The 144,179-nt window shown below is 45.5% G+C and overlaps 1 protein-coding gene and 1 pseudogene across 3 annotated transcripts; both read right to left on the reverse strand.

The window, feature by feature from the left end:
• Positions 1–11,860: 11,860 nt before the first annotated feature.
• Positions 11,861–105,799, reverse strand: u2af1 (U2 small nuclear RNA auxiliary factor 1). 3 transcript variants are annotated; one of them, XM_080182549.1, is made up of 9 exons: positions 105,701–105,799; positions 101,558–101,645; positions 90,772–90,838; positions 87,172–87,221; positions 48,508–48,606; positions 41,129–41,262; positions 18,347–18,439; positions 16,496–16,579; positions 11,861–12,171 (listed from the first exon to the last, which is right to left on the reverse strand). In XM_080182549.1, the coding sequence occupies exons 1-9, from the start codon at positions 105,742–105,744 to the stop codon at positions 12,042–12,044; spliced, it is 789 nt and encodes a 262-aa protein (XP_080038675.1). In that variant the 5' UTR covers positions 105,745–105,799; the 3' UTR covers positions 11,861–12,041. The 3 variants fall into 3 exon arrangements, with proteins under 3 accessions (XP_080038675.1, XP_080038676.1, XP_080038678.1); XM_080182550.1 differs by lacking the exon at positions 16,496–16,579; XM_080182552.1 differs by lacking the exons at positions 16,496–16,579; positions 90,772–90,838 and adding an exon at positions 91,750–91,816.
• A 12,322-nt stretch (positions 105,800–118,121) lies between these two features.
• LOC145337708 (uncharacterized) lies at positions 118,122–120,591 on the reverse strand (annotated as a pseudogene).
• Positions 120,592–144,179: the final 23,588 nt, after the last annotated feature.

Genomic DNA, 144,179 nt, shown 5'->3' on the forward strand with positions numbered 1-144,179 from the left:
TACGTGCACCATCCTCTGTGTGAAAAGTTGCCTCTCGGCTCCCTTTTAAATCTTTCCCCTCTCACCTTAAACCTATGCCTTCTCATTTTGGACTCCCCTATCCTGGGGAAAAGAGCTTGGCTATTCACCTTTTTTATGCCCCTCCTGATTTTATAAACCTCTATAAGGTCACCCCTCATCCTCCTAAACTCCAGGGAGGAAAGTCCCAGCCTATCCAGCCTCTCCTTATAGTTCAAACCTTCCAGTCCCGGTAACATCCTTGTAAATCTTTCCTGGCCCCCTTTCCAGTTTAATAACATCCTTCCTGTAGCAGGGCAGCTGGAATTGTACACAGTGCTCTAAATGTAGCCACACCAATGTCTTGAACAGTTGTAACAGAACGTCCCAATTTCTGTACTCAGTGCTCTGACCGATAAAGGCAAGTGTGTCAAATGCCTTCACCCACCCTGTCTGTGATGACACATTCAAGGGACGATGTACCTGCACCCATAGTTCTCGCCGTTTGACAACACTCCCCAGGGCCCTAGCACAATTAAGTGTGCAAGTTCTGCCCTGGTTCTGCTCACTGATTTATATTTGCTCCTGATTAAGTAATTTTTCCATTTTAAAATTCCCACCATCATTTGCAAATGGAATGTTGTTCATTGCAAAAGGAGTTGAATATAAAAATGGTGATGTTTTCATGCAGTTGTATAAGATGTTGGCACCATGTCTAGATTTCTATGTATAGTTATGGATACAGATGTGTTATAGAGTTTCAATGAAGGTTCCAACTAATACCTGGAACTTGTGGGGTTATCTTACAAGGTAGTACATCTGGAATACGTAGGCAGTTTTGGTCTCCTTATCCGAGGAAGAGAGTTCTTGCTCTAAAGGAAGTGCAGAGCAGGTTTACCAGATTGATTGGTGGAACGGCAAATTGTGCGGAGGGTGTGGAGAGTCTACAGAAGGATCTAGATAGGCTGGGCGAATGGGCCAGGAACTGGCAAATGGAATTTAATGTTGGCAAGTGCGAGGTGGTCCACTTTGGTAGGAAGGACTATTACTTACGTGGCGAAAAACTGCAGCAGGCGACGGTGCAGAGGGACCTCGGGGTCCTTGTGCATGAATCACAAAAACCCAGCCTGCAGGTGCAGCAGGTGGTCAGGAAGGCGAATGGGATGCTGGCCTTCATAGCGAGGGGGATTGAATATAAAAGTAGGGAGGTCTTGCTGCGGCTGTATAGGGCATTGGTGAGGCTGCAGCTGGAGTACTGTGTGCAGTTTTGGTCGCCGTACTTACGCAAGGATATTTTAGCCTTGGAGGGAGTGCAGAGGAGGTTTACTAGGCTGATACCGGAGTTGAGGGGGTTGAGCTATGAGGAGAGGCTGAATAAACTAGGCTTGTACTCGTTAGAGTTTAGAAGAATGAGGGGAGATCTCATTGAGACGTATAAGATGATGAATGGGATGGATAGGATAGAGGTGGAGAGACTCTTCTCACTCAGAAAGGACAGTAGGACTAGGGGGCACAGCCTCAAGATAAAGGGGGGGGCAGGTTAGAACGGAGTTGAGGAGGAACTTCTTCACTCAAAGGGTGGTGAATCTCTGGAATTCTCTGCCCGTTGAAGTGGTGGAGGCTGCCTTGCTAAATATTTTTAAGATGCGGGTTGATGGGTTTTTGATAAGAGAGGGGATTAAGGGTTATGGGGAGAGGGCGGGAATGTGGAACTGAGCCACGACAGATCAGCCATGATCTTATTGAATGGCGGGGCAGGCTCGAAGGGCTAGATGGCCTATTCCTGCTCCTATTTCTTATGTTCTTATTCCTGGGAAGACATTACTGCTGTATGAGGAAAGACTGAGTCAGTTTGGATTGTATTTGCTGGAGTTCAGAAGAATGAGGAGTCATCTTACAGAAACCTATAAAATTCTTAAAGGATGATACAGGGTAGATGTAGGATTTGATTAATTATTGCCACACGTTTTAACATACAGCTATACAGTCAAAGCATATCGTTCATAGAGAAGGAAACGAGAGATTACAGAATATAGTGTTAACAGTCATAGCTAGAGTGTAGAGAAAGATCAACTTAATGCAAGGTGGGTCCATTCAAAAGTCTGACAGCAGCAGGGAAGACGCTGTTCTTGAGTCAGTTGGTACGTGACCTGAATTTTATATCTTTTCCTGACAGAAGGTGGAAGAGAGAATGTCTGGGGTCCTTGATTACACTGACTGCTTTTCTGAGGCTGTGGGAAATATAGACAGTCAATGGATGGGAGGCTGGTTTGCGTGATGGATTGGGCTACATTCATGTCCTTTGTACTTTTTTGCAGTCTTGGGCAGAGCAGGAGCCCATACCAAACAGTGAAACAACCAGAAAGAATGTTTCCTATGAGTGTATGGTGTCGAAATTTGCTGATGACACCAAGATTGATGGAACGGCAAATTGTGCGGAGGGTGTGGAGAGTCTGCAGAAGGATCTAGATAGGCTGGGCAAATGGGCCAGGAACTGGCAAATGGAATTTAATGTTGGCAAGTGTGAAGTTGTCCACTTTGGTAGGAATAATGGTAGGAAGGATTATTACTTACATGGTGAAAAACTGCAGCAGGCGATGGTGCAGAGGGACCTCGGGGTCCTTGTGCATGAGTTGCAAAAACCCAGCCTGCAGGTGCAGCAGGTGGTCAGGAAGGCGAATGGGATGCTGGCCTTCATAGCGAGGGGGATTGAATATAAAAGTAGGGAGGTCTTGCTGCAGCTGTATAGGGCATTGGTGAGGCCGCAGCTGGAGTACTGTGTGCAGTTTTGGTCGTCGTACTTACGCAAGGATATTTTGGTCTTGGAGGGAGTGCAGAGGAGGTTTACTAGGCTGATACCAGAGTTGAGGGGGTTGAGCTATGAGGAGAGGCTGAATAAACTAGGCTTGTACTCGTTAGAGTTTAGAAGAATGAGGGGAGATCTCATTGAGACATATAAGATGATGAATGGGATGGATAGGATAGAGGTGGAGAGACTCTTCCCGCTCAGAAAGGACAATAGGACTAGGGGGCACAGCCTCAAGATAAAGGGGGGAGCTGGTTTAGAACGGAGTTGAGGAGGAACTTCTTCACTCAAAGGGTGGTGAATCTCTGGAATTCTCTGCCCGTTGAAGTGGTGGAGGCTGCCTCGCTAAATATTTTTAAGACGCGGGTTGATGGGTTTTTGATAAGCGAGGGGATTAAGGGTTATGGGGAGAGGGCGGGAATGTGGAACTGAGCCACGACAGATCAGCCATGATCTTATTGAATGGCGGGGCAGGTTCGAAGGGCTAGATGGCCTACTCCTGATCCTATTTCTTATGTTCTATGGTGCATCTGTATAAACTGGTGAGAGTCGTAGCGGACATGCTGAATTTCCTTAGCCTCCCCAGTAAGTCGAGGCGTTGGTCTTAATTATAGCATCGGCATGGAGGGATCAGGACAGGTTGTTGGTGATGTGGACACCCAGAAACCTGAAGCTCTTGACTATTTCCACTTCATCCTCATTGGTGTAGACAGGGACATGACCTCCACCACACTTCTTGAATTCAGTGACCATCTCCTCCATTTTGTTGACATTGAAGGAGAGATTATTGACATTGCACCAGCTCATTTCTCATTCCTGTGCTCTGTCTCTTCATAGTTTGAGATCCGATCCACTACAGTGGTATCATCAGCAAACCTGAAAAATCGAGTTGGAGGGGAATTTGGCCACACAGCCATAGGTTTATAAGGAGTATAACAGGGGGCTGAGGACACAGCCTTGTGGGGCACCTCTTTTGTTGCCTATCCTTACCGACTGTGGTCTGCAGTTTAGGAAGCTCAGGATCCAGTAGCAGAGGGAGGAGTCAAACCCAGGCCAAGTTTGGAGATAAGTTTTGAAGGAATAAGTATTGAAGGATGTTCACAACGGTGAGGTTGTCCAGAACCAGGGATCAAAGTCTAAGGATATGGGGTAAACCTTTTTGGACAGAGAGTGATCAGCCTGTGGAATTCACTACCACAGAAAGTAGTTGAGGTCAAAATATTGCAGACAGGATTTTCCAGCTATGCTCACCCCAAAGCTGGGAAATCACAACCGAGGTTGGTGGACCTTTCCAATGGTACACCCCGGTGGATTCCCATAGCAGGCGGAACAGGAAAATTTCAGGAAGCAATCAGATATTACACTTGGAGCTAAAAGGATGAGCTATCATAATGAACGATGGAGCAGTCTCAAAGGGCCAAATGGCCTCCTCCTGCTGCTAGTTACTATGAAAGGTTGGACAGCCTGGGCCAACATTCATTGGAGATGAGTTTTTGAAGAATAATCTTACTGAAACGAAGATCGTGAGGGGGTTGTTCCTGGACAGCATGGATGGTGAAAGGACAGTAAGAAGACAGTAAGATTCAAACAAGGGACAGTTTAAAAATAAGGGTCTCCAATTTATGACAAATGAGCCTTTGAAATGCTCTTCCTCAGAGCCCGGGGTCAATTAATATTTTAAAGGCAGGTGTAGATAGATTCTTGACTAGGTTGTTGGGGGCAGGTGGATTGTTGAGTGGAGGTCACAACTCAGGTCAGCCACATTATTGCTAATTCATATGCACCAATCCCCTCCATCACCCAACACCATTACAGCCAGCTTCATCCTCTCCCCCTCACCCCTTTTTTCCATTTCCATTCTCTGTAATCTTACCCAACTCTCTAAATTTCTCTGCACATTTCCAATTCTGTTTTTGTGAGGCTGAGTTTCTTCAGTGATGATGTGGAGATGCCGGCGTAAGAAGTCTGACAACACCAGGTTAAAGTCCAACCTATTTATTTGATAATAGACTCACAAGGTTTTGGGGTTTGCCCGTTCGTCAGGTGAATGGAGAGTTCTGGCCTCAGACAGAGCATATAAAGCACAGACAGTTTAGAGATTACTGATTAGAATGCGAATCCTTACACCTAACCTGCTGTTCAAGACCTGAAGTGGCCGATAATGTGAGCGGAAGGAGCACTGATCACAATTTAAAGAGATGTGTATTGTCTCCAGACAGTACAGTAAGTGAGGTTTTGCAAACCCAGGCAAGTCATGGGGGTTACAGATAGTGTGACATGAACTCAAGATCCCTGTTGAGACCGTCCTCATGTGTGCGGAACTTGGCTATCAGTCTCTGTTCAGCGACTCTGCGCTGTCGTGTGTTGTGAAGGCCGCCTTGGAGAACGCTTACCTGAAGGTCAGAGGCTGAATGCCCGTGACCACTGAAGTGTTCGCCAACAGGAAGGGAACAGTCTTGCCTGGTGATTTGTCGAGCGATGTTCATTCATCCATTGTTGTAGCGTCTGTATGGTCTCCCCAATGTACCATGCTTCGGGACGTCCTTTCCTGCAGCGTATCAGGTAGACAACGTTGGCCGAGTTGCAAGAGTACGTACCGTGTACCTGGTGGATGGTGTTCTCACCTGAGATGATGGCATCCGTATCGATGATCTGGCACGTCGTGCAGAGGTTGCTCTGGCAGGGTTGTGTGGTGTTGTGGTCACTGTTCTCCTGAAGGTTGGGTAGTTCGCTGTGGACAATGGTCTGTTCGAGGTCGTGCAGTTGTTTGAAGGCAAGAAGTGGGGGTGTGGGGATGGCCTTGGCGAGATGTTTGTCTTCATCAATGACATGTTGAAGGCTCCGGAGAAGATGTCGTAGCCTCTCTGCTCCAGGGAATTACAGGACGACGAAGGGTACTCTGTCCACCGTGTCCCGTGTTTGTCTTCTGAGGAGATCAGTGCGGTTTTTCGTCGTGGCGCGTCGGAACTGCCAATCGATGAGTCGAGCGCCATATCCTGTTCTTATGAGGGTTAGGTGTAAAGATTTGCATTCTAATCAGTAATCTGTAAACTGTCTGTGCTGTTATATGCTCTATCTGAGGTCAGTACTCTCCATTCACCTGACGAAGAGGTTAACCTTGAAAGCTTGTGAGTTTACTATCAAATAAATTGGTAAAACTGGTGTTAACACAGTAAAAAGTCTGACAACACCAGGTTTTAGTCCAACCTATTTATTTGATAATATACTCACTAGCTTTCGGGGTTACCCCCTTCGTCAGGTGTTACCTGACGTACTTCGTCAGTGGTCACCTGACGAAGGGGGTAACCCCGAAAGCTAGTGAGTATATTATCAAATAAATAGGTTGGACTAAAACCTGGTGTTGTCAGACTTTTTACTGTGTTTACGCCAGTCCAACGCCGGCATACCCACATCATGAAAACTGGTGTTGTCAGACTTCTTACTTTCTTCAGTGAATCAGTACTGGCTGTACGCTACTACCTAGACTTCCTCCCAAGCTCCAACATTCTCTCCTGACACCCATTTCACTTTCTTCCTTGAAGACATTCATAGAGAATAAAGAAAATTACAGCACAGAAACAGGCCCTTCAAGCCTGCACCCACCATGCTGCCCAACTTCCCCTACCCTTCCGGGGACCATATCCCTCTATTCCCATCCTCTTCATGTACTTGTCAAGACGCCCCTTACAAGTCACTATCATATCCGCTTCCACTATCTCCCCCTGCAATAAGTTCCAGGCACCCACTATTCTGTAAAAAATCTGCCTCGTACATCTCCTTTAAACCTGTGCCCCCTAGTAATTGACTCTTCCACCCTGGGAAAAAGCTTCTGACTATCCACTCTGTCCATGCCCCTCATAATCTTGTAGTCTCATAATCTATCAGGTCTCCCCTCAACCTCTGTCACTCCAGTGAGAACAAACCAAGTTTCTCCAACCTCTCCTCATAGCTAATGCCCTCTATACCAGGCAACATCCTGGTAAATCTTTTCTGTACCCTCTCCAAAGCTTTCACATCCTTCTGGTAGTGTGGCGACCAGAATTGAACACTATATTCTAAGTGCAGCCTAACTAAGGTTGTATAAAGCTGCAACATGACTTGCCAATTTTTAAACTCAATACCCCGGCCGATGAAGGCAAGTATGCTGTATGCCTTCTTGACTACCTTCTCCACCTGCATTGTCACTTTCAGTGACCTGTGTACCTGTACACCCAGATCCCTTTGCCAATCGATATTCCTAAGGGTTCTGCCAGAGTTACATCAAGGAAACTGGCCCATAAGCCCAACTTGTCCATGCCACCTTTTTAAAAACCACTAAGCTAGTCCCAATTCCCTGTGTTTGGCCCAAATCCTTCTATACCCATCGTACCCATGTGACTGTCTAAATGCTTTTTAAAAGACAATATTGTACCTGCTTCTACTACTGCCTCTGGCAAGTTCCAGACACCCACCATCCTCTGAAAAAATTGCCCCTCTGGACAATTTTGTATCTCTCCCCTCTCAGCTTACACCTGTGCCCTCTAGTTTTAGACTTCCCTACCTTCGGGACAAGATATGACTAAATACCTTATCTGTGCCCCTCATTATTTTATTTTTCTCTATAAGATCACCCCTCAGCCTCCTATGCTCCAGGGAATATAGTCCCAGTCTATCCAGCCTCTCCTTATAACTCAATCCATCAAGTCCCAGTAGCATACTAGTAAATCTTTTCTACACTCTTTCTAGTTTAATAACATCCTTTCTATAATAGGGTGACCAGGATTGCACACAGTATTCCAAGTGTGGCCTTACCAATGTCTTGTACAACTTCAACAAGACATCCCGACTCCTGTATTCAATGTTCTGACCAATGAAACCAAGCATGCCGAATGCCTTCTACAGTACAATCTTATAGAACATAGAACACTACAGACAAGCAGGCCCTTCGGCCCACAAGTTGCACTGGTCATATCCCTACCTACGAGGCCGATCTATAACCCTCAAATCCCATTAAATCCTATGTACTCATCCAGAAGTCTCTTAAAAGACCCGAACGATTTCACCTCCACCCCCACCGACGGCAGCCGATTCCACTCACCCACCACCCTCTGAAAAACTTACCCAACATCTCCTCTGTACCTACTCCCCAGCACCTTAAACCTGTGTCCTCTCGTAGCGACCATTTCAGCCCTGGGAAATAGCCTCTGAGAATCCACCCTATCTATACCTCTCAACATTTTATAAACCTCTATCAGGTCGCCTAAAGTGATCAAAGTGATCTCTCCCTTATTTTTCAGTTCTATCCATATAGACACAATGGGTGAACCCTTGGACATCTCCCCTCTCAGTACTGCCATGGTGTTTTCCCTAGTCAAAAACACAACTCTCCCTCCTGTTCTATCTTTCCTATAGCATCTGTACCCTGGAACATTGAGCTGCCAGTCCTGTTGCTCCCTTAGCCATGTTTCAGTAATTGCTATAATATCCCAGTCCCTCGAACCCAGCCATGCCCTGAGTTCATCTGTCTTGCCCGTCAGGCCCCTTGCATTGAAATAGATGCAGCTTAATTTGGACTTCCCTTGCTGTCTGCTCTGCTTTTGCCTGATCTGACTGGTACTAGGATTACTGACACTGCCTTTACTATTTAACTTCTGTCCTGTCCTCAATCTTCTCTTGTCTCCCTCCTGCTTTGGGTCCCTCCCCCCACCCAAATCATTGGCTAAGTTTTAGATCACCTAACCATAAAGCTACAGTCCCGTGTCAAAGGATTTTTATAATGCTCTGGTGAAGCAACTTGAGATGTTTTACTAAAGGTGCTATCTAAATGCAGGAGGTAACACAGGAAATCAACAAATAAACAGAGGCCCTAGGAGGGAAGCTGAGTGGAAGCTGTAGTTCCTGGAGTTGTTAGCCAGGGGAACATGTCCTGATTATAATGGTGTTTTATAACTGAATGAATTTTAAATGAGTCATTGAGCAATACAGCACAAAAACAGGCCCTTTGGCCCAACAGGTCCATGCCCTCCCAGCTAGTCCCAATTGCCCACATTCCTCTAATCCTTTCCCATCCATGTATTTAGCCAGATGTTTTTTTAAATGTTGCTACAGTTAATCCTGGGAGCAGCCTCACTCAATTCAATTGGAGCCACTTGTTCTCCTGCTGCCCACCCACATCATTGCTAGGTTTACTGAATTCACTTTTGTACTGTGGCTGGGTGTACATTGCAAAACAGTTTCCAGTCAACAGACAAGGCCACATGAGAAATATTCTAAAATGAAGAACGTTTGGAGAGAGAGATTTGGTGAAGGGTTGTATCAGACACTGGGTTTGGGAGAAGTACTGAGTAACTAACTATAGACAAAGGTGATTCCGAGACTGCACTCAGCCTAGGCACTGTGAATCTCAGGATTTCAGAGTTAAGAGTGCAAGAAAAATGAGCCAGAACTCTCCAATCTGTATTGCCTCTGACTCAACGTTACAGGTGGAGTGGGACAGATTCAGCTAAATTGTGGCAACCACGAGAATCCAGCCTCCTATCTTTGGTCACTTAGGTAATAGTGGGCAAATATCAAACAAGTTCCCAGCAACAAGTCAATTTTAAAACTACTGAATATATTTAGAGAGCAGCACTTTGTTCTGACTTCCAAGAAACAAATTAATTTTAAAGCTACTTAATCAGAATGTACGCTTTGCAAGGTCAGTTTATCAGTATTGTTTTGTTGCCAGGAAAGTAATATGTCACCAATTTACCAACAAAACACGAGTTACTCAGCATTGTGACAAAGATAAACTCACCAAAATACACACAGCTGCTTTGTTGAGCTTCAAGTCGCAGTCTGACTAGGACCCACACCCAGCCGGGGGGGTGGGGGCAGCCCACACCCAGCCAGGGAGAAGGGCTGCCACGCCTGCTGGAGATAAGACACTCAATGTGAATTGGGATCTGACTCCAATTCTAACAAAGAACCTGACTGGGACCAACCCCAACTCAACAAACACAGGGAGAACCACTCAGTGTCACAGCTTGGCATTCTTCCACTCACATCAGAATGCTGAGATAATGTAAAGTCAGTAGGTCAATAAACTGAATTAATCTGTACTAGTGAAAGATAAATGGAGCCTTCCGACTGGTCCACATCACCACTATCCACCATTCACCCATCTCTCCCCCCGCCCCCCCACCCCACTGTCCCTCACCATTCCTCACCCCCCCACCCCGCTGTCCCTCACCATTCCTCACCCCCCCCCCGCTGTCCCTCACCATTCCTCACCCCCCCCACTGTCCCTCACCATTCCTCACCCCCCCCGCTGTCCCTCACCATTCCTTCCCCCCCCTCCGCTGTCCCTCACCATTCCTTCCCCCCCCTCCGCTGTCCCTCACCATTCCTTCCTCCCCCGCTGTCCCTCACCATTCCTCACCCCCCCCGCTGTCCCTCACCATTCCTCACCCCCCCCGCTGTCCCTCACCATTCCTCACCCCCCCCCGCTGTCCCTCACCATTCCTCACCCCCCCCCCGCTGTCCCTCACCATTCCTCACCCCCCCCGCTGTCCCTCACCATTCCTCACCCCCCCCCGCTGTCCCTCACCATTCCTTCCCCCCCCCTGCTGTCCCTCACCATTCCTTCCCTCCCCCTGCTGTCCCTCACCATTCCTTCCCCCCCCTCCGCTGTCCCTCACCATTCCTTCCCCCCCCGCTGTCCCTCACCATTCCTTCCCCCCCCCCCGCTGTCCCTCACCATTCCTTCCCCCCCCCCGCTGTCCCTCACCATTCCTTCCCCCCCCGCTGTCCCTCACCATTCCTTCCCCCCCCGCTGTCCCTCACCATTCCTTCCCCCCCCCCGCTGTCCCTCACCATTCCTTCCCCCCCCGCTGTCCCTCACCATTCCTTCCCCCCCCCGCTGTCCCTCACCATTCCTTCTCCCCCCCGCCCGCTGTCCCTCACCATTCCTTCCCCCCCCGCTGTCCCTCACCATTCCTTCCCCCTCCCTCCAGCTGTCCCTCACCATTCCTTCCCCCCCCCGCTGTCCCTCACCATTCCTTCCCCCTCCCTCCAGCTGTCCCTCACTATTCCTCCTCCCCCTCGCCACCAGTTGCTCACTACTCCTCAATGCTAAGACAATACTATCCATTGCTGTAACAAGCTGTCACACTGCAGCCTCAGGCCAACATACCAAATACACTTTCATCGATTCCACTGTGTCTGACAACACCTACAAGCAATGATATTGTTATATTTTGCTAACCAGACACACATTTACAATTTAGATGCTATTAAATTGTTCCAGAAATGAGTGTTCAACACAAACCAAGTTCACCATCTCTTTAATCTCAAAATCTGTTAACAAGTGATCTTTTGAAAGAGAGAATCAGTTGACAGCAGCAAGGTACATTCGGCAGAGGTCAAAGCCCACATATCAAACAGCTTTCACTCACCGCAGTTTCATCATCCAGTCACAGGTTACAACATAATTAAAAGTTTAGCCACATTACATCCCTGCCTCTCCAGGCACCACAGCCAATCAGGCTCCCACATCCCAAACCCAATCTTCAGGTGAGCTTTCTAATCAATAACAGCCATTGTCAATCAGGTGGACTGGTGTATAAATCAGCCATCTCATGGTCCCCATCTCTTTTAACTCGCACTAAATCCAAGAGGCTGTAGCAGAATCTACTTCAGCTGAAATGTTCCTCAGATTTAAATTCAGAGCAGTAAGCTCATTTTAGTATCAGTGAGTGACACAAGTTACTTGAATATTGCTGGAAAAAAAATCGCCAGAGTTTTTCATCTTGTACTGAATTGCAAGAATTGTGGTAAATTGATGTTCTTGAGAACTGACCTGATGAGTACAAAACAAAAAACTTTGACAAAAATGTCTCTTTATAGACATACACATGCTACTATGATTCCAGCAGGAATGTGCAGCTGAAGCAGTCTATAATAACACATCAAAATACACTGTGAAAAAAAGGACCTCTTTCTAAATCTTCTCCACCCTAAACATACTGCAGAGTAAACTGGCTCCATCTCTCTCTCATGTGCGCACACACTACATACACAGAGGAAGAGGCAAGTAAAAACTTGGAACTTGGAACTGATACTGCAGCTCAGGTAGTTTCAGCTCCATTTTTATTTTAAAAAGGTTTATTGAACATCAAAAGGAAACAGAACAGCGGCTTTATTTTAAACTCAAACATAAAAAGGATTAAACTCCAATTAAATGTTGCATGTTAAATGAGCTGTCATTCAGACTGATGCCTTAGAATCTTCCAGATCGCTCCCGATCCTTGGATCGCCTCCGATCACGGTCTCGATCACGCCCTCCACGCCCTCCGCGTTCTCGCGATCTAGATCGCTTGCGCTCACGAGACCTTGATCTCGACCTATGTCTGTAAAAGCATAAAACCAAAAAGGTTTCACAACTTGGTCTGCATCACCACACAGTCATTCCTCCCACACAATGTGTCTCAGCCTGGGAGCAAGGAGGACACTGCTCAGTAGTACACTGATAAACCCAGCACATCACTCCCACCAGAAACCATGAGTCAGTCACTCCTTTACCCCCATTCACGTCACCACAGTCCTGAATCATTCCAAAACTATCACTGTCTCTTTTAGGAAGGGTGCTAAGGGCTTGGAGAGGGTTCAGAAAAGATTTACCACAATGGCACCAAGGATGAGGGAATTCAGGGGTACGGAGAAATGAATGAAGCTGAAATTGTTCTCCTTAGAGCAGAGAAGGTAACGGGCTGCTGTTAGAGCAAATAATGAGACGTTGCTTCCAGTGGCAAAATGACAGCACTCATAGGGCAAAGACATAGAACATAAACATAGAACATTACAGCGCAGAACAGGCCCTTCGGCCCACGATGTTGCGCCGACCAGTTAAAAAAAAACAACAATGACCCACTAACCTAAACCAATCCCTTTTCGTCCATAAACCTATCTACAGACCTCTTAAACGCCCCCAGACTAGGCGCATTTACAACTGCAGCAGGCAGGGCATTCCAATCCCTCACCACCCTCTGGGTAAAGAACCTACCCCAGAAGGTGATTGACTAAAGAACCCAAGGCAAAAATTGAGATGCTATGACCTGGAAACTCCTGGAATCATCTTCAACAGCCTCTGCAGAAAGTGCATTCAGTAATTCTTTACTGCAGAGGGCTTCTAAAGACTGGGTTGTTAAACATGTTCAAGGCAGAGATGGACAGAGTTTGAACATTGTTCTAAATAAGGATCAAGAGCCTTAGGACGTTCCTGGGAATCAAGTGATTCCTATGGGCCGTCCAACATATTTTGTGGCTCACTTGTCTTACGTTTGAGCTTCTGGGGATTCCGTGAATGTCTGTATAAGTTGTGCATGTTGATTTTTGTCTTTTTTTTAATCCACAGGTGATTCGGTCCGCCTTGTTGTCCAACAAGGGGCATACAGGCGGTGGGTCGTGCGAGGGCTGCTCTTGGATGTTGCTTCGAGAGTTGCCTAGTGCTTCACGTCGTTAGTGTACGCTTAAACTGGACTAACTGATGGGCAACACGACAGCTCAGTGACTCTCACTGTTTGCTGTGCAGATACATGGATTTGGGCCAGTGTCTGTGGGGGTTTGCACATTCGCCCCGTACTTGCGTGGGTTTTCTCCGGGTGCTCCGGTTTCCTCCCACATCCCAAAAACGTGCTCTTAGGCTGAATGGTGTTAACAAATTGTCCCTAAATTAGGCGTCCCTCAATCTGGTTATAATTCTCTAAATTTTCACACCTTTATTGTGGAGTCCAATAGGCGTAGACAAAGATCATGGGTAGAAGAGGACACTCACTGAATGTTAAAATGGCGGTGCAGGCTTGTGGGGCTGAAGGGCCTGTTTCCCGTGCTGTGTTGTTCTTTGAACAAGAAAGGGAATGAGGAGCTACGGGGATAAGTCGGGAAAGTGGGAGTTGAGGGTTATATTGGATCAAATACTAAATGGCACAGCAGACTGGATGAGCCGAATGGCCACTCATGCCCCTATGTATTATGATCTTAGGGGATTGGAATCCACAGTCATTGCAGAAAGCAGGATGACTAAATATCTGTATGGTAAACTTGAGAAGGGGTGAGCAAAAGCAGAGCAATTAGACTGACAGGGCAGCTCTACTGAAAAGCAACTTCCAATACAATGAATCAATGGCTTCATCGGTACAGTAAACAATGAATGGCCTGATAGCCCTGTATCAATCCCAAACTAATCCCACTGCCCCCCACTCTCTCCCCATCGCCCTGTATCAATCCCAAACTAATCCCACTGTCCCCCCGCTCTCTCCCCATCACCCTGTATCAATCCCAAACTAATCCCACTGTCCCCCCACTCTCTCCCCATCGCCCTGTATCAATCCCAAACTAATCCCACTGCCCCCCACTCTCTCCCCATAGCCCTGTATCAATCCCAAACTAATCCCACTGCCCCCCACTCTCTCCCCATAGCCCTGTATCAATCCCAAACCAATCCCACTGCCCCCCACTCTCTCCCCATCGCCCTGTATCAATCCCAAACTAATCCCACTGCCCTGCTCTCTCCCCATTGCCCTGTATCAATCCCCAACTAATCCCACTGCTCCCCGCTCTCTCCCCGTATCAATCCCCAAACTAATCCCACTGTCCCCCCACTCTCTCCCCATCGCCCTGTATCAATCTCCAAACTAATCCCACTGTCCCCCCAACTCTCTCCCCATCGCCCTGTATCAATCCCCAACTAAACTCACTGCCCCCCAACTCTCTCCCCATAGCCCTGTATCAATCCCCAACTAATCCCACTGCCCCCCACTCTCTCCCCATCACCCTGTATCAATTCCAAACTAATCCCACTGCCCCCCCACTCTCTCCCCAAACTAATCCCATTGCCCCATGTCGCTCCACCGTCCTGTATTCATCCCAAAATAATCCCATAGTTTGGGACTGATGCAGGGCCATGGGAAGAGAGCGGACCAGTGGGATTATTTTGGGATTGACACAGGACAATGGGGAGACATGGGGCAATGGGATTAGTTTGGGGATTGATACACAGCAATGAGGAAGTGGGGCAGTGTAATTAGTTTGGGGATTGATAAAGGGCAATGAAGGAGTGAGGCAGTGGAATTAGTTTGGGGATTGATGCAGGGCTAATTCCACTGCCCCACTCCCTCAATGCTCTGTATCAATCCCCAAACTAATCCCACTGTCCCATGTCTCCCCATTGTCCTGTATCAACCCCAAAATAATCCCACTGACCTGCTCTCTCCCCATAGCCCTGTATCAATCCCCAAACTAATCACACTGCCCCACTCTCTCCCCATAGTCCTGCATCAATCCCAAACTAATCACACTGCCCCACTCTCTCCCCATAGTCCTGCATCAATCCCAAACTAATCACACTGCCCCACTCTCTCCCCATAGTCCTGCATCAATCCCAAACTAATCACACTGCCCCACTCTCTCCCCATTGTCCTGCATCAATCCCAAACTAATCCCACTGGCCCACTCTCCCCATCGCCCTGTATCAATCCCAAACTAATCCCATTGCCCCCCGCTCTCTCCTCATTGCCCTGTTTCAATCCCAAACTAATCCCACTGCCCCTGCCACTCTCCCCATCGCCCTGTATTAATCCCAAACTAATCCCACTGCCGTTCTCTTCCCATGCGTTGTCCTTTTCCGCAATATGCACTGATTTGGCATAGCACAACATTCAATGTTCCAATAAGCCTTTCTGCAAGGACGGTTCTTTATGCTCTCACTTGGTGAAACAATATCTCCCACTGATTTATTTGTCTAGAGAAATCAGTGATTCCCTATTCATTCCTTTTAACCTTCTTGCTCCAGTGGAAACAGTCCCAGTATTTGATATATCTCCTTGGCATCATCCTGGTAAATCAATGCTGTACTCTCTCTATGGTTTAATGTTAATAATGGGACCCAACACTCAAGTCTAGTGCTGTGGCCTCTTACTACCTGGCAAGTTCCCAACATCCCAGCAGACAAACCTGGTTTCAGGGTGGTCCCTTTTCCAAGGATACCCGATTGCTTACTCCTGTTCACACTGACGTCATGATCTGCAGGGGGATAGCAACATGTTTGGTTCCTTCCCAGAGCTAACCTCGCCAAGGCCTGCAGCGTACAACATGACACACACATAGTGCCAGAGTGAAAGTGGGCAAGACAGGATCTTGTTAATACTCAGTATATTACTTAGGGCTGAGTGTATGTGTGGGCCCGAGAGGGGGGGCAGCAGAGGAAAGGGGGGGGGGCACCCGCAGTGCAGGGGGCCGACTACAGGGCCACCCCGCCCACGGTGCAGGGGGCCGAGTACAGGGCTGCCCTGCCCGCGGTGCAGGGGCTGTGTACAGGGCCACCCCGCCCACGGTGCAGGGGGCCACCCTGTCCGTGTGGACACTGGACTGATTACTGGACGGTCCCACTGGCAGTCAGGAGAATGGAAGGACACACAAATCCAAAATAAAGAACACAAACAGGAGTAAGAAAGGCAATCGGGTTCCATTCAGTAATTACTGATTGACGAATAAAGTATTCTCTTTCCCCAGCACCAACCCAGCCACATTCCCCTGACCGCCCACTGGCTGCTCTAAGGACACTGATCACCCAGCCACCTTAATGCATCTCTCCAATCACGTGCTTGTCATTAACTAGAATGGAATTAGTCTGATATGTCACTGACATTCAGACTGGAGAAGTAGGATTGTACTCACCTGATGGCAGCCATTAAGTGTTTTGGGGTGATGGTTAGCAGCCGTTTGTCACCAGACGAGGTCACACGGCTACCCTGCTGCTGGCTGAAATACATGGGAAACGGTGAGGCATTTTTGGTAAAAAACAGCAGTAATTAATACTGGGAATGGAAGTAGGCTCGGTGAGTGGGAGAGGAAAAGGACTTGGAGCTACAGGCTCACAGGGCTTTAAAGGCACCGTGCCAAGTTGATAAGGCTGTGGAAAAAGCTAATAAAATTCTAGGCAATAAAACAAGAGGGATAGAGTAAGAAATAATGCTGAGCCTGTAAAATACCTTAATACAAAACTATAACATGCAATACTGGGCTTTACCCTGTCAGATAGATTACTGAGACTTGAGAGAGGGTACAGCATAGATTTTCTGGGATGCTACCTGGAATGAGCAAAAAATAGAGTCAAAACCTGGGGGTCCTTTCATTCAAATCCTGGTTTTCAGGCAATTTGTTAGGTGTGACTACAATTTATGAAAGCATAGTACAGTGTAGGTAGGAGCAGATTGTTTCCACTGACTGAGGGATCTGGAATGAGCTTCCAAGTTTAAATGCAGAGGGCAAGAGAAAAATCTTCCAATTTGTGGCAGCTTTTTCCAATATTAGTCATTTGGCCTATGGGAATAAGATGGGTCAATGTGATTCAGACTAATTATTCAAGTGGGATGTTAACAGACACAAACTCTTTGTGCAGTTTGAGCCATTCCCATTTATTTCTACACCGAACATGGTAGGTCTCTTAAAATTAGAAATCCCATACCTTTAAAGACTTGTTTCTCTCTAACACCATTAAGTACTAAACAGCCAATTAGGTCCTTTAGCTTTCCTCAAGATTATGTCAGTAATATTGGCAGCAGCATGAGGGGCACAAAGGAATATTAGACAATTGACATTTATGCACAGGGTATAGCGAAGAAACAGATCACGCTCTGATATCCTCAATCTTTGCATAGCTGCACTAAGAGCTGATGTGGGTGGAGATAAGGTGTAGAAATGGGGTGGAAACAGTTTAAAAGATTTCAAAGCAGTGCACAAGATCTAGAATCACAATCCCTCCAGCGTAGGAGGCCATTCAGCCCATCAAGTCTGCACAGACTCTCCAAAAGAGCACCGTTTCCAGACCCTACCACCTCCTAACCTATCCCCATAACCTCACACATTTACAATGGCTAATCCATCTAACCTACACATTTTGGGATACTAATGGGCAATTTTGCATGACCAATCCACCTAAATTACACATCTTTGGACTGTGGGAGGAAACCGGAACACCCAGAGGAAACCCATGCAGACACGGGGAGAACGTGCAAACTCCACACTCACTCAAGGCCAGAATTGAACCTGGGCCCCTGGTGCTGAGAGGCCGTGCCGTGTCACCCAGGCTCTCAGGCAATTTGTTAAGTGTGACTACAATTTATGAAAGCATAGTAGTGTAGGTAGGAGCAGATTGTTTCCACTGACTGAGGGATCTGGAATGAGCTTCCAAGTTTAAATGCAGAGGGCAAGAGAAAAATCTTTCAATTTGTAGTAGCTTTTTCCAATATTAGTCATTTGGCCTATGGGAATAAGATGGGTCAATGTGATTCAGACTATCCTGAGGTAATTGGATGAAAAAAGACTGCAAATCCAAACTGTATAAAGTGATTGATTGTGCAAGCCTTCTGCCTTTGACCGTCAACCAAATTAGCTGAAATCTATACAACCTGATCAAATAAAACACTGGCAACACTGCATAGGAGCTTTCACAATTCCAAGGCTCCCAAAGCTGAAGATAATTAAAAACAGATTTTACATACAGCCAGTGAAACAGTAAGAACTGACCTCTTACGACGCCGTCCATACAGCTCACGACGTAATTCCCGGGAAATTGGCTTCAGATGCATGAAGTTACAAAAGCCTCCACGTGTACACTCACTGCAGAACAAAGCAAAGAATAAACAGCTCGGTAAAATGGAAAAAGCAGCATCTGCTGGTGGCTTCACCCCAAGTCCTGTTCCTCCATCATTCTTGCTCTCATTTCTCTAGGTTTGAAAGTTCTCACTGCTGTTTTTGTCTTTGCTCCTGACAATTTCTAATGCCCAATCAAATCATTTCATTTTCTTAATGCAATATGGCCTGGTGAAACTTTCTTCTTTACCACCCCGGAATTTGCCATTTTCTTACCGCCTCTGGAGCTTTGTGGGACATTTCATTTCCTGGATACAGTTATAAGAGGGAAAATGTACTTGACAAATAGGCTTGAAAACAGAGTATTGATAAGGGAATTAACATCAATTTCACAGCGCCAGAGATCTGGGTTCAATTCCAGCCTTGGATGATTGTGTGGAGTTTGCACATTCTCCTCATGTCTGCATGAGGCAAATTGTGCGGAGGGTCTGGAGAGTCTACAGAAGGATCCAGATAGGCTGGGCGAATGGGCCAGGAAATGGCAAATGGAATTTAATGTTGGCAAGTGCGAGGTGGTCCACTTTGGTAGGAAGGATTATTACTTACGTGGCGAAAAACTGCAGCAGGCGACGGTGCAGAGGGACCTCGGGGTCCTTGTGCATGATTCGCAAAAACCCAGCTTGCAGGTGCAGCAGGTGGTCAGGAAGGCGAATGGGATGCTGGCCTTCATAGCGAGGGGGATTGAATATAAAAGTAGGGAGGTCTTGCTGCGGCTGTATAGGGCATTGGTGAGGCTGCAGCTGGAGTACTGTGTGCAGTTTTGGTCGCCGTACTTACGCAAGGATATTTTGGCCTTGGAGGGAGTGCAGAGGAGGTTTACTAGGCTGATGCCGGAGTTGAGGGGGTTGAGCTGTGAGGAGAGGCTGAATAAACTAGGCTTGTACTCGTTAGAGTTTAGAAGAATGAGGGGAGATCTCATTGAGACGTATAAGATGATGAATGGGATGGATAGGATAGAGGTGGAGAGACTCTTCCCACTGAGAAGGGATAGTAGGACTAGGGGGCACAGCCTCAAGATAAAGGGGGGGGCGGTTTAGAACGGAGTTGAGGAGGAACTTCTTCACTCAAAGGGTGGTGAATCTCTGGAATTCTCTGCCCGTTGAAGTGGTGGAGGCTACCTCACTAAATATTTTTAAGACGCGGGTTGATGGGTTTTTGATAAGAGAGGGGATTAAGGGTTATGGGGAGAGGGCGGGAATGTGGAACTGAGCCACGACAGATCAGCCATGATCTTATTGAATGGCGGGGCAGGCTCGAGGGGCTAGATGGCCTACTCCTGCTCCTATTTCTTATGTTCTTATGGGGTTCCTGCCACAATCTACAGATGTGGAGGTTAGGGGGATTGGCCATGATAAATTGCTCTATAGTGTCCCAAGGTATTTAGGTTAGATGGTTAGCCATGTTACATACATGGAGTAAGCACAGTAAGAAGTCTCACAACACTAGGTTAAAGACCAACAGGTTTATGTGGCAGCACAAGCTTTCAGAGTCTCAGGCTCCTTCTTCAGGTGAGTCATAATACATAGAGTTGCAAGGATACATTGGGGAAGAGGCCTGGGTAAGATACTGTCAGAGAGTCAGGTCAGACCTGGTGGGCCAAATGGCCTCTTTTGCTCTGTAGAGATAGAAACATAGAAGATAGGAGCAGAAGGTCATTCAGCCCTTTGAGCCTGCTCCGCCATTCATTACGATCACAGCTGATCATCCAACTCAGTAGCCTAATACTGCTTTTCTCCCATAACCTTTGATCCCATTCACCACAAGTGCTATATCCAGCCGCCTCTTGAATACATTCAATGTTTTGGCATCAATGACTTCCTGTGGTAATGAATTCCACAGGCTCACCACTCTGGGTGAAGAAATGTCTCCTCTCATAAATGGCCTACCCTGAATCCTCAAGACTGCAACTCCTGGTTCTTTCCTCCCCCCACCATTGGAAACATCCTCCCTGTATCTACCCTGTCTAGTCCGGTTAGAATTTTATAAATCTCTATGAAAAACGCCCTCATTCACCTGAACTCCAGTGAAAACAATCCTAGCCTAGTCAATCTCTCCTCATACATCAGTAAAGTTTATTTATTAATTACAAGTAAGGCTTACATTCACACTGCAATGAAGTTACTGTGAAACTCCCCTAGTCACCACATTCCAGTGCCTGTTTGAGTCAATGCACATCCCCATCATCCCTGGAATCAGCCTGGTAAACCTTCGCTGCACTCCCTCAAGAGCAAGAACATCCTTTCTCAGAAATAGGAGACGAGAACGGCACACAATACTCTAGGTGCGGCCCCACCAAGGCCCTGTATAATTGCAACAACACATCCCTGCTCCCATACTCAAAACCTCTCATAATGAAGACCAACATCCCATTTGCCCTTCTTTACCTCCTGCTGCACCTGCATGCTTACCTTCAGTGACTGGTGCACAAGGACACCCAGGTCCCTCTGCACAGTCCTCTCTCCCAATTTACAGCCATTTAGGTATTAATCTGCTGTCTTGTTTCTGCTTCCGAAGTGAATAACCTCACATTTATCCACATTATACTGCATCTGCCATTGATTTGCCCACTCACCCAACCTGTCCAGATCATTCTAAAGGATCTCTGCATCCTCGTCACAGTTCACCCTCCCTCCCAACTTGGCATCACCTGCAAACTTTGAGATGTTACATTTTGTTCCCCCATCCAAATCATATATATTGTGAATAGCTGGAGTCCCAGCACCGATCCCTGTGGCACCCCCACTAGTTACTGCATGTCAATTTGAAAAGCACCCATTAATTCCTGCTCTTTGTTTCCTCTCTGCCAACCAGTTTTCTATCCATCGCAATACAATCCTCCCAATCCCATGCGCTTTAATTTTGTACGATAATCTCTTGTGCGGGACTTCGTCAAACACTTTCTGAAAGTCCATATGTATCACATCTACCAGCTCCCCCTTTCAACTCTACCCGTTACACCTTCAAAAAATTCCAGCAGATTTGTCAAGCATGATTTCCCCTTCATAAATCCATGCTGACTCTGTCTGATCCTGTCACTGCTTTCTAAATGCTCTGCTATAAAGTCCTTGATAATGGATTCAAGGATTCTCCTTACTACCGATGTTAAGTTTACTGGTCTATAATTCTATAATTCCCTGTTTTCTCTCTACCTCCCTTTTTGAATACTGGAGTGACATTCGCTACCCTCCAATCTGCAGGGACTGTTCCAGAGTCTATAGAATCCTGGAAGATGACCACCAATGCATCCACTATTTCTAGAGCCACATCCTTCAGTACTGTGGGATCTAGATTATCAGGCTCTGGGGATTTATCTGCCCCCAGTCCCTCCAACTTTCCCAGCACCATTTCTCTACTAATATTGATCTCCCTCAGTTCTTCCCTCTCACTAAATCTTGCATTTTCCAACATTTCTGGCATCTGATTTGTGTCCTCTTTTGTGAAGAGGGAACCAAAGTATGTTTTCAGTTGCTCGACCATTTCTTTGCCCTCCATTATACGTTCCCCTATTTCTGTCTGTAGGGGGATCTACATTTGTCTTCACCAATCTCTTTCTCTTCATGCATCTATAGAAACTCAGTGTTAGTCTTTGTGTTCCTTACAAGCTTACTTTCAAACTGTATTTTCCCCTTCTTAATCAATCCCTTGGTCCTTCTTTGCTGAATTCTAAACTGCTCCCAATCCTCAGACCTATTATTTCTCTTGATGAATCTGTATACTTCTTCCTTAGATTGGATACACTCTCTAATTTCCTTTAAGCCATGGACTGGCCCTCTTAACCATTTTACTTTTATGCCAGAACCTATGATTAAGTTGGGCAAACCCTCGATTTTCACTAAGGATGACAAATGTAACCAATTTGAGAGAGAGGGAATCAGAGAGTGATACAGAAGAAGTTGTGACATTGACTCTAATTCTGGGCACTATGCTTTAGGAAGGATGTGAAGGTTTTTGAGAGTGCAAAAGAGATTGACTGGACTGGTTTTAGGATGAGGGATGAGTTATGCAGATAGTGAAGAAGTTAGGTTTGTTCTGCTTAGAGCCAAGAGTAGATTAACAGAAGTGTTGAAAAAGAGTTTAAAACAATGAAAATATTTCTGACAGTTGATAACCAATGCATACTGATTTAAGATGATAGGCAAAGAATTGGAAGAATCATGTATGTGAAGCAAAGGATGATTATTTAGAATTTTAAAAATTTGTTCTTGGATAAGATGTCTCTGTTAAGCCCATCTCTAATTGCTTTTGAGAAAGTGGTGGTGAGCTGCCTTCTTGAACCACTGTAATTCATAACACGCAGGGTTACAGGGATAGGGCGGGTGGGAGACATGGGCCTGGGTAAGATGTTGAATTGATGCAGACTTGATGGGCTGAATGGCCTCCTATCCTGTAAGGATTCTATGAGATATTTGGGAGGGAGTTCCAGGATTTGGATCGAGCAACAGGAAAGTGACGGCAATGTATTTTCAAGTGAGGAATGTTGCAATAAATGTGGTGGTGCAAACAGATTCATCAGCAGTCTTCAAAGGGAACTGGATGAATACCCAAGGAAGAAAATTGCAGGAATGTGACAGTGGGGGATAGGGATCAACTAAACTGTTCTTTGAAACAGCTAGTACAGATGTAATGCACACTATATAGCCTCCCTTATGCACTTCACTATTCTCTGCAGGACATCACTGGAGGGTGGTGAGGGCGGTGAGGGCAACTCAACTTGATGATCCACATAAATGTGGTGAGACAACAGCAGGTCGGAGGCTAGAAGTTCAGTGGCAACTCACCTCCAATCCCCAAAGCCTCTCCACTTGCCTGAACGAGTGCAGCTCGAACAACACAAGCTCCACATCATCCTGGACAAAGCAGCCCGCTTGATTAGCGTCTAATCTGCCACCTTCAACATTAAATCCCTCTGCCAAAGTGCAACACAGTGGTTAGCACTGCTGCCTCACAGCGCACGGGACCTGGGTTCAATTGCTGGCTTGGGCCACTGTTGGTGTGGAGTTCTCCCCATGTCTGTGTGGGTTTCCTCCAGGTGCGCTAGTTTCCTCCCACAGTCCAAAAGACGTATTGGTTAGGGTGCACTGGCCATGCTAAATTCTGCCTCAGTATTCTCGATCCAGCGCAGGAGCATGGCAACTCAGGGATTTTCAGTGACTTCATTGCAGTATTAATGCAAGCCAACTTGTGACACTAATAAACTTTACTTTAAAATGCAGTGCGAATCATCTACAAGATATATGAATTCACCAAGGTTCCGACAGCGCTTTCCAACAATATAGTACAATTTACAAAATAAAATGCCAAATAAGCATGCTATTGAATCACACAGGGAGAAATTGGATCAGTAGACAAAAGCTTGATCAAAGTGGTGGGGTTTTCTCAGAAGTTTATAAAGGAGTCATAGAGGTTTACAGCATGGAAACAAGACCATCGACCCAACCTGTCCATGCTGCTTTTTTTTTAAAAAACCCCTAAGCTAATCCCAACTGCTCACATTTGGCCCATATCTCTCTATACCCATCTTAGCCATGTAACTGCCTAAATGCTTTTTAAAAAACAATTGTACCCGCCTTGACTATACCTCTGGCAGCTTGTTCCAGACACTCACCACCCTATGTGAAAAATTGCTCCTCTGGACACTTTTGTATCTCTCCCCTCTCTCCTTAAACCTATGCCCTCTAGTTTTGGACTCCCCTACCTTTGGGGAAAGATATTGACTATCTAGCTGATCTATGGCCCTCAATATTTTACTGACCTCTATAAGATCACCCCTCAGCCTCCTACGCTCCAGAGAAAAAAGCCCCAGTCTATTCAGCCTCACCTTATATCTCAATCCATCAAGTCCTGGTAGCATCCTAGTAAATCTTTTCTGCACTCTTTCTAGTTTAATAATATCCTTTCTATAATAGGGTGACCAGAATTGCACACAGTATTCCAAGTGTGGCCTTATCAATGTCTTTTACAACTCCAACAAGACATTCCAACTCCTGTATTCAATGTTCTGACGATATGAAACCAAGCACGCTGAATGCCTTCTTCACCACTCTGTCCACCTGTACCTTCACTTTCAAGGAGCTATGAACATGTACCCCTCGATTTTTGTTATGTAACTCTCCCCAACGCCCTACCATTAACTGAATAAGTCCTACCTTGGTTCAATCTATCAAAATGTATCACCTCACATTTATCTAAATTAAACTCCATCTGCCATTCGTCAGCCCATTGGCCCAACTCATCAAGATCCTGTTGCAATTAGAGATAATTTTCTTCACTGTCCACCATGCCACAATTTCCTCTTAAAAGGAGGAAAACAAGGCTGTAGTGTTTCGAGTCCCAAATAACTGAAAACATGCTCATCAATGAAGAAAAGATTAAATCTGGCACAATCCACAGGACAGAATTAGAGGAACATTGGTATTTCAACATGTGTGGAGTTTGGTAAGTTTAGAAACACAAAGAACATAGAACATTACAGCACAGAACAGGCCCTTCGGCCCACGATGTTGCGCCGACCAGTTAAAAAACAATGACCCTCTAACCTAAACCAAACCCTTACCATCCATAAACCTATCCACGGATCTCTTAAACGCCCCCAAACTAGGCGCATTTACAACTGCAGCAGGCAGGGCATTCCAATCCCTCACTACCCTCTGGGTAAAGAACCTACCCCTGACATCCGTCCTACAACTACCACCCCTTAATTTAAAGCTATGCCCCCTCGTGCTAGCTTTCTCCATCCGAGGAAAAAGGCTATCACTATCCACCCTATCTAAACCTCTAATCATCTTATATGTTTCAATAAGGTCCCCTCGTAGCCGCCTTCTTTCTAACAAAAACAACCTCAAATCCCTCAGTCTCTCCTCATAGGACCTCCCCTCCATACCAGGCAACATCCTGGTAAACCTCCTCTGCACCCTCTCCAATGCCTCCACATCCTTCCTATAACGTGGGGACCAGAACTGCACACAATGCTCCAAGTGCGGCCGCACCAGAGTTTTGTACAGTTGCAACATGACGCTGCGGCTCCTAAATTCAATCCCCCTACCAATAAATGCCAAGACACCGTATGCCTTCCTAACAACCTTATCTACTTGATTCCCAACTTTCAGGGATCTATGTACACATACACCTAGATCCCTCTGTTCATCCACACTATTCAGAGTCCTACCGTTAGCCCTATACTCTACACATCTGTTATTCCTGCCAAAGTGAATTACCTCACACTTTTCCGCATTAAACTCCATCCTCCACCTCTCGGCCCAGCTCTGCAACTTGTCCAAGTCTCTCTGTAAACTAAGACACCCTTCCTCACTATCTACCACACCTCCGACTTTGGTGTCATCAGCAAATTTACTAATCCACCCAACTATACCCTCATCCAGATCATTTATAAGAAGCAGCCAGGGCAGAGAAATATACGAGCAAGGATGAGGATTTTAAAATTGCGGCACGCTTAACCAGGAAACAATCTAGGTCAGTGAGCCCAGAGGTTTGGGTGATAGGCAAACGTGCAAGATAGGATTCGAGCTAACAGAAAATAGAAAGCCTTCACACTCTGCTCTTCTTCACCCACACTCCCTCTCCTCCCATTTCACCTCACTACTCTCCACCGCACATGCCCCCTCACCCCCCATTTGTTTCCTCTTTCTCCTTGCCCTTATTCTCATCCCACATTCCTCCTCCTCCTCTCCTCCTCCCATAGCGACAATGCTCCCACCATTAGAGCCAGAGAGTCTACTTATACAATGTAAGCGAGGAAACTGGGAGATAAAGGGCATACAAATGACCACGGATAAAGATGTACATCGAAGAGTTCCCTTGGGATCCAACTTGATCTCCGCCCTTACACTTAGGAGAGGAGGGAAACACGAGAAGCTAACCAGCTCATCTGCCCTCCTAGTGACACACCATTAAACGTCCACATCCTGTGAATAAATAAAAAACACCTCTTCCACAAATCTGTTTTCATTGCTATTGCAGCTGTGGAAACTAAGGTAAATAAATCTCTAGAGAGGGTAAGACACCTGAGGTTTGGAACTCAGATACACATCTTTCAGAACCGACTGAAGGGGCAACCTGCAGAAAGGCAGATATTAATCAGTCTCACAAGAAAATGACAACACGGAGAGGTTGCTATCCATTGTGCGTATATCTTTTTAAAGACAAGATCACAGAGCATCTGGAGATAGAAATGAAATCCTAACAAATAGGCCACATGGCTTTATGAAGGTGGGGAGGGCGGGGAGGACGAGGAGGAGGAGGAGATGATCTTTCCAATGCAACTGGCTGCTGTGAGAAAGTGCCAGAGGGTTTAATAGAAGTGAGGCAGTGAGTTTGGTGTGCACGGATTTTAGTAAGGTCTTTGTTATCGGATCTCTAGAAAAATCAGAAATTTAATGACAAACCAATGGAAACATGCATCACATCAAAGCAGCAGTCCCAGTGAGATTCAGTGTCCATCAGGCATTTGACTGGCATGCAGCAGAGAACTGCTGCTAAATTTGAGGCTGTTTGCTCTCCATACAGGCAGGAGCTGCTGCCAAGAATGCACCCACAGAAAGGGCTTGAATTACCAAGGGAGCCATAGTGATCTACAGCATGGACTCACAAGCACACACACACAGAATATATTAAATGAATATATTAAATAGCTGGACAAATGAATATATGAAATAGCTGGACAGTTTAGACTAAAACTGGAAAGCTGGGAATGGGATCAAATTTTAAGAAATGTAAATATTGCAAGATTAGTGACAGTCCCAAAGATTGGCAAAATTTTAGAAAGCTGCTAAGACAGACTAAAAGAAGGTAAATTAGTGTACAAAAACAGAGCAAAAGCTTCTACAAGTATGTAAAAAAGAAAAGAATAGTGATGAACTTAGTCTCTTCAGAGGGCAAGGCTGGGAAATTAATAATTGGAAACAAGGAAAATGACAAGAGGATTTTGTATCTGGCTTCACCGTAGATGACAAGAAGTATCCTAAGAATAATAGAAAAGCAGGAGGCAAGAGAGAGAGATAGAGAGAGAGAAACTCAAAACAATGATCAAGAAGAAAGGTATGAGGAAATCTAATGGGACTTAAGGCTGATAAGTACCCTGAATGTGATCTCCTGCATCCAAGGGTCCGAAAGGAAGTGGCTGCAGAAATAGTAGAACTTCCAAAGTTCCCTCAATTCAGTAATGGTCTAGTTGAGTGGAACACCACTAGTCAAGAACAAGAGACAGAAAGCAGGAAAATACAGGCCAATCAGTTTGACATCTGATATTGAGAAAATAGAAGAGATCCATTAAGGAGGTAATAGCAGGACATTTTGAACATCACATTACAATCAGGCAGAGTCAACATGGTTTTGCAGACGAGAAATGGTATTTGCAAATTTGAGTTATTTGAAGGTGTTGGAAGAGAAAATGATTTGGAAGAAAATGTAACTGGTCTGATTTGCAAGTTCACAGATGACACAAAAATTGATGGAGTTGTGAATAGTGAAGAAAATTGTCAGAGGATACAGGAAGGTATAGACTGGTTGGAGACTTGGAAGTTGGAGTTTAACCCAGGCAAGTAAGAGATAATGCAAGGTCTAATGCAGGTGGGAGTTATACAGTAAATGATAGTAACCTTAGGAGTATTGACAGGCAGAGGGATCTGGGCGTACATGTCCATCAATCACAAAAGGGACAAAGCAGATGGAGAAGATTGTCCAGGCGACTTATGGCATGCTTGCCTTCGAAGGTCATGCTGCAGCTGTAGAGAGCCTTAGTTAGGCCTCATTTGGAATACTGTGTACAATTCTGGTCGTTACACTATCAGAATAATGTGGATGCTTTGGAGAGGGTACAGAAGAGATTTACTAGGATGTTGTCTGGTCTAGAAGGTATTAGCTATGAGGAGAGGTTGGATAAACGTGGTTTGTTCTCACTGGAACGACAAAGGTTAAGGGGTGACCTGATGAGAAGTTTACAAGATTTTGAGCGGCATGGACAGAGTGGGTAGTCAGATGACTTTTCTACCCTAGGAGGAAATAAACACTAGGGGACACAGGTTAAAGCATGTGGGGAAAAGTTTAGAGGACATGGCAGGGCAAGTTTGTTTTTGAAACAGAGGGTGCTGAATGTCTGGTACACACTGCCCAGGGAGGTGGTGGGAGCAGGTACGATGGCTGCATTTAAGGGGCAACTAGACGAATACATGAATAGGATGGAAACGTCATTTAATATGGTTTTAGTTTAGGCAGGCATCATGATCAGCACAGGCTTGGAAGGCCAGAGGGCCTTCTGTGCTGTACTGTTCTTTGTTCTGTAACAAGTTGAGTGGATAAATGGAGGGCCAGTAGATGGATTTTCAAAGGTGTTTAAATAAGTGTCATGTCAAAGGTTACTGTGCAAGAGCTCATGGTATTGGGGGTGATATATTGGCTCACAGGAAAGAGTCGGAATTTTCGCCGGGTCATTTTTAGGTTGTCTAACTGCAACTTGTGGAGTGTTACAGGGATTAGTACTGGGTCCTCAACTGTTTACAATCTATATTCATGACTTGAATGGAAGAACAGATTGTGTCATAGCCAAAGATTTGATAATGACACAACAATAGGTAGGAAAGTAAGTTGTGAAGAGGACCAAATAAATCTTTAATCTGGTGTTGTAAGAGTTCTTACCGTACTGCAAGGAGAATCGCCACATTCAGGACAGGGAAAGGAGGGGCCAGAAGAGATCCTGCTGATTAAGTGTGTGGATATGTCTGAACATTCAAGCACTGACGCAAATGAATTTACTGTGAAGTCTGTGTGGAAACCTCAAGATTGTGAAAGATGTACTAGAAAGTGTGTTGTTGGGTGGGGAGTTTTCTGTAAACTGCCTGTCGCCATTTTAAAGTACAACTGTCACATATAATAATTCTGATTCAGTAAATGAATCCCAAAAAGTAGCATGGAATGGAATTGTGTATCTGCTCCACACCTGTGTGCAGACTTTGTTCCTGTCCCCTGCTGGACTAGGTTCTTCTTGTCAGGAAGTTTCACACACTCCACAGGGAAGCAAAAAATTCCTGCTTTTCCTGATTCTGCCACTTGTGTTTGAATGTTGTCTAAGCCTCAAAAAAAGCAAATCAAAGGCTGTTCATTCTGAGTGTTGTAGCTGTGATAAAATCTTAGGATGAATGCCAAAATCAAGGTGGTTACAGATCAATAAGAGCTTTCAATCTGTTGAGCTGACTCTCCCAAGTACAGTAATGGAACAGAATACTTCTGACCACAGACGAAAAGTTGCCCAAGTTGCATGACACACTCAAACATAATAAACAATGCTAACAAAGAGAGGTTTCAGTACAGTATGACTAATTATCCCCACCCAACCTCTCGAGTCCTGCAAAGCCTTTTTTGCTTCCGATAATCGTTCAAAATAGAAGACCATTCAGCCCATCAAGCCTATTCTGCCATTCATTAAGATCATTACTGATCTGATAGTGGTCTTAATTCCCCTTTCTTCCTATCCTCATTGCCCTCCGCTCTTTTATCAAAAATCTAACTAACTTCACTTTGAATATATTCAGTGACACTGCCTCATCTGCTCCCTGGGATACAGAATTTGAGAGACTAATTTCATGGACAAATGACTCAAATTCCTCCTCACCTTGATCTTAAATGGTACATTCCTGAATTTTAAACTGTGCCCTCCAGTTCGAGGTTCCTCAACAAGTGGATACATCTTAGCATCTACTTTATCAAGCCCCCGCGGAATCTTATGTTTCAAAAAGATTACCCCTCATTCATCTAAACACCAGCTAAGAATCACCCAACCTTTCTTCGTAAGGCCAACCCTTCATTCCAAAATCAGTCCACTGAATGCTCTCTGACCAGCTTCCATTGCCAATATATCCATCCTTAGGTAAGGAAACCAGAACTGTACACAGTACTCCAGTACGGTTCACCAATGCCCTGCACAGTTGTAGCCAAGCTTCCCTTACAACCTGCATGTCAACACTTTCGCGATTCATGTAAGGTTACCCAAATCCCTTTGGGCTGCAACATCTCTCTCCATTTAAATAATATTTTGCTTTTCTATTCTTCCCGCTAAAGTGAACAGCCTCACATTTTTTTCACATTATACTCACATGATAACTTTTTTCTGTTCATTTAACCCATCCTTACCCCTTTGTAGCCTTCCGGACGTCATAGAACATAGGAAAAGTACAGCACAAACAGGCTCTTCAGCCCACAAGCAGGCTTACCTATAGCCCTCAATCCTATTAAGTCTCATGTACTCATCTAGAAGTCTCTTAAAAGACCCTATCGAATCTGCCTCCACCACCACCGACGGCAGCCGATTCCACTCACCCACCACCCTTTGAGTGAAAAACTTACCTCTGATATCTCCTCTGTTCCTACTCCCCAGCACCTTAAACCTGTGTCCTCTTGTGGCAGCCATTTCAGCCCTGGGAAACAGCCTCTAAGATTCCACTCAATCAATACCTCTCATCATCTTATACATCTCTATCAGTCCCCTCTCATCCTTCGTCTCTCCAAGGAGAAAAGACCAAGCTCTCTCAACCTATCTTCATAAGGCATGCCACCCAATCCAGGCAACATCCTTGTAAATCTCCTCTGCACCCTCTCAATGGCTTCCACATCCTTCCTGTAATGAGGCAACCAGAACTGAGTACAGTACTCCAAGTGGGGTCTGACCAGGGTCTTATAAAGCTGCAGCATTATCTCCCAAATCCTAAACTCAATCCCTCAATTGATGAAGGCCAGTACACCATACGCCTTCTTAACCACATCCTCCACCTGCAAAGCCAATTTGAGTGTCCTATGAACTCAGACCCCAAGGTCTTTCTGATCTTCCACACTGCTAAGAGCCTTAATGTTATATTCCTTCATCCCATTGGGCCTGCCAAAATGAACCACCACACACTTATCCAGGTTGAAGTCCATCTGCCACTTCTCTGCCCAGTCTTGCATCCTATCAATGTCTTGCTGCAACTTCTGACATCCCTCCACACTATCCACAACACCTCCAACTTTGGCAAACTTACCAACCCATCCCTTCACTTTCTCATCCAGGTCATTTATAAAGATCACAAACAGCAAGGATCCCAGAACAGATCCCTGGGGCACTCCACTGGTGACCGACCCCCATGCAGAAAAAGACCCATCCACAAGCACTCTCTGCCTTCTGCAGGCAAGCCAGTTCTGGATCCACAAAGCAACATCCCCTTGGATCCCATGCCCCCTCACTTTCTCAAGATGTCTTGCATGGGGGACCTTATTGAACGCCTTGCTGAAGTCCATATAAACCACATCTTCTGCTCTTCCTTCGTCAATGTGTTTAGTCACATCTTCAAAAAACTCAACCAGGCTCATAAGGCACGATCTGCCTTTAACAAAGCCGTGCTGACTACTTTTGATCATACTATACTTCTCTAAATATTCATAAATCCTGTCTCTCAGGATCCTCTCCATCAACTTACCAACCACTGAGGTTTGACTCACTGGTCGATAATTTCCTGGGCTATCTCTATTCCCTTTCTTGAATAAAAGGAACCACATCCACAATCCTCCAAAACCTCTCCCGTCTCCATTGATGACGCAAAGATCATCACCAGAGGCTCTGCAATCGCTTCCCTCAACTCCCACAATGACCTGGGGTACATCCCATCCGGTCCTGGCGACTTATCTAACTTGATGCTATTCAAAAGCTCCAACACATCCTCTTTCTTAATGTCAACGTACTCAATCTTTTCAGTCCACTGCAAGCTTGCACTACAACCACCAAGATCCTTTTCCACCGTGAATACCAAAGTAAAGTATTCATTAAACACCTCTGCTATTTCTACTGATTCTATACAAATTTTCACACCGTCACACTTTATAGGTCCTATTCCTTCACATCTCATCCTTTTACTCTTCACATATTTGTAGAATGCCTTAGGGTTTTCCTTAATCTTACCTGTCAAGGCCTTCTCATGACCCCTTCTGGGTCTCCTAATATCCTTCTTAAGTTCCTTCCTACTAGCTGTATACTCCTCTAGATCCCTAACATTACCTAGCTCCCTGAACCTTTTGCATGCTTTTATTTTCTTTTTGTCTAGATTCGTTACAACTTTTGCGCATCACAGTTCCTGTAACCTACCAAAACCTCCCTGTCTCATCGGAACGTTGTCGTGCAGAACTCCAGACAAATATACCCTGAAAATCTGCTCCATTACTTCGGCACATTTCCCCGAGAAAACCTCCTTCCAATTTACGCCTCTAATTTTCTGCCTGATGGCTTCATATTTCCCCTTACTCCAGATAAACACTTTCCTAGCTTGTCTGATCCTAATCTCTCTCCAATGCTAGTGTAAAGGAGATAGAGTTATGATCACTATCCCCAAAATGTTCTCCCACTGAGAGGTCTGACACCTGACCAGGTTTGTTTCCCAATACCAGAGCAAGTACAGCCTCTCCTCTTGTAAGCTTATCCACATAATGTGTCAAAAAACCCTCCTGAACACACCTAACAAACTCCTCCCCATCTAAACCCCCTACCCTAGGGAGATTCTTGAGAAGGTGAGAGGGCATGGGATCCAAGGGGCTTTGGCCTTGTGGATCCAGAACTGACTTGCCTGCAGAAGGCAGAGAGTGGTTGTGGATGGGTCTTTTTCTGCATAGAGGTCCGTCACCAGTGGAGTGCTCCAGGGATCTGTTCTAGGACCCTTGCTGTTTGTCATTTTCATAAATGACCTGGATGAGAAAGTGGAGGGATGGGTTAGTAAGTTCGCCGACGATATAAAGGTTGGTGGTGTTGTGGATAGTCTGGAGGGATATCAGAAGTTGCAGCGTGACATAGATAGGACACAAGACTGGGTGGAGAAGTGGCAGATAGACTTCAACGTGGATAAATGTATAGTGGTTCATTTTGGCAGGACCAACAGGATGCAGGAGAACAATATCAAGGGTGGGAGTCTTAGCTGGGTTGAACAGCAGAAGAATCTTGGGGTCCGGGTCCACAGGACTCTTAAATCGGCCTCGCAGGTGGAGGATGTGGTTAAGAAGGCGTATGGTGTACTGGCCTTCATTAATCGAGGGATTGAGTTTAGGAGTCAGGAGGTAATGCTGCAACTTTATAGGACCCTTGTCAGACCCCACTTGGAGTACTGTGTGCAGTTCTGGTCGCCTCACTACAGGAAGGATGTGGAAGCTATTGAGAGGGTGCAGAGGAGATTTAAAAGGATGTTGCCTGGATTGGGAGGCATGCCTTATGAAGATAGGTTGAGGGAGCTAGGTCTCTTCTCTCTGGAGAGACGAAGGTTGAGAGGCGACCTGAAAGAGGTTTATAAAATGTTGAGAGGAATAGATAGGGTGGATTCTTGGAGGCTATTTCCCAGGGTTGGGATGGTCGCTATGAGAGGACACAAGTTTAAGGTGCTGGGAAGCAAGTACAGAGGTGATTTTAGGGGAAAGTTTTTCATTCAGAGGGTGGTGAGTGAGTGGAATCGGCTGCCATCGGTGGTGGTAGAGGCGAACTCGCTGGGGTCTTTTAAAAGACTTCTGGATGAGTATATGGGATCTAATGGCATTGGAAGTTACAGATAGTTCTATGGCTTGGTAGGTATAGATGTGATCGGCGCAACTTGTGGGCCGAAGGGCCTGTTTGTGCTGTAGTGTTCTATGATATTTGGGAAATTAAAGTCTCCCATCACGACAACTCTATTATTACATCTCTCCAGGATCTGTTTCCCCATCTGCACCTCAACGTCCCTGTTACTGTTGGGCGGCCTATAGAAAACACCCAGTAAAGTCATGGACCCCTTCCTGTTCCGGACTTCCACCCACAGAGACTCTGTAGACAATCCCTCCACGGTGTCCGCCTTTTCTACAGCTGTGACACTATCTTTGATCAACAGTGCCACTCCCCCGCCTCTTTTGTCTCCCTCCGTCCCTGTCCCTCCTGAAACATCCAAAACCCGGCACTTGAAGTATCCAGTCCTGTCCCTGAGTCATCCAAGTCCCTGTAATGGCCACCACATCACATTTCCAAGTAACGATCCATGCTCTAAGATCATTCACTTTGTTTACAACACTCCTTGCATTAAAATACACACATCTCAAAGCTGCGGCCTGAGCGCTCCCCTTCTCCATCACCTGCCTATCCTCCCTCTCACACTGTCAACAATCTCTCTATTTGCAAGCTAACCTCCTCTCTCCCAGTCACTTCATTTCGATTCCCACCCCTCAACCATTCTAGTTTAACTCTCCCCAGTAGCCTTAACAAACCTTCCCGCCAGGATATTGGTCCCCCTGGGATTCAAGTGCAACCCATCCTTTTTGTACAGGTCACACCTGCCCCTAAAGAGGTCCCAATGATCCAGAAACCTGAATCTCTGCCCCCTGCTCCAATCCCTCAGCCACGCATTTATCCTCCACCTCATTCCATTCCTACTCTCACTTTCCCGTGGTGCAGGCAGCAATCCCGAGATTACTACCTTTGTGTTCCTCCTGCTCAACTCGCTACCTAACTCCCTGTATTCTCTTTCCATGACCCCTTCCCTTTTCCTACCTATGTCAGTGGTACCAATATGTACCATGACCTCTGGCTTCTCTCCCTCCCATATCAGGATTTCTGGGACGCGACCAGAAACATCCCGGATCCCGGCACCAGGGAGACAAACTACGATCCAAGTTTCCCGTCTGCCTCCACAAAGTCACCTGTCCGACCCCTCACTGTAGAGTCCCCATCGCTACTGCTTTCCTCCTCCTTTCCTTACCCTTCTGAGCTACAGGGCCGAACTCCACGCCGGGGGCATGGCCACTGCTGCTTCCACCAGGTAGGCTGCCCCCCCAACAATACTCAAAGAATTTGCATGTTTCTTCACTCACATCCACAGGGTCCCAGCACGACCAGATACTTATTTCCAGGGCACATGTTGAAAACTCAGCAACCCTCTACAAGCTGTCTTCCTCACTTCAATATTCAAGTTGAAACACGCAACAGATTTTAAGTTAACTGAATCAGAGACTTGAGTCAAAACTGCACCCTTTGTCTCCTGTGGCTGAATTCCAGAGTTTTCACTTACAGTCAGGGTTCAAAAGCAAGATCATTTTTAAAAAAAACATGGATTATTACAGTCTCATCTCAATACTTCCACTGCTATCAGGACTCAAGGTCCTGTTCGGATCTGGACCAAGAACAGGAATGCATGTTTAGGAGAACAAGTAGCTATCAGGAAAGATGGGGTGAGGGAGATTTGCTGAATGCAAGGATTGGAGAAAGGGCACGTCTGGGAGTGGGAGGGGCTGTAAGTCAGAGGGCCAGTGAGGGAAAGAATTCGCAAGGTCACAAAATGGCAATGCAGATGGAGAAGGTAGTTAAGAAGGCATACTGCATACTTGCCTTTATTGGCCAGGGCACTGAGTTTAAAAATTGGCAAGTCATGTTGCAGCTTTATAGAACCTTAGTTAGGCAGCACTTGGAAGATAGTGTTCAATTCTGGTCTCCACACTACCAGAAGGATGTGGAGGCTTTGGAAAGGGTAATTTCTTTGGAAAGAAAAGATTTATCAGGATGTTGCTTGGTATGGAGGGCATTAGCTATGAGGAGAGGTTGGAGAAACATGGTTTGTTCCCACTGGAACGACAGAGGTTGAAGGCAGACCTGATAGAAGTCTACAAAATTATGAGAGGCATGGACAGAGTGGACAGTCAGAAACTTTTTCCCATAGTGGAAGAGTCAATTACTAGGGGGCACAGGTTTAAGGTGCAAGGTTTAAAAGAGATATACAAGGTAGATTTCTTTTTTACACAGAGTGGATGCCTGGAAATCGTTGCTGGGGGATGCAGTGTAAGTGGATACGGCAGTGATTCTTAAGGGGCATCTTGACAAATACACAAATAGGATGGGAATAGAGGGATATGGTCACCAGAAGGATAGGGGGTTTTAGTTCAGTCAGGCAGCATGGTCGGTGCAGGCTTGTAGAGTTGAAGGGCCTGTTCCTGTGCTGTAATTTTCTTTGTTCTTTGTTATTCTTTGTCAAGAGGGTAGACAGCAAGGTATCTGGTGAGCAGGAGGTTTGGGAAACTGGCTCAGCATCAATCAGCAGGCAAGCTGAATGTTACCATATTTCTTTTCCATTATTAAACTTTTATTTAAAAGATATTTCATTTATCAATATTTTATTTGTGTCACAAAGTTAAGTTTATTAGTCACAAGTAAGCTTACATTAACACTGCAATGAAGTTACTGTGAAAATCCCCTAGTCACCACACTCCGATGCCTGTTTGGGTACATCGAGGGAGAATTTAGCATGGCCAATGCACCCAACCAGCATATCTTTCAGAATGTGGGAGGAAGCCAGAGCATCCAGAGGAAACCCACGGGGAGAATGTCCAAAGTCCACACAAACAGTGACCCAAGCTGGGTATTGAACCTGCATCCCTGGCGCTGTGTGGCAGCCTTGCTAACCACTGTGCCACCCATGAAATTTAGCAGTGTAAAGTGCTGCAACTTAAGGGTACAATGTATTTTTTTCTGATGAGGAACACTATATAGAACTGAACCACAGCATATACATCGGGTTTAATGGAAAATATGATTCACAAAATTGCTTCAGTCACAAATCTCAGGATTGCAATTCAAACTCTATGTGAGGACTTACTATATTTATTATGCATCCCCTAGCTGCCCTCAAGAGAGTGGCAATGAGTTAACTTCTTGAACTGCTGAAGTCCATGAGGTGTAAGTACACCCACACTGCTATTAGGGAGGGAGTTTCAGGACAGTGAAGGAACAGTGATATATTTCCAAATCAGGACGGCGCGTGGCTTGGAGGGGACTTTGCATATGGTGGTGGTGTTTCCTGCAATCTGCTGCCCTTGTCCTTCTAATTGCTGGAGGTAATGAGTTTAGAGTGGTGAAGGAGGAGTATTTCAAAGTTGCTACAGTGCATCTTGTAGATGGTACACTTTGCTGTACCATCCAAACAGGATATCAAAATGCTTGCTTTATGTTGGATTCTCCTGGCTGCCATGCTACATGGTCAATACATCTGCTGAAACCCAAGCAGGCTGTTGCTAAGAGTCATAGAGGTTTACAGCGTGGAAACAGGCCCTTTGGCCCAACTTGTCCGTGGCCCCCCACCTCCCATTTTTTTAAAACCCCGAAGCTAGTCCCAATTGCCCACGTTTGGCCCATATCTCTTGGTACCCATCTTATCCATGTAACTGGCTAAATGTTTTTTAAAAGATAAAATTGTACCCACCTCCACTACTACCTCTGGCAGCTCGATCCAGACAGTCACCATCCTGTGTATGAAAACAGTGCCACTCTGAACTCCTTGTATTTCTCCCCTCTCACTTTAAACCCATGTGCTCTAGTTTTAGACTCCCCTATCTTTGGGAAAAGATATTGACTAGCTGATCTATGCCCCTCATTATTTTATAGACCTCTTAAGATCACCCCTCAGCTTTCTATGCTCCAGAGGAAAAAAAGCCTGTCCATCCAGCCTCTCCTTATAACCCAAACCATCAAGTTCTGGTAGCATCCTAGTAAATCTGCATTTTCCTAGTTTAATAATATCCTATAATAAACTGACCAGAATTGCACACAGTATTCCAGGTATAGCCGTACCAATATCTTGTACAAATTCAACAAGACGTCCCACCTCCTGTATTCAATGTTCTGATCGATGAAACCAAGCATGCCGAATGCCTTCTTCACCACTCTATCCACCTGTGACTCCACTTTCAAGGAGCTATGAACATGTACCCCTAGATCTCTCTGTTCTGTAACTCTCCCCAGTGCCCTACCATTAACTGAGTAAGTCCTGCCCTGGTTCAATCTACCAAAATGCATCACCTTGCATTTGTCTAAATTAAACTCCATCTGCCATTCGTCAGCCCACTGGCCCAATTGATCAAGATCCAGTTGCAATCTGAGATAGTTTTCGTCACTGTCTACTATGCCACCAATCTTGGTGCCATGTGCAAACCTACTAACCATGCGTCCTGCATTCTCATCCAAATTATTAATATAAATGACAAATAACAGTGGACCCAGCACCTATCCCTGAGGCACACTGCTGGTCAAAGGCCTCCAGTTTGAAAAACATCCCCCTATAACCACCTCACCACCACTGGCTTCTGTCATCAAGATGTGGAGATGCTGGTGTTGGACTTGGATAAGCACAGTAAGAAGTCTCACAACACCAGGTTAAAGGCCAACAGGTTTATTTGATAGCACAAATTCCTCACCTGATGAAGGAGCTTGAGGCTCCAAAAGCTAGTGCTGCCAATTTTGTATCCATTTAGTTATCTCATCCTGGATCCTGTGAGATTTAACCTTATGCAACAACCTACCATGTGGTACCTTGTCAAAGGCCTTGCTAAAGTCCATGTAGACAACATCAACTGCACTGCCCTCATCTACCTTCTTGGTTACCTCTTCAAAAAACTCAATCAAATTTGTGAGACATGATTTTCCATTCAAAGCCATGCTGACTGTCCCTAATCAGTCCTTGCATCTATAAATGCCTATAGTCCCTGTCTCTCAAAATACCTTCCAACAACTTACCCACCATGGATGAGAGGCTCATTGGCCTGTAGCTCTTTTTAAACAAAGGCACAACATTTGCCACCCTCCAATCTTCAATCACCTCACCTGTGATTATCGATGATTTAAATATCTCTACTGGGGACCTGTAATTTCCTCCCTAGCCTCCCACAATGTCCTGGGATATATTTCATCAGGTCCCAAGAATTTACCTATCTTGATGCACTTTAAGACTTCCAACACCTTCTTCTCTGTGATGTGCATATTCCTCAAGATATCACTATTTATTTCCCCAGGTTCCCTAACAGTTGGCCTTCCCCCAATTTCAAATTTTAACTTTTGGTCCAGACCTATTATTCTCCATAGTTATCTTAAAACTGTTTTTCTCAAAAGTAAATACTGATGAGAAATATTCATTTAGGATCTCATCCATTTCTTGTGGATTAGCACAGATGACCTTGTTGATCCTTAAGAGGTCCTCCTCTCTCCCTTGTTACTCTCTTGTCCTTTATGTATTTATAGAAGCACTTTGGATTCTCCTTTGCCTTTTCAGCCAAAACAATCTCATATCTGCTTTTTGCCCTCCTGATTTTTCTCAATTCTACTCCTACATCCCCTATACTCTTCAAGAGATTCATTTGATCCCAGCTGCCTATGTACGTCATGTGCCTCTTTGTTCTTCTTCATCAGGGCCTCAATATCCCGAGTCAGTCAGGGTTCCTGACTTCTGCCAGCCTTGTCTTTCGCTCTAAGAGGAATGTGTTTATTCTGAACCCTGGTTAAAACACTTTTGAAAACCTGTCACATACCAGATGTCCCTTTTCCTTCCCACAGATTCCCCCAATTAAAACTTTGGAAAGTTCCTGCCTGATATCATCAAAATTGGCCTTGCCCCAATTTTGAATTTTAACTTTTGGTCCAGACCTATCATTCTCCATAGTTATCTTAAAACTAATAGAATTATGGTCACTGGACCCAAAGTGATCCCTCACTAACACTTCTGTCACCTGCCCTTCCTTATTTCCCAAGAGGAGGTCAGGTTTTGTCCCTTCTCTAGTCAGGCCATCCACACAACGAGAAATTCCTCCTGAACACACTCAACAAATTTCTCTCCATCCAACCCTCTAATACTATGGCTGTCCCAGTCAATGTTGGGAAAGTTAAAATTCCCATTATTACTATCCTATTTTTCTTGGAGCTATCTGTAATCTCCTTACATATTTGCTCCTCAATTTCCCACCAACTGTTTGGGGGCCTACAGTCCAACCCTATCAAAGTGATTTTTCCCTCTTATTTCTCAGTTCTACCCACATAGACTCAGTGGCCAAACCCTCGGATATATCCCTTCTCAGTACGGCCGTGATGCTTCTCCTAATCAAAAGTGCAACTCTTCCTTGTCTCTTACCTCCTTTCTATCTTTAGTATAGCATCTGTACCCTGGAACATTGAGCTGCCAGTCCTGTCGCTCCCTTAGCCATGTTTCAGTAATTGCTATAATATCCCAGTCCCTCGTACCCATCCATGCCCTGAGTTCATCTGCCTTGCCCATCAGGCCTCTTGCATTGAAATAAATGCAGTTTAATCTGGACTTCCCTTGCTCTCTGTCTTGCTTCTGTCTGATCTGTCTGGTACTAGGATTACTGACACTGCCTTTATTACTTAATGTTCTCTCTTTAACTTCTGTGCTGTCCTCAAACTTCTCTTCTGTCTCCCCACTGCTTTCGATCCCACCCCCCCCCACCAAACTAGTTTAAACGCTCTTGAGTGGCTTTAGCAAATCTTCCTTTCAGTTGCTGAAAGTAAGCGTGCAGGTACAGCTGGCAGTGACAAAGGCAAATCTAAGCTGCCACTTAAAGCTGTAATTCCCTTTAGTCAACAGCAGGTGACAGGGAGAGGATTGAGAGATGATACAACATCCTAAAGAGATGGAAAAGTCAGGAATTGGGATTATTCACTTAAATTATCTGAACATCAATCACCAAGTAGAGGGGAAACAAAGTTTTGCCACTGACATTTACTAAACGGAGTCAGCTTCACGGCACTTCACTGCATTGGGGCATGGCTTTCAATGCCATATTTATTTTCAAAGCTCTGTGGGAGTTTAAGATAACAGTTCAGTAACTGATGCGAACACTCACCCCATTTCATATTGCCTGCAGCAGGCTTCTCTGAAGTCAGTCACTGGTGACAGCTCTGCATGGATCGGCTGCCCATTGAACCAGCGATTATTCAGATCATTCACAGCCTTTTCTGCATCTTCTTCATGGCGAAACTGAACAGAAGAAAAGTAGTCAGAGAACTTAAACAAAGAGGACAGAGCTCAGAGATACTTAGCCACCAAAGATCCAAAAGGAAACAGAGCAAAACATCCCACCAACATGACCATGGATAGAAAGCTGGTTAGCAGACAGGAAGCAAAGATTGACATAAGTGTGGCATTTCCTGATTGGCAATCAGTAACTAGCTGGGTTCCACAGGGATCTGTGCCAGGACCCCAGCTGTTCACATTATATATTAATGATTTGGAAAGAGGGAACTGAATGTATTATCTCCAAATCTGCAGGTAATACAAAGTTAGGTGGGAGAATGAGCTGTGAGGAGGATGCGGAGATGTTTCCATGTGATTTGGATAGGCTGACTATGTGAGCATCTGCATGGGAGATAAAGAATAATGTGGATAAATGTGATGTTTCCACTTTGGTAGCAATAACAGGAAGACAGATTATTTGAATGGGTGTAAACTGAGAGAGGGGGATACTCAGCGAGACCTTGGAGTCCTCATGCACCTGTCACTGAAAATAAGCGTACAGGTACAGCAGGCAGTAAAGAAGGCAAATGGTATGTTGGCTTTCATAGCGAGAGGATTTGAGTATAGGGATAGGGATGTTTTACTGCAATTGTATAGGACATTGGTGAGACCACACCTGGGGCAGCTATTTAAGGGTAAATCCACATCCCATATTGTGGTGGTCTTTTAAAAGTCAGTTAACAATTCAGGACCATGTATGTCCCTGCAAAAATGAATAAATATGGTAAGATTCAGGAACCCTGAATGATAAGAAGTTGTGAGCTTAGTGAAAAAGGAGGCATACATTAATTTCAGAAAATTGAAAACTGATAAGGCTGTTGAGGAATACAAACATAGCAGCAAAGAGCTTAAACAGGGATTCAGGAGGGCAAAAAGGGGCCATGAAATGTCCTTGGGAGGCAAGATTAAGGAGAATCTCCAGGCTTTTTACGTGTATATAAGGAGGAAGAGGGTAGCAAAGGAAACCCAGGTTGATAAGGTTGTTAAGGCGGCGAACGGTGTGTTAGCTTTTATTGGTAGAGGGATTGAATTTCGGAGCCACGAGGTCACGTTGCAGCTGTACAAAACTCTGGTGCGGCCGCACTTTGAGTATTGCGTACAGTTCTGGTCACCACATTATAAGAAAGATGTGGAAGCATTGGAAAGGGTGCAGAGGAGATTTACCAGGATGTTGCCTGGTATGCTGGGAAGGTCTTATGAGGAAAGGCTGAGGGACTTGAGGTTGTTTTCGTTAGAAAGAGGGAGGTTAAGAGGTGACCTAATTGAGGAGTACAAGATGATCAGAGGATTAGATAGGGTGGACAGTGAGAGCCTTTTTCCTCGGACGGTGATGGCTAACACAAGGGGACATAGCTTTAAATTGAGGTGTGATAAATATAGGACAGATGTCAGAGGTAGGTTCTTTATCAGAGGGTAGTAAGGGCGTAGAATGCCCTGCCTGCAGTTGTAGACTCGCGAACTTTAAAGGGCGTTCAAATGGTCAGTGGATAGGCATATGGATAACATGGGAATAGTTTAGGTTAGAGGGTCATTAGATTGGTTCCACTGGTCGGTGCAACATTGAGGGCTGAAGGGCCTGTTCTTCGAAAGGGTAGGTCCACTCAAGGGCAGTGGAGGAAATGTGCGTGGAGTCAGATGAGTTGGGAGAGGTCCTTAACGAGTACTTTGCATCAGTATTCGCAAAGGAGAAGGATGTGATGGATGGTGAATATCGAAAGGAGGATGTTAACATTCTCAGACATGTTGGGATAAAAAGGGAGGAGGTATTGGAGGTTTTGAAAAACATTAAGGTGGAAAAATCCCCAGGGCCAGTTAGGGTTTATCCCAGAATACTGAGAGAGACGGGCAGAAATTGCTGAGGCCTTGCCCAAAACTTTTGTATCCTCTTCAGTCGTGGGTGAGGTACCAGAGGATTGGAGAGTAGCTAGTATTGTTCCTCTTGCATTGGTGGTGGGGAAATTATTGGAGAATATTCTTAGGGATAGGATGTACTCACTTCTGGAAGAGAATAGGCTTATTTGTAATAGCATGGTTTTGTGAAGGGAAGATCATGTCTCTCAAACTTGATTTGAGTTCTTTGAGGAAGTGACAAGAAAAATTGACCAGGGCAGGGCAGTGGGTGTTGTACACATGGACTTTAGTAAAGCCTTTGATAAGGTTCCTCATGGCAGGCTGATACAGAAGGTGAAATCATATGGAATTCAAGGTAAGCTGGCAAAATGGGTACAAACTGACATGGGCATAGAAAGCAGAGAGCAGCAGTGGAAGGGTACCTTTACTTCTAATTGGAGGTCTATGACAAGCAATGTTTCACAAGGATCAGTGCTGGAGCCTCAGCCGTTTGTAATGTATATACATGATTTGGGGGAAAATGTAGATAGTCTGATCAGTAAGTTTGCAGATGATACAAAAATTGAGGGAGTAGCAGATAACGAGGATCATCAGAGTATATAAATCAGACGGAAACCTAGGCCGAAAGATGGCAGATGGAATTTAACCCAGAAAAATGTGAGGTAATGCAACTTGGAAGGTCTACTGTAGAAGGCAAGTATACAGTAAATGGTAGAGCCTTTAGAAATATTAGCATACAGAGGGGTCTAGGTGTGCGAATGCAGTTCCCTGAAGGTGGCAACTCAGGCGGACAAAGAGGTCGAGAAAGCGTATGGCATGCTGGCCTTCATTGGCTAGGGCTTTGGAGTAGATAGGCTAAGCGAGTGGGCAAGGACCTGGCAGATGGAATACAATGTTGGCAAGTGTGCGGTTATCCACTTTTGCAGGAATAATAGTAGGAGGGACTACTATTTAAAGGGCGAAAAGCTGCAGCATGCTACGGTGCAGAGGGACCTGGGGGTCCTTGTGCATGAGTTGCAAAAACCCAGCCTACGGGTGCAGCAGGTGATCAGGAAGGCGAATGGGATGCTGGCCTTCATAGCGAGGGGGTTTGAATATAAAAGTAGGGAGGTCTTGCTGCAACTGTACAGGGTACTGGTGGGGCCGCAGCTGGAGTACTGTGCGCAGTTTTGGTCACCACACTTGCGCAAGGATATTTTGGCCTTAGAGGGAGTGCAGAGGAGGTTCACTAGGCTGATACCGGAGTTGAGGGGGTTGAACTACGAAGAGAGGCTTGTACTCGTTGGAGTTTAGAAGGATGAGGGGGGATCTTATTGAGAAGTATAAGATGATGAAGGGGATGGATAGGGTAGAGGTTGAGAGGTTCTTCCCACTCAGAAAGGACAGCAGGACTAGAGGACACAGCCTCAAGATAAGGGAGGGGGCAGTTTAGATTGGAGTTGAGGAGGAACTTCTTCACTCAAAGGGTGGTGAATCTCTGGAATTCTCTGCCCGTTGAAGTGGTGGAGGCTACCTCGCTAAATATATTTAAGACGCAGGTAGATAGGTTTTTGGTAGGCAAGGGGATTAAGGGTTATGGGGAGAAAGCGGGAAAGTGGGTCAGCCGTGATCTTATTGAATGGCGGGGCAAGCTCGAGGGGCTAGATGGCCTGCTCCTGCTCCTATTTCTTATGTTCTTATATGAATTGGAAAATCATGTTGCAGCTGTATAAGACTTTAGTTAGGCTGGATTTAGAATATTGTGAATAATTCTGGTCGCCACACAACCGGAAGGATGTTAATGCATTGGAAAGGGTGCAGGAGAGATTTACCAGGATGTTGCCTGGTTTGGAGGATACGGACTATGAAGAAAGGTTGAACAAATTTTTTGTTTTCATTGGAGCGGCAGAGGATGAGGGGGACCTGATAGAGGTTTACAAGATTATGACAGGCTTGGCTAGAGTGGACAATCAGAATCTTTTTCTCAGGGTCGAAGGGTCAATTACTCGGGGGCATGGGTTGAAAATGAAAGAGAGAAAGAGATGCAAGGAGCAAGTTTTTCACATAGAACATTACAGCGCAGAACAGGCCCTTCGGCCCACGATGTTGCACCGACCAGTTAAAAAACAATGACCCTCTAACCTAAACCAATCCCTTTCCATCCATAAATCTATCCATGGATCTCTTAAACGCCCCCAAACTAGGCGCATCCACAACTGCAGCAGGCAGGGCATTCCAATCCCTCACCACCTTCTGGGTAAAGAACCTACCCCTGACATCCGTCCTATAACTACCCCCCCTTAATTTAAAGCTATGCCCCCTCATGCTAGCTTTCTCCATCCGAGGAAAAATGCTATCACTGTCTACCCTATCTAAACCTCTAATCATCTTATATGTTTCAATAAGGTCCCCTCGCAGCCGCCTTCTTTCTAATGAAAACAACCTCAAATCCCTCAGTCTCTCCTCATAGGACCTCCCCTCCATACCAGGCAACATCCTGGTAAACCTCCTCTGCACCCTCTCCAAAGCCTCCACATCCTTCCTATAATGTGGGGACCAGAACTGCACACAGTACTCCAAGTGCGGACGCACCAGAGTTTTGTACAGTTGCAACATGACGCTGCGGCTCTTAAATTCAATCCCCCTACCAATAAACGCCAAGACACCGTATGCCTTCCTAACAACCCTATCTACTTGATTCCCAACTTTCAGGGATCTATGTACACATATACCTAGATCCCTCTGTTCATCCACACTATTCAGAGTCCTACCGTTAGCATAGAGATTGTGAATGCCTGGAACGCGCTGCAAACAGATTCTATAACAATGTCCAAGAGGCATCTGGATAGATATATGAATAGGCAGGGAATGGAGGGATATGGACTACATAGAGGCAAGAAAACGTTAGATTAGAGAGAGATCTGTGTTAGCACAGACTTAGTGGGCTGAAGGGCCTGTTCCTGTGTTGTACTGTTGTTTGTTCTAGTGTGTGTAGTTTTGGTGCCTTTATCTGTGGAAGGATGCCCTTATTCTAGAGGGAGTATAGCAAAAGATTACCAGGCTAATTCCTGGGAAGGCAGATCTGTCATATGGAGAGAGACTAAGTCAATTAGGGCTACATTCACTGGAGTTTAGAAGACAGAGGGGATCTCATAGAAACTCAAAATTCTAACAGGGTTAGGCAGGGTAGGTTCAGAAAGAATGTTCTCAATGGTGGGAGGTCCAGAACTAAGGGTCATAGTTTGAGGATAAGGGGTAAAGCCCTTAGGACTGAGGTGAGGAGAAATGTCTTCACTAATGGGTGGCAAGCGTGTGGAATTTACTATCACAGAAAGTAGTTGAGACCAAAACACCTGATTTTAAGAAGAAATTAAATATAGCTCTTGGGGCTAAAGGGATCAAGGGATGTGTGGGGGGGGGGTCAGGATATTGAACTCAATGATCAGCCATGATCAAGATGAATGGTGGAACACGCTTGAAGGGCCGAATGGCCTACTCCTGCTTCTAGTTTCTATGACAAACACAACCAAGAAGCCTCATTGGCAAAGCTCCAGCTTTACAACACTTAATACAGCCACCAAGGACTGATGAATGGATGCATGGGATTGAGGGTGATTTAGCAGTTTGGATCAGGAATTGGCTAGCTGATAGAAGACAGAGGGTGATGGTTGATGGGAAATATTCAACCTGGAGTTCAGTTACAAGTGGTGTACCTCAGGGATGTGTTTCAGGGCCACTGCTGTTTGTCATTTTCATAAATGACCTAGATGAGGGTGTAGAAGGATGGGTTAGTAAATTTGCGGATGACACTAAAGTCAGAGGAGTTGTAGACAGTGAGGATGGATGTTACAGTTTGCAGACATAGATAAGCTGCAGAGCTGGGCCGAGAGGTGGCAAATGGAGTTTAATGTGAAAAAGTGTGAGGTGATTCACTTTGGAAGGAGTAACAGGATTACAGAATATTGGGCTAACGGAAAGGTTCTTGGTAGTGTCGACGAGCAGAGAGATCTCGGGGTACATGTGCATAGCTCCCTGAAAGTTGGCACCCGGGTTGATAAGGTTGTTAAGAAGGTGTACGGTGTGTTAGCTTTTATTGGTAGAGGGATTGAATTTCGGAGCCGTGAGATCATGTTACAACTGTACAAAACTCTGGTGCGGCCGCACTTGGAGTATTGTGTACAGTTCTGGTCACCGCATTATAAGAAAGATGTGGAGGCATTGGAAAGGGTGCAGAGGAGGTTTACCAGGATGTTGCCTGGTATGGTGGGAAGGTCTTATGAGGAAAGGCTGAGGGACTTGAGGCTGTTTTCGTTAGAGGGAAGAAGGTTAAGAGGTGACCTAATTGAGGCATACAAGATGATCAGAGGATTAATAGGGTGGACAGTGAGAACCTTTTTCCTCAGATGGTGATGGCTGACACGAGGGGATATAGCTTTAAATTGAGGTGTGATAATTATAGGACAGATGTCAGAGATAGGTTCTTTACCCAGAGGGTAGTAAGGGTGTGGAATGCCCTGTTCTAAAGTAGTGGACTCACCAACTTTAGAACATAGAACACTACAGCACAAACAGGCCCTTCGGCCCACAAGTTGCACCGATCACATCTATACCTACTAAGCCACAGACCTATCTATAACCCCCAGTCCCATTAGATCCCATATACTCATCCAGAAGTCTTTTAAAAGACCCCAGCGAGTTCGCCTCCACCATCACTGACGGCAGCTGATTCCATTCACTCACCACCCTCTGAGTGAAAAACTTACCCCTAACATCTCCTCTGTACTTGCTTCCCTGCACCTTAAATCTGTGTCCTCTCGTAGTTACCATTTCAGCCCTGGGAAATAGCCTCTGAGAATCCACCCTATCTATTCCTCTCAACATTTTATAAACCTCTATCAGGTCGCCTCTCAACCCTCATCTCTCCAGGGAGAAGAGTCCCAGCTCCCTCAACCTATCCTCATAAGGCATGCCTCCCAATCCAAGCAACATCCTTGTAAATCTTCTCTGCACTCTTTCAATAGCTTCCACGTCCTTCCTATAGTGAGGCGACCAGAACTGCGCACAGTTAAAGGGCGTTCAAATGGCCATTGAATAGACATATCCAAGAGTTACCTGGATAGTCACATGAGCAGGCTGGGAATGGAGGGATACAAATAAATGGTCTAGTTGGACCAATGAGTGGCACAGGCTTGGAAGGCCGAAGGGCCTGTTTCCTGTGCTGCACTGTTCTTTGTTCATATGGATAATACTGGAATAGTTTAGGTTAGAAGGTCATTAGATTGGTTCCACTGGTCGGCGCAACATCGAGGGCCGAAGGGCCTGTACTGGGCTGTAATGTTCTATGAAGGGGTTACTATTTCAAAGTGCAGAAATTCTCACCTTTACATAGACATTTCCAACCAAGTGATCACCCAGATTGTCGCAGACATTCATCTCTTCAATTTCACCGTATTTTTCCTCCATTTCTGTGAACACTTCCTATCGACAAAAGACAATACAGCAGTTAGGCATTTCAGGATTAGAGCAGGATGCTATCAAATTAGACTGCCAAATTTCCAACAACACAATCTATACTACGTGAGAAATGGAGTGCTGATTGGTTGGCAAATTGGCTGCAATTGATTGAAAGCACCGGGAAGACACTGTCCCTTTTGCACTGCTGCCTCACAGCACCAGGGACCTGGGTTCAATTCTCAGCTTGGGTCACCGTCTGTGTGGAGTCTGCTCGGGTTTCCTCCCAGTCTGAAAGACATATTGGTTAGGTACACTGATCCAAACAGGCGCTGGAGTGTGGCGACTAGGGGAACTTTATGGTAACTTCGTTGCAGTGTTAATGTAAGCCTTACTTGTAACTAATAAATAAACTTTAACCTTTATTTGTGTATTGAAAAGAAAGATGCAATGTCAGGAGATATTCCTTTTGCCTGCGGAGGACATATTTCTAAATATTAGAATATGTAGCTTCCAGCAAGCTTAAATGCAAACCTGCTAAGGCTATGCCGGGAGGTTTAAACTGATTCGGAGGGGGGGTGGGATCCTGAGTGGAGGGGTTGAAAGTGAGGGGGGCATAGATGGGGACTGCAATGCACGGCATCGCAGGGGTGGGGTGGAGCAGGGTTTGAAATGCGTATACTTTAATGCGAGGAGTATTCGCAATAAAGTGGATGAACTTGCAGCGTGGATCAGTACCTGGGACTTCGATGTTGTGGCCATTTCAGAGACATGGATAGAGCAGGGGCAGGAATGGTTGTTGCAGGTGCCGGGGTTCAAATGTTTTAGTCGGAGTAGAGGAGGAGGTAGAAGTGGGGGAAGGGTAGCATTATTGGTCAGGGACTGTATCACAGTGTCAGAGAGGAAGTTTGATGAGGACTTGTCTGTTGAGGTAGTATGGGCGGAGATTAGAAATAGGAGAGGGGAGGTCACCCTGTTGGGAGTCTTTTATAGACCTCCAAAAAGTTCTAGAGAGGTTGAGGAAAGGATTGCGGAGACGATCCTGGTTAGGAGTGAAAGTAATAGGGTAATTGTTGTGGGGGATTTTAACTTTACTAATATTGATTGGAATTGCTATAGCTCTAGCTCGTTAGAGGGGTCAGTTTTTGTACATAGCGTGCAGGAAGGTTTTTTGACTCAGTATGCTGATAGGCCAACTAGAGGTGAGGCTATATTGGATTTGGTGCTGGGAAATGAGCCAGACCAGGTGCTAGACTTGGAAGTTGGTGTGCATTTTGGTGATAGTGACCACAATTCGGTTATGTTCACCTTAGTGATGGGAAGGGATAGGCATGAACCTCGGGCCAGTGGTTTTAGCTGGGGGAAGGGTAATTATGAGGCTATTAGGAGAGAACTAGGAAGCATAGGTTGGACTAGGAGATTACAGGGACTGGGAACGTCCGAAATGTGGAGTTTTTTCAAGGAGCAGCTACTGCGAGTCCGTGATAGGTATGTCCCTGTCAGGCAAGGAGGAATTGGTAGGGCTAGGGAACCGTGGTGCACCCAAAAAAGTTGATTCGTTGGTTAAAAAGAAAAAGGAGGCTTATGTTCGGATGAGACGTGAGGGCTCGGGTAGTGCACTAGAAAGCTCTAAATTGGCTAGGAGGGAGTTGAAGAGTGAGCTAAGAAGGGCTAAAAGAGGACATGAGAAGACTTTGGCTGATAGGGTTAAGGAGAATCCTAAGGTGTTCTATAGGTATGTCAAGAACAGAAGGTTGGTTAGGGCAAGATTAGGGCCAGTTATAGACAGCAGAGGGAAGTTATGTGTGGAACCGGAGGAGATTGGAGAGGCACTGAACCAATATTTCTCTTTGGTGTTCACGCAGGGGGACATGGATATAGCTGAGGAGGACACTGGGTTGCAGGGGAGTAGAATTGACAGTATTACAGTTGATAAGGAGGATGTGCTGGATATTCTGGAGGGTTTGAAAATAGATAAGTCCCCTGGTCCGGATGGGATTTACCCCAGGATTCTCTGGGAGGCAAGAGAAGTGATTGCAGAGCCTCTGGCTCTGATCTTCAGGTCGTCATTGGCCTCTGGTATAGTACCGGAAGATTGGAGGTTAGCGAATGTTGTCCCATTGTTTAAGAAGGGGAACAGAGACTTCCCCGGGAATTATAGACCGGTGAGTCTCACTTCTGTTGTGGGCAAGGTTTTAGAAAAAATTATTAGGGATAGGATTTATAGTTATTTGGAGAGTAATAAATTGATTGGAGATAGTCAGCATGGTTTTGTGGCGGGTAGGTCGTGCCTTACTAACCTTATTGAGTTTTTTGAGAAAGTGACCAAAGAGGTGGATGGGGGTAAGGCAGTGGACGTGGTGTACATGGATTTTAGTAAGACGTTTGATAAGGTTCACCATGGTAGGCTTCTGCAGAAAATGCAGATGTATGGGATTGGGGGTGATCTAGGAAATTGGATCAGGAATTGGCTAGCAGATAGGAGACAGAGGGTGGTGGTTGATGGTAAATATTCATCATGGAGTTCAGTTACGAGTGGTGTGCCTCAGGGATCTGTTTTGGGGCCACTGCTGTTTGTAATTTTTATTAATGATCTGGATGAGGGTATAGTTGGGTGGATTAGTAAATTTGCTGATGACACCAAAGTCGGAGGTGTGGTAGATTGTGAGGAAGGGTGTCATAGTCTGCAGGGAGACTTAGACGGGTTGCAGAGCTGGGCCGAGAGGTGGCGGATGGAGTTTAATGCGGAGAAGTGTGAGGTGATTCACTTTGGTAGGAATAACAGATGTGTTGAGTATAGGGCTAACGGGAGGACTTTGAATAGTGTGGATGAGCAGAGGGATCTAGGTGTATGTGTACATAGATCCCTGAAAGTTGGGAATCAAGTAGATAAGGTTGTTAAGAAGGCATACGGTGTCTTGGCGTTTATTGGTAGGGGGATTGAATTTAGGAGTCGCAGCGTTATGTTGCAACTGTACAAAACTCTGGTGCAGCCGCACTTGGAGTACTGTGTGCAGTTCTGGTCCCCACATTACGGGAAGGATGTGGAGGCTTTGGAGAGGGTGCAGAGGAGGTTTACCAGGATGTTGCCTGGTATGGAGGGGACGTCCTATGAGGAGAGGCTGAGGGATTTGGAGTTGTTTTCGCTGGAAAGAAGGCGGCTGCGAGGGGATCTTATTGAAACATATAAGATGATTAGAGGTTTAGATAGGGTGGATAGTGATAGCCTTTTTCCTCTGATGGAGAAATCTAGCACGAGGGGGCATGGCTTTAAATTAAGCGGGGGTAGTTACAGGACGGATGTCAGGGGTAGGTTCTTTACCCAGAGGGTGGTGAGGGATTGGAATGCCCTGCCTGCTGCAGTTGTAAATGCGCCTAGTTTGGGGGCGTTTAAGAGATCCGTGGATAGGTTTATGGATGAAAAGGGATTGGTTTAGGTTAGTGGGTCATTGTTTTTTTTTAACTGGTCGGCACAACATCGTGGGCCGAAGGGCCTGTTCTGCGCTGTAATGTTCTATGACAGATAATCTAAAATTGATCGTTAGTGTAAGTTTTAGCAAACTAAAGATTGTTCAGCAAATGCTGTCTAATCACACAAACACGTCCAATTTTAAACATTATGTTCTGAAATAAAAGCAAAATACTGCAGATGTTGGAAATCAGAAATTAAAACAGAAAACTCAGGCTTGGCAGCATCTGTGGAGCAAAAGAATTATTGTTTGGAATCCAAGTATTCTACTGAAGGGTCATTCAGTATTATGTGCTTTTATTATGGAGTTTTGCAAGCATGCGTTGGTTGACTATAGTCAGCACTCTACTGCAAACAGCCAGAGGGAGGTGCTGTTTGATTCAATCCACCAGTCGTTAGAACGTACATCCTATTCATCCAGCTTCACGCTGGCATGAAAGTCACATGCCATTTTACTCATTTGTATGTAGATAAATATCTTTTTGATTTGATGGCAGCATTGCTATTGGATAACCCTGAATGTAGAGCTGGAGAGATTGCAGAATGTAGTGTTACAGTCATAGTTAGGGTGTAGAGAAAGATCAACTTAATGCAAGGTAAGGTCCATCACATTCTCAGACATTACATTCCAGATCCTAACCAGTGATGATGTCATTATTGCTTCTTTTCTCAATTACTTTAACACTTTGTCCTCTTGCTCTCAACATCTTCATGAATGGGAACAGATTTGTCACATTTACTCTGCCCAGGCCCATGATTGTGAATACCTCTGTCAAGTGTCCTTTCAGCTTTTTGCCAAGGAAGACTCTTTCTGGACCTGAATTAGCCTTACTCCTTTTGACGTTTCTTACGCCTGTATAAGACTTAAGATTCTCTTATGTCAGCTGCCAGTCCCAATGTCTCCAATCTGTCTTTGAGTTTGTGTATTTATTTGCCCTGTTTGTGAACAGAACTCCCACTCACCTGATGAAGCAGCAGTGTTCTGAAAGCTAGTGGCTTGTGCTACCAAATAAACCTGTTGGACTTTAATCTGGTCTTGTGAGACTTCTTACTGTCCGATCTATCTTCATAGCTCAGTTTCCTCATCTCTGGAACCAATTTCTGAAAATATTTTCTGTACTCTCTCCAATGCCTTCACGTGTGGCAGACTGAACTGGACAGTACGCCGGTTAAGGCTAAACTACTGTCTTACACAAATTTAATATAAATCCATTGCTCTTGAACTCTATGCCCCTACGAATGAAACCTATGATTGTATGCTTTATTAACCATGTTTTCAACCTGTCCTATCAGACATACACACCAAGGTTCCTCTGCTTCTGCACTCCTTTAAAATTATTCCCAGCAAAATTAATTATTTCACATCTCCGTGTTGAACTTTGTCTGCCATCAGTCTGGCATTTTAGCAATCTGGCTATATCCTTTTGAAGTTTGAGGCTTTTCCCAGGAAGGTAATGTCAATTATAAGAGCGCACAGGCTCAAGGTGAGAGGGAGAAAGTTTAAAGGAGACATGTGGGGGAAGTTTTTCATGCAGAGAGTGGTGGGTGCCTGAACGCACTGCCAGAGATGGTGGTGGAAGCAGGCTTATTAGCAACATTTAAGAGGCATCTGGATGGGTACATGGATAGGGAGGGAATGGGGAGATAGGGACCGAGTAAGGGCAGAAGGTTTTTTTTAAAGTTTAGTCAGGGCATCATGGTTGGCACAGGCTCGGAGGGCCGAAGGGCCTGTTTCTATGATGTTCTTTGTAGCTCCACACTACCCTCAGTTTATAATACATCCAAATTTTGCATCAACCACACGTTTCGAAATTGTGTCCAGCATTCCTAAATGTAGGCCATTAATAAATACAAAAGCAAAGGTTCAGCAACGCTACCATGGAGCACTCCAATACAAACCTTCCTTTGTTACCTGTCACTGATCCAATTTCGTATCCACATTGCTATTGCTATAATTTTGCTCACAGTCTGTTGTGTGCCACTGTATGAAATTTCCACTTGGAAGTCCACGTAAACTACAACAGCAGCAATACCACTGCCAGACCTCCTGTGGCTTCTTCAAATATGATTTTCCCTTAACAAATCTACACTGATCTCCCCAATTAATCTTTTAGCCATGAGTATTAATTTTCTAGATGTTTCCCCAGTACCAGCGTTAAACTGACTGGCTTGTACTTGCTAGATTTATCTTTCCAACGTTTTTGAATAATAGTGTAATGTTTGCATTTCTCCAAACGTCTGGGACAGTTTGAGTGTAAGGAAGCCTGGAAAATTAATGCCAGTGCCTTGCAATTTCCGCTCTCACTTCCCTCTACATCCATGGATGCATCTCAGCTAGAATCAGAGTGCATAATCTCAGTTGCCCATTAGGACACAGATCAGGAGGAATTTCTTCTCTGAGGGGAATGAATCTGTGGAACCCTTTACCGCAGAGAGCTGTGGAGACAGGGTTGTTAAGTATGTTCAAGGCTGAGGTAGACAGATTTTTAATCAGTAAGGGAATCGAGGGTTATTGAGATAAGGTAGAAAGTGGAGTTGAGGATTATCATATTAGATCACTCTAATCTCATTGAATGGAGGAGCAGACTGGCCTACTTCTGCTTCTATGTCTAATCGCTCTCTGGTCCTGGTGCTTTATCAATTTGAGATTGTCTTATATTAGCTGCCAGTCTTTTTTTTCCACTGTCCTTCCTTCTCTTATTTGCTTTTTCATTTACCCTCTTAACATTCTTTGTTCAGTCTAGTTCTCAATTCTGTTACCCACCTTACACCTCGTCTTCATCTCTCTCTCTTTTGTCATCCAGGGAGCTCTGCAATTGTTTGCCCAGCTTTTCCTTTCATGGGAAAATACTGTGACTTTGTTCATATCATCGCTTCTTTGACAATAGCCCACTGTTGAGCTGCCATTTTTCTTTTCAATCCAACTTATTTGGTCTAGATCTATTGCCATTGAAGTTGACTTTCCCCCAGTAATCTTGCTCTAATTGAACTGAATTATTTATTATTGTCACATGTATTGGGGTGCAGCAAAAAGTATTGTTTCCTGTGAGCTTTAGGAGAGGGCGAGACGCCTAATGGTATTATCGCTGAACTATTAGTCCAGAAACTCAGCTAATGTTCTAGGTCTCGGATTCAAATCCCACCATGGCAGATGGCGGAACTGGAATTCAATAAAAAATATCTGGAATATAGAATCCACTGATGACCATGAACCACTGTCAACTATCAGAAAAACCCACCTGGTTCACTAATGTCCTTTGGAACAAAGCAGAGCACAGGAATAGGCTCTTTGGCCCAACAAATCTGTGCTAACACAGATGCCTCTGTAATCTAATATTTTCCTGTCTCTACATGGTCCACAGCCCTCTATTCCCTGCCTATTCATGCATTTATCCAGATGCCTCTTGAATATTGTTACATGCTTGTTCAATCTTTTTTCATAGTACATATCCTCTAAACAAGGATCATCCTGGTAAATCTTTTCTGCATCCTTTTCAATGCACCAAAATCCTTCTGATAGTGTGGCAAGCAGAAGTGTACACAATACTCCTTTAGGGAAGAAAATTTGCCATCCTTACCTGGTCTGGCCTACAGGTGATTCCAGAGCCAAAACAATGTGGCTGACTCTCACTGCCCTCCAAGAGCAATAATGCTGGTGAAGCAGTAACACCCATGTCCCAGGAATGAATAAAAATACATACAAAAAAAACCCAGAGAGTACACAAGGGCAGAAGGAAAAGGTGCCCAATAGTTACCAACAGGGGGAGGAGAAAGGTCAACTTAATAGGAGGTAGGTTCATTCAAAAATCTGATGGCAGCAGGGAAGAAGGTGTCCACGAGTCAATGAATACATGACCTTACATAGGGACATAAGTAGTAGGAGGAGTAGGCCACCTAGCCCTTCGAGCCTGTCCCGCCATTCAATAAGATCATGGCTGATCAGAAGTGGATCAGTTCCACTTTCTCCCCATAACCCTTAATTCCCCTATCAAAAACCAATCATCCCATGACTTAAATATATTCAGCGAGGTAGTCTCCACCACTGGGGGGTACTGAAGTGGAATGTCAGGTGATACAACAGGATATAGATAGGTTGGTGCATTGGGCAGATAGATGTCAGATGGAATTTAATCCTGACAAATGCGAGGTGATGCATTTTGGAAGGAATAATGCAGAGAGGAGCTATGTGATAAAAGGTAGACCGATTAGGAGTATAGACATACAGAGGGACCTGGGAGTGCAGGTTCACAAATCCATGAAGGTTGCGACACAAGTGGAGAAGGTTGTTAGGAAGGCTTATGGAATGCTAGCCTTTATAGGTAGGGGTATAGAGTATAAAAGCTGCAGTCTAATGCTTCAGTTGTATAGAACGTTGGTTAGACCGCATTTGGAGTACTGCGTCCAGTTCTGGTCACCTTACTACCGGAAGGACGTGGAGGCTCTGGAGAGGGTTCGGAGGAGGTTTACCAGGATGTTGCCTGGCATGGAGGGGCTGGGGTACGAGGAAAGGTTGGAGAAACTGGGACTTTTCTCCTTGGAAAGACGGAGGTTGAGGGGGGACATGATAGAGGTATATAAGATACTGAAGGGAATAGATAGAGTCAATAGTGAGAGACTGCTCCCTAGACTGCGTACAAATACGAGAGGTCATGATTTAAGGGTGAGGGGGGAGAGGTATAATTTGGATGTGAGAGGAAGGTTCTTTACACAGAGAGTTGTGGGGGTATGGAACGCGCTACCGAGGAGGGTGGTGGAGGCAGGAACGTTGGACTCGTTTAAGGTTCAGTTAGACAGACACATGAGTGAAACGAGGATGGAGGGTTATAGTAGGGGCTATTAAATAAGGTCAGAACCTCGGGAGACACCGGAAATGCAGACTTGTAAGTTAACGTTTTTGTCTTTTTATTCCACAGGTGGAGGTCCACCTCGTTGTCAAACCAGGGGCATGCACACGGTGGGTCGTACGTGGGCTGCTCTTGGAGGTTCCGGGAGTGGCCTAGTACTTCGTGTCGGTGTGTGTGCTTGATCGTGGACCGGTAGACGGGCGCCGCAACAGCTCGGTGACTAGCACTGCTGGCTGTGCAGATACATGGATTTGGGCCTGTGTCTGTGGGAGTTTGTGCATTCTCCCTGTGGTTGCGTGGGTTTCCTCCGGGCGCTGTGGTTTCCTCCCTCACCCCAAAGATGTGCTCTTAGGCTGATTGGTTTACTAAATTGACACTATTCTCCCCTGAATCTGGCTAAGTTAGGGGTTCCATTCGTAGACACGCAGGGTAGAATAGGTGTAGGGTGATGCAGCGGCGCGGGCTCGTTGGGCCGAAGGGCCTGTTTCCCATGCTGGGTTGTTCTTTGAACTTCAATGGGCAGAGAATTCCAGAGATTCATCACCCTTTGAATGAAGAAGTTCCTCCTCAACTCCGATCTAAACTGCAGCCCCCCCCCCCCCCTCATTTTGAGGCTGTGCCCTCTAGTTCTGCTATCCTTTCTAAGTGGGAAGAATCTCTCTACCTCTACTCTATCTATCCCCTTCATTATCGTATAAGTCTGTACAAGATCCCCCCTCAGCCTTCTGAACTCCAACGAGTAGACCCAGTCTATTCAGTCTCTCTTCATAGGCCAACCCCCTCATCTCCGGTATCAGCCTAGTGAACCTCCTCTGCACTCCCTCCAAGAACAAAATATCCTTCCGCAAGAGCGGCGGCCAAAACTGCACACAGTACTCCAGCTGCGGCCTCACCAGTGCCCTGTACAGATGCAGCAAGACCTCCCTGCTTTTATATTCTATCCCCCTCGCTATACAGGCCAACATTCCATTCACCTTCTTGATCACCTGCTGCACCTGCAGACTGGGTTTTTGCAATTCATGCACAAGGGCCCCCAGGTCCCTCTGCACCGTAGCATGCTGCAGCTTTTCGCCTTTTAAATAACAATCTCTCCTACTATTATTTCTGCCAAAGTGGATAACCTCTCATTTCCTAACATTATACTCCATCTGCCAGGTCCTCGCCTACTCACTCAGCCTATCCCGATTTCTCTGCAGACTTTCTACACCCTCCATGCAATTTGCTTTTCCACTCATCTTCGTGTCATCAGCAAATTTCGTCACCCTACACTCAGCCCCCTCCTCCAGATCATCTATGTAAATGGTGAACAGTTGAGGCCCCAGCACCGATCCCTGTGGCACTCCACTAGTCACCAACTGCCAACCAGAATAGCACCCATTGATACCAACTCTCTGCTTCCTATTAGACAACCAATCCTCTATCCACGCTAACACCTTACCCCCAACTCCATGCACCCTAACCTTCTGCAGCAACCTTTTGTAAGGCACCTCATCAAACGCCTTTTGGAAATCTGAAAACACCACATCCACCGGTTCCCCTCCGTCTACCGCACTTGTCACATCCTCATAGAAATCCAATAAATTCGTCAAACACGACTTCCTCTTAACGAATCTGTGCTGCATCTGCTTGATCAAACCATTCTTTTCTAGGTGCCTCGCTATTTCTTCTTCTTTGATGACGGATTCAAGCATTTTTCCAACTACAGACGTTAAACTAATCGGCCTATAATTCCCTGCCTTATGTCTGCCACCTTTTTTAAACAACAGCCTAACATAAGCCGTTTTCCAATCTTCCGGTACTTCCCCGGAGTCCAGCGAATTTTGACAAATAATTACTAAGGCATCCGTTATCACCTCTGCTGTTTCTTTCAGAACCCTGGGATGCTTTCCATTTGGTCCCGGGGACTTGTCTATCTTCAGTCCTGTTAGCCTGTCAAGCACTACCTGTCTAGTGACAGTAATTGCATTGAGGACCTCATCTCCTACCATCCTTCTATCTTTAATATCCAGCAAACTATTGGTGTCCTCCTCCATGAAGACCGACATTAAAAAAACTTATTTAAGGCCTCAGCCATTTCCTCATTACCCACCACTAAATCCCCCCTCTCATCCTCCAAGGGTCCAACATTCACTCTAGCCAGTCTCCTCCTCTTTATATATTTGTAAAAACTCTTAGTCCTTTTTTATATTCAGAGCTAGTTTAGCTTCGTACTCTATCTTTCCTTTATCACCTTCAGTCATTCTTTGTTGTTTTTTAAACCTTTCCCAACCGTCTAAGCGCCTACTATTTTTAGCTGCTCTGAACGCATCAGCTTTTAATTTAATACTCTCCTTTATTTCCTTCAATAACCATGGCTGGTTATCCCTTCTCCTACAGTCCTTCTTTACCATCGGAATATATTTCTGCTGAGTACTGAAAAAGATCTCCTTAAAAATCCTCCACTGCTCCTCAGCCATCCTACCAACCAATCTGCGCCCCCAATCTACATTAGCCAGTTCCGCCCTCATCTTATCATACTCCCCTCTGTTCAAGGAAAGGACTCTGGTTTGGAACCCTACTTTCTCACCCTCCATCTGCATCAGAAATTCAACCACATTGTGATCACTCGTCCCAAGAGGATCCCTCACAAGAAGATCCCTAATTCTACCTGCCTCGTTACACAGTACCAGATCTAAGATAGCTCGCTCCCTCGTAGGTTCCATTACATACTGTTCAAGGAAACGATCCCAACAGCATTCCAAGAACTCTTCCTCAAGCCCATTGCGTCCAACTTGAGTCAACCAATCAATATGCAGATTAAAATCCCCCATAATTATTGCCGTTCCGTTTCTGCACACATCAATTATTTGCTTGTTTATAGCCTGTCCCACCTCAAAGATATTATTTGGGAGCCTATAAGCCACACCCCACCAGCGTCTTCCTCCCCTTACTATTCCTTATCTCCACCCACAACGATTCCACGTTTTGCTCTTTGGGACCTTAGACTTTCGTATCTTTTCCCCGATGAAAGTTGGAAGACATAATGTTTGGGGTGCGTGTGGTCCTTAATTACGTTGGTTGCTTTTTCCAAGGCAGCCTTGTAGTGTAGGCAAAGTCAATTGACGTGAGGCTGGTTTGAGTGATGGACTGGGTTTCATTCACAACCCTTTGTAGTTTCTTGCAGTCTTGGTCAGAGCAGAAACCATACCAAGCTGTGATGGATCCAGAAAGGACGCTTTCTATAGTGCATCTGTAAAAGTTGATGAAAATCGTAGTGGACATGCTGCATTTCCATAGCCTCCTGAGAAAGTAGAGGCACTGTTGGGCTTTCTTTACTATAGCGTCAGCATGGATGGACCAGGACAGGTTGTTTGGTGATCTGGACACCTAGAAACTTGAAGCTCTCAATCCTTTCCACTTCATCCCCACTGATGTAGACAGGGGCATTGTCCCCCCACTATGTTTCTGAAGTCAATGATTATCTCTTTGTTTTACTGATATTGAGGAAGAGATTGTCATTGCACCGTTCACCAGGTTCTCTATCTCATTTGTGTACCCCATCCCATCATTGTTCGGGATCCAACCCACTATGGTGGTGCTGTCAGCAAACTTGAAAATGGAGTTGGAGGGGAATTTGGCCCCACAGTTATAGGTATATATGGAATTTAGCAGGGGGCTGAGAACACAGCCTTGTGGGGCACTGGTATTGAGGAGGTATCATTACCTGTCCTTACTGATTGTGGTCTGTGGGTTAGGCAGTCTAGGATCCAGTTGCAGAGGAGCCAAGCCGTAGGCCATAGCTTTTGGAAATGAGGTATGTTAGGAAAATGGTGATGAAGGTCGAGTTGTAATCAAAGAACAAAGAAAATTACAGCACAGGAACAGGCCCTTTGGCCCTCCAAGTCTGCACCGACATAGTGCCCAATTTAACTAAAACCCCCTACCCCTTCCGGAGGCCATATCCCTCTATTCCCATCCTATTCATGTACTTGTCAAGAAGCTCTTAAGTCATTACTGTATGCACTTCCGCTACCACCTCCGGCAATGAATTCCAGGCACCCATCGCTCTGTAAAAAAATCTGCCTCATTCATCTCCTTTAAACCTTGCCCCTCGCACCTTAAACCTACGCCCCCCAGTAACTGACTCTTCCACCCGGGGAAATTCCTGATGAATAAACCAGAAAATGGCAATCACTTATTTGGTTTAGCTGAAACAGATGCAACAACAGGGTAGTTGTGGTGGGTGATTTTAACTTCCCCGTATTGACCAGGACTGCCTTACAGCCAGGGGCTCACATGGAGAGCAGTTTGTTCGAGGTGTCAGGAGGGCTTCTTGATATAGTATGTTGACAACCCAACCAGGGAGGGAGCCAAACTAGACTTGGTATTGGGGAATGAGCCAGGCCAGGTAATCAATATTTCAGTGAGGGACCAGTTTGAGCTGAGCGACCATAATTCCATGAGATTTTGGGTAGTCGTGGAAAAGGACAGGAGTGGCCCCCTGATGAGGGTGCTTAATTGGGTGAGAGGCAAATATATCCAATTCAGCAGGAACTGGGGAACATGGATTGGGAATAGCCATTTGAGGACAAATCCATGTCTGATACGTAAGAGGCTTTTAAAGGCTGTTGTTTGAAGTGTAGTAAGAAGTCTGACAACACCGGGTTTAAGCCCAACCAATGTATTTTGTTGGACAGTGTAGGACAGGCATATCCCCACAAAAATGATAGAAATGGCCGGATTTGGGAACCATGGAGGGGGGGGGGGTGTGTGTGTGTGTGTGTGTGTGTGTGTGTGTGTGTGTGTGTGTGTGTGGAATTGTAAGCGTCATCAATAAGAAAAAGGAAGCATTCGCTAGTCTAAGCATCTAAAAACTGACAAAGCCCTTGAGGAGTATAGTGGAGGTAGGAAGGAACTTAAAGATTGAATTAGGAGGGCTAAGAGGCCATGAAAGTCTTTAGCAAACAGAGTCAAGAAGAATCCCAAGGCTTTTTATACATATATTAGGAGCAAAAGAAAGAGTGGGCCCACTCAAGGACAGCGGAGGGAAGTTATGCATGAACTAACAGGGAGGGGTGAGATCCTTAATGAATACTTTATATCGGTATTCACCAAGGAGGAGGACATTACGGATATTGAGGTCAGGGATGGGTGTGTGAACGCTCTAGAGAATGTCAATATATAGAAGAGTGTGTTGAGTATCTTAAATTGCATCAAGAGAGACAAGTTCCCGGAGCGGGATGGGATCTATCCCAGGTTACTGTGGGAGGCAAGGGGAGGAATAGCTGGTGCCTTAACAAATATCTTCACATCCTCTTGGATCACAGGCGAGGTTCCAGAGGACTGGAGAACAGTCAGTGTTGTTTCCTCATGTAAGAAAGGAGGCAGGGATACTCCTGGAAATTACAGGCCAGTGAGCCTGACACCAGTAGTGGGGAAGCTTGGAGTAGGTAGAGGGACAGGAAGTTTGCATATTTGGAAGGAAATGGACTAGTTAGTGACAGGCAGCATGGTTTTGTTCAGGGAAGGTCATGTCTCACCAACTTGATAGAGTTTTTTGAAGGGGTGACAAAGCTAATTGAGGGAAGGGCTGTGGATGTCATTTATCTGGATTTTAGTACGGTGTTTGACAAAGTCCCACATGGCAGACTGGTACAAAAACTAAACTCACTTGGGATTCGGAGTGGGCTGGCTAGATGGATACTGAACTGGCTGAAGACAGAATATCAGTGGAAGGGTGTTTTTTCAGAATGGGGATCTGTAGCTAGTGGTGTTCTGCAGGGATCAGTGCTGGGACCTCTGCTGTTGTAGTATATATAAATGATCTAAAGGGAAATGTGGGTGGTCTGATTAGTAAGTTTGAGGATGAAGATTAGTGGAGGGCAGAAGGCTTTTTTTTAAAGTTTAGTTAGGGCATTATGATCAGTGCAGGCTTGGAGGGCCAAAGGGCCTGTTTCTGTGCTATACTTTTTTTCATTCTTTGTTCACCTGTTGCTGAAATTTGAGCTATCTTGCCCTTTTAGGTAATTTAAAGTAGACTGGGTGCTTTTCAGGCCCATTCATGTGTTTGTGTAATAAACAGCATGAAATGATCAGATCAGGGTAACCATCCTTCTACAGAATATTCTTGGCCCCATTATTTCGCCATCAAGCTTTCATGTTGAGCAAGTGGCCTGGTTTCTATTAATAGGGTTGCCAATAAGGCCAATCTTACAGCACATGGAATTGTGAGAATCCTAATGTGGATTGACCAGTGAAGGAGGTTTGTGGTAGACAGCGATAGCAAACCCCTGTCAGTTACCAGTTAATACCTGAAGGTGCACATTCGACTGCTCCATTTGGAATGTGAATTTGGGCATGATGTAGTTCATGTTATTGTGTGTGTAAAATGTGGGAAGCATATTATCCACTATCGAAAATGTGCAAGAGGGAGGAGGTTGGGTATCACTTAAAGAAATATTTCTGATGGAACTCAGCAAAAGTTTTAAAGAGCTGAGCCTAAAAGCTGGCTCATTGCAACACCATCTATTTGGCCATCCGTGAGCAAAATAGGTGATAACCATTCCTTGGTTTGATCCTCTGAGCGTTTGACCAATGCAAGTCAAGCTGCCAGTTTAAATTTCAAACAGTGCTTGGCAGTTCATTGTCAGAAACTATTAACTGACATATTCTGCATGGCAAAGCCTCAACCACTGAATTCACATGCCAGCCAATCAGCACTCTTCTCATACAGGGTGAAGTTATTGCTTCCCCTGACACTGGTATTCTTAATATTGCATTCATCAGGGCAAGATGAATGTTTGTCATCTATATCAATGATCTGGATGATAATGGGGTAAATTGGATCAGGAAATTTGCTGATGATGCAAAGACTGGAGGTGTAGTGGACAGTGAGGAAGGTTTTCAAAGCTTGCAGAGGGGCTTGGACCAACTAGAAAAATAGGCTGAAAAATGGCAGATGTAGTTTAATGCAGACAAGTGTGAGGTATTGCACTTTGGAAGGGCAAACCAAGGTAGAACATACAAGGTAAATGGTAGGACACTGAAGAGTGCAGTACAACAGAGGGATCTGGGAATATAGATACATAATTCCCTAAAAGTGGCATCATAGGTAGATAGGATTGTAAAGAGTGCTTTCGGTACATTGGCCTTTATAAATGAAAGTATGAGTACTTTGGTGAGGCCAAATTTAGAGGATTGTGTGCCGTTTTGGTCACCTAATTACAAGAAGGATATTAATAAGATGAATGAGTGCAGAGAAGGTTTACAAAGATGTTGCCAGGACTTGAGAAACTGAGTTATAGAGAAAGGTTCAATAGGTTAGGACTTTATTCCCTGGAGCGTAGAAGAATGAGGGAAGATTTGATAGAAGTGTATAAAATTATGATGGATGTAGATAGAGTGAATGCAAGCAGGCTTTTTCCACTGAGGTTAGGGAGAACATGGGTTAAGGGCGAAGGGGGAAAAGTTTAAAGGGAATATTAGGCAGGGGGGGGCTTCTTCACACAGAGAATGGTGGGAGTGTGGAATGAGCTGCCAGATGAAGTGGTGGATGCAAGCTCACTTTTAACATTTAAGAAAAACTTGGTCAGGTAAATGGATGAGAGGGGTGTGGAGGGATATGGACAGGCGCAGGTCAGTGGGACTAGGCAAAAAATGGTTCGGTACAGCCAAGAAGGGCCAACAGGCCTGTTTATGTGCTGTAGTGTTCTATGGTTTTAAGAGCTTCAATAAAATATCTCTTTCAACCGGACTTAAGTTCTGTACTACAAAACAACTATTTGATAGTGGCTACCCCAATTAAATAACTGCTCTCTCTATATCATGCATACTCAGGTATGGGTTCCCAGGCTACAATAAAAGTATACAGTCTACCTCAAATTACCCTGGAAGAATAAAGTATTCAAAATATTCCTATCTAGTTCCTGGGAATGAGGTGGGCCAGGTAAATCACGAGAGAGTGGGAGAACATTCAGGGAAGAGTGATCATTGTCAATCTAATGTTATGGTGCAATGAAAGGGGACAAAAAAACCAATCTAGACAACAAGGAAAGACTCCTCTTTATTGGTTGCATAAAGAAGGTGGAAAGTGTCGTAGATAGAAGCTTTAAAGACATGGTCACACTGAAGGTGCAGGCTGATACATGGGTGACCGCCAGAAGGGACAGGCAGTCAGTGCAGGAATCCCCTATGGTCATCCCCCTATGTTTTGGAAACTGTTGGGGGAGGTGGGCTATCAGGGGATACCAGCAGCAGCCAAAGCAGTGATACCACGGTTGGCTCTGTTGTTAAGCAGGGAGGGACAAAGAGGACGAGAGCAATAGTTACAGGGGACTCTATAGTTAGGGGTACAGATAGGCGTTTCTGTGGACGTGAAGGAGACTCCAGGATGGTACATTGCCTCCTGGTGCCAGTGTCCAGGATATCTCTGAACGGACAGAAAGCATTCTGGAGAGAGGGGGTGAACAGCCAGAGGTCATTGTACAGATTGATACTAACGACACAGGCAACAAGAGTGAGGTCCTGCAGCAGCAGTTTAGGGAGTTTGGTAGAAAGTTAAAAAGCAGGACCTCTAGGGTTGTAATCTCAGGATGACTCCCTGTGCTACATGCTAGTGAGGCCAGGAACAGGCAGAAAGTGCAGCTCAACAAGCTAAACAGTTGGTGAAGGAGGGAGGGTTTCAGATATCTGGACCATTGGGATATCTTCAGGGGCAGATGGATCCTGTTGCATCTAAACTGGAAGGGCACAAATATTCTGGCCAGGAAGTTTGCTAGTGTCACACAGGATTTAAACTAGTTTGGTGGGGGGTGGGAACCAAAGCAAAGGTAAATTAGCTGAAGGGGAACCAGAGAGTAGGGCCAGTAAGACTCAAAAACAGCAGGCAGGGTGGGAATGCAAATCAGAGGGTCTGGTGGACTGAAGTACATTTGTTTCAATGTGAGAAGTGTAACAGGTAAGGCAGATGAACTTAGAGTTTGGATTAGTACTACAAAATATGATGATGTTGCCATTACAGAGACTTGGTTAAGGGAAGGACAGGATTGGCAGCTTAACATTCCAGGATACAGATGTTTCAGGAGTGATAGAGGGGGATGTAAAAGGAGTGAGAGAATTGCACTATTGGTTAAGGAGAATATCACAGCTGTACTCCAGGAGAACACCTCAGAGGGCTCATACAGTTAGGCAATATGGGTAGAGCTCAGGAATAGGAAAGATGTAGACACAATGTTGGGGGTTTACTATAAGCCACCCAAGTGCCAGCGGGAGATAGAGGAACAGATATGTAGGCAGATTTTGGCAAGGTGTAAAAGTAACAGGGTTGTTATGGTGGGAGATTTTAACTTCCCCTATATTGATTGGGACTCACTTAGTGTGCATGGGGCAGAGTTTGTAAGGAGCATTCAGGAGGACTTCCTGAAACAGAATGTAGATAATCCATACAATCATAGAAAATTACAGCTCAGAAACAGACCTTTTGGCCCTTCTTGTCTGTGCCGAACCATTTTTCTGCCTAGTCCCACTGACCTGCACTTGGACCATATCCCTCCACACCCCTCTCATCCATGTACCTGTCCAAGTTTTTCTTAAATGTTAAAAGTGACCCCACATTTACCGCTTTATCCAGCAGCTCATTCCACACTCCCACCACTCTTCCCCCCCCCCAATATTCCCTTTAAACTTTTCTCCTTTCACCCTTAACCCATGCCCTCTTTTTTTTCTCCCCTAGCCTCAGTGGAAAAAGCCTGCTTGCATTCACTCTATCTATACCCATCAAAATCTTATACACCTCTATCAAATCTCCCCTCATTCTTCTATGCTCCAGGGAATAAAGTCCTAACCTATTCAATCTCTCTCTGTAACTCAGCTTTTCAAGTCCCGGCAACATCCTCGTGAACCTTCTCTGCACTCTTTCAACCTTATTCACATCCTTCCTGTAACTAGGTGACCAAAACTGTACACAATACTCTAAATTCAGCCTCACCAATGTCTTATACAACCTTACCATAACACTCCAACTTTTATATAGAACATAGAACACTGCAGCACAAACAGGCCCTTCGCCCACAAGTTGCGCTGATCACATCTATACCTACCAAGCCATAGAACTATCTGTAACTTCCAACGCCACTAGATCCCATATACTCATCCAGAAGTTTTTTAAAAGACCCCAGTCTTTTACCACCACCGATGGCAGCCGATTCCACTCACTCACCACCCTCTGAGTGAAAAACTTTTCCCTAACATCTCCTCTGTACTTGCTTCCCAGCACCTTAAACCTGTTTTATGCTCGATACTCCGATTTATAACGGCCAACGTACCAAAAGCACTCTTTACGACCCTATCCACCTGTGACGTCACTTTTAGGGAATTCTGTATCTGTATTCCCAGATCCCTCTGTTCAACTGCACTCTTCAGAGTCCTACCATTTACCCTGTACGTTCTATTTTGGTTTGTCCTTCCGAAGTGCAATACCTCACATTTGTCTGCATTAAATTCCATTTGCCATTTTTCAGCCCATTTTTTTTAGTTGGTCCAAGCCCCTCTGCAAGCTTTGAAAACCTTCCTCACTGCCCACTACACCTCCAATCTTTGTATCATCAGCAAATTTGCTGATCCAATTTACCACATCATCCAGATCATTGATATAGATGACAAACAACAACAGACCCAACACCGACCCCTACGGCACATCACAAGTCACAGGCCTCCACTCAGAGAAGCAACCCTCCACAACCACTCTTTGGTTTCTTCCATCGAGCCAGTGTCTAATCCAATTTACTACCTCCCCATCTATACCTCGCGACTGAACCTTCCTAACTAACCTCCCATGAGGGACCTTATCAAAGGCCTTGCTAAAATCCAGGTAGACAACATCTACGTAGACAACATCCACCGCCTTTCCATCATCCACTTTCCTGGTAACCTCCTCGAAAAACTCTAATAGACTGGTCAAACATGACCTACCACGCACAAAGCCACACTGACTCTCCCTAATAAGTCCCTGTCTATCGAAACATTTGTAGGTCCTAGCCCTTATCACACCTTCCAATAACTTGCCAACCACCGACGTCAAACTTACTGGCCTATAATTTCCCGGATTTCTTTTGGAACCTTTTTTAAGCAACGGAACAATATGAGCCACTCTCCAATCATTTGACACCTCCCCCATGAATATTGGCATTTTAAATATCCAACTAGGGAAGGGGGCTATACTGGACCTGGTATTGGGGAATGAGCCCGGCCAGGTGGTCGATGTTTCAGTAGGGGAGCAGTTTGGGAACAGTGACCACAATTCAGAAAGCTTTAAGGCACTGATGGATAAAGATAAGTGTAGTTCTCAAGTGAAGGTGCTAAACTGGGGGAAGGCTAATTACAACAATGTTGGACAGGAACCGAAGAATGTAGATTGGGGGCAGATGTTTGAGGGCAAATCAACATCTGGCACGTGGGAGGTTTTCAAGTATAAATTGATAGAGATTCACGACCGGCACATTTCTGTAAGGATGAAGGATGAAGGATAAATATGGCAAGTTTTGGGAACCTTGGATAACGAGAGATATTGTGAGCCTAGTCAAAGAGAAAAAGGAAGCATTTGTCAAGGAGGAGGCTGGGAACACACGAAGCAAGTGTGGAATACAAGGAAAGTAGGAAGAAACTTAAGCAAGGAGAACGGAGGGCTAAATGGGGTCAGGAAAACGCATTGGTCAGCAGGATTAAGGAAAATCTCAAGGCTTTTCATACATATATAAAGAGCAAGAGGGTTGGCCTACTCAAGGACAAGGGAGGGAATCTATGCATGGAGCCAGAGGAAATGGGTGAGGTATTAAATGAGTACTTTGCATCAGTATTCACCAAAGAGAAGGACTTGATGGATGATAAGTCTGGGAAAGGATGTGTAGATAGTTTGAGTCATGTCGAGATCAAAAAGGTGGTGGTATTGGGTTCTTGAGAAACATTAAGGTAGACAAGTCCTCAGGGCCTGATGGGATATATCAAGAGAGGCAAAAGAGGAAACTGCTTGGGTCTTGAGAGAAATCTTTGTATCCTCACTGGCTACAGAGGAGATCCCAGAGGATTGGAGAATAGCCAATGTTGTTCTTTTGTTTAAGGGTAGCAAGAATAATCCAGGTAATTACAGCCAGTGAGCCTTACATCAGTGGTAGGGAAATTATTGGAGAGGATTCTTCGAGACAGGATTTATTCCCACTTGGAAGCAAGCAGATGTATTAGTGAGAGGCAACATGGTTTTGTGAAGAGGAGGTTGTGTCTCACTAACTTGATCAAGTTTTTCAAGGAACTGATGATGATTGAGGGTAGGGCAGTAGATGTTGTCTACATGAACTTCAGTAAGGCCTTTGACAAGGTCCCTCATGGCAGACTGGTGCAGAAGGTGAAGTCGCATGGGATCAGAGGTGAGCTGGAAGGTGGATACAGAACTGGCTCGGTCAAAGAAGACAGAGGGTAGCAGTGGAAGGGTGTGTTTCTGAATGGAGGGCTGTGACAAGTGGTTTTCCTCAGGGATCAGTGCTGGGACCTTTGCTGTTTGTAATATATATAAATGATTTGGAGGAAAATGTAACTGGATTGATTAGAAGTTTGCAGACAACAGAAAGGTTGGTGGGTTTGTGGATAGTGATGAGGACCATCAGAGAATACAGCAGGATATAGATCAGTTGCAGACTTGGGCGAAGAGATGGCAGATAGAATTTAATCCGAACAAATGTGAAGTAATGTATTGTGGAAGATCTAATACAGATAGGAAATGTACAGTAAATGGCAGAACCTTTCAGAGTATTGATAGGCAAAGGGATCTGGGTGTACAGGTACACAGGTCACTGAAAGTAGCAATGCAGGTGGAGAAGGTAACCAAGAAGGCATACAGCATGCTTGCCTTCACTGGCCCAGGTACTGAGTTTAAAAATTGGCAAGTCATGTTGCAGCTTTATAGAACCTTAGTCAGGCCGCACTTGGATTTGGAGGAAAATGTAACTGCATTGATTAGAAGTTTGCAGACAACAGAAAGGTTGGTGGATTTGTGGATAGTGATGAGGACCATCAGAGAATACAGCAGGATATAGATCAGTTGCAGACTTGGGTTGTGTGGTGTTCAATTCTGGTCACCACACAACCAGAAGGATGTGGAGGCTTTGGAGAGGGTACAGAAAAGATTTACCAGGATGCTGTCTGGTATGGAGGGCATTAGCTATGAGGAGACGTTGGAGAAACTTGGCTTGTTCTCTGGAATGACAGAGGTTGAGGGGAGACATGAATTCTTAGTAGGCCGAAGGGCCTGTTTGTGCTGTAGTGTTCTACGTTCTTAGTGGCAATGCCTTTACTCATCATAGTCCACTTGCCAGCCAATTAGCACTCTCTTTTCATGCAGTGTGAAGTTGCTGCTTCTTTTTGCATTGGTATCCTTGCGATTGTCCTGATGAGTACAAGACAGAAAGCTTCGAAACAAGTTTTTTTTTAAAGCAATCCTAAGCAGCCACTATCCTACTAGTTAGTGGCTGCTCATGGCTGGGACAGATATAGTAAATGGAATTTTTAAAAATGTGTACGGAACACCCTCTTCAAGCACGTTAACTGATCTAAGGCAAGATGTGGATGAGTTAAATGTAGTGAGCACCTTGGGATAAGATTCTACTGGAAATGCAAACTGTATAAAATTTAGCTCTAATCTTATGTGTGGTGTTCTGAGTTCAAAAAGGCTGAGCTGATTGAGGTGGAAGAAGATTTTACTACAGAACTGTAGGACAACATTGGAATATTTTAGAAAATGTGCATAATGGTACAGAACGTACACTGCATTTAAAAATAAACCAGTTTAGGAAAGTCTACAGGCCATTTGGCCCAACCAGTCCTGCCAGATGGTAACAAGTTCAATATTCTTACCACTCCTTGGATGCAGTTCTTATCTTCTTGGTTTCTATACTTCTAATAGCAACCAGTGCTACACACAATACAGTGTGCTCTGACCAACATTAAACACAGCTTCAATGTAACTACACCTTTTCAGTTCAATCCCCCTGGGAGTAAAAGCTAGTACATAATTTTTTTTGTGGCCATGATAATCTGTCACACGACTTTTAGTGATTGATGTATTTGCACTCAGAGATCCTCTAGTTTCTCTACAGAATCAAGACGTGCACCTTTCAAGTTTTAGGAGCAGCTGTGGCATACTCATTGGACTAGTAATCCAGAGACCCAGGATGCTGCTTTGGGCACCCAGGTTTGAATCCCACTACAGCACATGGTGCAATTTGATTTCAATAAAAGTGTAATGATGACCATGAAGCCATTATCGAAAAATCTTTCTCTGAAGTTGGGAGACTGGAATCTGTCAGGAGATAAGTTTCTTTCTTAGACATTCTGCTGTATGAGAGTGGATCTTTCTCAGAGTTGCTGTTTTGAAAACTGCAGTCTGGATCTCTGTCCCGATGTGTTAAAAGGCTGAAAATACAGCAGCATGTGGGCATACTTGTTTTTGTGCTAATCAATTCTGAAGAAGGGTGTATGTCTATGGTGTATTGCTTTAAATTGGAAAAAGAGAAAGATAGTTGTTTAGGATTATACTTTGTCATGTCTGAGTATTTTAAATAGTATTTTAACTATGCTAACTCTATTACATTTTAACTGTGTTCTTACAGATTCGTGAAGGGGAAGTCGTGTTTAAAAAATTTATTGGATTTCTATGATGATGTAACTAGTGCAGTAGACAGAGGGGAACCGGTGGATGTGGTGTTTTTAGATTTCCAGAAGGCATTTGATAAGGTGCCCCCCAAAAGGTTGCTGCAGAAGGTTAGGGTGCACGGAGTTGGGGGTAAAGTGTTAGCGTCGATTGAGGATTGGTTATCTAACAGGAAGCAGAGAGTTGGAATAAATGGGTGCTTTTCTGGCTGGCAGTTGGTGACTAGTGACGTGCCACAGGGATCGATGCTGGGGCCTCAACTGTTTACCATATACACAGACGATCTGGCTGAGTGTAGGGTAACAAAATTTGCTGATGACACGAAGACAAGTGGAAAAGTGAATTGCGTGGAGGACCCGGAAAGTCTGCAAAGAGATCTGGATAGATTGAGTGAGTGGGCAAGGATCTGGCAGATGGAGTATAACGTTAGCAAATGTGAGGTTATTCACTTTAGTAGAAATAATAGGAGGGGGGATTATTATTTAAAGGGTGAAAAGCTGCAGCATGCTACGGTGCAGAGGGACCTGGGGGTCCTTGAGCATGAATCGCAAAAACCCGGTCTGCAGGTGATTAAGAAGGTGAATGGAATGTTGGCCTTTATAGCAAGGGGGATAGAATATAAAAGCAGGGAGGTCTTGCTGCAACTGTACAGGGTACTGGTGAGGCCGCAGCTGGAGTACTGTGCAATTTTGGTCTCGAGAAAGGATATATTGGCCTTGGAGGGAGTGCAGAGAAGGTTCACCAGGCTGATACCGGAGATGGGGGGGTTAGCTTATGAGGAGAGATTGAATAGACTGGGTCTGTACTCGTTAGAGTTTAGAAGGCTAAGGGGGGATCTTATAGAGGCTTACAAGATAATGAAGGGGCTAGATAGGATAGAGGTAGAGCGTATCTTTCCACTTAGAAAGGATAGCAGGACTAGAGGGCACAGCCTCAAAATAAGGGGGGGCCAGTTTAGATTGGAGTTGAGGAGGAACTTCTTCAAAGGGTGGTGAATCTCTGAAATTCTCTACCCGTTGAAGTGGTGGAGGCTACCTCGCTGAATATATTTAAGTCACAGGTAGATAATTTCCTTGTCTATCAGAAATCTAAGGGTTATGGGGAGAAAGCGGGAAAGTGGAACTGATCCACTTCAGATCAGCCATGATCTTATTGAATGGTGGGGCTGGCTCGAAGGGTTAGATGGCCTACTCCCGCTCCTATTTCTTATGTTCTTATATAAAGTTTTCATTTTGAGAAAAGCTTCCTAGTGGGACACTTGAATCAGACTTGGAGTGAAACACCCTTTGCTCACCCCAATGCCAAAATCAAGTGTAAAACTTAGGGTCCAGGCTAACTTTATAATATACCTTGAAGCTTCTGGTCTGGGCCACAAGAGGAAATATGAGGAAATGTTGGTAGGCTGAGCTAAAACAAATAGTAAAATGTTCTTCAAACATATTGAGGGTAAAATATTAGTGAAGGATAGAGTGGGGTCTATCAGGGACAAGCAGGATAAACTACTCACTGAAGCAGAGGGTATGGCAGAGATACTAAATGGGCGCTGTGCTTCTGTTTTTACCAATTAGACAATGTGATAATGGACTGGTTGAAAGTGTGAGCAGCTGAATAATAAAGTGATAGATAAAGGTAAAGTGCTAAAAGGACTGGCAGCACTCCAGGTAGAGAAGTCACCAGGCTCAGATGGGATGCACCCTAGATTGCGGAGAGGGGTAAGGAAACAAATTGCAGAATCATTGACTGAAATTTTGCAGACATCTCCGAAAACAGGATTAGTCCCAGGATCATTGGAGGGTTGCAAATAAATCCCTGCAGTGCAGAGAGGGGCCACTCAGCCCATTGAGTCTGCATCAAACACAATCCCACCCAGGTCTATTCCTGTGACCCCTCATATTTACCCCAGTAATCCCACTGATACTAAGGTTAACTTAATATGGCCAATCTAATCTACATACCTTTGGACTATGGGAGGAACACAGGAAGAAGTCTCACAACACCAGGTTAAAGTCCAACCAGCTTATTTGATAGTAATCCCACAAGCTTTCGGAACGCTGTTCCTTCGTCAGGTGAGTGGAAAGTTCTGACCAGAGAAGGGCATATACAGGCGCACACACAGTTTACAGAATACTGATTAGAATGCAAGTCTTTACAGCTAACCTGCTATTCAAGTCTTAAAGGTGCAGACAATGTGAGTGGAGTTAGCATTATGCATAGGTTAGAGATGTGTATTGTCTCCAGGTGAGATGTTGCAAGTTCAGGCGAGTCATGGGAGTTACAGATAGTGTGATATGAACCCAAGATCCCAGTTGAGGCCGTCCTCATGCGTGCGGAACTTGGCTATCAGTTTCTGCTCAGCGACTCTACACTGTCGTTGTTGTGAAGGCTGCCTTGGAGAATGCTTACCCGAAGATCAGAGGCCGCATGTCCGTGACCAACAGGAAGAGAAGTCTTGCCTGGTGATTGTCGAGCGATGTTCATTCATCTGTTGTCGTGGCGTCTGCATGGTCTCCCCAATGTACCATGCTTCGGGACAACCTTTCCTGCAGCGTATCAGGTAGACAACATTGGCTGAGTTGCAAGAGTACGTACCGTGTATCCAGTGGATGGTGTTCTCACGTGAGATGATGGCATCCGTGTTGATGATCCAGTCTGTCTTGCAGAGGTTGCTCTGGCAGGGTTGTGTGGTGTCGTGGTCACTGTTCTCCTGAAGGCTGGGTAGTTTGCTGCGGACAATGGTCTGTTTGAGGTCGTGCGATTGTTTGAAAGCAAGAAGTGGGGGTGTGGGGATGGCCCTGGCGAGATGTTTGTCTTCACCAATGACATGTTGAAGGCTCCAGAGAAGATGTCGTAGCTTCTGCGCTCCGGGGAAGCACTGGACGACGAAGGGTATTCTGTCCACCATGTCCTGTGTTTGTCTTCTGAGGTCGGTGTGGTTTTTCGCTGTGGCGTGTCAGAACTGTCAATCGATGAGTCGAGCGCCATATCCTGTTCTTATAAGGGCATCTTTCAGAGTCTGGAGGTGTCTGTTGCGATCCTCCTCCTCTGAGCAGATCCTGTGTATACAGAGAGTTTGTCTGTAGGGGATGGCTTCTTTAACGTGTTTAGGGTGGAAGCTGAAGAAGTGGAGCATCGTGAGATTATCCATGGGCTTGCAGTACAGTGAGGTGCTGAGGTGACCATCCTTGATGGAGTTGCATGTGTCCATGAATGCAACTGATTCCAGAGAGTAGTCCATGGTGAGTCTGATGGTGGGATGGAACTTGTTGATGTCATCATATAGTTGTTTCAGCGATTGTTCACAATGAGTCCAAAGGAGGAAAATGTCATCAATGTATCCAGTGTATGGTATCGGTTGAAGGTCCTGTGCGGTGAAGAAGTCTTATTCGAGCCTGTGCAAGAAGACATTGGCATATTGAGGTGCGAATTTGGTCCCCACGGCTGTTTCGTGTGTCTGGATGAAGAACTGGTTGTTGAAGGTGAAGACATCATGGTCCAGGGTGAAGTAGATGAGTTGTAAAATTGCATCTGGAAATGCCGACAACTGCCAATTGAGAACTGAGGCAGTTGCAGCAATGCCATCGTCATGGGGGATGTTGGTGTAGAGCGCCAGGACATCCATTGGTGACAAGGAGTTTCCCTAGTTCAACTGCTCCACGTGTGCTAAGTTTCTGCAGGAAGTCCATAGTGTCACGACAAAAGCTGGGGGTTCTTTGTACAACGTGTTTCAGGATGCCCTCAACATAGCCGGAGGGGTTCTTGCACAGGGTCCCATTGCTCAATATGATGGGACGGCCAAGTGCATTAGCCTGGTGTAGAGGCAGTAGAGATCTCCAATGCAGGGAGTACATGGGATGAGAGCACGGAGGGTGCTCTGAAGGTCCGGATCAAAGGTCTTGATCAGAGTGTTAGTTGACGGATGTGTTCTTTGGTCAGATCTGCTGGTAACTGTCTGTAGTTGTTGGTACATTTCTTTGCAGTAATCCGTTCTGTTCAGTATGACAATGGTCCCTCCTTTGCTGGTTTGATGACAACGTTGCAGTTGGTCTTGAGAGCATGGATGGCATTGCGTTATGCTTGGGTGATGTTCGGGGCTGTCTTGTGAGTGCGGTTGATGAATCTGGTGTTGACACACCTCCTGATGGTTTGGGCATACACGTCCAGTCGAGGGCAGCAGCCTTCCGGAGTCCAATTTGACTCTTTCCTCTTTGGTCGCTGCACTGAGAATCTCTGTCGGCTGTTCCTGTTCATTGGCTGTCTCATTGTGTTCGCTGTTAGCCTCTTAGGGTTTGTGGAATTCCCGCAGCCTCATTCACCCGATGAATTCCTGTGTGTCCACTGCGAGACTGATGGGGTCCATTTTGGTGGTGGGGCAGAAATTGAGCCCTCGGCTGAGAACTTCAATTTCATCTGGTTTGAAGTGTGTAGTCTGGCAAGTTAACAATGGACTTCCCTGCGGTGGTACTGTTTTCTACTGTGGTGCTGGGAGAGGCTTGGTTGCTGCTGGTGCTGATGCTGAGTTTTTCAAGTTTCCTGTTCTTGGTGTGCATATAGATGGTGTAGTTCCTTTTTCTCATCTGCTTGGTAGTGTTTTGCAGCTGGTCTGCGTCCTGAGCGCAAGTTGAGAACATGAACTCTATCTTGGTTTCCAGGTTGCAGCATCTGCTGTAGAGCTGGTGTATGAGATGGTTGAGGAGTGAGAGAGGTGCAACTGCAAAGTCTCTCAGCGTAGTCCGTGTTATAGGTTGACCTGAGTGGTTTTGTGATCTGTAGTCCTTTTGGTATCTCGTCTGCTTTTTTTTCCCCACCCTAAACACATTGAAGAAGCCATCCCCTACAGATAAGCCCTCCGTATATACAGGACCTGCTCAGGAGGATCGCAACAGACGCTGAAAGATGCCCTCATAAGAACAGGATATGGCGCTTGACTCATCGATTGACAGTTCCAATGCGCTGCAGCGAAAAACCGCACCAACCTCCTCAGAAGACAAACATGGGACACAGTGGACAGAGTATCCTTCGTCATGCAGTAATTCCCTGGACTCTTCAGCATATTATTGATGAAGACGAACATAGAACACTACAGCACAAACAGGCCCTTCGGCCCACAAGTTGCGCCGATCATATCCATACCCACCAGGCCTATCTATAACTCTCAATCCCATTAAATCCCATGTACTCATCCAGAAGTCTTTTAAAAGATCCCAGCGAGTTCGCCTCTAACAACACCGACGGCGGCCGATTCCACTCACTCACCACCCTGAGTGAGCACAACCTCAAACAGACCGTTGCCTGCAGCAAACTACCCAGCCTTCAGGAGAACAGTGACCACGACACCACACAACCCTGTCACAGCAAATCTGAGACACATGCCGGGTCATCAGCATGGATGCCATCATCTCACGTGAGAACACCATCCACCACGTACACAGCAAATACTCTTGCAACTCGGCCAACGTTGTCTACCTGATACGCTGCAGGAAAGGATGTCCCAAGGCATGGTACACTGGGGAGGCCATGCAGACGCTACAAGAACGGATAAATGAACGTAGCTCAACAATCACCAGGCAAGACTGTTCTCTTCCTTTCGGTGAGCACTTCAGCGGTCATGCGCATTTGGCCTCTGATCTTCAGGTAAGCGTTCTCCAAGGCAGCCTTCACAACACACGACAGCGCAGAGTCACTGAGCAGAGACTGATAGCCAAGTTCCGCACACGAGGACGGCCTCAACTGGGATCTTGGGCTCATGTCGCACTGTTACCCCCGTGACTTGCCTGAACTTGCAAAATCTCACTTACTGTCCTGTCTGGGAACAATACACATCTCTTTAACCTATGCTTAATGCTATCCCCACTCACATTGTCTGCACCTTGAATAGCAGATTAGCTGTAAAGACTCGCATTCTAATCAGTACCCTGTAAACTGTGTGTGACTTTATATGCCCTTCTCTGATCAGAACTTTCCACTCACTTGATGAAGGAACAGCGTTTCTGAAAGCTTGGGGGTTTACTATCAAAATAAGCCTGTTGGACTTTAACCTGGTGTTGTGAGATTTCTTACTGTGTTTACCCCAGTCCAACACCAGCATCTCCATATCATGACTACTGGAGGAAACCAGAGCACCCGAAGGAAAAACACAGACACGGGGTGAATGTGCAAACTCCACAGACAGTGACCCGAGGTTGGAACTGAACCCAGGTCCCTAGCACTGTGAAGTAGCAGTGCTAACTGCCGTGCCGCCATTGTTTAAGGGGCAAAGAATAACCCAGGAAACTGCAGACCTGTCAGCTTGACATCAATAGTGGGAAAACTGATGGAGGCCATAATACCAGATAAGGTAAATATACTGAGAAAAATAATTAATTCTCGTCAACATAGCTTTAAGGGCAGGTCATGTCTGACAAACTTAATTGCGTTCTTTGATGAGATGACACAGCCAGTGAATGGGAGAACACCGTGGGTGTTGTATATTTGGACTTTCAGAAAGCATTTGATACAGTGCCAGAAGGCAGGTTGGTTAACAAATTAGAAATGCTTGGGGTTGATGGGTCCTTGGCAGTCTCGATTAGAAGTTGGGCAAGAGATAGGAAACAGAAGGCAGGTAGAGATGGACATTTCAGACTGGAGATGAGTTGAAAGTGGTTTTCCCCATGGACAGTGTTGGGACCCTTGCTTTTTCTGATTTATGTAATTAAGTTGGAGATGACTTTTGAGGACAAAATCTCTGAATTTGCAGATGATAGTAAGCTAGGGAGAATAGTGAATTGAAGATGATGCTGAGCATTCAAAAGGGACATCGACAAGTTCGCCAAGTGGCCAGACACCAGGCAGATGAATTTCAATGCAGCAAAATGTGGAATAATTATTTCTCGCATTGAAATAATTGATCATTGTTTCCAGAGGAGCAGCTGAAGTGGTGATTCAGTAAAGAGGGCTGTAGGTAAGAGGGATTTTTTACCTTATTTGGAGTTTTTTTCCCCTAAGCCAGGAGTGTAAAACCGGAAGTGGGCCCCAGTGAAACCTGGGAAGGCTTTTTGTCCCCCCCAATAAATTTGAACATGGAGGAAACCCGAGACTCTACACTTCCAGAGTCTCCCACCCTACCCCGTCATCTAACCTAAAAAAAGACTTGGCGTGAGAGCAGGTAAGCTTTCTTTTTTTTCTTTCTTTTCGCTTATTCTTCAAACCTAAGGGGGTGAGGGAATATCAGGCTCATTGTTCAACCGGAGCAAGGTAGAGAGGGAGTAATTTGTGGCAGGAGTGCTGAGAATAAGAGATTTGTTATTTTTTAACCTTTAGAACCATAGAAAATTACAGCTCAGAAACAGGCCTCTTGCCCTTCTTGTCTGTGCCGAACCATTTTTCGCCTAGTCCCACTGACCTGCACTTGGACCATATCCCTCCACACCCCTCTCATCCATGAACCCATCCAAGTTTTTCTTAATGTTAAGCATTTACCACTTTATCCGGCAGCTCATTCCACACTCCCACCACTCTCTGCGTGAAGAATCTGCCCCCGCCAGCCCCCTAATATTCGCTTTAAACTTTTCTCCTTTCACCCTTAACCCATGCCCTCTGTTATTTTTTTAAAGTTTACTGAATTGTGGTCACTGTTCCCGAACTGCTCCTCTACTGAAACACTGACCACCTGGCCGGGCTCATTCCTCAATACCAGATCCTGTATGGTCCCTTCCCTAGTTGGATTATCTACATACTGTTTGAGGAACCCCTCCTAAATGCTCATTACAAACTCTGCCCCATTCACACCCCTAGCACTGTGAATCCCAGTCAATATAGAAATTAAAATCTCCCACCACAACAACCCTGTTACTTCTACACCTTGAGTTCTATGAGGATGTGTCTAGGGCAGTGGATAGAGGAGAACCGGTGGATGTGGTCTTTCTGGATTTTCAGAAGGCGTTTGACAAGGTACCTCACAAGAGGTTATTGCAGAAGGTCAGGGGACATGGAGTTGGGGGTAGGGTGTTAGCGTGGATAGAGGATTGGTTGTCAAATAGGAGGCAGAGAGTGGGGGTCAATGGGTGCTATTCGGATTGGCGGTTGGTGACTAGTGGGGTGCCCCAGGGGTCGGTGCTGGGGCCTCAGCTATTTACCATTTATATAGATGATCTGGAGGAGGGAACCGAGTGCAGGGTGTCGAAATTTGCTGATGACACCAAGATTGGGGGAAAGGCAAATTGTGCGGAGGGTGTGGAGAGTCTGCAGAAGGATCTAGATAGGCTGGGCGAATGGGCCAGGAAATGGCAAATGGAATTTAATGTTGGCAAGTGTGAGGTGGTCCACTTTGGTAGGAAGAATGGTAGGAAGGACTATTACTTACGTGGCGAAAAACTGCAGCAGGCGACGGTGCAGAGGGACCTCGGGGTCCTTGTGCATGAGTCGCAAAAACCCAGCTTGCAGGTGCAGCAGGTGGTCAGGAAGGCGAATGGGATGCTGGCCTTCATAGCGAGGGGGATTGAATATAAAAGTAGGGAGGCCTTGCTGCAGCTGTATAGGGCATTGGTGAGGCCGCAGCTGGAGTACTGTGTGCAGTTTTGGGCGCCGCACCTGCGCAAGGATATTTTGGCCCTGGAGGGAGTGAAGAGGAGGTTTACTAGGCTGATACCGGAGTTGAGGGGATTGAGCTATGAGGAGAGGCTGAATAAACTAGGCTTGTACTCGTTAGAGTTTAGAAGAATGAGGGGAGATCTCATTGAGACGTACAAGATGATGAATGGGATGGATAGGATAGAGGTGGAGAGACTCTTCCCGCTCAAAAACGACAGTAGGACTAGGGGGCACAGCCTCAAGATAAAGGGGAGGCGGTTTAGAACGGAGTTGAGGAGGAACTTCTTCACTCAAAGGGTGGTGAATCTCTGGAATTCTCTGCCCGTTGAAGTGGTGGAGGCTGCCTCGCTAAATATTTTTAAGAAGCGGGTTGATGGGTTCTTGATAAGAGAGGGGATTAAGGGTTATGGGGAGAGGGCGGGAAAATGGAACTGAGCCACAACAGGTCAGCCATGATCTTATTGAATGGCGGGGCAGGCTCGAAGGGCTAGATGGCCTACTCCTGCTCCTATTTCTTATGTTCTTATGTTCTTAAAACTACCTCCACATCTGTTCCTCAATCTCCCGCTGGCAGTTGGGTGGCCTATAGTAAACCCCCAACACTGGGGCTCCCACAACTCTCGCAGAGTTTTTTTCTAGACTGCGCAGGTGCCTGAAGTCAGCCAATTGTGTGTGAGATTTAAAAAGCAGGTCACACTATACAACAGGCAGCGTCAGTAGCGGGCAGCGGAGTGAGCAGGTAGCAGATTGACAGCTCAAGGGCTTTGGCTCAATGGGCTAACGCGGAAACGGGTGAGGCAGGGTAGGTTTAGTTCTTAGTTTATTTTCCTGTGGAATTTGAAGAAAAGGGGAATTATGAGTGTGATGCCAGTTTGTTGTTCTCAGTGTCAGATGCGGGAGGTCCTGGAGTCTCCTGGCCTTCCAGACGTCCATATCTGTGCCAGGTGCATTGAGCTGCGGTTCCTAAGGGACCACATTAGGGAGCTAGAGCTGCAGCTTGAGGACCTTCGTCTGGTCAGGGAGAATGAGTTACAGGCAGGTGGTCACACCGGGGCCATGGGAGGCAAGCAAGTGGGTCACGATTAGGAAGGGGAAAGGACAGGTACTGGAGAGTACCCCACTGGATGTGCCCCTTAACTAAAAGTACTCCTGTTTGAGTATTGTTGGGGGGGACAGCCTACCTGGTGGAAGCAGCAGTGGCCATGCCCCCAGCGTGGAGTTCGGCCCTGTAGCTCAGAAGAGTAAGGAAAGGAGGAGGAAAACAGTAGTGATGGGGACTCTACAGTGAGGGGGTCAGACAGGCAATTCTGTGGACGCAGTCAAGAAACTCGGATGGTAGTTTGCCTCTCTGGAGCCAGGATTCGGGATGTTTCTGATCACATCCAAGATATCCTGAAGTGGGAAGGAGAAGATCCAGAGGTCGTAGTACATATTGGTACCACTGACATAGGTAGGAAAAGGGAAGGGGTCATGAAAAGAGAATACAGGGAGTTGGGTAGAGAGTTAAGAAGGAGGAATGCAAAAGTAGTAATCCCGGGATTGCTGCCTGTGCTACGAGAAAGAGAGAGTAGGAATGGAATGAGGTGGAGGATAAATGTGCAGCTGAGGGATTGGAGCAGGGGGCAGGGATTCAGGTTCCTGGATCACTGGGATCTCTTTTGGGGCAGGTATGACAGGGGGACCAATATCCTGGCGGGGAGGTTTGCTAAGGCTACTGGGAGAGTTTCAACGAGAATGGCTGGGGGGTGGGAATCAAATTGAAGTGATTGGGAGAGAGGAGGTTTGCTCACAAATAGAGAAAGCTTATTGACAGTGTGAGGGGCAGGATAGGCAGGTGATGGAGAAGGGGAGCGCTTAGAACAAAGGTTTGAGATGTGACTGAAAAGCTTGGGCACGTAGATATTAAGAAAGAGGGCTTGTTGGAGCTTTTGAAAAGCATCAAGAAAGATAAGTCGCCAGAACCAGATGGAACGTACCCCAGGCTACTGTGGGAGGCGAGGGAGGAGATTGCTGAGCCTCTAGCAATAATCTTTGCATCATCAATGGCAAGGAGTGTTGTGAACAAAGTGGATGAGCTTAGAGCGTGGATCGCTACTTGGAAATGTGATGTGGTGGCCATTACAGAGACTTGGATGATTCAGGGACAGGGCTGGATACTTCAAGTGCCAAGTTTCAGATGTTTCAGGAGGGACAGGGAGGCAAAGAGGTAGGGGAGTGGCACTGTTAATTAAAGGTGTGTCATGGCTGCAGAAAAGATGGATGCCATGGAGGGATTGTCTATGGAGAGTCTGTGGGTGGAGGTTAGGAACAGGAAGTGGTCAATAACTTTTCTGGGTGTTTTCTACAGGCCGCCCAATGTAATAATGAGAGTTGTTGTGATGGGAGATTTTAATTTCCCAAATATCGTTTGGAATCTCCCTAGGGTAAGAGGTTTAGATGGGGAGGAGTTTGTTAGGTGTGTTCAGGAGGGTTTTTTGACACATTATGTGGATAAGCCTACAAGAGGAGAGGCTGTACTTGATTTGGTATTGGGAAATGAACCTGGACAAGTGTCAGATCTCTCAGTGGGAGAGCATTTTGGGGATAGTGATCATAATTTTATCTCCTTTACAACAGCATTGGACAGAAATAGGATCAGAGAAGTTAGAAAAGTGTTTAATTGGAGTAAGGGGAATTATTAGGCTATCAGGCAGGAAATTGGAAAGAGGTTTTCTCAGGGGAATGTACGGAAAAAATGTGGCAAATTTTCAGGGAATATTTGTCTGGAGTTCTGCATAGCAACGTTCCAATGAGACAGGGAAGTTATGGTAGGTTACAGGAACCATGGCATACAAAGGCTGTAATAAATCTTGTCAAGAAGAAAACTAAGGCTTACAAAACATTCAGGGAGCTAGGTAATGTTAGAGATCTAAAAGAGTATGCAGCTAATAGGAAGGATCTTAAGAAGGAAATTAGGAGAGCCAGAAGGGGTCATGAGAAAGTCTTGGCGGGCAGGATTAAGGAAAACCCCTAGGCATTCTACAAGAGGATAAGATGTGAAAGAATAGGACCTATCAAGTGTGATGGTGGGAAAGTTTGTATGGAACTGGAGGAAATAGCAGAGATACTTAATGAATACTTTACTTCAGTATCCACTATGGAAAAGGATCTTGGTGGTTGTAGAGCAGACTTGTAGCGGACTGAAAAGCTTGAGCATGTAGATATTCAGAAAGAGGATGTGTTGACGCTTTTGAAAAGCACCAAGTTAGATAAGTCACCGGGACCGGATAGGATGTACCCCAGGCTACTGTGGGAGGCGAGAGAGGAGATTGCTGAGCCTCTGAACTTTGCATCATCAATGGAGATGGGAGAGGTTCCAGAGGATTGTGGATGTGGTTCCTTTATTCAAGAAAGGAAGTAGAGATAGCCCTGGAAATTATAGACCAGTGAGTCTAACCTCAGTGGTTGGTAAGTTGATGGAGAAGATCCTGACAGGCAGGATTTATGAACATTTGGAGAAGTGTAATATGATTAAGAATAGTCAGCATGGTTTTGTCAAAGGCAGATCGTGCCTTTCAAGCCTGACTGAATTTTTTGAGTATGTGACTAAACATATTGATCAAGGAAGAGCAGCAGATGTAGTATATATGGACTTCAACAAGGCATTTGATAAGATTCCCCAGCAAGGCTTATTGAGAAAGTGAGGGGGAATGAGATCCAAGGGGACATTGCTTTGTGGATTCAGAACTGGCTTGCCCACAGAAGGCAAAGAGTGGTTGTGGATGGGTCATATTCTGCGTGGAGGTCGGTCACCAGTGGAGTGCCCCAGGGATCTGTTCTGGGACCCTCACTCTTTGTGATTTTTATAAATGACCTGGGTGAGGAAGTGGAGGGATGGGTTGGGAAGTTTGCTGATGACACAAAGGTTGGAGGTGTTGTGGATAGTGTGGAGGGATGTCAGAAGTTGCAGGAGACACTGATAGGATGCAAGACTGGGCAGAGAAGTGGCAGGTGGACTTCAAACTGGATAAGTGTGAAGTGGTTCATTTTGGCAGGTCAAATTGGATGGCAGAATATAATATTAATGGTAGGACTCTTGGCAGTGTGGAAGATCAGAAGGATCTTGGGGTCTTAGTTCATAGGAAGCTCAAAGCAGCTGTGCAGGTTGAAGCTGTGGCTAAGAAGGCGTATGGTGTACTGGCCTTCATCAATTGAGGAACTGAGCTCTGGAGTCGAGAGATAATGCTGCAGCTTTATAGGACCCTGGTCAGACCCCACTTGGAGTACTGTGCTCAGTTCTGGTCGCCTCATTACAGGGAGGATGTGGGAGCTATTGAAAGGGTGCAGAGAAGATTTACAAGGATGTTGCCTGGATTGGGGAGCGTGCCTTATGAGGATAGGTTGAGGGAGCTCGGCCTTTTCTCCTCAGAGAGACGAAGGATGAGAGGTGACCTGATAGAGGTGTATAAGATGTTGAGAGGTATTGATCGAGTGGATTCTCAGAGGCTTTTTCCCAGGGCTGAAATGGTTGCCTCAAGAGGACACAGGTTTAAGGTGCTGGGGAGTAGGTACAGAGTAAATGTCAGGGGTAAGTTTTTCACTCAGAGGGTGGTGGGTGCATGGAATGGGCTGCCAGCAACGGTGGAGGAGGCGGATTCAACAGGGTCTTTTAAGAGACTTTTAGATAAGTATATGGAACTTAGTAAGGTAGAGGGTTATAGGTAAGCCTAGTAATCTCTAAGGTAGGGACATGTTCGGCACAACTTTGTGGGCCGAAGGGCCTGTATTGTGCTGCAGTTTTTCTATGTTTCCATAATGCATGTTGGTAGAAGAAACATGAGGAGACAATCCAAGCTCAATGGTACAACTTTTGAGGGGAGTGCAGGTGCAGAGGAACCTCAGGATTCAAGAGCAGAATTCTCTGAAGGTGGCCAGGCAAGTTAATAAGGCTGATAGGATTCTTGGGTTTATAACTAGAGGCATAGAATATAAAAGCAAGGAAGTGATGTTCAACCTCTGCAAATCATCAATCAGATTACATTTGGAACTATGTTCAGTTACGGGCACCTTATTTAAGGAAAAATGTTAAAACCCTAGAAAGAGTGCAAGGGAGATTTATTAGAACGACACCTGGAATGAGGAATGTGAGATAAAAGGAAATAATAGAGAAATTTGGCTCATTCTCCTTTGAGCAGAGAAGATCAAGAGATCACCTTATTGCGGTGTTCAAGATTATGAACAATTCTGACAGGGTATTTCAGTGACTATGGTTTGCAATTTCAAGATGGCCAGCAAGAGAGCTAGGAGTGAGATGAGGAGAAACTTCTTTACTCGGTTGTTGGGATTTGGAATGTGCTGCCTGGGAGACTGGCGGAGGTGGATTCCATTGGAGATTTAAAAGGAAACTGGATACATACATGAAACTGATTAATTTATAGAGCCACGGTGATGGAGCTGGAGAATGGGATTACATAAGAAATAGGAGGAGTAGGCCATCTAGCCCTTCGAGCCTGCCCCGCCATTCAACAAGATCATGGCTGATCTGAAGTGGCTCAGTTCCACTTTCCCGCTTTCTCCCCATAACCCTTAATTCCCTTGCCTACCAAAAACCTATCTACCCGCGTCTTAAATATATTTAGCGAGGCAGCCTCCACCACTTCAACGGGCAGAGAATTCCAGAGATTCACCACCCTTTGAGTGAAGAAGTTCCTCCTCAACTCCGTTCTAAACTGCCCCCCCCCCCCCCGCCATCTTGAGGCTGTGCCCTCTACTCCTGCTGTCCTTTCTGAGAGGGAAGAACCTCTCCACCTCTACCCTATCCATCCCTTTCATCATCTTATATGTCTCAATGAGATCCCCCCTCATCCTTCTAAACTCTAATGAGTACAAGCCCCGTCTATTAGCTGGTGGCTCTTTCAATAACTGGCGCAGATATGATGGGCTGAATGGCCTCCCTCTGTGCTGGAAAATTCTACGATTCTAAGTGCGAGAAACAATTTAAAATTGTTTTATCTTTAATCCTTAACAATAATTTTAAAACCAAAAAAAGAGAAAACTAGATGATCAGAACCAATAGCAAAAGAAAGAGTGCAGTAAAGAATCTTTAAAGACAACATTGAACCGTCAGTTGACAAAGTGTAAGGGATAAAAACACAAGTTCTAACAACTATTTTGCATCCGTAATTAGTAAAGGAAGTGGCAGGGGGAAATTAATCCTGACAGGTTGAGAAGGACAAGCCACACGATAAAAGCAAATTACTACAGGTGCTGGAATCTCAAACCAAAAGAGAAAATGCTGGAAAATCTCAGCACTCTGACAGCATCCGTAAGGAGAGAAAATAGCTGACGTTTCAAGTACAGATGGCCTCTCATCAAAACACCTGGTCACCTGGACTTGAAACGTCAGCTATTTTCTCTCCTTACGGATGCTGTCAGACTGCTGAGATTTTCCAACATTTTCTCTTTCAGTTTCAAGCCATATACTAAATAAAAGGAAAATCTTAAATAAATTTGAAAAGCAAAGGATGAGATACAAAATCAACATCCAAGATTTAATGAAGCTGGGAGAACTCGCTTCATGGCTGTCAGACCCTGGAATTCACTTCTAAGGTTAGGAGTTACAGCAGAAACGGTGTCAACACCCAAGATTAGATTGGATAGCTACAAGAAATGGAAGGAGCCGAAGGTGATACAGGAATAGATAGTCAAATTCAGACTATTTGATTATGGAGGACAAACAGTGATCAGTTGGGCTGAATGACCTCTTTCCATGTGGTAACCTTGAGCCAAAGGCAAATCTTGGCCCCGTTTGCCTCGAATTTACATCTAAAAGGAACAAAAACTCCTCTCCTAATAATACAAATGCATTTATATTCAGAAACCTTGGTCCAAACTGTGGACAACTTTGTTTTCTAAGGTTAGATTTCCAACAGCTGACATCTTGGACAATCAACAACACTCAGTTGGAAGAATGAAACAGATCTATTTACTGTAAGAAAAGCAGGTATCAGTTCCATTTCATCTTTCACAACTGTAGATAAATAAAGAAAGCAGGCACTTACCTCAAAGAACTCATCATAATGTTCCTGCATTTCAACATCACCAACAGCACCTAACAAGAGACACAAATTGGCAAGCTTCATATGTCACACTTAACATCAAACCCGACACCATAACAAAGCTGCAGTATCCGACTGACCTTATACAAATCAAACCGAACACACAAAACTCGGAAATACACTCTTCCACCATATAGACTGAAACACAAGCCTTTTTCACCCTAGTATACTCCAAATATAGCTTGGTGTTTAAAGCCTTTCCGCACCCGTCTGAGCAGGATATTACAACTCTCATTACAGACACCGAATCGATATTTAGCGGACAGATTTTCCGCCCCACTAAAATGAAAACGGGCAGCGCAGCTCAGATTAATTTTACAATTCAGGATATTCAAAAATGCCAATTCAATATTAAATAATGGGCAAATAAATGCCAGGCTTCAACGGCATTCAGTGTGAGATTCTCAATGCCAGGTGATCTATAGCTGATTGCCCCATGACACAGGAAACATTTGGTTTGAAATTCATCAATACAGATCTCCAAAAATTTGACAGTGTGCGCCACAGTTCATGTTCCAGTGGAGGAGGGGGGTGGGCAGAAAGGAGGCGCCCCTTCCTGCAAGGGTGGAGGGGGGGGTGCCCAGACAGTATTGTCACTGTTTTTGCTTATGTGGGAAGTTGGGAAATATTTGTCGCTGTCTGTGTGGCAATATTCTGAGCATGTCAGTTTTCCTACTTCTACAGGTGTGGAGTTATTGTTGGGCTAATCAATAATGCAGATATTGGTGACAACCTATCCCTTCTCCGTCACAGATTCCCTTCTAGTCTCCTGTAAGATCAGATAACATTATCCGAGTGCAGCTCAAAATAAGACATTGCTTTGTCTCTAAACTCCAGCTACAAGTGTCAGCAGACAATGACCACTCAGGACTCTACAACCTGTTTTTGCAAACATCGGAATGGGGACAGGCAATGACACAAACACACCGAGATTTCTGAATTAAAGAACTTACGCCAAAGTAATATAAACGACAATGGAAACATAGAATAGAAGCCTACTACACAAGACCAGTTTGTGTTTAATCTGCACCTTTATGATGCAATGGGACATTATCCATCCAATTAATACAAGTCATGCCAAACTGAAATGGACCTGGTCAATCGAGGACACTGCAGCTTCTGTATTCATTACCCACTGATCACATTCTGCCTACAATCATTAGATTTCACATTCCGGATGGATCCAAGTCAAGTCCAGGCCAGTTTAGTTATTGTTTGTCTCCTCGCCCTTGTATCAATCTTTGGCAGAAAGGTAATCTGATCTAAGCCTTAGTCAAGCTGAGCTTCCTAACAAAGAACAGTGAGGATGTCCTTTCTGCTTAGTGAAGGGAGTAGGCCCATTGCCAAAAGCCAACTGCCTTTCCCAGCCCCTGTCAAGGCCAAAACCCTCAGCAAAGGAATTGTGGCCGCAAAATGCACATCTCTTCATTCCACGGGATTTAGCACCACTCGCTCCTGGAGGCTTACGCTGACAAATTGGAGATGATTTTGCCTCAACCTTGACTTTTTTTGGCACACAGCAGTAATTTTCATTTACATCTTCTCAGGAATGGATTTTAGTTACATATGTCTTTCCCGTAATCTTTAAATTGCTATCCCACAGTCAAAAAGCTTCAAGGATTGGGCATTAACTTTCCTGGATAGAGATTTGAGTAAGGGACCCTGTATGAAAAACAGACCTCAGAAACCTTCCCAGCCAGCATGTTTATGCATTCAGCATTTCAGTCCACCAAGATCCCAGACACTGAGCTGGGCCTTTTTATGGTGGGTACAGAACAGCTTTGCAGAAAGTGCCCAGATCTGTACTTCTTGGAAACACTGAAAAAGGACCTTTCACATTTATTGGTAACTCCTTGTTTGAGCCATTGAAGAATCAAGCCTGACCTTTAGTGAGCCAGTGCACCATAAACAGTGAACAAGGTGTAATTTATCTGATCCTTGATTTTCTGTCTAGTGCAAAAGCGCAATTCGACAGTTCATAAAACATACAAAAAAGGATGAGACACTCTGGCTCCATGTCAACTTGGCAGAGCTACCACAAAGATCTGCCCTCTGGGGGATAATTTGCCAAATTGCAAGAGGAATTCAAACTCAGTTCAATGAAACAATAAAAGCCAGTCTCCGTAATGATGACCAGGCAGCTATCAGATTGCCCTAGAAATCTGCCTGTTTCACTCATGTCTTTCTGGTGACTAAATCTGCTGCTCTTACCCAACCTGATCTAGATTCCAGACTTGCAGCAATTTGGCTGGCTCTTAACCGCCCTCTGAAATGGCCTGGTGAGCTACGAGATTGTACGCAAGGCAGTGGCTCACCACTTCACCACCATAAGGACAATCAGAAATGAGTAACAGATGATGGCCTTACATCCCATGAATGATTAAAATTGAATGGAATGATTCATGTGATATCGTACACTGAGGCTGCTCCACTATTCAATATGATCATGGCCAATCCCAGCTTCAAATCCACTTTCCCACTAACTCTCCATATCACCAGTGAACCTACTAAGGGAGCAAAATATCTCCCAATGCTTCCATGGAATGCCAACAAAAACAAAAGATTTAAGAGCACAAAACAACAATAATTCAATTATGCTACGCACACATTACCAGGGACCTGACTAATTGTTATTCAAACTCAAGCTACGATCAGCAAGAGTTTCAGCTCATCTTTCTGTTAGTGTTACTGTGGTTTGAGAATCTCATCCTTTGATTTCCTAGACCCACAATATCTGTGCTGTGGTTGAACACAACCAAGTTGCACTCAACACAAGAAAACAAGAAGCAGATCTGTTCTGGTTTTGTTATTTATATTGGGAAATAAACCTTGGAAAGAATGAGATCTGTGTTGTACCCAAGTGTGGTACAGTTAGCAAATTGAAGATAGTTAAAATTATGGTAGCTGGTAAACAACTACATATTCTTCCAGGGGATCCCACCTCTATCATCTACCTTTATCATTTTATGCCATTAGTATGGCAGACTGCAATCAGTAAGAACTTCCCATTCCAAGTTCATTTAAGAAATCATTGAAGTCACGTTCCCATTAACCCTTCTGCTGCATTTCTTCCACCCTCTCCCCACACCCCCGAAACTGCCTAAATTCAAATTAAAAATCCTGACTTGTCACTGTAGCTGAGCTTCCTGCTGCCTACCATAGGTAACCTCAGAACAGAAGTTGCAGGTGAATAACTTAACTAGGTCACTTCTGCACTGAATGCTCTGTTCTGACCTTGGTTCCGAGGCTTAGGCAGCACCACAACACAAAGACACTTGGTGCAACCATATGCCTCTGGATCAAGCTCAGTCAGATTGCGAAACTCCAAGCTGAAAAGGTTTTTCAACTATTCACTTAATTTACACCCATATCCCACCAGACATCCTTACTCTCAGTCACCTGGTTGAGAAAATTGCAAGTTCACACATATACTAGACTTTGCTCAAACTATATCATTACAAAATACGGAATAGGATGACAAAACACACATCCTCCTGACTATAAATACAACTAGACAACCTGCAAATGCATTTGTTAACTTACAGTGGAAACCGTCTGCTGTCTGGGTACAGTTTTGAGGGTTACGGTATAAGTTCAAGAGCGCAATGGTCTGAAATACAAAACGTAACAGGTTTTGACACCACATCTCTAAAAATATTCAACTTAAAACCTACTTCACGCCCTTTGACTTGAGAGTAGACTGCAAATGGGGAGCTGAAAAGAAAAAGTTAATCCCTGCAGAGTGATGAGTCTTCATTTTCATCAGAAGCTAGCTGAAAAAGCTGTGAAGACATGGAGATATCATGATATAACAGCAGCAGGACCACCAGCTCACATCTCACAATCAGAAATTTGCCAAAAGTGGAAACTCACAAATATGCATTAGAGTGAGCACCATCTACAAAACCATTTCTTTTCTGATGCATTTTGTTTTAAACACGTCAGGAAGTGCAGCCACAGGACCACTGAAATTAACAGCTTTACCACTACAGACCTCGAGTTCAGTCAATGCAGGAAAAATTGTCCTACTTGTAATTTTATACCATGAGATCCCCACAAATTTAAGGAGAATTGAGGTTATTCGGAATCAGAATACTGGTCTTGAGTTGTTGGCATATCTCAGCAATGCATAGTACTGAAAAGCCTCTACTTACCCAGTGCAAACTGATATTACTGAACCACCTCCAGCACCAAACCTGGTGCCTAGAAGCCACTGCTTTTAGCACTCACTAACCAGGGTTTGATGTTTTCGGAGACATTTTCTTTATGTCAAATTAATTATGTCCAATTATCCCAACTGGGATAGGACATATTGGTGCCCTAGAAGACTGTGCCAACCTAGTTGCACACTTAGTGATTTGAATAGCAGTGCTTGTTGGGAAATGAACATCAAGCCCTGGATCAATGTCAACGTCATGATTACGCCTCATCTTTGCTCGAGCTGGCCTCAAATCAGGAAAGACCAACAGATACTGCTCTACAAAACGGCCGAAACCCCAGATCTCCAATGGTGGGACTTACAGTGTGAGCCGTCTGCCGTCTGTGCACTATTTTGGGGATTACGGTAGATGTTTTGAATCAAGATGGTCTGCAGAAGAAAAAAAGGAAATCCCATTGGCTGCTGCACATAATGTAGAGGACTGCAGAGTGGAGAGAACTCTGATATGATCATAAACACTTCTACATTCATGAGGCTACCCAGCATACAGCTCAATGCAACATGGCAGCCTAGAGGTAGAGACGCAGCAATTGGAAAGGAAGTTTTCATTGGGTTGGAAAATACAAGTTACTTTGTGTCAGTGTTCCTTAGCTTGGCTAGTTTTACAACCTGATCATGGGGATTGCACTTTCTTCCCTTCCCCAGGATGGGCAAGTTTAAATGCTTATACGGAAATCTCCACCCCAACCACTACTCACAAAGTTAAAATTAAATCAGTTGCAACTGTCTTCCTAAGCAGCAGCAGCACGTGAGGGAGTGATGAGAGTGTCCCTGCAGCCCAAATCTGAACAGGCATGCTACTGCTGAATAGTCACTAAGTTCAATAAACGTGGGCACGTTGGAAAAGTTGCTTGCAGTTATGGTCTTAAAATGGAAGCAGATGGGATCACGCCAAGAGCAAAAAGCAATACATTTCTGAAACTCAACTTAATCTGCAATCAGAGGGAACGAACCTATTGGATGGGTCAGAAGGGAGGTTGTTATGGAATTCAAAAGCAAGGATGACCACAACATACCCTTCCCTGGAACTGAAGTAAAACTTGGGCCATCCAGTTCACTTGGAAACTTCTTACACCCACAGTACCCAAATGTTTCACAAGTACAAGTCACAGCTGGGATACATCTGGTGCCACACAGATTTACTTCAGGAATGCAGATTTCATCCTGGCGTACACTTCAACAGCAGCAACCTTTTGCTACCCTGAAGTACCAGCACTGTCAGTACACAAGGCTAATAGCTTAAAGTTAGCATAGCCCTTATGGTCACTCGATGGTCATGCACCTTTGAGAAAAAGCCACTGAAAAATTAAACCAATTCCTCCCTGGAAGATTCTGCAATACTCTTAACTGGAGAACTTTCACCAAGATGCAAAAGCATTGATATAAAAAAAACCCCATTGATTAGAAGCTCTTAAAGCTTGCAGTAATAGAAGCTGCAATTCAAATTAATATTTGAGCTGATCTTTAAGGGGAAATATTTTGATACCTAGTTGCAGAAATACAAGCAGCTAGTATGATAGGAAAGCAGAGTTCAAGTGGCCACTATTGCAACCCATGCACAAGCACAACACAGATTTACTCCCAGTTACGTTAATACGAGATAGAAAAATACAACTCTAACCACGGGGCTTTCACATCTCCTCCCATTACAAAGCCAAAGTATCCTGGGCACAGACAGATGCATACTTTAATTCAGCAAATTGAAAAGCAAGCAGTTTCAGAGATGAAAGGCAGGCAAAATGCTTCAAAGTAGGGGTGCACAAGAGTTTCCATTATTTCCACATGCACCCCATAAAAAAGTCACCTCCCATAGGTCAGAAATAAATGCATCATCTAGTGTAGTATCTAAGCAAGGGCAGGAAACAGACCAGGACACCTTAGCATCAACTCCTGATGTGTGTCTACTTTTCCAATACGAGTAGGGACAGCCCCTGAACATTGGTCAGTGGTTCCTGCTATAAAATGTGTACACAAGAATGGATTCACTCTACTGTGCCTCACAGTCAGTCTAATGACCATCATGGTCAGTAATTGCAAATAAAAATTGGCCAGCTGGGCAGAGACCATGAGTGGCTGGCAGCAGCAAAGCTTACACAAAGACAGGGAAAAAGAGAAATGGTTGCAAATCTCATGTGCTTGGGTACATGATAACAGCCGTGACAGAAAGGGAGAGCAACAAGGGAGACACATTTCTCGCAGTTAACCTAAAGGATTAACAGGCTTCTGGGACAGAATCAGGCAAAGTGATGGTCTTCAACAGTCATTTGCAAAAATGAATTGCAATAGAGGCTAAAAAGTCCATGCAGCACTTCAGATAGGAGCTATGGAAATACCATAAGAGGAAACCAAATACATAAGTTGCATTTCTTTATTTGATGACAAATTTGAAATGTACTCTGATTGATGAGTCTGTGATCAAGAGTAACCTCATGGATGTTGCAGGGAATCAACACAGTACCCACTATAACAATGCTCCTATAGATGTGAAGCAGCCTTCAACCCAAACATTGACAAATCAGAAAGCCCCAGGGCTGATGCACTTAATTTGTACTCTTCTTCAAAAGGTAGTCTGGAGGAAAAGAAGCATTTATAGTTAACTCCATTACAATGCATCAAAAATGTACAACAGGAACAAAAATCTGATTCAGATTCTGTATTATGCAGTTATTATGAGGGAGAGAACTCAAACAATGTGACACTAGGGCAGTAATAGGTTCGAACAGTGCAGAGTTACAATCGACAGTGATGTGCGTTAGAGATAATGTTGAGAAGGGGGAGGCCCCATCTTCTCAAGAAACAAGACTGAGCAAGTGACTAAAGTGTTAGCAGGGGAGTACTTTGGGACCAGTGACCATAATTCTAATAATTTTAAAATCATTATGGAAAAGGATAGGTCTGGTCCACAGTTAAAAAGTTTTAAATGGGACAAAGCCTATTTTAATGGTATTAGACAAAAATGTTCACAGGTGAAGGAACACCTGGCAAGTGGGAGGTTTTCAAAAGCGAGTTAATGAGCGATCAGGACCAGCATGTTCCTGTTAGTGCGAAGGGCAAGCCTGGCTGAATAGGAAACACACGATGATTAAAGACAGTGAGGTCCTGCTCACTGAAAATGAAGCAAATCTCCAGGTCCTGATAATCTTCATCCCAGAGTACTTAAGGAAGTGGCCCGGGAAATAGTAGATCCATTAGTGGTTATTTTCCAAAATTCTTTGGACTCTGGACTGGTCCCTACAGATCGGAGAGTAGCTAATACAAGCCCACTATTCAAAAAGGGAGGTAGAGAGAAAACAGGGAACTATAGACCAGTGAGCCTAATGTCAGTACTGGGGAAATCGCTACAGTCCATTACCAAGGATTTTATAACTCAGCATTTGGGAGGCAGTGATATAATCAAAGTCAGCATAGATTTACAGAAGGGAAATCATGCTCGACAAATCGATTGGAATTCTTCGAGGATATAACTAATAAGAGTTAACCAAGGAGAACCAATGGACTTGGTTTATTTAGACTTTCAGAAGGCTTTCAACAAGGTCCCACATAACAGACTGCTATGTAAAGTTAAAGCACATGGGATTGCAGGCAATGTATTGAGATCAACAGAAAGCTGGTTGCCAGATAGGCGGCAAAGATTATAGCAATAAATACGTTTTTTTCTAATTGGCAATCAGTGACTGGTGGGGTTCCGCAGGGATCTGTGCTGGGACCCCAGCTGTTCACATTATATATTAACGATTTAGAAGAGAGAACTAAATGTATTATCTCCAAATTTGCAGTTGATACAAAGTTGGGTGGGAGGGTGAGCTGTGAGGAGGATGTGGAGATGCTTCAGTGTGATTTGGACAGGCTGAGTTTGTGGGCATCTGCACGGCAGATGCAATTAATGTGGATAAACGTGATGTTTCCACTTGGTGGCAATAATAGGAAGACAGATTATTTGAATGGGTGTAAATTGAGAGAGGTGGATACTCAGCAAGACCTTGGAGTCCTCGTGCATCAGTCACTGAAAGTAAGTGCACAGGTACAGCAGGCAGTAAAGAGGGCAAATGGTATGTTGGCCTTCATAGTGAGAGGATTTGAGTATAGGGATAGGGATGTTTTGCTGAAATTTTATAGGTCGTTGGTGAGACCACATCTGGAATAATGTGTGTAGTTTTGGTGTCCTTATCTTTGCTATAGAGGGAGTACAGCGAAGGTTTACCAGGCTGATTCCTGAGATGGCAGTTCTGTCATATGAGGAGAGACTAAGTCAATTAAGATTGTATTCATTGAAGTTTAGAAGAGTGAGCAGGGATCTCATAGAAACTTATAAAATTCTAATAGAGTTAGTTTATTTAAAGTCTTTTTTTTAGTCACAAGTAAGCTTACATTAAAACTGCAATGAAGTTACTGTGAAAATCCTCTAGTCGCCACGCTCCAGTGCCTATTCAGGTACACTGAGGGAGAATTTAGCAGAGCCAATGTATCGAACCAGCACGACTTTCGAACTGTGGAAAGAAAATGGAGCACTCGGAGGAAACCCATGCAGACATCGGGAGAATGTGCAGACTCCACACAGACAGTGCCCAAACCAGGAATCAAACCCAGGTCTCTGGTGCTGTAAGGCAGCACTGCTAACCACTGTGCCACTTGGTAAACAGGATAGATGCAGAAGGAATGGTTGCAATGTGGGGAGTCCAGAACTAGAACAAAGAACATTGCAGCACAGGAACAGATCCTTCGGCCCTCCAAGCCGGCACTGACCATGCTGCCCCATGGCTTAACTAAAACCCCCTACCCTTCTGGGGACCATATCCCTCTATTCCCATCCTATTCATATACTTGTCAAGACGCCCCTTAAAAGTCACTATCGTATCCGCTTCCACTACCTCCCCCGTCAACAAGTCCCAGGCATCTACTACTCTGTAAAAAATCTGCCTCGTACGTCTCCTTTAAACCTTGCCCCTCGCACCTTAAACCTATGACTAGGGGTCATAGTTTAAGGATAAGAGGTAAACTCTTTAGAACTAAGATAAGAAGAAATGTCTTCAACCTGAGGGTGGTGAATCTATGGAATTCACTACTGCAGAAAGTAGTTGAGGCCAAAACATGGTCTGATTTCATGAAGGAATTAAACATAGCTCTTGGGACTAAAGGGATCAAAGGATACAAGGGGAAGGGGGGGAAATCAGGGCCGATCAAAGTCAACATTATGACCATAATGAATGGCAGAGAAGGCCCGTGTGGCCAACTCTTACTTTTAGTTTGTATAACTTTGCTGAGTATACATGCAATTCTCATGGTCACTTTGGTAAATCCCGATGTTTCTCAACCCTTCACATTTTGCACTTTATCCAGAATCACAACCACAAATCAGCATCCGCCATTCACTGTCTTGCAGCTTTAACTATCTCCTAACAAAGCTGCCTCATAGCCATGTCTTTTAGAACAGGATACAGTCAACCCACTAAGAGGGCAAGCTGCACATCAATTCTGGAATGCTCAGCACAGCAAGGAGAAAGTCAGTGCAGCACCAGCTCAATTGTAGCAGCTTTAAGCTACACGGCACAAAATTCTGTTATAGCGATGGCCCCTCTACGAGAACACAAGGCCACTCAGCCAGTTGAACACGTTGTGCCATCCAGATTGTGGTGGATCCAAGATTTATCTGCTTGGCAGTTTTGAGGCCAGATAAACGATCCTATACGATGATGTTGTGGCCATTTCAGAGACATGGATAGAGCAGGGGCAGGAATGGTTGTTGCAGGTCCCGGGGTTCAAATGCTTTAGTCGGAGTAGGGAAGGAGGTAGAAGGGGGGGAGGGGTAGCATTACTGGTCAAGGACTGTATCACAGTGTCGGAGAGGAAGTTTGATGAGGACTTGTCTGTTGAGGTAGTATGGGCGGAGATTAGAAATAGGAGAGGAGAGGTCACCCTGTTGGGAGTCTTTTATAGACCTAAAAGTTCTAGAGAGGTTGAGGAAAGGATTGCGGAGACGATCCTGGTTAGGAGTGAAAGTAATAGGGTAATTGTTATGAGGAACTTTAATTTTACTAATATTGATTGGAATTGCTATAGCTCTAGCTCGTTAGAGGGGTCAGTTTTTGTACAAAGCGTGCAGGAAGGTTTTTTGACTCAGTATGTAGATAGGCCAACTAGAGGTGAGGCTATATTGGATTTGGTGCTGGGAAATGAGCCAGACCAGGTGCTAGACTTGGAAGTTGGTGTGCATTTTGGTGATAGTGACCACAATTCGGTTACGTTCACCTTAGTGATGGAAAGGGATAGGCATGAACCTCGGGTCAGTAGTTTTAGCTGGGGGAAGGGTAATTATGAGGCTATTAAGAGAGAATTAGGAAGCATAGGTTGGACTAGGAGATTACAGGGACTGGGAACATCCGAAGTGTGGAGTTTTTTCAAGGAGCAGCTACTGCGAGTCCGTGATAGGTATGTCCCTGTCAGGCAAGGGGGATTTGGTAGGGCTAGGGAACCGTGGTGCACTAAAAAAGTTGATTCATTGGTTAAAAAGAAAAAGGAGGCTTATGTTCGGATGAGGCTTGAGGGCTCAGGTAGTGCATTAGAAAGCTTTAGATTGGCTAGGAGGGAGTTGAATAGTGAGTTAAGAAGGGCTAAAAGAGGACATGAGAAGACTTTGGCTGATAGGATTAAGGAGAATCCTAAGGCGTTCTATAGGTATGTCAAGAACAGAAGGTTGGTTAGGGCAAGATTAGGGCCAGTTACAGACAGTAGAGGGAAATTGTGTGTGGAACCGGAAGAGATTGGTGAGGCATTGAACCAATATTTCTCTTCGGTGTTCACGCAGGGGGACATGAATATAGCTGAGGACGACACTGGGTTGCAGGGGTGTAAAATAGAAAGTATTGCAGTTGATAAGGGGGATGTGCTGGATATTCTAAGAACATAAGAACATAAGAAATAGGAGCAGGAGTAGGCCATCTAGCCCTTCGAGCCTGCCCCGCCATTCAATAAGATCATGGCTGATCTGTTGTGGCTCAGTTCCACTTTCCCGCCCTCTCCCCATAACCCTTAATCCCCTCTCTTATCAAGAACCCATCAACCCGCTTCTTAAAAATATTTAGCGAGGCAGCCTCCACCACTTCAACGGGCAGAGAATTCCAGAGATTCACCACCCTTTGAGTGAAGAAGTTCCTCCTCAACTCCGTTCTAAACCGCCTCCCCTTTATCTTGAGGCTGTGCCCCCTAGTCCTACTGTCTTTTTTGAGCGGGAAGAGTCTCTCCACCTCTATCCTATCCATTCCATTCATCATCTTATACGTCTCAATGAGATCTCCCCTCATTCTTCTAAACTCTAGCGAGTTTAGAGTTCTAGAGGGTTTGAAAATAGATAAGTCCCCTGGTCCGGATGGGATTTACCCCAGGATTCTCTGGGAGGCAAGAGAGGTGATTGCAGAGCCTCTGGCTCTGATCTTCAGGTCGTCGTTGGCCTCTGGTATAGTACCGGAAGATTGGAGGATAGCGAATGTTGTCCCATTGTTTAAGAAGGGGAACAGAGACTTCCCCGGGAATTATAGACCGGTGAGTCTTACTTCTGTTGTGGGCAAGGTTTTAGAAAAAAGTATTAGGGATAGGATTTATAGTTATTTGGAGAGTAATGAATTGATTGGAGATAGTCAGCATGGTTTTGTAGCAGGTAGGTCGTGCCTTACTAACCTTATTGAGTTTTTTGAGGAAGTGACCAAAGAGGAGGATGGGGGTAAGGCAGTTGACGTGGTATATATGGATTTTAGTACGGCGTTTGATAAGGTTCACCATGGTAGGCTTCTGCAGAAAATGCAGATGTATGGGATTGAGGGTAGTCCAGGAAATTGGATCAGGAATTGGCTAGCAGATAGGAGACAGAGGGTGGTGGTTGATGGTAAATATTCGTCATGGAGTTCGGTTACGAGTGGTGTGCCTCAGGGGTCTGTTTTGGGGCCACTGCTGTTTGTAATTTTTATTAATGATCTGGATGAGGGTATAGCTGGGTGGATTAGTAAATTTGCTGATGACACCAAAGTCGGAGGTGTGGTAGATTGTGAGGAAGGGTGTCATAGTTTGCAGGGAGACTTAGACAGGTTGCAGAGCTGGGCCGAGAGGTGGCGGATGGAGTTTAATGCAGAGAAGTGTGAGGTGATTCACTTTGGTAGGAATAACAGATGTGTTGAGTATAGGGCTAACGGGAGGACTTTGAATAGTGTGGATGAACAGAGGGATCTAGGTGTATGTGTACATAGATCCCTGAAAGTTGGGAGTCAAGTAGATAAGGTTGTTAAGAAGGCATACAGTGTCTTGGCGTTTATTGGTAGGGGGATTGAATTTAGGAGTCGCAGCGTCATGTTGCAACTGTACACAACTCTGGTGCGGCCGCACTTGGAGTACTGTGTGCAGTTCTGGTCCCCACATTACAGGAAGGATGTGGAGGCTTTGGAGAGGGTGCAGAGGAGGTTTACCAGGATGTTGCCTGGTATGGAGGGGAGGTCCTATGAGGAGAGACTGAGGGATTTGGGGTTGTTTTCGCTAGAAAGAAGGCGGCTAAGAGGGGATCTTATTGAAACATATAAGATGATTAGAGGGTTTAGATAGGGTGGATAGCGATAGCCTTTTTCCTCGCATGGAGAAAGCTAGCATGAGGGGGCATGGCTTTAAATTAAGGGGGGGTAGTTATAGGACGGATGTCAGGGGTAGGTTCTTTACCCAGAGGGTGGTGAGGGATTGGAATGCCCTGCCTGCTGCGGTTGTAAATGCGCCTAGTTTGGGGGCGTTTAAGAGATCCGTGGATAGGTTTATGGACCAGAAGGGATTGGTTTAGATTAGTGGGTCATTGTTTTTTTTTAACTGGTCGGCGCAACATCGTGGGCCGAAGGGCCTGTTCTGCGCTGTAATGTTCTATATACAGATTTGAGCTGTAGAGCTCAGGACTATTTAAACATCTGTGTCAATCCTGGCCAACTCAAGAATTTCATAACCACAGACTAGCTTAATGTCTTTAACCTGTTTCTTTAAGCAGAATGCTTGCGCTGCATTCAAATTCTACTATCATTCCATCTCACGAAACTATTAGATTTAGACTCTCAAAAGTCAAATTACAAAACTTACAGCTATTCAAAATCAATAGGACTGGTCATATAATCCCTACAGTACAGGAGGCGGCCATTTGGCCAATCAAGTCAGCACCATCTCAGCATTTTACCCAGACCTACAGCCCCTGCCCACCCTATCCCCACGAGCCTGTGCATTTATCATGGCTAATCTACCTAACCTGCACATCACTGGACTGTGGGAGGAAACCCATGCAGACAGAGGGAAAACGTGCAGAGTCCGCACAGTGACCCAAGCTGGGAAATGAACCCGGGTCCTTGTCGCTGTGAGGCAGCTGTGCTAACCACTGTGCCCCCAGCATTTGATATCTCCACAACATGGGTAGAGATAGCAATCATGGCAGGTTTGGCTCAATTTCACTTTGTCAAGTTCCTTAGCAGAGCTGGCTTAAAAGTCAAAATTTGAGTTTGAATCAAATTTTAGGCACAATTATATATGATGACACACAATGTTAGTTTAACAACCTCTGGACAGGAAAACTATTCTGCTCAGGTGTTCCCTTGGTACTGTTGGGCGAGCTTGAGGATTTCAGTGTGCATTATATAATCAGTGGCTAGGGGTGAGCATCAGGGGTCAGTACAGGGACCACAACATGGTACAGCTCGCACCATTGGTACAGCACAATTTCAGAAGTCAGAAGCAGACAAGGAGTCTGGCTGCTCTTCCTAAGGTGTCTTTTTTTGAGCTTCACAAAAAGGTGGATTGGCCATTTGTAGCCAAGTTCTAAGGAAAAACCGGAAGATCATAGGCCAACTTGGCACTCCCATTAACCGGTAGCCAGGTTCCAGAACCGCGTTCAGAGCCGTGATTCCAATATTTCAAAAGACAGACAGATACAAAACACAAGAATGGCTTACTGAAACCAAACAGATTTAACAGCAGAAAACAATAATTTTAGCAATGGGAAAATAGTGTAGTGTACACCATCTTTGGCTTGTTCCATGTATGAATAACAGTTCTCGAGGGCTGTTGAATATAAACATTTGCATTATGAATATACTGCAAACTCACCTGACTGAAAGTTGGCTTGTTATGCAAACGTGAACATCTATCTCCATGACGACAGGCTCCAATTTTAAAATAAAATGAACAGTTGACCCTGTTACAAGAGGACACATTTATTCAGTATAGCATTAACACTGAATCTCAATATTTCCATACATTTAATACTCGGATTCGAGTTTCGTGCTCCACAGGACTCCAGATAGTCTTTCCGTCCAGGACCTCAAATCTGCATTTGACTTAAAGTTAAAAACATTTTGATGCAACAGCCGGAGCAATCAAACCAAAAATCCTCTAGGATCGCCCTCTGATGCAAGTACAACTCTCACCTGTACACGTCACTCACTCATTGGGTGGTTTACCTGCATCACTATAACATGCAAAAGTTACAGTGATGCAGGTATAGCTCGAAATATATAAAATGATAGTGAAAGTTTTTACAAATATATAAAGAGGAGAAGACTGGCTAGAGTGAATGTTGTGCCCTTGGAAGACGGGGGGGGGGATTTAATGGTGGGAAACGAGGAAATGGCTGAGACTTTAAATAAGTTTTTTGTGTCGGTCTTCACGGAGGAGGACACAAATAGTTTACCGAATATTAAAGATAGAGGGTTGGTAGGAGATGAGGTCCTTAATACAATTACTGTTACTAGAGAGATAGTGCTTGGTAGACTAACAGGACGAAGGTAGACAAGTCCCCAGGACCGGATGGAATGCATCCCAGGGTACTGAAAGAAATGGCAGAAGTAATAGCAGATGCGTTAGTAGTTATTTATCAAAATTTGCTGGACTCTGGGGAAGTGCTGGCGGATTGGAAAACAGCTACTGTTACGCCGCTGTTCAAAAAAGGCAGCAGACAAAAGGCAGGGAACTACAGGCCAGTTAGCTTAACGTCCATAGTTGGGAAAATGCTGGAATCCATCATTAAAGAAAAAACAGCAGGACACTTAGAAAAGAATGATTCAGTCAAGCAGATGCAGCACAGATTCGTGAAGAAGTTGTGTTTGACGAATTTACTGGATTTTTATGAAGATGTGACTATTGCGGTTGACAGAGGGGAACCGGTGGATGCGGTGTTTTCAGATTTCCAGAAGGCGTTCGATAAGGTGCCTCACAAAAGGTTGCTGCAGAAGGTTGGGGTACACGGAGTTGGGGGTAAGGTGTTAGCGTGGATTGAGGGTTGGTTGTCTAACAGGAAGCAGAGAGTAGGAGTCAATGGATGCTTTTCTGGTTGGCAGTTGGTGACTAGTGGCGTGCCACAGGGATTGGTGCTGGGGCCTCAACTGTTTACCATTTACATAGACGATCTGGAGGAGGGGGCTGAGTGTAGGATAACAAAATTTGCTGACGACACGAAGATGAGTGGAAAAGCAAATTGCGTGGAGGACCCGGAAAGTCTGCAGAGAGATCTGGATAGGCTGAGAGAGTGGGCAAGGATCTGGCAGATGTAGTATAACGTTAGCAAATGTAAGGTTATCCACTTGGAAGAAATAACAGTAGAATGGAATATTATTTAAAAGGCGAAAAGCTGCAGCATGCTACAGTGCAGAGGGACCTGGGGGGTCCTTGTACATGAGTCACAAAAACCCAGTCTGCAGGTGATCAAGAAGGCAAATGGGATGCTGGCCTTTATAGCGAGGGGGATAGAATATAAAAGTAGGGAGGTCTTGCTGCAACTGTACAAGGAAACGGTGAGGGCGCAACTGGAGTACTGTGTGCAGTTTTGGTCCCCTTATTTGCAAAAGGATATATTGGTCTTGGAGGGAGTACAGAGAAGGCTCACCAGGCTGATACTGGAGGTGAGGGGGTTAGCTTATGAGGAGAGATTAAATAGACCAGGCCTGTACTCGGAGTTTAGAAGGCTGCGGGGGGGTCTTATAGAGACTTACAAGATAATGAAGGGGCTAGGTAGGGTAGAGGTAGAGAGATTCTTTCCATTCAGAAAGGAAACCAGAACTAGAGGGCACAGCCTCAAAATAAGTTTGGGCAGGGAGGGGGAGCAGTTTAGAACAGAGTTGAGGAGGAACTTCTTCCTCTTAAGAGGGAGGTGAATCTCTGGAATTCTCTGCCCATTGAAGTGGTGGAGGCTACCTCGCTGAATATATTTAAGTCACAGGTAGATAGGTTTCTGATAGACAAGGGAATTAAATGTTATGGGGAGAAAGCGGGAAAGGGGAACTGATCCACTTCAGATCAGCCATGATCTTATTGAATGGCAGGGCAGGCTCGAAGGGCTAGATGGCCTACTCCTGCTCCTATTTCTTATGTTCTTATGTAAAAGTGATTTGAGAAGCAGCTCAGTCACTGCAGCTGTGATTGGTTGGAAGTGCAGAGATTTTCCAGCATTTTTCTCTTTTGGTTTTGGATTCCAACATCCATGGTGATTTGCTTTTATCCAGTGTTTAATTCACTACCACTTCTCTTCCAGGAATGCCTATCCTGAAGTAGTAGTACTTCTCTCTGGCAGGATTTCCTCATGTCTTTCCCTCCCACCCATCTTCACTGTTTTATAAATATCTCACATTTTCTATGTCTTTTAACTTTGACAAAGGGTCACCTGGACTCGAAACATCAGCTCTTTTCTCTCCTTACAGGTGCTGCCAGACCTGCTTTGATTTTCCAGCATTTTTTTGTCTTTTGGTTTCAGGTTCCAGCATCTGCAGCTTTTATTGAGTAATTTTAATATTTGGTGTGGCAGGCAGCTACACATCATAGGATGTGGTGAATCACAGTGAAAATAGTGTTGCATAAAAGTAAGTTGCGAATTTAAGAGTATCATCTGACACACTTCTACTAAAAAGACTGAAAAGGGTCAGTTTAGCTCAGTTGGCTGGACAGCTGGTTAGTGATGCAGTAAAACACCAATAGTGCAGATTCAATTCCTATACCAGCTGAGGTGATTCATGAAAGCCCCACTTCTCAACCTTGCCTCACCTTGAAGTGTGGTGATTTTCAGGTCCAATCACCACCAGTTAGCTCTCCCCCTCAGAGGGGAGGGCAGCCTGCGGTCATCTGAGATTATAGTGACTTTACTAAAACTAAATTCCACATCTAACACAAGCTCCAAAATAAACATGGGATAAAAAATGTAACTCTTGCACTTGACAAATTAGGAAGATTGATCATATCCTACTTAAAAAATGCCTTAACAAATCTGTGCTAGCTTCCCTTAATTCACATTTGTTCAAGTACCTATCAATTGCCCAGGGTGGTCATATGTAAAAGCTTTTCCACTGACTAACCTACGTTTTCACCCTCTTTTGAGCAGAGTGCCACATTTGCAATTCTCTAGTCCCCACAATAAGATGATTAAGGGACCAGTTCCTCCATAATTTACACTCACCTCCCTCATATCTTCAGAGCATAGAACAGTACAACACAGGAACAGGCCCGTCAGACCACCATGTTGTGCCAAACATGAAGTCAAGTTAAACTAATTTCTTCCGACTGCCCTTGGTCCTTAAATGCAGCCCATCCCGAGCATTGGCTAATAAACTTTGGAGTATTGTAGAACCAGCCTATTTAATACCTGTTTAAATTGGCCAAAGAAAGCAGTGAATTGCTAAAGGCAAATACAAGTATTCATTTAGTTCTTCAACCATACCCTCAATCTCCATGGGTAATTAAACCTATGTCTTTTAGCATCTTTAATACTTTAAAAGACTTTCAGATTGCCTTTTCTCCTTTTCAAGCGTTATTAAAAGGACAGAAACAGGAGCGGAGGAGTGCCCACCCCACTCCCCAAGCTCTGAGGGTCATCCAGACTCCGCTCTGTCTCCACGGGGGCTGTTTGACCTGCTGAGACTTTCCAGCATGTTCGGCGGTGGGGGAAGGACACCAACACCACCCCCTCCCCCGAGCCGGCTCTGCTGGCTTCGGAGCGCCAGCCTCAGGGCGGAATGAGGCTTCCCCCGATCCGGGCCGAGGCCACTGGCTTCCAAGCGCCAGCCTCAGTGCGGATGGAGGCGGCAGCCAGGCCCAGGCCTAGGCCTAGGCCCAGGCTCCATTGTCCGCGCGATCTGATTAATGAGCAGCCGCTGCGCCGCGCAGGTCGCGGACCTCCGAAGAGCTCCATCCTCTCGCGGTCGAGGTGTAAAGCGAGAGAGCACCGCTCCAGCCGCGCTCCAGGCTTGTCTCCCCGGCTGCACTCACTTGTCTTTTTCGGTGCCGAAAATCGAGGCCAGATACTCCGCCATCTTGCGCCCCTCTCGGCCCGCGCTTCACGTCACCACTTCCGGCCAAACGTCACCGTACCGTCAGTACGTCACACTGCACGCACGCGATTGCGTGTGACGTTCCTCACGCTGATTGGCTGGAATTTGGAATGGGGAAGGGGGAGTGTGGGCTGTTGGGGGGGTAGGGGGGGAGTGGGTGGGGGAGGGTAGGGGGGGCGTGGGTGGGGGGATGTGGGTGGGGGGATGTGGGGGGGAGGGGTGGGGGACGTGGGGGGGGGAGGGGTGGGGGACGTGGGGGGGGGGAGGGGTGGGGGGACGTGGGGGGGGGGAGGGGTGGGGGACGTGGGGGGGGGGAGGGGTGGGGGACGTGGGGGGGGGGGATGTGGGGGGGAGGGGGGGGATGTGGGGGGGAGGGGGGGGATGTGGGGGGGAGGGGGGGGGATGTGGGGGGGAGGGGCGGGGGATGTGGGGGGAGGGGCGGGGGATGTGTGTGGGGGGGAAGGGATGTGGGGGGGTGGGGGGGGGAAGGGATGTGGGGGGGTGGGGGGGGAAGGGATGTGGGGGGGTGGGGGGGGGAAGGGATGTGGGGGGGTGGGGGGGTGGGGGGGGAAGGGATGTGGGGGGGTGGGGGGGGAAGGGGTGGGGGGGATGTGGTGGGGGGAGATAAGGGGGGTGAGACGTGGGCGGTGGGGGGGATGTGGGGGGAAGGGAGAGAGGGGGATTGGGGGGAAGGGAGAGAGGGGGATTGGGGGGAATGGAGAGGGGGTTGGGGGGAAGGGAGGGGGGTGGGGGGGAACGGGGATGTGGGGTGGGGGGAAGGGCGGATGTGGGGTGGGGGGGAAGGGCGGATGTGGGGTGGGGGGTATGTGGGGGGGAAGGGGGGATGTGGGGTGGGGGGAAGGGGGGATGTGGGGTGGGGGGGAAGGGGGGATGTGGGGTGGGGGGGGAAGGGGGGATGTGGGGTGGGGGGGGAAGGGGGGATGTGGGGTGGGGGGGGAAGGGGGGATGTGGGGTGGGGGGGGAAGGGGGGATGTGGGGTGGGGGGGGAAGGGGGGATGTGGGGGGGAAGGGGGATGTGGGGGGGGGAAGGGGGGATGTGGGGTGGGGGGGAAGGGGGGATGTGGGGTGGGGGGGGAAGGGGGGATGTGGGGTGGGGGGGAAGGGGGGATGTGGGGTGGGGGGTATGTGGGGGGGAAGGGGGTATGTGGGGGGGGGAAGGGAAGGGGGGATGTGGGGTGGGGGGGGAAGGGGGGATGTGGGGTGGGGGGGAAGGGGGGATGTGGGGTGGGGGGAAGAGGGGATGTGGGGTGGGGGGGGAAGGGGGATGTGGGGTGGGGGGGGAAGGGGATGTGGGGTGGGGGGGGATGTGGGGTGGGGGGGAAGGGGGATGTGGGGTGGGGGGGAAGGGGGGATGTGGGGTGGGGGGAAGGGGGGATGTGGGGTGGGGGAAGGGGGGGTGTGGGGATGTGGGGGGGAAGGGGGGATGTGGGGGGGAAGGGGGGATGTGGGGTGGGGGGATGTGGGGGGGAAGGGGGGATGTGGGGTGGGGGGTATGTGGGGGGGGGAAGGGGGGATGTGGGGTGGGGGGTATGTGGGGGGGGAAGGGGGATGTGGGGTGGGGGGATGTGGGGAAGGGGATGTGGGGGGGAGGGGGGAAGGGGGATGTGGTGGAGGGAGGGGGGATGTGAGGGAGGGAGGGGGGATGTGGGTGATGAGGGGAAGGGGGGATGTTGGGGGGGGAAGGGGGGATGTGGGGGGTCGGGGGAAGGGGGGATGTGGGGGTTGATCAACATCTGGCATGTGGAAGGATTTTAAGTGTAAATTGACAGGGATTCAGGACCAGCACATTCCTGTAAGGATGAAGGATGAAGGATAAATATGGCAAGTTTTGGAAACCTTGGATAACGAGAGATATTGTGAGCCTAGTCAAAGAGAAAAAGGAAGCATTTGTCAAAGCTAGGAGACAAAGCAAGTGTGGAATACAAGGAAAGTAGAAAGAAACTTAAGCAAGGAGAACGGATGGCTAAATGGGGTCAGGAAAACGCATTGGTCAGCAGGATTAAGGAAAATCTCAAGGCTTTTCATACATATATAAACAGCAAGAGGGTTGGCCCACTCAAGGACAAGGGAGGGAATCTAAGCTTGGAGCCAGAGGAAATGGATGAGGTATTAAATGAGTACCTTGCGTCAGTATTCACCAAAGAGAAGGACTTGGTGGATGATGAGCCTGGGGAAGGACGTGTAGACAGTTTGAGTCATGTTGAGATCAAAAAGGAGGAGGTATTGGGTTCTTGAGAAATAAGTCCCCAGGGTATGATGGGATATACCCCAGAATGCTGAGAGAGGCAAGGGAGGAAATCACTGGGGCCTTGAGAGAAATCTTTGTATCCTCACTGGCTCCAGGGGAGGTCCCAGAGGATTGGAGAATAGCCAATGTTGTCCCTTTGTTTAAGAAGGGTAGGAAGAATAATCCAGGTAATTACAGCCAGTGAGCCTTTCATCAGTGGTAGGGAAATTATTAACAAAGAACATTACAGCACATTGAGGGCCGAAAGGCCTGTACTGTGCTGTAATGTTCTATGTTAATAATTTCCCTACCACTGATGAAAGGCTCACTGGCTGTAATTACCTGGATTATTCTTCCTACCCTTCTTAAACAAAGGGACAACATTGGCTATTCTCCAATCCTCTGGGACCTCCCCTGGAGCCAGTGAGGATACAAAGATTTCTCTCAAGGCCCCAGTGATTTCCTCCCTTGCCTCTCTCAGCATTCTGGGGTATATCCCATCATACCCTGGGGACTTATTTCTCAAGAACCCAATACCTCCTCCTTTTTGATCTCAACATGACTCAAACTGTTTTTTCGTTGGTTAAGAGGAAAAAGGAGGCTTATGTTCGGATGAGACGTGAGGGCTCGGGTAGTGCACTAGAAAACTTTAGATTGGCTAGGAGGGAGTTGAAGAGTGAGCTAAGAAGGGCTAAAAGAGGACATGAGAAGACTTTGGCTGATAGGGTTAAGGAGAATCCTAAGGCGTTCTATAGGTATGTTAAGAACAGAAGGTTGGTAAGGGCAAAATTAGGGCCAGTTATAGACAGCAGAGGGAAGTTATGTGTGGAACCGGAGGAGATTGGAGAGGCATTGAACCAATATTTCTCTTTGGTGTTCACGCAAGGGGACATGGATATAGCTGAGGAGGACACTGGATTGCAGGGGAGTAGAATTGACAGTGTTGCAGTTGATAAGGAGGATGTGCTGGATATTCTGGAGGGTCTGAAAATAGATAAGTCCCCTGGTCCGGATGGGATTTACCCCAGGATTCTCTGGGAGGCAAGAGAAGTGATTGCAGAGCCTCTGGCTCTGATCTTCAGGTCGTCGTTGGCCTCTGGTATAGTACCGGAAGATTGGAGGATAGCGAATGTTGTCCCATTGTTTAAGAAGGGGAACAGAGACTTCCCCGGGAATTATAGACTGGTGAGTCTCACTTCTGTTGTGGGCAAGGTTTTAGAAAAAATTATTAGGGATAGGATTTATAGTTATTTGGAGAGTAATGAATTGATTGGAGATAGTCAGCATGGTTTTGTGGCGGGTAGGTCGTGCCTTACTAACCTTATTGAGTTTTTTGAGAAAGTGACCAAAGAGGTGGATAGGGGTAAGGCAGTGGACGTGGTATATATGGATTTTAGTAAGGCGTTTGATAAGGTTCACCATGGTAGGCTTCTGCAGAAAATGCAGATGTATGGGATTGAGGGTAGTCCAGGAAATTGGATCAGGAATTGGCTAGCAGATAGGAGACAGAGGGTGGTGGTTGATGGTAAATATTCATCATGAAGTTCGGTTACGAGTGGTGTGCCTCAGGGATCTGTTTTGGGGCCACTGCTGTTTGTAATTTTTATTAATGATCTGGATGAGGGTATAGTTGGGTGGATTAGTAAGTTTGCTGATGACACCAAAGTCGGAGGTGTGGTAGATAGTGAGGAAGGGTGTCATAGTTTGCAGGAAGACTTAGACAGGTTGCAGAGCTGGGCCGAGAGGTGGCGGATGGAGTTTAATGCGGAGAAGTGTGAGGTAATTCACTTTGGTAGGAATAACAGATGTGTTGAGTATAGGGCTAACGGGAGGACTTTGAATAGTGTGGATGAGCAGAGGGATCTAGGTGTATGTGTACATAGATCCCTGAAAGTTGGGAATCAAGTAGATAAGGTTGTTAAGAAGGCATACGGTGTCTTGGCGTTTATTGGTAGGGGGATTGAATTTAGGAGTCGCAGCGTCATGTTGCAACTGTACACAACTCTGGTGCGGCCGCACATGGAGTACTGTGTGCAGTTCTGGTCCCCACATTATAGGAAGGATGTGGAGGCTTTGGAGAGGGTGCAGAGGAGGTTTACCAGGATGTTGCCTGGTGTGGAGGGGAGGTCCTATGAGGAGAGGCTGAGGGATTTGGGGTTGTTTTTGCTAGAAAGAAGGCGGCTAAGAGGGGATCTTATTGAAACATATAAGATGATTAGGGGTTTAGATAGGGTGGATAGTGATAGCCTTTTTCCTCTGATGGAGAAATCTAGCACGAGGGGGCATGGCTTTAAATTAAGGGGTGGTAGTTATAGGACGGATGTCAGGGGTAGGTTCTTTACCCAGAGGGTGGTGAGGGATTGGAATGCCCTGCCTGCTGCAGTTGTAAATGCGCCTAGGTTGGGGGCGTTTAAGAGATCCGTGGATAGGTTTATGGACGAGAAGGGATTGGTTTAGGTTAGTGGGTCATTGTTTTGTAACTGGTCGGCGCAACATCGTGGGCCGAAGGGCCTGTTCTGCGCTGTAATGTTCTATGTTCTATGTTGCACCGACCAGTGGAACCAATCTAATGACCCTCTAACCTAAACTATTCCAATATTATCCATATGCCTATCCACTGACCATTTGAACGCCCTTTAAAGTTCGCGAGTCTACAACTGCAGGCAGTGCATTCTACGCCCTTACTACCCTCTGATAAAGAACCTACCTCTGACATCTGTCCTATAATTACCACCCCTTAATTTAAAGCTATGTCCCCTCGTGTTAGCCATCACCATCCGAGGTAAAAGGCTCTCACTGTCCACCCCATCTAACCCTCTGATCATCTTGTATGCCTCAATCAGGTCACCTCGTAACCTTCTCTCTAACGAAAACAACCTCAAGTCCCTCAGCCTTCCCTCATAAGACCTTCCCACCATACCAGGCAACATCCTGGTAAATCTCCTCTGCACCCTTTCCAATGCCTCACATCTTTCTTATAATGCGGCGACCAGAACTGTACGCAATACTCCAAGTGCGGCCGCACCAGAGTTTTGTACAGTTGTAACATGACCTCACGGCTCCGAAATTCAATCCCTCTATCAATAAAAGCTAACACACCGTACGCCTTCTTAACAACCTTATCAACCTGGGTGCCAACTTTCAGGGATCTATGCACATGTACACCAAGATCTCTCTGCTCGTCGACACTACCAAGAGTCCTTCCATTAGCCCTATATTCTGTAATCCTGTTATTCTTACCAAAGTGAATCACCTCACACTTTTCCGTATTAAACTCCATTTGCCACCTCTCAGCCCAGCTCTGCAGCTTATCTATGTCCCTCTGCAAACTGTAACATCCATCCTCACTGTCTACAACTCCCCCGACTTTGGTGTCGTCAGCAAATTTACTAATCTATCCTTCTACACCCTCATCTAGGTCATTTATAAAAATGACAAACAGCAGTGGCCCCAAAACAGATCCTTGAGGTACACCACTTGTAACTGAACTCCAGGTTGAATATTTCCCATCAACCACCACCCTCTGTCTTCTATCAGCTATCCAATTCCTGATCCAAACTGCTAAATCACCCTCAATCCCATGCATCTGCATTTTCTGCAGTAGCCAACCATGGGGAACCTTATCAAACGCTTTGCTAAAATCCATATACATAAGAACATAAGAAATAGGAGCAGGAGTAGGCCATCTAGTCCTTTGAGCCTGCCCCGCCATTCAATAAGATCATGGCTGATCTGTCGTGTCTCAGTTCCACATTCCCGCCCTCTCCCCATAACCCTTAATCCCCTTGCCTACCAAAAACCTGTCTATCCGCGTCTTAAATATATTTAGCGAGGCAGCCTCCACCACTTCAACGGGCAGAGGAGTCCACAGATTCACCACCCTTTGAGTGAAGAAGTTCCTCCTCAACTCCGTTCTAAACTGCCCCCCCCCCCCCCCCCCCCCACTTATCTTGAGGCTGTGCCCTCTAGTCCTGCTGTCCTTTCTGAGCGGGAAGAATCTTTCTACCTCTACCCTATCCATCCACTTCATCATCTTCTACGTCTCAATAAGATCCCCCCTCATCCTTCTAAACTCCAACGAGTACAGACCCAGTCTATTCAGCCTCTCTTCATAGGCTAACCCCCTCATCTCCGGTATCAGTCTAGTGAACCTCCTCTGCACTCCCTCCAAGGCCAAAATATCCTTTTGCAAATAAGGGGACCAAAACTGCACACAGTACTCCAGTTGCAGCCTCACCAGTGCCCTGTACAGTTGCAGCAAGACCTCCCTGCTTTTATATTCTATCCCCCTCGCTATAAAGGCCAACATTCCATTCGCCTTCTTGATCACCTGCTGCACCTGCAGACTGGGTTTTTACAATTCATGCACAAGGACCCCCAGGTCCCTCTGCACCGTAGCATGCTGCAGCTTTTCGCCTTTTAAATAATAATCCCTCCTACTATTATTTCTGCCAAAGTGGATAACCTCACACTTGCTAACATTATACTCCATCTGCCAGGTCCTCGCCCACTCGCTCAGCCTATCCAGATCTCTCTGCAGACTTTCCACACCCTCCACGCAATTTGCTTTTCCACTCATCTTCGTGTCATCAGCAAATTTCGACACCTTACACTCAGCCCCCTCCTTCCTCCCGGTCCCCCCCCCTTCCTCCCGGTCCCCCCCTCCTTCCTCCCGGTCCCCCCCCCTCCTTCCTCCCCACTCCCCACTCCTTCCTCCCACCCTTCTTCCCCCCAGCAGCCCCCTCCTGTTCCTGACCCTTAGAGTTAGCCAGTCTAGGGGGTGTGGATGTCTCTTGTACTCCATTATCAATGGTACCCTCTCTCCCCCTGATGAGCCTCAGTGTCTGTAGCTCAGAGGCCAGCTCATCTACCTTGAGCTGGAGCTCCTCCAGCAACCTGCACTTACTGCAGACATGGTCACTGGGAAGGACCCTGGGGTCCACCAGTTCCCACATCATACAGAAACAACACATCACATGCCCCTCCATCACACTCTCTTAGTAAATACTGACCACAGTTAAGAATTTAAACTTACCTGCCCCTTTTCTCCCAAGCCCTTTGATCCTAAGCCCTTACACCACGTCAACTGCCTTACCCTTATCCACCTCTTTGGTCACCTTTTCAAAAAACTCGATAAGGTTTGTGAGGCACGACCTACCCTTCACAAAACCGTGTTGACTATCCCTAATCAATTTATTTCCCTCGACATGATTATAAATCCAATCCCTTATAATTTTTTCCAAAACTTTGCCCACAACAGAAGTAAGGCTCACCGGTCTATAATTCCCAGGATGGTCTCTACTCCCCTTCTTGAACAAGGGGACAACATTTGCTATCCTCCAGTCTTCCGGCACTATACCTGAAGCCAATGACGACATGAAGATCAAAACCAAAGGCTCTGCAATCGCCTCCCTAGCCTCCCAGAGAATCCGAGGGTAAATCCCATCCGGCCCAGGGGACTTATCTATTTTCACACTGTCAAGAATTGCCAACACCTCCTCCTTATGTACCTCAATCCCGTCTAGTCTACTACCTGGTATCTCAGTATTCTCCTCAACTACACTGACTTTTTCCTGCGTGAATACTGACGAAAAATACTCATTCAGTGCCTCTCCTATCTCTTCAGGCTCCACGCACAACTTCCCACTACTGTCTCTGACCCTAATCTTGCCCTAACCAATCTTTTATTCTTGACATACTTGTAGAAAGCTTTATGGTTCTCCTTGATCCTATCCGCCAAAGTCTTCTCATGTCCTCTTCTAGTTCTTAACACTCTCTTTAGCTCATTCCTGGCTAATTTATAACTCTCCAGTGCCCTAACTGAGCCTTCACGTCTCATCTTTATTGCAGAGGACTCTTCGAGGCAAGATTTATTCCCACTTGGAAATAAGTGGACGTATTAGTGAGAGGCAACATGGTTTTGTGAAGGGGGGGTTGTGTCTCACAAAGTTGACCGAGTTTTTCGAGGAAGTGATGAAGATGATTGATGAGAGTAGGGCAGTAGATATTGTCTACATGGACTTCAGTAAGGCCTCTGACAAGATCCCTCACGTCAGACTGGTGCAGAAGGTGAAGTTGCAGGGGATCAGAGGTGAGCTGGAAGGTGGATACAGAACTGGCTCGGTCAAAGAAGACAGAGGGTAGCAGTGGAAGGGTGTGTTTCTGAATGGAGGGCTGTGACAAGTGGTTTTCCTCAGGGATCAGTGCTGGGACCTTTGCTGTTTGTAATATATATAAATGAGTTGGAGGAAAATGTAACTGGATTGATTAGTAAGTTTGCAGATGACACAAAGATTGGTGGATTTGTGGATAGTGATGAGGACCATCAGAGGATACAGCAGGATATAGATCAGTTGGAGACTTGGGCGGAGAGATGGCAGATGGAGTTTAATCCGGACAAATGTGAGGTAATGCATTTTGGAAGCTCTAACACAGATAGAAAATATATAGTAAATGGCAGAACCCTTAAGAGTATTGATAGGCAGAGGGATCTGGGTGTACAGGTACACAGGTCACTGAAAGTGGCAATGCAGGTGGAGAAGATAGTCAAGAAGGCATATGGTGTGCTTGCCTTCATCGGCCGGGGCATTGAGTTTAAAAATTGGCAATCATGTTGCAGCTTTATACAACCTTAGTGAGGCCACACTTGGAATACAGTGTTCAATTCTGGTCGCCACACTACCAGAAGGATGTGGAGGCTTTGGAGGGGGTACAGAAAAGATTTACCAGGATGTTGCCTGGTATGGAGGGCATTAGCTATGAGGAGAGGTTGGAGAAACTTGGTTTGTTCTCACTGGAACGACGGAGGTTGAGGGGAGACCTGATAGAAGTCTACAAGATGATGAGAGGCATGGACAGAGTGGATAGTCAGAAGCTTTTTCCCAGGGTGGAAGAGTCAATTACTAGGGGGCACAGGTTTAAGGTGGGAGGGGTAAGGTTTGAAGGATATGTACGAGGCAGATTTCTTATGCAGAGAGTAATGGGCGCCTGGAACCCAATGCCAGGGGGAGGTAGTAGAAGCAGATACGATAGTGACTTTTAAGGGACACCTTGACAAATACATGAATAGAATGGGAATGGAGGGATATGGTCCCAGGAAGGGTAGGGGGTTTTAGTTCAGTCAGGCAGCATGACCGGTTCAGGCTTGGAGGGCCAAAGGGCCTGTTCCTGTGCTGTAATTTTCTTTGTTCCTTGTATTCTATTTGTGGCCTAACTACTGTTTTATACAGCTCCCTCATAACCTCCCTGTCCTAATATTTTATACCTTGGTTAATAAAGGCAAGTATCCCAGGTGCCTTCTTAACCACTTTATCTCCCTGTCCTTCAGGGATCTATGGACATGCACCCCAAGGTCCCTCTGGTCCTTTGTGCTTTCTAGCATCCTCCCATTCATTGTGTATTCCCTTACCTGGCTAGTCTCCCAAAATGCGTCACCTCACACTTTCCAGGGTTAAATTCCATTTGTTACTGTTCTGTCCATCTGACCAGCCCGTCTATATCATCCTGTAAACCAAGCCTTTCCTCCTCGCTATTTACTTTCAATAAAAATAGTGGGTGGCACAGTGGTTAGCACTGCCCCCTCACAGCACCAGGGATCTGGGTTCAATTCCAGCGTTAGGTGACCGTGGAGTTTGCACATTCTCCCCGTGTCCATGTGGGTTTTCTCCGGGAGGTCCAGTTTCCTCCCATGCTCAGATGCGCAGGTTAGGTGAATTGGCTATGCTAAATTGTCCCCTAGTGTCCTAGGATATACAGGTTAGGGATATTAACAGGGTAAATGCAGGGATAGGGTCTGGGTGAGTTAGTTGTTGAAGAATCAGTGCGGACCTGATGGGCCGAAGGGCCTCCTGCACTGTAGGGATTCTATAAAATACTCTTCTATGAAAAAGTGGAGAAGCAGTGTGTCCCAGGGATCAGTGCTGGGTCTGCTCTTATTTGTCATTTATATTAATGATTTGGATGAGAATATAGGGGGCATGGTTAGTAAGTTTGGAGATGACACCAAGATTGGTGGCATAGTGGACAGTGAGGAAGGTTATCTCCAATTGCAGCAGGATCTTGATCAATTGGGCCAGTGGGCTGACGAATGGCAGCTGGAGTTTAATTTAGATAAATGCGAGGTGATGCATTTTGGTTGATTGAACCAGGATAATGGTACCAGTTAATGTTAGGGCCCGGGGAGAGTTACAGAACAAGGAGATCTTGGGGTACAGTGTTGTGCCTGCCACACAGTCTGTTTTAATGCTTATATGGTGGATAAAGAATTGAGAGTAGACTTCTTGTTAATACAACAACATTTATTTAGACACACAATCAATAATTACCCACCCAATCAACAATAAGTTACCTTACAGAAATACTAAATTTCAAATCCAATTCTAGACCTTGACTGAACTTTTGTGTGACTGGCAAGTACCCAGGCAAATATTGGCAAACTCTGTAGTCCTCTGCATAGTCTGGTCCTTTGGTCTGGTCTGTTATTCTGGTTTTCCTTCCTTTTCGGGTGTGCTGGCTGTTCTTGTGTTGCTTGTTGCTGCTGACGGTCACCATTGTTGTAGCTCGTTTGTGGAGTCAGAGAGAGAGAGTTTCTGTTGTCCAGCACCTTTTATCCCTTCTTGCTTTTGTGTCCTTTTTGGGCAGTCTTTTGATTCTTGTCAATCGGTTGGTCAGGGCTCGATCACCCTGACCGATAAGAGTCCGATTAGGTGCTGGGGCACGTAGGTCACAGACCTCCCTCCCAAATAAGGGGTTAAGGCTTATTGTCTGGTAAACAAGTCTGACCAGAGAGCCTTTGGGATGGCCTATTTCCTGTGTATTCAGTTGTTTGAGCTGCAGCCTGTTTACTTCTGTCTATGAAGCTGCAGCCTGCTGTTTCAGTGCTTGTCCAATTATCCCAGCATGCTCTGCAAATCTCCACTTTAGGTAGCCTGTTTGGCCACAGTTCTTCCTGTTGATCCTGAACATGAAGCGTGTTGGATCACAGACCCAGGACCAATATCCGTCAGGAATTCTCCAGTCGCTCCAGGTTATTGTCATGTACAGTAATAACACATCCCTACAACATATTTATATTCCAGAAGCTACAGATGGCAAACATTCTGCTGTTAACCATGAATTACAAATAACCACACATTTTAAAACAAAACCATTATAATAAGCCAATTACAAACAACCAAACATTAAAAAACATTACAATAAGTATTGTCTATTATTGTCCATTAGTGCAAAGTGTAATCCGGTGGGTTCTCTATAAACATTGTGCTAATGAATTTGAGGGGACTGTGATTTGAGGGCGGACCCCATGTCTTATCATTGTATCAACCCACAAATATCCGGGATATGAAAGGTTCATCTTGCTCTGGAGGGGTCCTGCATGCTTATCTCAATGATTAACCAGGTAGACCATAGGTTGCATCTTTGTCGTTGTCCTGAGGTGATCATAAAATTTCTGCTGTTATCGCATCTAATATTTGATGTGTATATGTGTGTTTAAACTGTCCATGCCCCCCACCCTGCTCTTCCCCACTTTTTTTTTGACACTGCATTATATTCAGATAACCCACTGGCAAAAGATTTGATTCCAAAGTTAAAGGACGGTACCAGCTAATGAAAGTACAACAAATTAAATTTGATTTTTAAAAATCGATATACAGTTTTCAAAAAATTAGTTTTAAAATAAAAGACCATCAGTTTGCTTTCAAAGAGTCTTGTAATAAGTTAAAGGAGGAAACTGCTGTGTCGGGGATCTTTCATTACTTTTCAGTGGCAAGGAAAATGACTCAAAAATAACTGGGTACATTACTGGCAGTATTCAACTTGCAGTCTCACTCCCTGGACAGACATTCCATGCCAATTTTCCAAGTGAAGACATTTAAATTCATTAAAAGCCACACAACTTTTTAAAAAATTGAATATTCAGTCCTCATAATGAGTCAGCTGAGTCAACAGCTGGACAACAAGATTATTTGTGGTGAAAATGGTTTTCTAGCATTTTAACATAACGGACAATTCAAAACTCATCAGCTACTGTTTTCTGCAGTTCCAGGAGCTATTTTAGGAATGAGGTGGGATGTTGATCCTGAATCTGGTAGGAATGCTTCTCTTGCTTTGGTCAGTCATAGTCTCTGTATGAGTGACTTCCAGAACCACCACCATCACCGTAGTAGTATCCACCTTGGCCCTTGTACCCACCTGAATAGCTATCCCGGTCTCCTGTATCACACTGGCCTCATAGAGCTTTACAGCATGGAAACGGGCCCTTCCACCCAACTTGTCCATGCCATCCTTTTTTTAAAACCACTAACCCAATCCCAATTGCCCACATTTGGCCCATATCCCTCTATACCCATCATACCCATGTAACTGTCTAAATGCTTTTTAAAAGTTAAAATTGTACCTGCCTCTACTCCTTCCACTTGTGTGGAATAAGTGGCAGCTCGTCCCAGACACTCACCACCCTCTGTGTGAAAAAATTGCCCCTCTGGACACTTTTGTATCTCTCCCCTCTCACCTTAAACCTCTGCCCTCTAGTTTTAGATTCCCCTACCTTTGGGAAAAGATATTGACTATCTAGCTGATCTGTGTCCCTCATTATTTTACAGACCTCTATAAGATCACCCCTCAGCCTCCTACACTCCAGAGAAAAAGCCCCAGTCTATTCGGCCTCTCCTTATAACTCAATCCATCAAGTCCCGGTAGCATCCTAGTAAACCTTTTCTACACTCTTTCTAGTTTAATAATATCCTTTCTATAATAGGGTGACCAGAACTGTACATAGTATTCCAAGTGTGGCCTTACCAATGTCTTGTACAACTTCAACAAGACGTTAAGGGGGGGTAGCTACAGGACGGATGTCAGGGGTAGGTTCTTTACCCAGCGGGTGGTGAGGGATTGGAATGCCCTGCCTGCTGCAGTTGTAAATGCGTCTAGTTTGGGGGCGTTTAAGAGATCTCTGGATAGGTTTATGGACGAAAAGGGATTGGTATAGGCTAGTGGGTCATTGTTTTTGTAACTGGTCGGCGCAACATCGTGGGCCGAAGGGCCTGTTCTGCGCTGTAATGTTCTATGTTCTATGTTCTATGTCCCAACTCCTGTATCCAATGTTCTGACCAATGAAACCAAGCATGCCGAATGCCTTCTTCACCACTCTGTCCACCTGTGACTCCACTTTCAAGGAGCTATGAACATGTACCCCTAGATCTCTTTGTTCTGTAACTCTCCCCAGTGCCCTACCATTAACTGAGTAAGTCCTGCCCTGGTTCAATCTATCAAAGTGCATCACCTATCATCTGTCTAAATTAAACTCCATCTGCCATTTGTCAGCCCACTGGCCCAATTGATCAAGATCCTGCTGCAATTGGAAATAACCTTCCTCACTGTTCACTATGCCTCCAATCCTGGTGTCAATCTGCCTCCACCACTATAGGCATTGTCCTGTTACTATCCCAATAGCCACTTCCTGCTTGTCTCCTGTGGCCACTGTTCCTGTAGCCGTTGCTATAGCCATCTCAGCCATACCCATGGCCACCTCCAGACCTTTTCTTGGCATAACCCATCCGGATCGAGTGCCTATTGAGGGCTTTTTTGTTCATTGCTTGCAGCGCGTCCCTGGCTTGCTCTGGATTTTTGAAGGTGATGAAGCTGAAACCGGGGACACCCTGGTGTCTTTGTTTTTAATCATTTTCACCTCCGAGATCTGCCAGTACTTGGAGAAAACCTCTTCCAGGGACTGCTCATCTGTGTTGAAGTTCAGGCTGCCGATAAACAACTTTCCTGCTTCAGTTATGGTGGTGGGATTGCTGTGTGTGTGAGTGAGTGAAGCTGTAGGATTTGGTGGTCTTGGGGACTGTGTATGTGGTGGGGGGGGGGGTCTCCTATCATCTCGGGCAAAGTGTCCTGGCTGCCCGCAGTTAAAATATGTCCCTCTATTTCTCCCTGCCATGTAAAGTGGTGTTTACCTCTCTGTGGTGGTGATTCCTCTCTCCCCTCATATATATAATAGCTGGGCCCTGAGACTCTGCTACCTAATGTTCAGTCCTCACTGGGTGCATTGGTACTGCGGGTGAATCTGGGGGCGCAGTGGGTATGATTTCCCCTGGGAAAGATGGTGGTTGATCCTAATCCTCGGTTCACATAACTTACAGCGTAGCATTCTCCTTTAACTCTCCCCAATCCGCATCCTCTATCTCCTCGACTGCCCTGAAGGTACAAATAAATCCATTCTGAACCGATAGTAGGGATTCCAGCTGTGAAATTTCTGGCTGGTATTTGGAGTGGTCAGGGGTTGCCTGTCTCTCTTTACTGGTTTGATGTAGCACTTTTATTGCCGCCTGCAGATCAGTGCCCTGAGCTTCTGATCGTGTTACTGCCTGCTCGGCTTCACCGCTGGCCAAGACAGCACGCTGGGCATCTGGGTAGGCTCTCTCATACTGGGTTTGGAAATTGCCCAGATTTGCCTGGTTGGTTCTCTGTAATTCATCTATCTCTCTGCCCTTTTCGGTTCTTAGTTGTTCTATCCTCTCCTGCTGCTGTTCCTGTAGTTTCTTAATCTTCTCTCCTTTTCCTCCTGTGCTCGCTTCCATTCCTCCAGTTCCTTACGAACTGTGTTTAATTCCTTTTCTGTTCCTAGCAGCTGTTCTAAGCAGCTCACAATGGCAATTTCTTTCTCACTTTTGTCTGCCCGTTTTCCCTGAACTTTGCTCAGATCATCCCGGTATTTCTGCCCTCGGGATCCCAGTCCCGTCTCAGTATTGCCACAAGATTCTGCCCATTCAGGCCACCCTTCTTAATAAATTCCCTGATTTTTGTTTCCCATAAGGGACACCTCTCTGTCTGTGTGCTATTTCCTGCCATTCTATATTCAACGACCAGGGGTAGGGAGTTGATCGGACTGTGGGTACAGCTTTGGGCTACGTTCCAGTCCTAATCCCTCCAGATTCTAATATAAACCTACGGATTTTACTCAACCTTGTTAATAACAATGCATAATAAACAATTTTCCAAAAGCAGTTATTTGTCCAAAAGGAGTTTACACCTGTTACCTCTGAGTTTTAAATAATTGTTCAGTTATAAATTCTGTGGGATTTGATATTGGAACAACAAAGTTACTTCTTGTCAGTGTCCCATCTGGGGTGCCAATTGTTATGCCTGCAGCACATTCTGTTTTAATCCTTATAGAGTGAACAAAGAATTGTGAGTAAACTTCTTGTTAGTACAACAATACTTAGACACACAATCAATAATCACCCACACAACCAACAATAAGTTATCTTTCAGAAAATACTAGAGTTCAAGTCCAATACAAGACCTTGACTTAACTTTACATGATTGGCAAGAACCCAGGCAGATATTGGTCTTTATCTGTGTGCTGGTCTCAGTCACTCTGCATAGTCTGGTCCTTTGGTTTGGTCTTCTTTCCTTCTCAGGTGTCTTCGTGCTGGCTCTCCTCCTGCTGGTCGTTACTGGCGATGGTCACTGTTGTAGCTCGTTGTCGGACAGAGAGAGATTTTTCTGTTTTGCGCACCTTTTATCCTTCCTTGGTTTCGTGTCCTTTTGGATGGACTCCTGATTCTTGTCAATCAATCATAAGAACATAAGAAATAGGAGCAGGAGTAGGCCATCTAGCCCTTCGAGCCTGCCCCGCCATTCAATAAGATCATGGCTGATCTGTCGTGGCTCAGTTCCACATTCCCGCCCTCTCCCCATAACCCTTAATCCCCTCTCTTACCAAAAACCCATCAACCCGCGTCTTAAAAATATTTAGTGAGGCAGCCTCCACCACTTCAACGGGCAGAGAATTCCAGAGATTCACCACCCTTTGAGTGAAGAAGTTCCTCCTCAACTCCGTTCTAAACCGCCCCCCCTTGAGGCTGTGCCCTCTAGTCCTGCTGTCCTTTCTGAGCGGGAAGAATCTCTCTACCTCTAGCCTATCCATCCCCTTCATTATCTTATACGTCTCTATAAGATCCCCCCTCATCCTTCTAAACACCAACGAGTACAGACCCAGTCTATTCAGTCTCTCTTCATAGGCCAACCCCCTCAACTCCGGTATCAGCCTAGTGAACCTCCTCTGCACTCCCTCCAAGGCCAAAATATCCTTCCGCAAGTGCGGCGACCAAAACTGCACACAGTACTCCAGCTGCGGCCTCACCAGTACCCTGTACAGTTGCAGCAAGACCTCCCTGCTTTTATATTCTATCCCCCTCGCTATAAAGGCCAACATCCCATTCGCCTTCTTGATCACCTGCTGCACCTGCAGACTGGGTTTTTGCGACTCATGCACAAGGACCCCCAGGTCCCTCTGCACCGTAGCATGCTGCAGCTTTTCGCCTTTTAAATAATAAATCCCTTCTACTATTATTTCTGCCAAAGCTCACACTTGCTAACATTATACTCCATCTGCCAGGTCCTCGCCCACTCACTCAGCCTATCCAGATCTCTCTGCAGACTTTCCACACCCTCCACGCAATTTGCTTTTCCACTTCATGTCATCAGCAAATTTTGTCACCCTACACTCAGCCCCCTTGTCCCCGATCAGGACTTGATCAATAAGAGTCCAATCAGGTATTGCCGTACTGATCTCTAGGTGTGTACCATGCCTTGTATGCACTCAGGTGCTGGGGGCCCGTAGGTTACAGACCTCCCTCCCAAATAAGGGGTTAAGGGCCCCCTTTGGTAAACAAATGTGTTTGACCAGAGGGTGTCCATTATCTTTGGGATGGCCTATTTCCCGTGTATTGAGTTGACTGAGCTGCAGCCTGTTTGTCTTTGAAGCTGCACAGTAAGTAGTCTCACAACACCAGGGTAAAGTCAAACAGGTTCATTTGGCAGCACGAGCTTTTGGAGTGTTGCTCCTTCATCAGGTGAGTGAAGAGTTCAGTTCACAAACAGGGTAAATAAAGACACAAACTCAATTACAAGATAATGGTTGGAATGTGAGTCTTTACAGCTAATCAAATCTTTACAGGCAGACAATGTGAGTGGAGAGAGCACTAAGCACAGGTTAAAGAGATGTGTATTGTCTCCAGCTGGGACAGTTAGTGAGATTTTCAAACCCAGGCATTTCATGGGGGTTACAGATAGTGCAACATGAACCCAAGATCCCTGTTGAGACCGTCCTCATGTGTGCGGAACTTGGATATCAGCCTCTGCTCAGTGACTCTGCGCTGTCGTGTGTTGTGAAGGCCGCTTTGGAGAACGCTTACCTGAAGATCAGAATGCCCGTGACCGCTGGAGTGTTCACCAACAGGAAGAGAAGTCTTGCCTGGTGATTGTCGAGCGATGTTCATTCATCTGTTGTCGTGGCGTCTGCATGGTCTCCCCAATGTACCATGCTTCGGGACATCCTTTCCTGCAGCGTATCAGGTAGACAACATTGGCTGAGTTGCAAGAGTACGTACCGTGTACCTGGTGGATGGTGTTCTCACGTGAGATGATGGCATCCGTGTTGATGATCCAGTCTGTCTTGCAGAGGTTGCTGTGGCAGGGTTGTGTGGTGTCGTGGTCACTGTTCTCCTGAAGGCTGGGTAGTTTGCTGCGGACAATGGTCTGTTTGAGGTCGTGCGATTGTTTGAAAGCAAGAAGTGGGGGTGTGGGGATGGGCCTGGCGAGATGTTTGTCTTCACCAATGACATGTTGAAGGCTCCAGAGAAGATGTCGTAGCTTCTGCGCTCCGGGGAAGCACTGGACGACGAAGGGTATTCTGTCCACCATGTCCTGTGTTTGTCTTCTGAGGTCGGTGTGGTTTTTCGCTGTGGCGTGTCAGAACTGTCAATCGATGAGTCGAGCGCCATATCCTGTTCTTATAAGGGCATCTTTCAGAGTCTGGAGGTGTCTGTTGCGATCCTCCTCCTCTGAGCAGATCCTGTGTATACAGAGAGTTTGTCTGTAGGGGATGGCTTCTTTAACGTGTTTAGGGTGGAAGCTGAAGAAGTGGAGCATCGTGAGATTATCCATGGGCTTGCAGTACAGTGAGGTGCTGAGGTGACCATCCTTGATGGAGTTGCATGTGTCCATGAATGCAACTGATTCCAGAGAGTAGTCCATGGTGAGTCTGATGGTGGGATGGAACTTGTTGATGTCATCATATAGTTGTTTCAGCGATTGTTCACAATGAGTCCAAAGGAGGAAAATGTCATCAATGTATCCAGTGTATGGTATCGGTTGAAGGTCCTGTGCGGTGAAGAAGTCTTATTCGAGCCTGTGCATGAAGACATTGGCATATTGAGGTGCGAATTTGGTCCCCAGAGGCTGAATGCCCGTGACCGCTGAAGTGTTCGCCAACAGGAAGGGATGAGGCTTCTTACTGTCCCAGCTCAGTCCAATGCTGCCATCTCCACATCATGGCGACCATCGAAACCACAAACTGCCGGCTCCAAGTGGAGAGGATCTCCAAGCAGGTCGCACATGTCAACACAGACATCAAGTTTCTACAAAGACGCAAGAAAACAGACGAGATACCAAAAGGACTACAGATCACAAAACCACTCAGGTCAACCTATAACACGGACTACGCTGAGAGACTTTGCAGTTGCACCTCTCTCACTCCTCAACCATCTCATACACCAGCTCTACAGCAGATGCTGCAACCTGGAAACCAAGATAGAGTTCATGTTCTCAACTTGCGCTCAGGACGCAGACCAGCTGCAAAACACTACCAAGCAGATGAGAAAAAGGAACTACACCATCTATATGCACACCAAGAACAGGAAACTTGAAAAACTCAGCATCACCACCAGCAGCAACCAAGCCTCTCCCAGCACCACAGTAGAAAACAGTACCACCGCAGGGAAGTCCATTGTTAACTTGCCAGACTACACACTTCAAACCAGATGAAATTGAAGTTCTCAGCCGAGGGCTCAATTTCTGCCCCACCACCAAAATGGACCCCATCAGTCTCGCAGTGGACACACAGGAATTCATCGGGTGAATGAGGCTTCCCCAGAGCAGAGAGGCTACGACACCTTCTCCAGAGCCTTTAACATACCATTGAAGACGACGAACATCTCGCCAGGGCCATCCCCACACCCCCACTTCTTGCTTTCAAACAATCGCACAACCTCAAACAGACCATTGTCCGCAGCAAACTACCCAGCCTTCAGGAGAACAGTGACCACGACACCACACAACCCTGCCAGAGCAACCTCTGCAAGACATACTGGATCATTGACACGGATGCCATCATCTCACGTGAGAACACCATCCACTGGATACACGGTACGTACTCTTGCAACTCAACCAATGTTGTCTACCTGATACGCTGCAGGAAAGGTTGTCCCGAAGCATGGTACATTGGGGAGACCATGCAGACGCCACGACAACAGATGAATGAACATCGCTCGACAATCACCAGGCAAGACTTCTCTTCCTGTTGGCGAACACTCCAGCGGTCATGGACATTGGGCCTCTGATCTTCGGGTAAGCATTCTCCAAGGCAGCCTTCACAACACACGACAGTGCAGAGTCACTGAGCAGAAACTGATAGCCAAGTTCCGCACACATGAGGATGGCCTCAACCGGGATCTTGGGTTCATGTCACACTATCTGTAACTCCCATGACTTGCCTGGGCTTGTAAAATCTAACTGTCCTGTCTGGAGACAATACACATCTCTTTAACCTGTGCTTAATGCTCTCTCCACTCACACTGTCTGTACCTTTAAGACTTCATTACCTGTAAAGACTCACATTCCAACCATTATTTTGTAAATTGAGTTTGTGTCTTTATTTGCCCTGTTTGTGAACAGAACTCCCACTCACCTGATGAAGGGGCAGCGCTCCGAAAGCTAGTGGCTCGTGCTACCAAATAAACCTGTTGGACTTTAACCTGGTGTGAAGCTTCTTACTGTCTTTACCCTGTGTTATTCCCATTCCTGTTTCTCTTCTTCTAAGGCTTGTTCCTGTATGTGTTTCACATCAATACTGTGACTTTCCTGGCTTCTGCTGTTGCACACTTGCTGTTTCAATTCCTTCCAAATTCTGTTCCAACAGGCTTTTTTTAGCTGCTATGCTGTTTCCTTCTTGGGCCTGGATGGAAATCCTCTTGTAGGTGTGTACTTTTCTTACTGCAACTTCTAAGGGACTGAGAGCTGCCAGAAGTAAATTCCTGATTAGATTGGATAAACTAATAACTCTGTTACTTGTGCTGAATTGCTCCCTGGGATTTGTTCTCTTGCAATCACTGTTCCTTCATCATTTATCACTGCCCATGCTGTGCGGGCTTCACCACTGACATACTTTCTGGCTCCATCTGCATACAGAATAATCGCTCTTTCTGTCACTCCCACTATCATTCATGCTCTCTTCCTTGCGCTGTTAACCCTCCTGCAGGTTTCCAGGTTGCAGTGTCTGCTGTAAACTTCGATGTTGTGGCCATTTCAGAGACATGGATAGAGCAGGGGCAGGAATGGATGCTGCAGGTCCCGGGGTTTAAATGCTTTAGTCGAAGTAGAGAAGGAGGTAGAAGGGGGGGTGGGGTAGCATTACTGGTCAAGGACTGTATCACAGTGTCAGAGAGGAGGTTTGATGAGGACTTGTCTGTTGAGGTAGTATGGGCGGAGATTAGAAATAGGAGAGGGGAGGTCACCCTGTTGGGAGTCTTTTATAGACCTCCTAAAAGTTCTAGAGAAGTTGAGGAAAGGATTGCGGAGACGATCCTGGTTAGGAGTGAAAGTAATAGGGTAATTGTTATGGGGGATTTTAACTTTACTAATATTGATTGGAATTGCTATAGCTCTAGCTCGTTAGAGGGGTCAGTTTTTGTACAAAGCGTGCAGGAAGGTTTTTTGACTCAGTATGTGGATAGGCCAACTAGAGGTGAGGCTATATTGGATTTGGTGCTGGGAAATGAGCCAGACCAGGTGCTAGACTTGGAAGTTGGTGTGCATTTTGGTGATAGTGACCACAATTCGGTTACGTTCACCTTAGTGATGGAAAGGGATAGGCATGAACCTCGGGTCAGTAGTTTTAGCTGGGGGAAGGGTAATTATGAGGCTATTAGGAGAGAATTAGGAAGCATAGGTTGGACTAGGAGATTACAGGGATTGGGAACGTCTGAAATGTGGAGTTTTTTCAAGGAGCAGCTACTGCGAGTCTGTGATAGGTATGTCCCTGTCAGGCAAGGAGGAATTGGTAGGGCTAGGGAACCGTGGTGCACCAAAAAAGTTGATTCGTTGGTTAAAAAGAAAAAGGAGGCTTATGTTCGGATGAGACGTGAGCACTCGGGTAGTGCACTAGAAAACTTTAGATTGGCTAGGAGGGAGTTGAAGAGCGAGCTAAGAAGGGCTAAAAGAGGACATGAGAAGACTTTGGCTGATAGGGTTAAGGAGAATCCTAAGGCGTTCTATAGGTATGTCAAGAACAGAAGGTTGGTTAGGGCAAGGTTAGGGCCAGTTATAGACGGCAGAGGGAAGTTATGTGTGGAACCGGAGGAGATTGGTGAAGCATTGAACCAATATTTCTCTTCGGTGTTCACGCAGGGGGACATGGATATAGCTGAGGAGGACACTGGGTTGCAGGGGAGTAGAATTGACAGTGTTACAGTTGATAAGGAGGATGTGCTGGATATTCTGGAGGGTCTGAAAATAGATAAGTCCCCTGGTCCGGATGGGATTTACCCCAGGATTCTCTGGGAGGCAAGAGAAGTGATTGCAGAGCCTCTGGCTCTGATCTTCAGGTCGTCGTTGGCCTCTGGTATAGTACCAGATGATTGGAGGTTAGCGAATGTTGTCCCATTGTTTAAGAAGGGGAACAGAGACTTCCCCGGGAATTATAGACCGGTGAGTCTCACTTCTGTTGTGGGCAAGGTTTTGGAAAAAATTATTAGGGATAGGATTTATAGTTATTTGGAGAGTAATAAATTGATTGGAGATAGTCAGCATGGTTTTGTGGCGGGTAGGTCGTGCCTTACTAACCTTATTGAGTTTTTTGAGAAAGTGACCAAAGAGGTGGATGGGGGTAAGGCAGTGGACGTGGTGTACATGGATTTTAGTAAGGCGTTTGATAAGGTTCACCATGGTAGGCTTCTGCACAAAATGCAGATGTATGGGATTGGGGGTGATCTAGGGAACTGGATTAGGAATTGGCTAGCGGATAGGAGACAGAGGGTAGTGGTTGACAGTAAATATTCATCATGGAGTTCGGTTACAAGTGGTGTGCCTCAGGGATCTGTGTTGGGGCCACTGCTGTTTGTGATTTTTATTAATGATCTGGATGAGGGTATAGTTGGGTGGATTAGTAAATTTGCTGATGACACCAAAGTCGGAGGTGTGGTAGATAGTGAGGAAGGGTGTCATAGTTTGCAGAAAGACTTAGACAGGTTGCAGAGCTGGGCCGAGAGGTGGCGGATGGAGTTTAATGCAGAGAAATGTGAGGTAATTCACTTTGGTAGGAATAACAGATGTGTCGAGTATAGGGCTAACGGGAGGACTTTGAATAGTGTGGAGGAGCAGAAGGATCTAGGTGTATGTGTACATAGATCCCTGAAAGTTGGGAATCAAGTAGATAAGGTTGTTAAGAAGGCATACAGTGTCTTGGCGTTTATTGGTAGGGGGATTGAATTTAGGAGTCGTAGCGTTATGTTGCAACTGTACACAACTCTGGTGCGGCCGCACTTGGAGTATTGTGTGCAGTTCTGGTCCCCACATTACAGGAAGGATGTGGAGGCTTTGGAGAGGGTGCAGAGGAGGTTTACCAGGATGTTGCCTGGTATGGAGGGGAGATCCTATGAGGAGAGGCTGAGGGATTTGGGGTTGTTTTCGCTGGAAAGAAGGCGGCTAAGAGGGGATCTTATTGAAACATATAAGATGATTAGAGGTTTAGATAGGGTGGATAGTGATAGCCTTTTTCCTCTGATGGAGAAATCTAGCACGAGGGGGCATGGCTTTAAATTAAGGGGTGGTAGTTATAGGACGGATGTCAGGGGTAGGTTCTTTACCCAGAGGGTGGTGAGGGATTGGAATGCCCTGCCTGCTGCAGTTGTAAATGCGCCTAGTTTGGGGGCGTTTAAGAGGTCTGTGGACAGGTTTATGGACGAAAAGGGATTGGTTTAGGTTAGTGGGTCATTGTTGTTGGTTTTTTTTTAACTGGTCGGCGCAACATCATGGGCCGAAGGGCCTGTTCTGCGCTGTAATGTTCTATGTTCTATGTAAACCTCTACATGTTAGTCTCCCGGTAAAAGGTTTGCCTCCCACTTTAAACGTCTTCCACCAGAAATTCCTTTTAACCTCCCTGCTTCTAAAACTATGTGTGGGCTTTGGAAGATTAGCCAGTTTCTTGTTCTCCTTCAGAAGTCTCACAACACCAGGTTAAAGTCCAATAGGTTTATTTATTTTATATTTTAACCTGATGTTTTGAGACTTCTTACTGTTCCCGTCCCAGTCCAACGCCGGCATCTCCACATCATCTCATCCTCACCTTTAATCAAATCTGGTAAGAATTTTGCAGGCACTGCAAAATCTTCCACAAAATTCCTGCAATAGTTAAAAGTTCCAATATTTGCCTATTCCTTCCTGGTGAGAAATCTTTGCCCACAAACTATAAGCTTCTTACAATCCTCTGGAATTCTTTACCGACGTCTACAACATCTGAACATCTTTCAAGCAGAAATCAAACCTTCCAATTGGATTCCGGGCAGTAACATATTTTGGTCCATCATTCATTTTCTTAAATAACACCACCATTTGTTAAGAATTATCCCAAACTCAGAAATCAGTGTTGTGAGCTTTCAGCTCTCTCTTTTATCTCCATTTAAAAGCTTCTCCCTTCATCCATGGCCACCACCAAACCTGTGTTTTACTTCTTAGAATCCCTTTAAATGTCTCTTTTTATTACCATTGTTGTTCTCTGTAATCACCAAATGAATCCCATCTTTAATCCTGTTCTACTCTGTCTACTATCATCTCTTCCATAAGCTCTCTTTTATTACCCTGTTCACTTCCCACATCTCATCTGTACTTTGCTTACCTGTTCCTTTAAATGTTCATTTATTTCACTGGATCATTTCCCACAACTCTTTCTTATTACCAAACTGCCTATCATTAAAAAAACTATTGAAGATAGAGTGCAGAGAAGCTTTACGAGGCATGGTGGGACTGATGAATGAAGAGAGACTGACTAGGTTCAGACAAATGAAGCGGGGGGGCGGGGCTCTAATAGAGATTTATAAAATTCTAACAGGACTAGACAGGGTCGATGCAGAGAGGATGTTCCTGATGGTGGGGGAGACCAGAACCAGGGGTCACAGTCTGAGGATTCAGGGTAGACCGTTTAGGATGGAGATGAGGAGACATTTCTTCACCCAGAGAGTGGTGAGCCTGTGGAATTCATTCCCACAGGAAATAGTTGATGCCAAAACATTGAATGTATTCAAGAGGTGGCTGGATATGGCTCTTGTGGCGATTGGGATCAAAGGTTATGGGGAGAAAGCAGGATCAGGCTATTGAGTTGGATGATAAGCCGTGATCGTAATGAATGGTGGAGCAGGGCCGAATGGCCTCCTCCTGCTCTTATCTTCTATGTAAACTCACACTCCCATTCTACCTTATGTAACTATTCACTAAATGCCTGAATGCTCTCTCCCCCCTCTGCTAGGTTTTGATTAAGCTGATTAATAATAAGCTTAATAAGCTGATTATTCTGATTAATAATTTTACTATATTTAAAAGCAATTACAAAATCTTAAAACACAAAGATCCATTCTGTCTGGGATGGAATGGGTTAACTTGCTACTTGTTTCTAAAGGGGGTGCAGTACATTTTGTCAAAACCTCGTAGTTCTGAATCAAAGATTAATCCCAATCTTTCCATTGTTAAAATTAATTCAAAACAAGATTTACCATCACTGTTAAATACCCCAATTCTCAACCAGACCTGCTAAAGACTGTCACACTCCCTTCAGCTTCTTACAACTTTACAGACGCAATGTTTTGCCACTTTTAGACCAACGCAGACACAAAGAACCCAAATCCTTGACAAATTCTTAGCCTCATTTTTAAAAGAATCATCACTCCCCAAAATTTGAAGAATTCAAGACTTTATCTGATTTTAAGTGTTGTATTAGTTGACATTTCCCTCTCTCTCTATAAGCTTAAAGTTTCACAACTCGCTTACCCCCTATTCTTTCTGGATTTATCACAGTTTGGAATGACTCCTGCCCAATTCTCAGACCACAAAAAACTACAAATCAAATCAAAAATGTTTGCATCACAATTGCCTGTTTTAACCACAGGAAGGCACTCTAACCCCTGATAATGTGACCCATGGTTATGCTGTTGTATTTCAGCTCAGCTAGGCAGAGTGTTCCAGGGTCTTCTCCACCCTGCTCCTCTGCTTTAAGCACAACACACTTCCACATCTCTGGACCGTGCACCCCTCTCTCTTTTTGGATCTGCTGTTCAGCTTAGGTAGCATGTGTCCATGCCCCCCGGCCCCCTCCTCAAAGTGCAGTTTAACTGTTCAGTATCACTGGGCTCCACAATCCCTCAGAGTGATTCCTGGTGGCCTGACAGGGGCTCCTCTAACTAATTGGGGCAGTCAATATAAAAACAAATTTACCCCTACTTAGGAGTCCTGTCCTGCTGCCTGAATGTGGAGATGCCGGCGTTGGACTGGGGTAAACACAGTAAGAAGTCTCACAACACCAGGTTAGAGTCCTTAACACCAGGTTAGAGTCCTGGTGTTGTGAAACTTCTTACTGCTGCCTGAAACCAGTGGCTTCACCCTGCTGGTAGCACCAAATTGTAGATGGGGGTTTTCCTGTCCAGTTACTAAAGCTAATACACAGACTCAAAAATGCAGTGTAGAGATTTTGAAGACATATTTAACCAAATGATCAAATGGGAGAATGATGTGAGGAAGCCCAACACCCAGGGTATATAATACTAGCAGCCCAATGTTACTCTGAGGAACAATGCCCATGTTTTACCAAATCATACTTGCCATCTTTCCAGTGGGCAATAAATATTAATATAAATCAGTCAATAATCACCCTGTCATTAACTCCAGCCAATAACAATCCACATCCTGACTTTATCTGTTATAAATTACGGATGTACCCTCCTCCTGTTAGTCATAGCAGAATGCTGGACAGTGAGAATGATTCCAACCAAACTGAGCACGTGTGACACTCACCCTTACCTCTGCCTAACCCTGCATTATCACTGGGGACTGAATAACTCCAGTATTGGCCAACCTTGTTCCTGACAACTGCTGATGATGTGACCTGCTTTCAGTGGAAGTATCTCTTGCCTCGTCAATCACACCCTGCTGTGTTTTACTATTGGCTGAAGCTTTACAAAATGTCACTAAAGATAAGCTGTATCCATTTTATGAATTCAGATGCCATATTTTAAAAGAGAAATACTTGTTATTCATATAGAGCTGTTTTCTATGAAAGTGTTTCCATAGTCCAAGATCATTCACTCTTTAGTCTGTATTGTGTTAGTGTTCCTAAACCTATGGTTATGTGTTTTTTTTAGCCTAATGAGCTCCTCCTACATCAACCTCGACAGGTAGTTTGATACCTTCAATACTTCTAGCCATACCTCACCTACACTAACCTGCCAAGGTTTCTGCCTTGAGATTTTATTCTTAAGACAATAGCATTTTAGAATACACTCTGATTCCGTTTCTATATCATTTCATTTTTCTGTTGTAACTCCATTAATCTTCCAGAACTAAACACCTCTGCCTAATCCTTTACCTGCTTACATTTTTCTTTAACCATCTCATCGAACAGTGTGTCAGCTAACTGGACTTCAACTCCTTCATCTTTCCCATTTTTTCCTGTTTTAGCTTATGGCTGTGGGATTTTGTCATCACAGAAAAATTCCATTTTTCTTTTAACTCCTCAGTTCTCTGGTTTTCTTCTAGCTTTTCCACCACAATGGGTATCACTCTCACATTGATCCAGCTATATTGTTTCCAAGGATAAGCTGTAACCTGGAATAGTCAAGTTTTCCATAACTCCCACTATCACTTCCCCAGTCTTTATTGGACTTTCTAGCCTTATCTTCCACAGGGGAACACTGCTCCTCTCTTCATTTATTCCACAGATTGCCACTCTCTTGGGCAATATTTCAGAAGGAATGCAAATATTTTCATCTTTTACTGTTAGAGACAGACTAGCTCCTGTATCTCTCAATACTTTAACTTCTTTACTTACTCATCCTGTTTCACCTGGGTAATCCTTATCCACACAGGTGAAGTCTTTGAAAAGGTTGGGTGCTATCACACTATCCAGTCCATACCTAGGCTGCGCACTCTCCTTCAGCTTCTTGACATCTTTTGAGATTTCCCTTCTTGTTTTAAACTAATCCTACTGATTGAGCATCTTATTTCACATCCTTTTTCCCAGGGCCTTTGAAAGCCAGCAGCTCTGTGCCTTTATCTATCCCACCTTATCACGGTGAAAACATCTGGGGTCTTTCACCTCGTTTCCACCCTCTTGGGTTTCTTTTCTCTCAGGCAGTAAACTGTTCCCAGTGTGATCTGTTTTTCATTGAAGAATCTCCCTCTTTCCCAATTTCTCTTAGCAGTGTTGAGGATCAGAAGGACCTTGGGGTCCGGGTCCATAGGACTCTTAAATTGGCCTCGCAGGTGGAGGATGTGATCAAGAAGGCGTATGGTGTACTGACCTTCATTAATCGAGGGATTGAGTTTAGGAGTCAGGAGGTAATGCTGCAACTTTATAGGACCCTTGTCAGACCCCATTTGGAGTACTGTGCTCAGTTCTGGTCGCCTCACTACAGGAAGGATGTGGAAGCTATTGAGAGGGTGCAGAGGAGATTTACAAGGATGTTGCCTGGATTGGGAGGCATGCCTTATGAAGATAGGTTGAGGGAGCTGGGACTCTTCTCCCTGGAGAGACGAAGGTTGAAAGGCGACCTGATAGAGGTTTATAAAATGTTGAGAGGAATAGATAGGGTGGATTCTCGGAGGCTATTTCCCAGGGCTGAAATGGTTGCTACGAGAGGACACAGATTTAAGGTGCGGGGAGGAAAGTACAGAGGAGATGTTAGGGGTAAGTTTTTCACTCAGAGGGTGGTGAGTGAGTGGAATCGGCTGCCGTCGGTGGTGGTGGAGGCAAACTTGCTGGGGTCTTTTAAAAGACTTCTGGATGAGTATATGGGATCTAATGGCATTGGAAGTTACAGATAGTTCTATGGCTTGGTAGGTATAGATGTGATTGGTGCAACTTGTGGGCCAAAGGGCCTGTTTGTGCTGTAGTGTTCTATGTTCTATCTCTCTTGGATTAAAATTGCCTTTGGAAGCTAGATTTCAGTTTATGCACTAATGCGTTTTCATCTGCCATCTCTTTAGCTCTTCTCACTGTTTTAATTTTCTGCTCCTCAACATGAGTTCTTATCATTTCTGGAAGTGAGTTTTTAAACTCCTCCAGCAGAATAATATCTCTAATAGCCTCATATGTCTTTTCTATCTTTAATGCTCACCCATCTATTGAAGTTGCTCAGCTTAATTCTTTCTACCTTGATATATGTCTGACCTAGTTCTTTCCTTACATTTCTGAGCCGTTGTCTATGTGCTTCTGAAGGCCTCCCTCTTCATGCTTTCCTGACACCTCCTCTGACAGCGCTGCAAACACCTCAGTAACCTGCCTACCAATTTGGTCTGAATTAACATTTCCCACACCTCCTCTGGCCATTTCATCTATGTGGCCAATTTCTCAAAGGAGATGAAAAAGGCTTCTGCATTCTTCTCATTGAATTTTGGTAATGTTTGGACATATTTGTATGTATCCCTACCAAGTGGTTGACGACACTGAGCTTACTCAACATCACTTCCAACTTGTACTCTCACTTCTGTCTTTAGAAGTCTTTTTGCTTCAAATTCCAACTTCATCTTTTCCAACTCAAACAACCTTCCCGATGTTGGGGAAGTGCAGAGCCAGGGGTCACGGTCTAAGAATAAGGAGTAAACCATTCAGGTCTGAGATGAGGAAGAACCTCTTCACTCAGAGAATTCTGAACCTGTGGAATTCTCTACCACAGAAAGCTGTTGGGGCCAGTTTGTTAGATATGTTCAAGAGGGAACTAGACATGGCCCTTGTGGCTAAAGGGATCAAGGGATATGGAAAGAAAGTGGGAGTGGGACACTGAAAGTACATGATGAGCCATGATCATATTGAACAGTGGTGCAGGCTCAAAGGGCCAAATGGTCTCCTCCTGCACCTATTTTCTTTGTTTCTATAATATCCTTTCTATAACAGGGTGACCAGAACGGTACACAGTATTCCAAGTGTGGCCTTACCAATGTCTTGTACAACTTCAACAAGACATCCCAACTCCTGTATTCAATGTTCTGACCAATGAAACCAAGCATGCCGAATGCCTTCTTCACCACTCTGTCCACCTGTGGCTCCACTTTCAAGGAGCTATGAACATGTACTCCTAGATCTCTTTGTTCTGTAACTCTCCCCAGTGCCCTACCATTAACTGAGTAAGTCCTGCCCTGGTTCAATCTCCCAAAATGCATCACCTCACATTTGTCTAAATTAAACTCCATCTGCCATTTGTCAGCTCACTGGTCCAATTGATCAAGATCCCGCTGCAATTGGAGATAACTTTCTTCACTGTCCACTATGCCACCAATCTTGGTGTCATCTGCAAACTTACTAACCATGCCTCCTATATTCTCATCCAAATCATTAATATAAATGACAAATAACAGTGGGCCCAACACTGATCCCTGAGGCACACCGCTGGTCACAGGCCTCCAGTTTGAAAAACAATCCTCTATAGCCACTCTCTGTCTTCTGTCATCAAGCCAATTTTGTATCCATTTGGATACCTCAGCCTGGATCCTGTGAGATTTAACTTTATGCAACAACCTACCATGCGGTACCTTGTCAAAGAACATAAGAGTCGAGAGCAGGAGTAGGCCATTTGGCCACTTGAGCCTGCTCCACCATTTAATGAGATCATGACTGACCTTTTTGTGGACTCAGCTCCACTTACCCGCCCGCTCACTATAACCCTTAATTCCTTTACTGTTCAAAAATTTATCTATCCTTGCCTTAAAAACATTCAATGATGTAGCCTCAACTGGGCAGGGAATTCCACAGATTCACAACCCTTTGTGTGGAGAATTCTTCCTCAACTCAGTCCTAAATCGGCTTTCACTAATTTTGACGGCATGCCGCCTAGTTCTAGTTTCACCTGCCAGTGAAAACAACTTCCCTGCTTCTATCTTATCTATTCCCTTCATAATCTTATGTGTTTCTGTAAGATCTCCCTTCATTCTTCTGAATTCTAAAGAGTATAGCCCCAGTCTACTTGGTGTCTCCTCATAAGCCAACCCTCTCAACTCCGGAATCAACCTAGTGAATGTCCTCTGCATCCCCACCAGTGCCAGTATATCCTTTCTCAAGTAAGGAGACCAAAACTGTACACAGTACTCCACATGTAGCCTCACCAGCATCTTATACAGCTGTAACATAACCTCACTGTTTTTAACTCCATCCCTCCAGCAATGAAGGACAAAATTCCACTTGCCTTCTTAATTACCTGCTTCACCTGCAAACCAACTCCTTGAGATTCTTGCACAAGGACACCCCAGGTCCCTCTGCACAGCAGCATGGTGCAATTTTTTACCATTTAAATAATAGTCCATTTTGCTGTTATTCCGACCAAAATTGGTGACGTCACATTTACCAACATTGTACTCCGTCTGCCAGACCCTCACCCGCTCACTTAGATTATCTATATCTCTTTACAGATTTCAGAGTCCTCTGCACACTTTGCTCTGCCACTCATCTTAGTGTGATCTGCGAATTTTGACACACTACACTTGGTCCCCAACTCCAAACCATCTCTGTAAGTCATAAACAATTGCAGCCCTAACACTGATCCCTGAGGCACACCAGTAGTCATTGATTGCCAACCAGAAAAACAAACATTCCACCTTCTCTCTGCCTTCTGCTAGGTAACCAATCCTCTATCCGTGCTAATACATTATCCGTAACAATGTGCACCTTTATCTTATGTAGCAGTCTTTGGTGCAACACCTTGTCAAATGCCTTCTGGAGGCTTTGTTAAGTCTATGTAGACAGCATCAACTGCACTGCCCTCATCTACCTTCTTGGTTACCCCTTCAAAAAACTCAATCAAAGCCATGCTGACTGTCCCTAATCAGTCCGTGCATCTCTAATTGCCTGTAGATTCTGTCTCTCAAAATACCTTCTAACAACTTGCTCACAGATGTGAGGCTCACCAGTCTGTAATTCCCAGGCTTTTCCCTGCAGCCCTTCTTAAAGGCACAACATTTACCACTTTCCAATCTTCAGGCACTGACCAAAGATTCTGATTTTTAATTGAGCTGTTCATGAAAAACCTCTTTTCTGTTTTATCTATGTTGTTGGTGTTTACTTGGACAATAACTGGACCTTCCCCCTTCCACTGAAAGTTTCTCTCCAGCCCAGAACAGAGTCCCAAAGTCTGGCACCAGACAGGAGACACAACTGGCTGGACCCTGGCTCTTGGCTGCAGTGAATTGTATATCAATAACCCTGAGTATTATTACCATTACACTCCTATTTACTCCCCTCACTTTATAATTTCTGCACCACAGTGTCAGTTTGCTCATTCACCTGGTAGCCCTACTTTCATTCATGACCTGAAAGAACCTCCCCCTACTTTCATTCATACTTGCTGAAAGAATCTTGAACAATTGCAAGGGCTGCTTCATATTCGCTAAATATATTTAAGTCACGGGTAGATATGTTTTTGACAGACAGGGGAATTAAGGGTTATGGGGAGAAAGCAGGAAAGTGGAACTGATCCACTTCAGATCAGCCATGATCTTTATTGAATGGCGGGGCAGGCTCGAAGGGCTCGATGGCCTACTCCTGCTCCTATTTCTTATGTTCTTAAGGGCTGAGGCTCCTCCACTCCTCAGGTGTAGGTGTTAATTGAGCCAGGACCAATCACATTGAATTAGACAGGAACTGGGGAATGTGGATCGGGATTGGCTATTTAAGGGCAATCCATGTCTGGTATGTGGAGGCTTTTAAAGGCCGATTGTTTGAAGTGAAGGACTGGCATGTCACTGCAAAAATGAAGGATAGGAATGAAGGATTTGGGAACCATGGATGAGAAGAGAAATTGTAAGCTTGGAAGGAAAAAGGAAGCATTCGATAGATCTCGACATCTAAAAACTGACAAAGCCCTTGAGGAGTACAGTGTGAGTAGAAATTAGGAGGGCTTAAAGGGGCCAGAAAATGTCTTTAGCAAGCAGAGCCAAGGAGAATTCTAAAGCTCCTTATATTAGGAGCAAGAGAAAGAGTGGACCAATATGAGAACACTGGAGGAAAGTTAAGGGTGCAGCCACAGGGAGGGGTGAGATCCTTAATGAATACTTTATATCGGTATTCACCAAGGAGGAGGACATTACGGATATTGAGGTCAGGGATGGGTGTGTGAACGCTCTAGAGAATGTCAATATATAGAAGAGAGTGTTGAGTATTTTAAATTGCATCAAGAGAGACAAGTTCCCAGAGCGGGATGGGATCTATCCCAGGTTACTGCGGGAGGCAAGGGGAGAAATAGCTGCGGTCATCCCAGCTCACCTCAGCTGTATATACGACAGTGGTTTTAGCAAACACACAACCAGTCAGCCAGAGTGAGGGTATCGGGAATTCGATGCTTTTGTATCTCTCCTCTCTCACCTTAAACCCCTGCTCTCTAGTTTTAGACTCCCCTACCTTTGGGGAAAAGATATTGACTATCTCACTGATCTGTACCCCTCATTATTTTATAGACCTCGATAAGATCACCCCTCAGCCTCCTACACTCCAGAGAAAAAAGTCCCAGTCTATCCAGCCTCTCCTTATAACTCATTGAAATAGACTTGATGCAGGGCTCATCTTGCAGCTGAATGTTTGATCTTTATTGCCTGCCGTACAAATTGTTGAATGAACTTGTGTGGTTAAATTTGGAAAATGGTGTTGATCTTTGGGACAGATGGAAAGCTGAGGGAGACTTGAGGGCGAGTGAGAGATAGAAAGAAATCGAACCGTCACACCACAGCCAGCAGGTAGGTGATTGATGACTGGTAAATAGTTTTTTTTCTAAGTCTGTCTCTTCTTCCTTATCTAATCCTGAATTGTCCTCGACATCCAGATCCTGAACTTCTCAACCCACAGATCACAGTCAATAAGGAAAGGCAACAACACCTTCTCCATGATCATCCTCAACACCGGTGCCCTACAAGGCTGTGTTCTCAGCCCCCAATTATATTTCTTATACACCGATGACTGGCCAAATTCCACTCCAAATCGATTTTCAAGTTTGCTGACAACACCACTATACTGGGTCGGATCTCAAACAATGACAAGACAGAGTACAGGAATGAGATAGAAAATCTGGTGAATTGTTGCAGCAACAACAATCTCTCCCTCAATGTCAGCAAAATGAAGGAGATTGTCACTGACTTCAGGAAACATAAAGGAGAACATGCCCCTGTCTACATCAATGGGGATGAGGTGGAAAAAATTGAGAACTTCAAGTTTTTAGGTGTCCAGATCACCAACGACTTATCCTGGCCCCCCCCATGCTGACACTATAGTTAAGAAAGGCCACCAATGCCTCTACTTTCTCGGACAACTAAGGAAATTTGGTACGTCCACTATGAATCTCACAAACTTGTACAGATGCGCCATAGAAAGCATTCTTTCTGGTTTATCACGGCTTGGTATGGGCTCCCGCTCTGACCAAGACCGCAAGGAACTATATAGGGTCATGAACAAAGCCCAATCCATCACTCAAACCAGCCTCCCACCCATTGACTCTGTCTATACTTCCCGCTTCCTCAAAAAAATACTTTCTTCCACCTTTTTACATGTGGAAAAAGATACAAAAGTCTGAGGTCACATACCAACTGACACAAGAACAGCTTCTTCCCCGCTGCTGTCAGACTTTTGAATGGACCTACCTTGTATTAAGTTCTGTACACCCTAGCTATGACTGTAACACCACATTCTGCACTCTCTCCTTTCCTTCTCTATGAATGGTATGCTTTGTATATTGCGCAAGAAATAGTAGAACATAGAACATAACAGCACAGAACAGGCCCTTCGGCCCACGATGTTGTGCCGACCAGTTAAAAAAGCAATGACCCTCTAACCTAAACCAATCCCTTTCCACCCATAAACCTATCCACGGATCTCTTAAATGCCCCCAAACTAGGCGCATTTACAACCGCAGCAGGCAGGGCATTCCAATCCCTCACCACCCTCTGGGTAAAGAACCTACCCCTGACATCTGTCCTATAACTACCCCCCCTTAATTTAAAGCTATGCCCCCTCGTGCTAGCTTTCTCCATCCGAGGAAAAAGGCTATCACCATCCACCCTATCTAAACCTCTAATCATCTTATATGTTTCAATAAGATCCCCTCTTAGCCGCCTTCTTTCTAACGAAAACAACCCCAAATCCCTCAGTCTCTCCTCATAGGACCTGCCCTCCATACCAGGCAACATCCTGGTAAACCTCCTCTGCACCCTCTCCAAAGCCTCCACATCCTTCCTGTGATGTGGGGACTTTTCACTGTGTGATAATACACGTGACAATAATAAATCAAATCAAAATCAGATCAGAAACTTATTGCTTGTTCATTTCCCCGATAGGATATTTGTTGGATCTGTATTCTCATTTCCTTTTTGAATGTCCCCACTCCTCCACTGTAAACTTTCCCACAAGAAGCTGTTCCCAGTCAACCTTGGCTAGATCCTGCCTTATTTTAATTAAATCTGCCTTTCCCCAATCCAAAGCCATCTTCTGCAGGCCCCTTTTCTGTAACGAATTTGAACTGTACCATAATGTTCCCCCACTACCACATTGAACACTTATCTGGCTTTGTTCCCCAGAGCCAGTTCCAGCAATTCTCTGTCTCTTGTTGGGCCTTTTACACATTGACACAAAAAACCCTCCTGAATATATTTCAAGAAATTTACCTCTTCTCAATCCTCTACATTCCGACTATCCCAATTTATGTCCATGTCAATTAGAGCCATGGAAACGACACACTCTGGAGAAGAAACATCATCCAGAAGAACTGTCAATGTGCTCACTCTTCCATGAATAGAGCTGCATAAAGACTGACTGTAATGCATGTACAGAAAGTAACTGATAAAACAAAGAGTTGTTAATAGTTAAGAACAGTGGGTGCATGGTGAGTTACAGGATCATGCAATCAAGTTTATCTTCTTTTTGCTAGGAAAAAGAGATGTTTGTATCTTTAGCTCAATCTGAAAGGGTTTGGATTTAGTAACGTAACCAGTCTGATTGACACTGAGACATTCCTAGCCATGTGACCATGAGGCAGAAATCTCGAGGTCAATCAATAAAAACCTCTCACAGAAATACACTAAAGAAATACAGCTGTCATACCTGCAACAAGACTTTCCGCATGGGGCAATGGGCTGCATATTGCAAAATGTTTCCTACTCTGACCTGAAAGGCCTTGGAGATGTAGAAATTGAGGATGTCAGTGACCTACATGCCCAATGGTCAGAATGTCCTTACCCTGCTTTGAGACTCCAAGTAAGATTGTAGGAGGGAGCACAATTCAGTGATTATCTTTGTTGAATCTGAATTGACTCTGGCGCTGCGTTATGAGGTTGAAGTATAAAAAGTGTTAGCAAGAAACCTTGTTGATAGGAATTTGTGTGAGGACCTGCCCCATCATTCCTCATCATAGAGTTTTCCCTCTCTGGAATCTGTGCTCCATTTCCAAGAATCAGTGCAAACAATCCTCCTAAACTTTCCTCAGATACTTCTCTGATCATCTTTCAAAAAAAACTCCAAATACATAGCATTGCGTTCTCATAAACTCAGCCTGAACAGAGGCAAGTCCAGAATACCTCAGCTCACTGACTGGTCATAGAGTCATAGAAGTTTACAGCATGGAAACAGACCCTTCGGCCCAACTTGTCCATGCTGCCCTTTTTAAAACCCCTAAGCTAGTCCCAATTACCTGCATTTGGCCCATATCCCTCTATACCCAGTATACCCATGTAACTATCTAAATGCTTTTTAAAAGATAAAATTGTAAGCGCCTCTACTACTGCCTCTGGCAGCTTGTTCCATTCACTCACTACCCTCTGTGTGAAAAAAATTGCCCCTTTGGATGCTTTTGTATCTCTCTCTTCTCACCTTAAACCTATGCCCTATAGTTTTAGACTCCCCTATCTTTGGGAAAAGATATTGACTATCTCGCTGATTTGTGCCCCTCATTATTTTATAGACCTCTATAAGATCACCCCTCAGCCTCCTACACTCCAGAGAAAAAAGTCCCAGTCTATCCAGCCTCTCCTTATAACTCATTGAAATAGACTTGATGCAGGGCTCATCTTGCAGCTGAATGTTTGATCTTTATTGCCTGCCGTACAAATTGTTGAATGAACTTGTGTGGTTAAATTTGGAAAATGGATGCTACGTCAGCCAGTACAGTTCATGATCTTGACAGTCCCATTGCTTCTGGCATTTGTAAGGGGTGACTGTGTGAATGCCTTGTTCAGGCTGGTGTGTCCCCTGGGCCATTCTGAAGGTGACCAGTAGCATAATGTGCATTCCAGGAAACACATTCTCAATCTACCTGAGTGCTTCTCACATTGTCACTCTGTGTGTCTCTGCTGATCTCAGGTCATCTGTTACGAACTCAATTCTGGGTGAAAGCAAAAACCCAAAGCTGGTCTAGAAAGGACCAGCATAGTTATAGCACGGTGGGTTAGCCACTGCTGCCTCACAAAGCCAGAGACCCGGGTTCGATTCCGAGATTGAGTCACTGTCTGTGTGAAGTCTGCACATACTCCCAGTGTCTGCATGGGGTTCCTCCGGGTGGTCCAGTTTCCTCCCAGTCTGAAAGATGTGCTGGTTAGGGTGTATTGGCCATGTTAAATTTTCCCTCAGTGTAACCGAACAGTGTGGCGTCTTGGGGATTTTCACAGTAACTTCATTGTAGTGTTAATGTCAGCATACTTGTGACACTAACAAATAAACTTTAACTCATACTTCCTCTGTTGAATTGTCTGCTGCACTGTACTACTAACTGGGCACATTCAGAAATTTCCAAACATTCTGACCTGTATGTTGAATTTAGAAGTGCAGCGATATTGTGGTTCAGAATGTGCCTCTAATCACAGAACCTATGGTGACCCAGTATCTACTCTGAGATCATGGCACTAGGAGATTTCCCCATTCACACACAAACTGCCTTTGTTCACAAACAGTTAACTGAAGCTGCTGAGCTTGTTTTGAGTTCTGGCCAACATTCCTCCTCAATGACATTCCTCGCTGTTACACAATGGAGTGTGCAGAGCTGGGATTTGCTGCACGCTTGTTCTTTGGCTGTGAGCTGGAAAATGGGTCTGTTTTTATAGATTAAACTCCATCAGGAAATCCAGGCGCCTGACAAACAAACTGCAGGGATTGTGGATTCTGCTCACTAACTATCTGCTTATCTTGCATCCGAAAACCAGCCAGTGCCTGGGCACAATGGGAAGGTGCCAGCAGACTTGGACCAACCTAGACCAAGCATGGATTCCAGATTTATTGAGAGCTGATTGGGGAATTGGACAACCCCTAAAGTCAGAAGGGTTTCACTTCTCCGTATCTCTTTTGGAGAGTGAACAGGTACACTGCTCACTAATCATAGAATCTCTACAGTGTAGAATGAGGCCATTTGGCCCATCGAGGCTGCAACAATCCCATCCAGACCCTGTCCCCGTAACCCCACATATTTATCCCAGCTCCCCCCTTGACACTAAGGGGCAATTTAGCAATTTAATCGAATTAGGAATGTAAACCTGTCCCTGTTCTCGCCCTGTTCTCAGATTGTGCTCATGTTATACTTGCACTGCTCTCACACTGTGCCTGCACTGTGCAGGAAAGGCCATTTTGCTCAGCAATGGGTGCAGTGGTTCCAATGTGGAATAAGGCCAGAAAACATAGGAGAACATAGGCCATTCGATCCATCCAGTCTGCTCCTCCATTCAATGAAATCATAACTGATCTAATATGATTACCCTCAACTCCACTTTCCTGCCTTATCCCCATAACCCTCGATTCCCTTGCTGATTAAAAATCTATCTATTTCAGCCTTGAACCAATGACTCAGCCTCCACAGCCCTCTGCGGAAAAGAATTCCACAGATTCACTTCC

The sequence above is a fragment of the Carcharhinus amblyrhynchos genome, unplaced genomic scaffold (assembly GCF_965287045.1).
Source record: "Carcharhinus amblyrhynchos unplaced genomic scaffold, sCarAmb.v2.hapA scaffold_65, whole genome shotgun sequence".
In the NCBI taxonomy this organism is placed as follows: domain Eukaryota; kingdom Metazoa; phylum Chordata; class Chondrichthyes; order Carcharhiniformes; family Carcharhinidae; genus Carcharhinus; species Carcharhinus amblyrhynchos.

Coding starts and splice junctions, on each gene's coding strand:
- u2af1 (XM_080182549.1), bottom strand. CDS start 105,744: ATGGCGGAGTATCTGGCCTCGATTTTCGGCACCGAAAAAGACAA. Junction 48,607..87,171: donor ATTATGATGAGTTCTTTGAG/GTAAGTGCCTGC, acceptor TTTTGTCGATAG/GAAGTGTTCACAGAAATGGA. Junction 12,172..16,495: donor CACTTAATGGCTGCCATCAG/GTGAGTACAATC, acceptor ATGCTTTTACAG/ACATAGGTCGAGATCAAGGT.